Source organism: Meles meles, chromosome 13 (genome assembly GCF_922984935.1).
Source record: "Meles meles chromosome 13, mMelMel3.1 paternal haplotype, whole genome shotgun sequence".
NCBI lineage: Eukaryota > Metazoa > Chordata > Mammalia > Carnivora > Mustelidae > Meles > Meles meles.
In genome coordinates this window covers 47,093,325-47,230,637 of record NC_060078.1, presented here as the reverse complement: position 1 = coordinate 47,230,637, position 137,313 = coordinate 47,093,325, and the positions used below count along the sequence as shown (strand labels likewise).

The 137,313-nt window shown below is 42.5% G+C and overlaps 1 protein-coding gene across 4 annotated transcripts; it reads left to right on the top strand.

Annotated features, from left to right (window-relative positions):
• Nucleotides 1–37,065: 37,065 nt before the first annotated feature.
• On the top strand, nt 37,066–109,679 carry ERCC6 (ERCC excision repair 6, chromatin remodeling factor). Of its 4 annotated transcripts, none has more exons than XM_046027037.1 (22): nt 37,066–37,147; nt 40,355–40,791; nt 42,638–42,758; nt 45,088–45,199; nt 48,916–49,633; nt 64,571–64,696; nt 69,971–70,129; nt 77,121–77,256; nt 86,105–86,194; nt 87,149–87,319; nt 87,770–87,946; nt 92,846–92,962; nt 96,679–96,774; nt 99,401–99,616; nt 100,098–100,208; nt 100,599–100,718; nt 101,147–101,241; nt 102,845–102,990; nt 103,076–103,777; nt 105,308–105,512; nt 106,103–106,181; nt 107,290–109,679. In XM_046027037.1, exons 2-22 carry the CDS (start codon nt 40,370–40,372, stop codon nt 107,707–107,709), a joined length of 4,539 nt encoding a protein of 1,512 aa, XP_045882993.1. In that variant the 5' UTR covers nt 37,066–37,147; nt 40,355–40,369; the 3' UTR covers nt 107,710–109,679. The 4 variants fall into 4 exon arrangements, with proteins under 4 accessions (XP_045882993.1, XP_045882992.1, XP_045882994.1 ...); XM_046027036.1 differs by having other exon boundaries at nt 37,079–37,497; XM_046027038.1 differs by lacking the exon at nt 86,105–86,194 and having other exon boundaries at nt 37,079–37,497.
• The last annotated feature ends 27,634 nt before the right edge of the window (nt 109,680–137,313 follow it).

The following is a 137,313-nucleotide window of genomic DNA, read 5'->3' as shown; positions in this document are numbered from 1 at the left end:
CCCCAGCTCCGCCTCCTCTCCTCTCCAGCTCCTCCTGACCCCCTCCCCACTGTAACTCCTCCCAGGCATTCTTGCACTCGAACAAGCCCTCCAGCAGCTACAGCGAGGTCCCGCCCCCTTCCTTCTCCCCTCCTCCGCTTACTCCCCCCCCCCCCATCACCAATGCTGCCTCCAAGGTGGGTTCTAGGAATGACATGGCCGGGGTCCTTTCTTGCAGCTGTAAGAAAGCCCGAGTAGGCGCCGCGCCCACTCCCACAGCAGGACCCAGCAGCTTTGCTCTCATCCGAGGCTCAAGGGAGACTCACCTTCTGAGAGGGCGCACCGCCCAGACTCCCCATTCTCTGCAGACTGGCTGAGCCGCCCTGGCTGTGAGCTGGGCCTAATGTGTCCCCCAAAGAACCATGACCCTGGATGGCACACCGAGTCCGAGCTCCAGTCCGAGGCTGGCAGGAGAAAGGCTCTGAGGTAGCTGAGATTGGGATACTTGTGTTGTTGAGATTACAGTTGGCCTTTTCCAGAGCCAGAGAGGAATTTTCCCATTCTTCCGGTCTCAAAAGCACACTAGCACTAGATCCAGCTTCTTTCCCTACCATGCTCCCCACCCCAAGGGAGGCCCCGGTGATGGTGATGCAGTGCGCTGAACTTGGGCTTTAGAGACTGAAGTGGCTCCCAGCTCCGCTGCTCACTAGTTAGGGTGCCAGGGACTTACTTCACCTCTTTGTCCTCCAGTTTCTTTATTGTAAAACGGGGTGACAAGAGCCCCTGGTGCTGAGGGCGCCTGGCCCATAGCATAGTAAGAGTGATGTAAGTGCTTGCTGTTGTCACCACTCTCTGTAAAGCGTGTTCTTTTATCTTCCTTTCACCGCAGCAGGTCTTGTGAAGAGCAGGGGCATCTTGGCTTCCTGGCTAGTCCCTGTGGTTAGGCGAGCTTTGTGATTCCAAACTCTGCCGTAGCTGGTAGGAGGCCCAAGGGCATTGGCATGTTGGCCTCTGTCTTTGAGATGCTGTGGGATGAGGTGATAGAGACCAGTGTGTTAGGGCGAGAGACAGTGGCTTTGGTACCTGTTGTGTAATCTGCCCACCTCTCCCACTAGGCACCCCAGGGAAGAAGAGGAGAAACTCTTCCATTTAAGGAGCTCCCGGTGCCTGCTGTGTCCTGGGCAACCTGCCTCTGCCTGAGACAGGGAAGGAGCCTGGTATGGAGACCGATCTGGCTCTGACCAACCTTTGGCAAGTCGCAGCCTCTCTCGGTCTCTAGCCTTTGTCTCTCTCTATTAAGTAAAGGGTGAGGGAGGACCCCACTCACTGCATTCCCTGGGGAGGTGGGTATTGGAGAAGGGCTCTTCAGGGTGACAGAATTATTTTAAATTTTATTTGAAGGCTTTGAGTCAGCTTACACTTTTCAGTTTACCACAGCGTCCCTCCAACTGACTTTGCACATTTATGTCACCTGCCACGCTCTTCAGTCATTTGAGTTTTAAACTTTGTGATGAGGAAAACAACGTCCAAGAAAAACAACTTTTGTTTTTCTCAGGGTCTGCCTAGGCCTTTTGCAGTTCGATAGCCTTACACACACCCAGAGTCTGGACATTTAGATAAGGACTTGAGTTTAGGATATATATATACACACACACACAAACATATATATGTATGTGTATGTATGTACACACATATATACATGCACACACATATATATACATACACACACATATATACACACACACATATATATACATATATATGTATATATGTATGTATGTATGAGGGGGTGAGGGGGCAAGGGCCAGAGGGAGAGGGAGAAGCAGACTCTCTGCTAAGCAGGGAACGCAGTGGGGGCAGGAGCTTGATCCCTGAGATGATGACCTGAGCCCAAAACAGATGCTTAACCAACTGAGCCACCCAGGCGCCTTGAGTTTAGGATTTCTGACTCAAGTTCCCATTTTGCTTTTCCTGGGGCACCTTTAAAAATAACTACTTAGAGTTAAGCCCATAAAATATTGGTGACCTCCACCCCAGCCACCTTATAAGTAGTGTTTGCTACCCTGCTGTCTACTGCTCCATGTTGACCTGGAACAGAGGACCAGAGGACTTCCCTTCCCCCTGTTTATTGCAGCCCTCTCCCTGCCCCACCCCGCCCTGATCTCCTACCCCCCCTTCCTCTGGGATCTGTAACAAGTAAATCTGTGACTCTGCTTCCTTTGTATGGTTGTATTGAAACTACATCTTCAATTGAGGTGACCCCATGGGTTTCACTTTCCCAGAATAGGAGCTCGGATCCTGGGGTTGGGGGGCTACTGCCACCTCCGTGTGGGTGGCTTACGCTTCCTCTTTCAACACATCATAATCTGAATATTCTTTTTTTTTCATTTTTAATCTTAATATTTATTTTTTAAATTTCTTTTCAGCGTAACAGTATTCATTGTTTTTGCACCACACCCAGTGCTCCATGCAATACGTGCTCTCCCTAATACCCACCACCTTGTTCCCCCAACCTCCCACCCCCCGCCCCTTCAAGACCCTCAGGTTGTTTTTCAGAGTCCATAGTCTCTCTTGGTTCACCTCCCCTTCCAATTTCCCTCAATCTGCATATTCTTAATACATTACTTCAGGTCCTGCTTCCCAGCACAGACCTCTGGGCTCTTCTGACTCTCTCATTGTAAGACCTTTAAGAGGCAGTCTTCCAGCCTGTAGAGCAATCATTTTATATGCATATATTGTTTGCCTTGTCTGATTTTAAAAGAGGGGGGAATTTAAAGATGTTTTCCTGTCTAGTGGCTGAAGAATTTAGTGGACTTTTAGAGAAAAGAAACTTTTCTAGGGACTTCAAGGTGCAGACATCTCTCCCAGCCTACTAGCCCTCATAATTCATAACTGTTCTTGAGCATGGGGCCAAGTTATCTCTGAGATCTTGCTCAACCCTTCAGCCTTCCATTCACCAATGGCAGGAAACAGACTCATTTATTAAGCACTCTATGCCAAGGGTGTTATGTGTGCTGTTTCATTTAATCTCACTCAATCCTGGCACAGTGTAGGTGTTTTTTCCTTTGTCTTACTGATGAGGAAGCTGGGCGTAGAGAAACTGGGTCACTTGCCTGAGATCCCAACAGTAGGACCTGGATTTAAACTAAGACTGCGGGACCCATCTCGCCGTCTTCATGACCTCCCTGTTTCCTGTGCTTCAGTGTGCCTCTGCTTGTCCATCTGCAAGGTGGCCACACCTTGGCAGAGTAAGGTAGAAGGACAGATGAAGATTGGTGAGAGGAGGAAGATTCTTGGCTGCCTCCCTAAGGAAGCTTCTGGGACATTAAATTCCCTCACCATCCAACTTCTAGCTCAGAAGGCAGTCTTTTTTCCCCATCAGTCAGAGCTCCAAGGACTAGGGGACAGGAGTCTCAGGGAATTGAGGACCCCCTCCCTCAGCAAAAAGCTAGGGCTTGAGCCTTGGCAGAACCGGGAACAATGCCAGCTCCTGAGCTGGCCTGTGGGGAGCTGTCCAGGGTACTGGCCACAGCTTCGCAGCTGGCCAACCAGCATTATGTGGGGGCCCTGTCCATCCTGTTTTCCTCTGTCTGTGGCTTCCTCTTCAACAGAGTTCTTGTTAAATTCCTTTCCAGAGACCTCTCTATCTGACAGTAACTTACAAGAAGAAGAGAATTTCCCATCCAATCATACTGGAGAAAATGGCAACAGTTTCTTCTCTGCTTTCTCAATTAGGTATAGAAACTGTTGCTACAGAGTACATACCTGCTCTCTAGGTAAGTCAAATGGTAAAAGGAAGGGATTTATTTTTAAGCACATAGAAGTGCTTATGATGTTCTAGGCACTGTTCTAAGCATCTTACAAACATTAACTCATTTCATCCTTATACCAACCTTCATATTACCTTCTTACAGGCAAGGGCACCGAGGAACAGTAAATTATCGGCTGTCAGAGAGCTCATAGGTGGTGGAGACAGGATTCAAATGCAGACTATCTGGCCCCAACATCCAGCTTCCAACCACCATGCCATCCTCCTCCAGGAGGGCTGAAGATCATAAGTCAACTTCCTTGAAAGTATCTAGCTCAATGTCTGATACTTAATAGGAGCTTAATTATTATTTTGTATGAACAGAGACAGCTTGGTGATTCCCTGCTGACAAGTTTTCTCATTTTATCCACTGGATACAGCAGTGGCCTCTGTCTGCTAGAACAAAGCCCTTTCCTCAAACTTGGACTGGGGTCCTAGTGTTTCTTGTTGCCGATGGGGAGTCCTGGTATGTGGGAGCTTAAGGAGAGTGTGGATGGAGAACCTTCCTGCACATGTGCCTCCGGGGATGTATGGTGTGTGTATATGCCTGAATGGATCTAGAGGGAGTTGTACATGTGGGTGCTGCTTTGGAAGAAGGCATCAGCCCATCCTGGACTCTTTTCTAGGAGGTTGTAGATCACGTTAATTCCAGGGCCATGCCATTTGTTGCTTCACTGAGCCATCTGGCTTCAGAGACTAGAAATGACCATGTTACTATAGAGAAGCATGTTGATAGCAGTGGTGGCAGCCTGTGGGCGGGGCACCTATTCCTGATTTATGATTTCTTTGTCTCCCTGGAAGCACTTAAGTGCAGGCTTAATTCCAATGAAGCTCAGATGCCTCTTTGGATTCCAGTACTGGGGGAGGGGGTGCCATTTACCCTGGTCTCACTACTTATCCTGTGTGCTTCCTCAGGAAGGCCTCAGGGCCTCAGAATCACTTAATTAACTTAGGCTTCCTCAGTCACATATTCTCAGATTCAAAGGAACAGAGCAGCCCCTGTCAGCTTTTCCTGGAAGCCTGTGAGTCTGGTGGCTGGAAGCCAGAAGGGATACGTGCCTGCCTGCTTGCCCTTGGGTAGCACGTCCTTAGGACTCAGACCTGTCATGCACACTGCATAGCTGGGCTCCAGTGAGGGAGTAAGGGGACCGAAGTTTGTTCTGTGGGCAGGCCTCGGAACCACTCTACAGCTCTCAAAGTAGAAGCTGCTCTTACCTGCTTTTCTTCTGACTCCCGACACTTCTCATGAAGTGGAAGCAGGGCCTCAAAATCACTTGTTTTATGCTCCCTCCACTCTCCTCATCCCAATCCAATGAGTTTCTCAATCCAATGAATTTTATCTCCGTCCTCCATTGAGACCATCCCTGCCCAGACCCCTAATCTTCCCTTAAACCTAATCTTCCCTCCCACGGGACAGCCAATCCCCTCCCAAGCTTGCCCCTTACCTCCAGACCTGGCCAATTCATCCTTGCATGGATGCCAAACTTCTTTACTGTAAAGTTTCAGACAAGTTCCCACATGATTACAGACCTTGCAGGGCACCCTGCTGCTGTCCAGCTTCTTCTTCCAGTGTTGTGGCTTTCCACAATGAGTCCCCAACCTTTCTTGTCTTCCTTGTCTTCCCTAACAGACCCCTGGAGCTCCCACCTCTGCACCTTTGAACATGATATTCTCTCAGCCCATGACTGGCTTTGCCTTTCCTTCGTTACCATAAATGCTTCCCTGATTCCTAAAATATTGCGAAAACCCTCCCTTCCCCTCTATCATGACTCCTACTGCATATTTCTACTCCTCTTCAGGAATTTATCTCACACCCTATTGGACCTGCTCCCCCCTGCCAGTCTGAGAGCTCCTTGAAGGCATTACCTGCCTAGTGTGTCTATTAACAAGATCTGCTTGTCAGGCCTTCAGAGCACCTGTCACAGCACTTTGCATAGGAATGGATATGTCACTGGCTTTTAAATCTATCTCTACATTTGCTAAAATGAAAATCATGGAAGTATACATGAATAAAAATTGCTTACAGACACGCTCATAGAAATTAGAACATGACGAATATTAGTTTTGGTCCCCAGACCTGGCCCCTCCGCCTCCTCTCAGAAGCTACCACTGTTACTGTTTTTACATGTATTTTCCAAGATCTTTCCAAACCCTTTTCTATGAACCCATATAAAATGTAACATAAGCAGCCTTTGTGTTTCAATATATGTATTTAAACATTAAGGTTGTTATACATGTGTCATTCTGCAGTTCTCTCCTTTTCCATTCAAGAGTGTATCCACTTTAGTCCGTAAAGAAATAGCTCAATTTTCTTAGCTGATGTGTAGTATTTTTTTGTTATGAACATGCCCCAGTGTTCACAGTGAGTTCCTCACAAGAGACATTTGGGTTGTTTCTGATGTTTAGACATGGTAACGCTGCAATGGCTCTCCTTGTGCTTGGGTAGAGGTGCTTTCCCGGAAGAGACCCCAGCACTTTGGTTGATCCCAGCAATCTGTGCACATTTTGAATTTTGAAAGAAATTTCATATTGCCCTCCAAAGTAGCTGCATAAATGTGTACCCTTGTAAGTAGTAATTAAGGGTATACAATTTCCAATACCCTAGAAACACTTGTTCTTTTCTGCCTTTTCCCCTTTTGTCAATCTGTTGGGAGAAAAATTGCATTCAATATTATTTTAATTAGATATTTTAATTAGCCGAATACCTTTTCTTGTGTTTGTTGGCCGATTGTGTTTCCTTTTTCATAAATTGCCTGTTACTTTCTTTCCCCATTTTTCTATGAGGTTGTTTGTTCTTTCCTTCCTGAGTTGTAGGAATGCTCATTATATACAATATCATTATTAAATAGAATAACTTCATTAAAGCAAATATATTTTCCCTGGACATGTCCATTGTGAATAAAAATCACTGTTACTTCTTTACTGCTAGAATTTACGGTTTATGCATATTGGGCAGGATAGATTGGAGTGGATGTGAAGTTGCAACATCAGTTAAAATCCTTCAGAGCCTCTTCATCCTCAATGGGAGAGACTCCAAATTCTTTAGCTTGACGTAACAGGGTGTTTCTAATCCATCTACCTCTATGGCCTCAATGTGATACCCAGATTTGATTGCTGGTTCCATCAATTTCTATCAGTTTAACTTTGAGTACATTTACTTAAATGCTCTGGATCTAGCTTCTGTCATTTAAAAGCATACAGTTGTCTCTTCTCTGCAAGTTGCTTAACCTCCCCAAACCTTACTAATAATATCTATATGATGGGTGCATGGACAATGCCTCCCAGGGTTTGCAATGAGATTCCTTGTGAAGTAAGTGGTTGGTGCTGTTAATTATTCCCCCTCCTGTCTGCCTAGATGACTCCTACATGTCTTTTGTAGTCAAATCAAGTCTCTTTGTCCTACTCCCCAAATAAAACTGATTGCTCTCTGCTTTGTGCCAAGACCATGTCTCCCTGTATTTGTCACATTGTTGCAAAGGTGAGTTCACATGTCTCTTTCCTCTACCAGAGGGTAGGGTCTGAGGAAGGTGAGTTGCACTCAGCGCCTGATATACAACACCCCAGTAGATGATTGTGCAAAGAAGAATTAGTCTGTATGTCACTTTTGGAAAAGAATAGGGCTTCCTCATTTTGCAAAAATTTTGTTGAACCTGGAACAGACAGAAGGACAATTAGAGGAAAGCTAAAGTGTACCTGAAAAAGATACCTAGATGTACCCTGGGGAAAGCCTGAAAAGAGATTGTCCTTTTCAAGGCACATTGACACTGCAGCCTAGCTGAAAAGCTCCCCTGATTGACTAGTTGGGTAGACAAAAAGATATTAAGGGAAATGCTATATTTTACAGTCAGAGATGGCTAGATTGGGAAAATCAGGAAGATAGATGAAGGTTGCCAGCCATCTCCTTTTGTTTTTAGAAGCTTGTCTTGATCAGAAAAGCAAGCTCTGATCAGTCAGAGCCACTCCCATTTTCAGACTTGAAAAGTATAAGATGAGGGCAGAGAAATCTCAGAGCCCTGCACAGAGGGAGGGCAGAGGATTGTTCCAGAATGCGTGTGGCACCAGGCATGTGATTGGTACATTCCCAGGACCTAGAACAGTCTCTGCACTTAGAAGGACTCAGTGCAAATCCAAGGGAGATACTTGTCTGGGAGCGAATTGTCCGAATGTGTATGTACTGACCATCTCCCCTGCGAACAATGGAAATCCTCTGTGCTTGGGTAGTGTTGTCATGGGTTCAAGATCATCTGTCTTGAAGGCTCTGAAAATAGACTCCTTCTCAGAAGGGCGCCAGCTGTAGATGGTGGAGATGCAAGGAGAGGGCCCCTTCAGGTAAGAAGGCTGGTCCTGGAGGGCCCACCTCTTGCTTACTGCCCTCAGCTTCCAAGTCACTGCGGATGGATGGGTCTGAGTTTCAAACATGGGCCTGGAGGGGAAAGGGACACTACAGAGTCATATCAGTTCCCCCAATTTGTGTCTGAGAGGCCAGAAGTTTGTCCTTTTCCAGGCTATCTGCCAGTGCCTTCTCCGGGTGTGTCTATGATGTAAGAGAGAGGTCAGCAAGCAGCCCCAGCGCAAGCGCAGGTCCTGTGCCAGACACCGTGAAAGGCTTTTACCATTATTAGCTTTCAATCTCATAAAATTCCTATGAGCTAAGTCCTCTTCTGGGCCTCATTTTATAAATTGGCAGTGTAGTGGGTTGAGTAATGTGGCGAGGTCACCTGGCTGTCTGATTCATGTCCGTGGGTTTATCCATTTGGCCATGTGGCTTCTGTCCTCTGGAGGCTCGTGGGATTTCTCTGTGGCCTTCAAAACTCTGCTCTCTCCCACAGGGGGAGGGTCATGGCTGCCATCCTCTTCTGGGTGTTGGGGACCATCCAGCCCCAGGCACAGAGGATGTATTTCCTCCTTATTTAGACATTCTGACCTCTGTCCTTATTCTCTCTTGCCAGGACTATTACAGTAGCCTTTTGGTCCATTCCCCCTGCCTCTGCTCCTGACTCCCCACAGCCAACTTTTCAAAACATAAATCTTCCCCCACAGTAGGCACTTAATAGATATTTGTTAAGTCAGTCATCCTCTTGCTTTAAATTCTCATTGCCTAGGGTCAAGTTCACAAGGTCAGCTTTATTTTATTTTTTTAAAATATTTAATTGATTGATTGATTGATTTTAGAGAGAACTAGAGAGCACGAGCGGGGCGGGGGGAGGAGCAGAGGGAGAGAGACAACATCAAGCAGACTATGCATTGAGCATGGAGACTGACATGGGGCTCGATCTCATGACCCTGAGGTCATGACCGGAGCCAAAATCAAGAGTCAGATGCTTAATCAACTGAGCTACCCAGCGCCCTTACAAGCTCAACTTTAAATTCCCATGCCCAGGGCCAGGTTCATAAGCTAACCCTGGCTTTCAAGGCCTTCGATGTATGTCCCCAGCTCCTCCCCATGCTGCTTCTATTAGCACTTCCTGCCACACGCACCTGGCTGCCTGCCCAGGACACCTGGGTCCTGCCATGCCCAGTCCCACTGTTGGCTATGTTGTCTTTCCCAACCCAATGAGTTGCTAACCATGGGGGAGCATCATGGCCCACGTACCCATACCTTACCCCTAGCACTGCAGGAGGGATTCTAGGGTTTGGTTGCATGCCTTCTCCCCATCTTATCCCAATCCAAATAACATCTCCTGAGCCCACAATGGGATCTCACAGGAACAAAAACCATCTGGGAACGGTTTCTGCCACACACACATAGAGATAGGTGTATACTGACATATCCCCAGTGAGGCATACTCCCATTGCTACTACAGTTATGTTAGATGCTGGTTACAATCCACTAATTTGGGTTTGTAATCAGCAAATAGTTGGTGATCTGTTGATTGAAAAGCTTGTACCACCTCCCTCGTACCTCACAATGACCTCATCATATTGACACTGCTATTCTTTCCCATTTTATATTTGATGAGATAGAGACCCAAAAAGGCACATCACACAGCTAGGAAGGAAGAGCTGGGGTTTGAACCCAGGCATGTGGTCCCAGAGCCCATGCTCACAACTTGCACAAATGTGGCTTTGCTGATGGGTCAGGGCTTGCGGGGCAGAGTGATTTGGTAGATAGGAGGTCAGACTGAGCTCCGTGCTGGGGTGGCTTCCAGCTCCCTGCATACCCTTCGGAAGGGGCCAACAGGAAAGAAAAGAGCTGGTGCTTCACCTCCCCCTGAGGTTGGGCTGCAGCTGCCGGGTGACTCTGGTCTGATTGCTGCTTTTGCACCTCCGGGAGCGAGAGGACAGTGAACTTGTGCCAGAATGAGGGACAGCGGGATCCTTTCCTCACCTGGGGTCTGCACTCAGCAAGTGAGGCTGGGACGAGGTAGTGGAGGGATGGGAAGTTGGGCAAGTTGATGTTGGCCAATGCTTCATAGACAGGAGCCATGCCTCCCTCAGATCTGTCATCGGTGTGTCCCCAGGAGCTGGCTCTGTGTTGGCACATGTGGAAAAAATGAATAAAAAGTGGCTTTTTCTGGAGGTGTTTGCAGGGTGGAAAGGGACCAGAGTTGTGACTTCTCCTTGTTGAGGTATGAAGATGTTAAGACACATCTGAAGAAACTCAGAGGCCTGCTCTGTGGCCATGTGGCAAGTTGAGGCCCCAGAGAAGGTTCCCAAGAGAGAACAAGTTTGGGCTGGAAAGTTGTGTATTCCAACCCTCAAACTTCTGGTGATGTCATGGGAGGTTCTGGAGGGAAAAACCTATATCTTGATGGAAAGAAATGGTCCTATGAGGCATGGGTAGGTGGCCAGGGACACTTCTGAGTGACCCTACCCTCTGATCATACTGGCTACATGTGTCCAGTTCTACAGTGAAGTCTGACTCAGGGTTGTCTGTCTGGGAGAGGGGATCCCCCGACTAGTCCTGGAGCTCCTGATGGTGACATGGACAGGGGCACAGAGACTTTGTAGCTGCAGATGTGAATGCAGACATGGCTTCCCTCTCTCTATCCACAGGTGTGTGGGGGACTGGGAAGCTGGGGTGTCAACTGTGGGGAGATGAATGGGGGCACTCTCAGTTCAGAAAACACGATCAGCTCTGAGTATCAGGAAGACCAGCCAGAACATTGTTTTCTCAGATAATTAAGATGCTAGTTTAATGCTGGTTTCAAACTAATTCTTTTTTAAAAAAGATTTATTTATGTATTTATTTGTGCACACGTGTGAGAGAGAGATAGACAGAGAGAGCATGAGCAAGAGGGGCAGAGGGAGAGGGAAAGAGAATCCCAGGAAGACTCCACACCTAGTGGAGAGCCCAACAAGGGACTCCATCCTACGACCCTGAAATCACAACTCTGAAATCATGACCTGAGCCAAAACCAAGAGTCAGATGCCCAGCTGACTGTACCCCCCAGGTGCCCCATTTCAAACTAATTCTTGACGATACAGGAACACATCCTTCATAAGGACCATGCCTGTCTCCCCGGGCTAGAAGACCCAAGCAGAGGGTTCAACTATCAGCAAGCTCCAGGCCTGGCCAAATAACAAAGAGTGAACCGTCTGTGGAGTTGTCAGTGACCAAGTGACAGGAGGACAAGTGCCATGTCCTCACTTGAACTTCTCGGATGCCATCTGATAGAAGATTACATGACCTGGAATAATGTACTTCTTCTCTGACCTCCTCAGATACTGAGCCAATTCCAGCCTCCCTGTGAGTTAGTCTGCAGGGCTGACGGGCTCAGAAAGCCTCTGTCCTTCCTCTAGTGGCCAGAAAGAGAGAACAGCAGGGCCAGGCATTGCCCTGAGTAGCCCTCCTCGGCCATCCCATAGTGAGACATGGGACCCAGTGAGCACTCCAGAAGGGCTCAGGAAAGGTCCAGTCTGTATCCTACATGGAGGACCACCAGATAAGACCTTCTAGTTGTGGTGGGAATGAGAGATGCCCAAGTTGTCCCCTCTGACCCTGTCCAATAGGCCCAGCTTCAGACCCTTGTAAGAGGGATGGAGAGAAGCACCTGTTGCAGGAGCAGTCCTGGGTATTTTGGGGAGAGGAAGAGAACTCATTCCTGAGCTGGGGGTAGAGTATGAATGGGCTTCCCCAGGCCAGAGGGCTGGGGAGAGAGACACACACACTGACCAGTGCTGTCCAGGGAGGAAAAGACGGAGGCTACACCCAGAGATAGGACCTGCAGGTGGGGGGTTGGGTGGGCTGCGTGTGGGGGGCACATGCTGGAGTGCAAAGCCTTGGGGTTGGAGGAGCTCTGTGCCAAGGCCCTGGGAACCAACTACCTTTCTGTGGTTAACTGAAAGGAACAAAATAAGAATCCCTAATTTTTTTTTTTTTAAGGATACAGTTCCAGATGTGGAATGAATGGCTAATTAAAAGGAACAAAATAAGAAACCCTATTTTTATTTTTAAATAAAATAAGCCCTATTTTTATTTTTATTTTACAGTTCCAGATGTAGAATGATGGGTCCAAGTGGTAGGACAATTTTTACATCTTTTAATACATAAAGCCAAATGGCTTTCTAAAAGCACGATTCCCGATTCCATTCCCACAACGAGGTGCCTCTTTCCAACCTGACAGCAACCAGTTTTTATCTTTAAAAACCAACAATCTAATAGGGGATCCACATCCTCTGTTTCATTATTGCCTTCTGAAAATTAGACATCAGCACCATGTCCTCCCAGTGGCCTCCAGGCCCTATGGTCTAGACACAACCATCCCAGCTGCTCAGCAGGTCCTCCGCATGGCTGATCCACTCTTTTTTTTTTTTTTTTTTTTTAAGATTTTATTTATTTATTTGACAGAGATCACAAGTAGGCAGAGAGAGAGGAGGAAGCAGGCTTCCTGCTGAGCAGAGAGCCCAATGTGGGGCTTGATGTGGGGCTCGATGTGGGGCTCGATCCCAGGACGCTGGGATCATGACCCAAGCCGAAGACAGAGGCTTTAACCCACTGAGCCACCCAGGCGTCCGTGGTTGATCCACTCTTTGCATGAGTTCCACCCTCTGCTTGGAAAGTAATCCCTCTGCACATCTCATTTCCTCCTCTCCCTCTGATCTGCGTTTGTGAATGAAGCCTTTCCAGACCACCTTGCCTAAATTGCTCCCAGCACTTCTTATCCCCCTTGGCTGCTTTTCTTCTTTTTCAGTGTGAATCCTCATGGGCATAGATTGTGTTTACTGTATGTCTCCTCTCTCTGGAATGGATGCTCCAGGAGGTCCCATGAAAAGGGGAAAGCTGACTTGTGTTTGGCCGCACAGTTTCCTGAGTGGGCATCAGCATTGCCCAGAGGGTGTGTTAACACAGAGGGTTTTGGGCCCCACTGTGAGCCTGGGAATCTGTTTTTTAAACAATTCCCAGCAGGGCTTTGTTTGCCCTTGCCTGAGATTATCTTATACCTTTCCTGAATGGGCTGCTGGTTCTGAGACCGTGCTTAAAGAGCCACTGGCTGTTTGACTCCGTCACTGGTCTTTGCTGCCACCGTCTGGTTACTCTTGAGAATGACATGGTCTTCTCTGATGTGTCAATTATGCATCCATTCATCTGGCTCTTGGTTTGTTTGTTTGTTTGTTTGTTAAGGTTTAACTTATTTATTTGAGAGAGAAGAGAGAATGAGAGAGAGTGAGCATGAGAAGGGGAAGGTCAGAGGGAGAAACAGACAGCCTACTGAGCAGGGAGCCCGATGTGGGACTCGATTCCAAAGCTCCAGGATCATGACCTGAGTGAGCTGAAGGCAGTCGCTCAACCAACTGAGCCACAAGGGGCGCCCTGGCTCTTGGTGTTAATGTTGATTTCTCTGAAAGTATCTTCAAGGGGATGAATTCTTGTCCTTGTAAAGTCCTCAGTGAAGATTTTACTTATCCACTGGACTTTAATAATCCATGTCAAATTTCCCCAACATAACTTCTACCTCCGTGAATTTTCTTAGGAGAGGGTTAATCAGTTACTTAATCAATTAAAATTTTTGTCTATGCTTTTATACCTATTGTATTTTGTGCTGACTATTTTTAACAAGTCCCCCCCTTTTCAGGAAGTTTGGTCAAAATGTGGCTGAAGTTAAATGGGCAGAGTCAAAATGTCCTGCTTTGTCTGGGTAATTTCAGGATTATGAAATGATCTCTTTCTAGGATGAACCAAGAAATTTGAAACCATCAGAATTGAAAGACCTAGATTTGAGTTTAAGATCCTCTACTTGCCGGTGTGATCTTGAGTGGGTTACTGATATTCCATTTCCTGAAGATTTAGTAACATAAGGTCTGAAAGTCCCGCCATGTCATAGGTATTTTTAGGGTCTGCAAACATCTGGGCTGCATCTGTCCCTATTCAGGCCAGACTATACTCTGATGCTTCATTCTTCCTAAAATGGAAACAGCACATCACCTGGACACCAACTGTCACCTGAAGTTTTCACTCCTCTGTGCCCAGACGTACACAGCACCATGTAACGTCCAGGAGTTATCTGCTGGGATGGCTGGGATTTAGAGAATTTCTACACATGTGGCCCTGGTCTATAGGGGTTTGCCTGGCAATGGGATGGGGTGGAGGGACCTTTTGGCTTTTCCTGTTTTCTTAGTCAAGCCCCTCTAAGGACAACTGGGCAGAAAAAGGTAGGGATTGTTCTGACCAACATCACCCTCTCTGGGGCAAAATTATAGGTCCACGGAGACAGCTATAACATATCCCCTTGGTTCTATTTGGGCATAAAAACCAAGTTCTTTCCCCCAATTTATTTAAGACACATATCAAAAGAGTAAGCAAACAAGTTTTAAAAAATGAATTATGTCTTTATGACATATAACTCATTCAACCTGAGTTTTAAACAAGTAGAGTTGTTAAAGAAAGGGGCTTTCAAACATCTGCTTGAAACAGAAGATACATGTCCTCCTCCCTCAGAGCAGATTCATAGACCACTTTCCTTTTGGAAGACGCATAGAGGTCTTGGCATGTCTTGCTTAGGGACAAGGGACAGCCTACTGTCCATCTGTCTCCAGGGATGGAGAATCACTTCACAGCTGTGCTTAATGCCACTCATGACGTTTTCCCAGAGCCTTTCATAGCAAGGAGTATCATCATTTTACTCGGACTTGGGGAAAGATTGATGCTAAATGCCCAACTACTGAATGAATGAGGTTTGACTTAGGTTTGCCTAATTTCTAATTCCATAAGTTCTTTAATTTCTGGCAGTGGTGCATCATTTTCTGGAGATAGTTCAGATAGAAGGTGAGGGACATGGTCTCATGCTACCTTACACAATGTTAAACAAGCATGATTTGGAAGTCTTATTACTATTGTTGTGTTGTATTTTACTGCAGAAATTCTTGGAAACCTTCATGAGCTAATCTAGTGTCCTCTCAAATTATTGGACCACTAAGCCCTTCTACTTTTCTTGGGGATCATTTTAAGGGATTAAATGTTGGATAAGCGTTGGTGTGTTTAAAAAATGATTTAGGGGTTGCTGCTCTGGGACCCTTCTGTGTTCTGAGGTTTCCACTTTGATCCATGACCATTCATAGGTCATCTCCAGCCTGCACCATGAAGTCTTAGGGAGGGTCTAATGTCAGGGGAGAAGGCTGGAGGTTGGGCTTCAGAGGATAGATGTTCTTAATGGCCCATGAAGAAGTGAGTGTCCCAAATAAGGAAGCAGATTTCATTTGTCTTTGTCTGAAAGTGTCTTTTACTTTCACTAACACACCATGAGCAGAGCACTGTGTTAGGTGCTGGGGGTGAGGTGAAGGTCAATAAAAGAATGTGATTCACAGTCTCTTCACACACAATTGTCCCATATTTCATAGTCCCACAATGTAATGGGGTTAACAAGACCTACTTTTCATTGAATTCCGTGTTACGTGATGTTATGTGATGTTACATGATCTTACATGAATACATTATGCACCAACACGTCATGCACCAACTTCCTCCATCCATTCTTGCCTGTGGGAGTGTACTTCTCTGCTCCTCTGGGGTGAGGTTTGGCCAATGCAACTGTGATCAGAGACTTGTGTGTCTTTGTAAGATGTAGTTTAGAATCTTGGGCTTTTGCCTTCTTCCTTGAGAAGATTGTGCTCCCCCTGGTGTTGATCCTAGTCTGGAGCCAACCCTAGCCAATATCCCAGATAAGTCACAGATGCCCCCCACCAAAGGAAGAAATAAATGCTTTTTGCTGTAGACTGCTGAGCTGGGTTTTTGTAAGCAGAATGGCTGTGGTGGGAGGTGCAAAGCCTGACTCTCTGTGGGTCCTTGGAAGTAAGACTGGAAGCACTTTTACTTAGTGACTGAGAGCCCTGACATCTCATGCTGGATCTACCATGGTCCAAATCCTAGCCACGCCACTCAGAAGCTGCAGGGGTAGGTGCTCAGATACGGGGAACATGGGTTGTTCTTTGAGCATCCAGGAAGGGGCAGCTATTGCAGTTTGAGAGAATCATGGATGGTTTCCCCGAGTCCAGACTTGAGCCCCACTCTGAGTCTCTAGTTTTGTCTGTTATATACTCCAAAATTTAATTTCTAACAAATTCCCAGGTGATGCCGAAGCTGTTGGTCTGGGACCACACTTTGAGAATGAATGCCCTAGTTTCATAATTGAATCTGGGTCCCTGTCCCATCTGGGTTGCGATCTGTAGGAAGGTAAGATGAGCTACTTTCCCTGATTCCAAGGCTCCAGTCTTTTTCTTTTCTTTTTTTTTTTTCCTTTCTTTCTTTCTTTTTTTTTTTGCCACTACTCTCCCCACACCCCTATTGGGCTCTTAAGAAGATGATTCTCACCCAAAAGGGACCACCAATGAACCTACACCATCCCTAAGTGAGAGAACACATTGGCAACTATACATCTGGTATCCAGGGCCCACATTTACTAGATGACCAGGGATTTTGTGCCTTCTGTTAGTCATCTGTCCTTCCTGGTTCAACACATCTGTCCCTCCTGGTTCTAGTTGTTGGTGGTAGAGGGAGCAGAACAAGGAAGTAGTGAAGATATGTTCTTTATACCTACCTTATCTTCCAGGCTCCCTGGAACTTTCCAGTCTGGAGCAGGTAGGGACTACGGTAGAAGGTAGTTTTAAATTGGATGACTTCAGAAATATGATTATTACATTGGAATGAGATTGAATATTGAAACTTATTTTATAAACCAGTATGTCTTGACAAATGTTCCATGAGCACTGGGCAAGAATGAATACTTTGCTGGGAGCATTCTATAAATGTCAACTAGGTCAGTTGGCTGAGAATGTTTAAGTCTACTGTATCTTTGCTGGTTTTTCTGTCTGCTTGTCATAGAATTATTTTTAAAAAGATTTTTATTTATTATCTGAGAGAGAGAGAGCATGAGTAGGGGAAGGGCAGAGGGAGAGGGACAAGCAGACACCCTGCTGAGTGGGGAGCCTGATAGGGACTTGATCCCGGGACCCCGAGATCATGACCTGTGCTGAAGTCAGACACTTAACCTACTGAGTCACCCAGGTGCCCCTGTTCTAATTACAGAAGGAGGAGTATTGAAATTTCTGAGTATAATGTGGATTTATTTATTATTTGTTTATTTCTCAATGAAGTTATATTGATTTTATTCCATGTATTTGGAAGCTCTCTTTTAGGGTCATGAATGTTTATGATTGTTTTTGTTTTCTTGATAAATTGGTCCCTTTATCTTTATAAAGTGACTTTCTCCATCCCTGATATTTTTGCTCTGAAGTGTCCTTCGTCTGATGTTGATATAGCCACTGAAGCTTTCTTTTGATTAGTGTTGTCTTGGCATATGTTTTTTTCTAACCTGATGTTTAATCTATTTCTGTCTTTATACTTAAGGTACATTTCTTGTAGCTTGCAGTTTTGGTAGTGCTTTTCTGTCCAGTGTGATAATTTCTGTTTTCTGATTGGGTGTTTAACCCACGTACATTTTATGTGATTCCTTTATATGGTTAATTTCAAGTCTATCTTCTTATGGTTTGTTTTCTGTGTATCCTATCTTTGTTCCATTGTAAGTCTTTTCATGTTTTCTTTGGATTGAAGGTTTTCTAATATTCAATTTTATATTCTCTGTTGGCCTTTTACGTCTTTGTTTTGTGATTTTAGTAGCTTTGAGTGATAGTAAAACATTTCACATAGAACACTGGTTTTGAACTGGGGGCAATTTTGTACTCTAGAGGACAGTTGGCAATGTCTAGACACTAGGGGCCTTTAGTGGGCAGAAGACAGGGATGCTGCTAAAAATCCTTCAGTGCACAGGACTGTCCCTCACTGTGAAAAATTACCTGGTCCTCAATGTCATTATTGAAGTCATTGAGAAACCTTGACATATAGGATAAAGAAACTTGTAACAGTGTACTTAGGCATTGTGCTCTTGTCATATACTTTATATATGCTGTAATTACTATAATACATTATCAACATTTCTGTTTAAACTATGTTATCTCTTAAATCAACTTAAATAATAAAAAAAAGTCTTACACACTTACCCATACAATTACTTTTTATGACCTTGTTTCTTTGTATAAATCCAGACTTCTTTTTTTTAAACTTTAAATTTTATTTATTTATTTATTTATTTATGAGAGAGAGCAAAAGCATAGGGGGAGATGGAGTGGCAGAGGCAGAGGGAAAGAGAGAATCCCAAGTAGGTTCCATGCCTGGTGCAAAGCCCCCAAGGCAGGACTTGATCTCATGACTCTAAGATCATGACCTGAAGCACCCCGATAGATTCAGATTTCTATTATTTTGTTTCTGTTTGAAAGATTTACTTGAACATTACTTATATTGCAGGTCTACTCCTGATACATTCTTTAGGCTTCCCTATGTCAGAAACAGTGTTTACTTCATCTTTGTCTTTGAAAGATGTTTGTGTTGGGTATGAAAATCTATATTGATGTTTTTTTCCTATCGGTACTTTAAAGATATTGCTCCACTGTGCTCCTGCTTGCAATGCTTCCAAAGAGAAATCTTCAGTCTTCTCTACCTTTTTTCCTCCATACATAATATTTTTTTTCCCTTTTGACTGCTTTTAAGATTCTTTCGCACTGGTTTTGAGCAATTTGATTATGATATGACTTTGTGTAGTTTTCGTCATACATCTTACACATGGGGTTTGGTAAGCTTCATGGATCTGTGAATTCATTGTTTTCATCAAGTTTGGAAACTTTTCAGCCATTATTTTTCAAATATTTTCTGCTCCCTCCCTCTTTCAGGGACTCAAGTCACACACAGATAAGGTTGCTTAAAGTTGTCCTATAACTCACTGATGCTCTGTTCATTTTAAAAATTCATTTTTCTCTATTTCGTTTTGGATAGCTTTTGTTTACAAGTTCACTAATCTTTTTTCTTACAATTTATATTCTTCCATTAATCTTATCCATTGTATTTTTCATCTTATACATTGCAGTTTTCATCTCAGGAATTTAACTTGAGTCCTTTTATAAGTTCCTTATCCTCATTATGGATCTTATTTTCCTGCTTCTTTGAATGCCTGGTAATCTTTGAATGTCAGACTATGAGTTTGCCTTACTGGTTACTGAATATGTTTTATTATTATAAATCTTCCTGTGCTTTGTCCTGGGATGCAGTATAATTTACTTGGAGACAGTTTGATTCTTTAAGTTTGATTTATAATTTGTTTGGTGGGTCTGGAGCAGTACCCAGTCTCGGGTTAATTGTTTGGCATTATGAGACAAGACTTTCCTGAGTACTTCTATTGTGAATTATGAAGTTCTCCAGTCTATCTGGTAGAAGCAGGCGTAGTCCAGTCACTGTGTGAGCATAGGCATTGTTACCTCTAATCTTTTTAGATGGCTCTTTTCCCTGACCTGGGTAATTTTTTTATATAATCATGCTGGTCAATACTCTGCTAAATACTCGAGGGAGACTCTTTGTAAATCTGTGAGTCTCCATAGTCCTCACTTCTTTCCGGTATTCTGCCCTCTAAACGTTAGCTGCTTTGGTTATCCTAGACTCTCAGCTCCATGTTCTCAAATTAGAGAGTCTTCTGGTTCTGTTTCAGTTCTTCCCATTTGTATTACAGCCTGGAAATGATCTCAAGGTGGAAATCTGAGGCAATTTTAGGGCTCATCTTGATTTTTTGCCATCTCTGTATTTCATTGCCTGGTGTCCAATATGTTGAAATCCATTGTTTCATGTATTTTGACTGGATTTTTGGTTGTTCCGTGTGTGTGTGGGGGGGGGGGTGGTAAATGTGGTCTTTATTACTCCCTCTCAAAATCTGGTTTTGTATTATTATTACTTTCTCATTATTACTGACTTCTCAGCATCAAGTATAGGATCTGAAACAGAGAAGGTGATCAATAAATGCTCACTGGATGGACAGGTGGGTGGGTGGATGTTGTGCTGTGTATACATTAGTGAATAATTGGTTGACTAAAAGCAGAACATGGTCTAACCGAGCTGAAGACCAGCACAGGGTGACAAAGCTGAGAATCAAAGACCGGGGAGAGACTAGAGGACACTGGACAGTCACTAGAGTCCAGCGTAATGGCAGAGAAAAAACCAACGCAGACCTAGTCAGAGAGCTGGCATGGGCATGAGAACCAGGAAGTTCTGTGGTATTTAACAAAGAAGCAAGGCAAAGGAGCAAGGCCACAAGCGTAATGTCTGTGTGAAGTTCTGATGTGGTGGGGCTTCTCTGTGGGCACCTCTGTGATTTCTCCCAGAGTGGCAGTTATGTTAGCATCAGCAAGAAGTAGAAGCAAACAACTGATTCTCATCTTTGGCCTTGACCCTTTTACTTTTTTATTTAAAAAAAAAGTTTTATTTATTTATTTTTTTAAGTAATCTCTAAAATCAACATGGAGCTCAGACTCACAATCCCAAGATTGAGAGTCTCATGTTCTTCCAACTGAGCAATCCAGGTGTCCCTGGGCTTAGCTCAGTTAAACAGACCAGATACTGGGGCCATCTGGGGATCTATGAGAATCCAAAATAATCTGCACTATTTATTTCTGTTTTCTTTTTCCTTAGTATAGGGAACACAATGTAGGACTTTGTTTAGCCAGACAGAGTTGTATCTGTAATGTCAAATTTTAAAAGCCAATAGTACTTTGAGAAAGAGAGAAAGAGCAGGAGAGAGAGGGAGGGGGAGAGAGAGAGGGATGTTGAAAGAGGGAAGAAAGATTTAAGTAGAAACATCTTACACAGTATTTCACATAGAAATATGATTTTCAAAAGGTTAATTGAGAGGCACCTGGGTGGCTCAGTTAAGCATCTGCCTTCGGCTCAGTTCATGATCCCAGGGTCCTGGGATCGAGCCTCATGTTGGGCTCCCTGCTCAGTGATGAGTCTGCTTTTCCCACTCCCTCTGCCCCACCTTACTCGTATTCTCACGTGATCTGTTCTTTTGCTCTCAAATAAATAAATAAATAAATAATCTTTTTTTAAAAAAGGGTTAATTTACTCCCTTATTTAACTCTCTCTGTGCATTTCTCTCTCTCTCTCTCACACACACACACACACACACACACACACACAGGAGTCAAGAACTTAAAGCTCATGGTTGTTGTTGTGAGCCTTTTCTTGTGGTTTGTTCAAGACGTGGAGAAACAGTAGAGATGTTTGGAAATAACTGGGTTATTTTACCTTTTGAAATAATAGTTTCAGATTGCATGCTCTGTTCCAAAAGGTCCAAAATTTATTCACATCTCGTCAACCCAGCTACTTTATGTCTGTTTTACCAACCAGTGTGCAATCAAGACTAAATGTTTGGTCTCAGTGTCTTAATGAGGTTAGAATCATCCTTTCCTCTTTCTTTGGCAAAGCTTGTTTTCTGCAACCTTGGCAATGTTTACACACTCTTGATTCCTCTTTCCATTCTCCTCTCTTATTTAATCCTTCTGGGTCCATTCCTTGGAAAGTTTCTCATTACCCAATAATCACTATGATTTCTGGTGGATTTCCTGTGGGAACAGTGCTGTCATTGCTCTTCTTTTTATAAAATTACTGGCAATTTCGGACAGAGTGGCCCACAAGAGCCTCATGAGAGCAGTACGCCTGGGCGGTAGACAACAATAGGCCTTTTAATAGTAAGAGGTGGACCTCCCAGGCCTGGCACAGAAGGACTTTCGCATGTACTATACTGTTTTGTTCCATGACGTGGGCCCTATAGACACAAAGGGCTGTTCTCGTTTGATCACATGGCTTCACCTTTCATCTATGTCCTAAAGACTTCCAAACATCTGTTTCTACTTCAGACCTCTCTTCAGTTCCAGGGGAGCAAGGGTCAGATCTTTGTTACTTGCTGCTGTCTCCTCAGTGCCTAAAACAGGGCAGGAGCACAGCAGGAACCGGAAATAGTCACTGAATGAATAAAAGATGAGGAAACCAAGGCTCTGAGATGCTGACTCACTTCCCAGGATGCATATCAGGGGCTGAGCCAGGATACCAGGCCAAGCCTGTTGCCACATGGCCTCAAAGTCTGTGCCTTTCCATATATTCAATGGCTGTCATGAGGAAGGGTCCCAGAAAACTCTCCTCTAGGTGCATGCATGGGGGGAAGTGTGCACATGCCCAGAAAAGTGGGCCAGATCTGATGCCCTCGCCAAGGATTTCCGGGATCAGCCACTGGAGGTGAGGGCAGTGGTGCTGTGTGCCCAGAACACCGACTGCTGCAGCTGAATCTTGTGGAGTAGGCCAGGCATCTGGCCACACAGTGCAGGACTGGCACTGTGTGTGGAGGACTGGAGAGGTCTAGATGCTGGTCAGATGCCAGTGCTGGCGCGAGGTGCTGTGATCCCTGCAAGTTGGACACCGCTCCCACAGGGGCTGGCTGTGCACGGAGGGGACAGGCTGTTCTTTTTCATTTCTTTTCTTTTCCTTTCTTTTTTTAAATATTTATTTATTTGAGAGAGAGCACGCGCGAGAGAGCGTGCACAAGTAGGGGAAGAGGAAGGCAGAGGGAGAAGCAGGCTCCCTGCTGAGCAGGAAGCCTCATGTGGGACTCGATTCCAGTACCCTGGGGTCATGACCTAAGCCAAAGGCAGACACTTTACTGACGGAGCCACGCAAGCATTCTGGGACCTGGCTGTTCTTTCAGGCTCTAACCACGAAGGACTCTCTAGGACTGATGGGGATATGTTGTCCACCATCGACATGGAATCAGTCAATAGAGGGAGGGAGGATTTCAGTTTTTTGGGTGTTTGAAGAAAGCTTTCAAACCTGGGACATAGCTGGGGAGTATATGGTCAAGAGGCCATGGTCTGGCTTACCATGCATCCATGATTCCCTAAGGAGGAGGTTTGGTATTTTGATGGCTAAGGGTGGCAGGAGTGGGATACCTGAGGCACAGACTACCTTCCAAAAGGGCCTGTGATTTATAAGGACTGCACTTGACCTTCAGCCTCTTCCTGATTGAGTCTGGGGCTAATCGGAGCTGCAAAAAGAGACATGAAGAGATTTTCAGGCCCAACGGAAGTCAAGGCTGTGTGTGAGCAGATGTGGGTGCGTAGTTCAGAAGAGGAGCTAATTTTAGGTGGGGGCTGCCAGCAGGATTGGATGACAAATGGGAGTGGAGAATTGGCAGCTTGGTAGACATAAGGCCACACCAAACACTTTCCTATGGGGCCTGGAAGCTTCTGAAGTCCTGCCCCATGGAGGTCTTGTCCTGGCCATGTTCTGTGGCCCTCCTCTCCCTAATTTCCCAGGAGGGGTTGCTGCCTCCCAGGAAATCTTGGTGTGTGGTGTGTTTGGATGGAAACCAAGTCCCTGGGAACTGCATTTGAATAGCAGTAAGGGTTCCTGAGTGTAAAAGGTGCATTAGCCCCCATACCTTCGATTTTTTCTACCCCAGAACTCCGCCCCAGGTCTCCACAGAAACAGCTCCATAAACCCCCAATGCAGCCATGTTTCTGTTTCTTCTGCTCTGTGAGGCCTAATGCCCTCAAGAGTGGCCCACAGCTGGGCACTGGGCAGCCTGCATTTTGCTTCTGAGCATGCACAGATCGGACAGACTACAACCTTGTATTTTTCAAGTTTTATGATGTCAAAGATGACTCATTAGGTTGACGGTAGCTTTACTGATTAATCTTACTTATGCACATGTCTTATTTCTCCCTGAAGGTTTGCTGGGAGCATTTATTTCTGCTACACTAGAAACAAAATCACAGGCAGGTCTCTGGAGCATTGCATACTGCAGACTCCATCTCCTTGGCCTTCCACATTAATTTCCTTCAAAGGACACCAAGGGGCCAATATGTTGCACACACACCTTTGCTTTGATGAAATTTTTGCTTTCATTTCTAATCATTTTTAAAAAGCTCTAGTTTGGGTTTGTTTGGATCATTTGGGCAGGGAATTGATCTCCAAACCATTTCCAAATTGCTTTCACTTTGGAATCTTGCTGAGTCTGGCGTTTTCTGCCCTGGACCAAAGGCCTCAATGCCCCTTTCAGTGAGAAAACATCACATACCACATGGGCTGTGATTCCCAACTCCCATCCCCAATAAAGATTTAAAAATTGTAAATTAGAGCTGTGATTTCAAGGCATGAGTTGTCTGAGAGGGTTTTGCATTCTTTTTTTGAGTATTGTTTTGTCAAGTTGGGATTTATCCTGGGACCTTTCCCGATTTCTGCACCTTTGATCCCCACTTGTATCGGTTCTGTACCGACTCTGGCTAGAACAACCAGCTACAAACAAAATACCACATTTCTTGAGTGAGTAATGTGAAGCAGTGTGATTTTTTGAAAAATGTTACCACTGGACATCACAGTAGTAATTCTGGTGTGATAGGAGGGAGATAACCAGGAGGTGGAGGCACACGTAAGGAAAGGAAAGAGCCAAATGTGAGAGGATATTAGTGAGGATGAGAAGGAAGGACAGAAGTTTCACTGAGAAATCAGAAATGCCTCCCTAGTCTGGAACTCCAGAGGCTGCCACTCAGCATGTGGCAGGTGCCAAGGCTGGGAGACAGGCCTGGGGAATCCCAGTTCTGGCGGTCTGAAGGGAGCCCGGGAATCTGCCTTTAATGACCACATCCATGATGCTGATGCAGGTGTGCCACATGCCACACTATGAGAATCACTGCTCCAATCTAAGAAGATGTGCTAGAGCCAGGTGGTAAAAGGAAACCCTGGCAGACCCCTTCCAGAGCCCATGTGCCAGCCTCCCACCCATCTCATAAAAACCAAACAGAGGCATTTTGTTAGGCGGGGAGGGTATGGAGGTATAATGGGTTCTTTCTGTCCCTGCCTTCAGGGCCTCGTAACACAGTGGGATCTGTGTCCACACTGATAAAGCACTGTGCTGTATTTTTAAAGTATTATTTATGGAGCATGGGAGAAGCTGTTACTCAAATGGAAAAAACCCAAGCGCCACACTTATCTATTCTGTTTCTTAAAATCCAGTCTTTAACTGAAACGTCCATGACAGAGAGGAATATGGTTTGGAGACTTCAGCAGGTCTCTGGAGAGGAACTGAAATGCAGGCCCTTGGGGACAAAGCCCTGCCATCCTCCACAGGTAACTACTCTCCTTTTGAGAGACAGCTCTTGGCCGGTTACTGGGTCTTCGTAGAGACTGAATGCTTAACTGTGGGCCACCGAATTCACTTGTGATCTGAGCACCTAGTAAAAGCCAATTTCAGGGGTGCCTGGGTGGCTCAGTGGGTTAAACCCTCTGCCTTCGGCTCAGGTCATGATCCCAGGGTCCTGGGATTGAGCCCAGGATCAGGCTCTTTTTTTATGGAAACAAAACAAAACAAAACCAATATCATTGCCTTTATGACCATTACTTCTCTTGAACTTCTCAGAAGCCCGAGACATGGCTCCCGTAATATCCTTTTCCCCCTGCCCCATTCCAGTGCACGACTGGTGTAAGTTTTAACAACTGCACTGTTTTCACATGCTAGGGGCTATCTGCTCCTCCTAATCCAGTTATGGGGCCCTCCTTGGCAGCCTGTAAGATCCCTTTTTAGAGTCCCCTTCCTTGAACCACTCCAGAATCAGACTGTTTCAGGTCTTGATCCCTGGGGACCCGACTCTCAGGCAGAGGACGTTTATTGGGAAGTGCTCTGGGTAACTACGCAGTGTGGAAGTGAGGAAAGTGGGGCTGGGTGGAGGGATGCAGGCAGTTCAGCTGGAAATGCAGTTGCAAGACAGGCAGACTAACCCCCTGAGAGTCCTGGGGCTGGGCTGGCCGTCCGTAGATGCTTGGAGCTGTGGTATGGAGGTTACCCTCTGTGCCCCTATATGACTCGGTCATTAGACATTGGACAAAGTAGCACCTGCCCCGCTGAGCTAACAATTTTTGTGGAAGGACTCACAGACCCACCCTGTGGTTATTTACCTCGCCCCCAAGTGGATCACTGGGAGGCACATCCTTGGTGGTCGATGGAATGCCCACAGTGGTCTCTTGGTCTATGGAGTAAAAGCTACTTCAACAAGGAAGGCCAAGGAGAAGTTTCTGAAACATCTGCCCTCCGCCCCCCCACCCTCCCCCGCAAGATAGTAAATCACACATAGTGTTGCATCCTGGGGGAAAAGGCCAGAGGTAGTGCCCCTATGTCCCAATCAGGAGGACACATTGTCCTGGTGTCCAGGTCAGGTCTGGGATCCCCACCTCCATAGCCCCAAACCCCTGGACATAGTAGTGAGTGGAAAAGTAAAGAAAACCAAGAAATGAATACTCCTGGCCTTCCCCAAGACTTGCAGGAACTGGAGTGGGTGTACAGTGTGAGCAGAGAGCTGGGGAAAGACTCAGCATGGCAGCCAGCTGGATGGAGGGTTTAGACAGGGCACAACTTGTCCAGGCTGATGTGCTGCTCCAGGGGCTTGGAAATGGCTTCTGGAAGTCCCCTCAAACTTGAATCAGACCTGATGAGATGGTGGGGACAGGGAACAGAAGGAGCAGTGGGAAAGCTTGTTCTCCAAAACCCTCTCAATAATCTTTACATTCACGTGTTGGCACGAGCTGTGGTTTTCTCACTCATGTGATCCAACCCACCCGTTTCTATAACAAATATTTCTTCACACCCCCTACACACAGTTTTTTTTTTTTAAATTGGTATAAGGCTCTACCTGAGTAAAACAAAAGGGAAGTAATTCATAATAAAATCATATTCATTTCAACATGTAAATATCCAGGCAGACCCAACTCGCGTGCAAATGAAATACGTACCAGTAACATGCTTGTCCCTGTATGTGGAATCACCTTAAAAGTGATAAGCGACAGAGAGAACAGATGCAGGTGTTACACTCGAGATGTGGCTACTAAGAGGGGTGTTGCCACTGGGATTGTGACTTTTAAAATGCCGTCAAAGTCCCAGTTTCCCTTGCCCGCATGGTAGTTGCATGTCCTTGGTAAAATTGTGCAAAAGAGACTTCATGCTTACATGGAGCTCAGGCATAAGCCCAAATAATTATAAACAGGTGGGTTTTGCGGGGGGGGGGGGCTTGTTTTTATTTTTGTTTTTAAATCTACATACATCTCTCGGAAAGCAATTGAAAGTCAATCGGGATGTAGGACGATTTTCCCTTTTATGCCCTACCCACTGAGAATGTCAGAATTCCAGATCCCTGTCCAAGAAATGCCTGTAGTTCCCCCTGCTCACCATTGTGCCCCCTGCTCCCCTCCACCAGGACCAAGATATTAAGGAGTGACCTGTGAAAGTATGCCAAGGATATGTAGACAATGGGCCTCCAGAGTGTTACTTTGTTTTTTCTTTTCTTTCTTTCTTTTTTTTTTTGAAAGACCAGAAAACTGGAGCAGTTTCTGCAGAATTAGTTAATAAGACACACTAAAATGGGGATTGCACCAACTTGCAAATTGCACCCGGGGGAAGGGCTCTCTGTGGCTTCGTTTTTGCTGGCCCTACACTTCCGCTAAAACCCATCACTCGCGGTGTGACACTTTCATTATTTACTGCTCCGAGACTCATAGAGCAAAGTGGCCAGGCTGGTCTCCGCTCACTCATTCATTAGTTTTAATTAAACCCTCTAATTTTATTTATGCTGCCACAAACTGATTAACAATTTGCCAGCAAAGAGCAGGAAGTCTTAAAAAGCATCTTGAGGAATCTGTGGGTCTCTAAACACAGACCTCACAGAAGTGAGGTGGATTGTGGGTAGGGGCTCTGCCAGGCTAGAGGAGGCGTGTTTTGGAAGCTTCGCCACCTCCTACAACCTGAGCACAGCTGTTGGCTCTGAGATCTGCGGTCCCTGAGGGGCTGATGCACCTCGAGGGAGCGGCCATGTCTCTACCTGCAGCCCCTGACAGTCCTTGTGTGTGGGAGAGGACAAGGCTGGGAGAGGCATCCTGTGTCCCTGGAGGGAAAGGGTCAAGGTTGTGGGAGCAGCTGAGATCTTGGGAAATGGACACTGACCCAGCCAATTACAAAGCTGTCTGGGAGTGCTGCGCTGGAATTGAGGATGAAGAGCAAAGAGAATTTCCTGCAGACTGAAGTAAGGGGTCAGGAAAGTTTTATGAAAGGGCTGAATTGAACTAACTCATGGAGGACTCCTAGAATATCCATCATCACAAAAGAGAAGGACATGAGCAAAGACTCCAATGTTTATTCCTCCACTTCCCGAGATCAGGCACATGGCTAATATCAAATATTAGGGGGGAAAATGAGTGAAAAATGGTAATAGGCTGAATTGAGCAGTTTTAACCTAGCAATGTACAAATGTGATTCCCCCCCACCCCCCGTCTGATAACCATTACTATCAACTTTGCTTTCTCATTTTCTTTTTCTGCTCGTGAAAGTGGGGAGAAAGAAAAGTTGGTCTCTTGCCAGACAAGATCACCCAGGTCACACCTGGCTAATATTCTTACGTGGGGTTAAAACCTTTGTGTCTTTTCAGGTAAATATTCAGGTTCTTGGAGTGTTAGGATTCTCAGCCCAGGTCTTCAGAAGCAGTGGGCTTCTGGCAGAGGAAGGCACATGGCCTCCCTTTCTCTCAAACTCTAAGCCTCAGGTGTCTGTGCTCATCAGGCAGTGCCAGGAAGGGTCCCACTGAAGGACCACCTGCTCACGGGTGAGGAGTGGCTCTCTTTTTGCTCGCTCATTCCTGCATCTCCTTTAAATGTCAGTCCTCTGTGCAGCCTTTGGAGTCCCTAGGGATGTGTTTGCTCCACGCAACAGTGCGGTGACCTGCTACCTGGCAGGTCCTCTCTGGTACGGCGACTCCTAAGAAGGGAGCCCCCATGTTGTTTTCCCCGTCTCTGGCACTGAGCATTGTGACAGCCTCCTGGGTCATCTTCCAGATCAGTTAGCTTTTGCTACATAACATGGTACTTCAAAACACAGTGCTTAACACAGTCAATATTTATTGGCTCTCACAATTCTATGGGTCAGTGAGGCATTTCTCTGGTCTGGGTGAGCTTTGCTGATCCCTGAAGTCAACTAAAGGCCCAGGTCTCAGCTGGGACTGAATGGTCTAGGATGACCTCACTCACACATCCTGAATTTATCTAATGTCCCTTTGACTTATTTAAATGGCAGCTGTCACAAGATTTACCAAAACAAGAATTCAAGCCCTAATGTATTAGAGCTTATTTAAAAATTGTTTTATTGAGATATCATTTGCATAACATAAAATTCACTTTTAAAGTGTAAAAGCTAGTGTTTTTTTTTTTTTTTTAGGATATTCACAACATTGTGCAACCATTACCACTAATTCCAGAACAATTCATCACCCCAAAAAGATACCCTGTACTCTAGCAATCACTTTCCAACTCCACTTTCCCACAGGCCTTGGCAAATACTAATTAAAGTGTTTTTGGTTTGCATTTCTGAAAGGACTAATGATGTTGAACATCTTTTCATGTGCTTTTTCGCCATATATATATATATATATATATATATATATATATATATGAGAAATGTTTATTCAGATGCTTTGCCCATTCTTAATTGATTGTTCTTTTTGTTGCTGAGTTGGAAGAGTTCTTTATATATGCTGTATTCTAGTTCTTCATCAAAAATGATTTGCAAATACTTTCTCCTATTCTGTGGGTTGTCTTTTCACTTTGTAGATAATGCTCTTTGATGCATGGAAGTTTTAAATTTTGATGAAGAAGCAATGATCTTTTTTTTATTGTTGCCATATTTTTGCTGTCACCTCTAAGAATCCAACGCCAAATCCAAGGTCATGAAGATTTACTCCTAAATTTTCTTCTAAGAGTTTTATAGTTTTAGTCTTACCTTTAGTTCTTCACTCCCTTTGACTTAATCTCTGTATATGGTGTGAGGTAAATTCCAATGTCATTCTTTTGCATGTGAATATCTCATTTCCCACCACCATTTGTTGGAGAGACTGTTCTTTCCCTATTGAATGGTCTTGGCACATGTGTTGAAAATCAAGTGACTATAGATATATGGGTTTACTGGACTCTTGATTCTATTCCATTGATCTATATGACTGTCCTTATGCCAAAATAATATTTAAAAATGTAAATTTATTTATTTACCACTTCCTTACTTAAAATCCTCTAATAGATTTGATTTGTACCTAGAATAAAAGCTAAGTTCCATGCCTAGCTTACAGAACTCCAGGTATCCGGCCCCTGGCTACCTTGGCTTCGGTCACAGTGGCCCAATTTCTAGTTGTAAAACTTGTCAAGTTTGTGCCTGTCTGATCCTCTTTGCACTACTGCTTGCTGCTGAAAATGCTCTCCCGCCTGACCCTCAGATAGTGATCTTTTCTCATTCAGATTGCTGTCAAAATGCCCCCTATTCGGATGCTACTTTATACCCGCTAAAGGGGCATTCCAGTTACTCTCCAACTTGTAATCCTGTTTTATTTTCCTGAATAGCATTTATTACTTTTTTATTTGCTTCATACATTTATTGTCTTCTTTACCCCCTCTGCTAGAATGAAAGTCTCATGAGTGCATGGACCTTGTCTGCCTTGTTGGCCTCTTTGTCCCCCATATATATCAGGACACCCGGCTCATGGTAGCCGCTGGATAGAATGTATCTGCTGAAATGAAATTACCAAACCCATGCGCTGGTGCTTTGCTTTCTCTAGTGGCCATTTGTTGACTAGCCTTCTTTGTGAGGTGGCTGCTCGAAGGGATCTACACAGGTAACAAGCAAGTGGAATCACCCAATATTGTACAGCATTCAAGATCACGTGATTCCATCTTTTTTCTGCAGATTTTTTAAAAAAGATTTTATTTATTTATTTGACAGACAGAGATCACAAGTAGGCAGAGAGGCAGGCAGAGAGAGAGGGGGAAGCGGGCTCACCGCTGAGCAGAGAGCCCGATGTGGGGCTGGATCCCAGGACCCTGGGATCATGACCTGAGCCGAAGGCAGAGGCTTTAACCCACTGAGCCACCCAGGAGCCCCTTTTCTGCAGATTTTATCTGGAATTAGCTACCCTGTGAACATGTCCACGTCCTCAGGTTATTCTTACTCTTGCTAAATTCTTCTTTATGTTCATACGCTCAATCAGTTTCCACTCATACGAAGACTAGGTCAGCAATAACTTTTCTTCTCCTGTGTTCAGAATCACCATGGTTCCCTTCAAAATCTCCTTAATGTACAAGCGCAGATGTCAGTTACCATGCTGGGTACTACTAACAAAATTACCCTGAGATAGCAGAGTCTGCTAAAATCAGGGTGCACTGAGAGTAACCTATACTTTTTCCTGAAGTTTGAGCACAGCTTTGCTCATGCATATGTTTTCTTCTTCTTTCCTATTTATTCATTTATTTTGTTTTAAATTTTTAATTGAAGTGTTGTTGACATACAGTATTAGTTTCAGTGGTACCACATTGTGATTTGACAATTCTGTACCTTATGAAATGCTCACCACTTTAAGTGCAGTTACCATCTGTCTCTCGCTGTACAAAATTATTACAATATTGTTGACCATATTATGTTATTATACTTTGCATCCTTATGACTTATTTTATTAATGGAAGTTTGTACTTCTTAATCACTTCACTTATTTGATCATCCCCTGCTCCCCTCCCTTCTAGCAACCACCAGTTTATTCTTTGTATTTATGAGTCTGGCTCTGTTATTATTATTTTTTTATTTGTTTGTTTTGCTTGTTCATTGTTTTGTTTTTTAGGTCTTTATTTTATAAATTAAATCATATGGTATTTGACTTTTTCTGTCTTATTTCACTTAGCAAAACACCCTCCAGGTCCATCCATCCATATTGTTGCAAATGACAAGATTTCTTGTTCTTTTCTTTTATACATCAGCTTTGGAGAGCAAGGTGTTAGTTGAAGTTTATTGAAATGACCCTAAAAGATTAGGGGAAAAAGGCAGTGCCCAAAATTAATCCTGGAGGGATTTGAGAAAAAGTCAGGGTAAAGACAAAGTTGGATAGAATATATGAAAGAGTGAGACTAAGAGTTAAAGGCACAGAAGGCCATGGTGGAGATGTGACCAAAAAGTAGGAAGACTGTTCCTCATCTCCACACTGTACTCCCCTACTGTAGACACACAAGCACATAAACACACATATATACATATAGATTCCAGTGGAATCATATAACCATTGTTATATATCATTGCTTTTACAATTATTTATTCATTTATTCAATATATTTTTAACACTATTTTTTGTAGTGGTTGCTGACACAATTTTAAATATGCATTTCCTCTATTTTTAGCTTTATCAATTTTGCACAGTGTTCAATCCACTTCTAGTATATTTCTATTGTTTGTTTGCTTTTTTAATTAGTTTTTCCATGTTTATGGGAAATGGGGAACCAATTTGAGGTATTGCCACTACCCTGAAGTTTTGAAAAGTGAGAGTCAGCTTAGTTGTTCTGTTTTGTAAGGGTAGGGCGAGAGTTTCTTACATGGAACACTACATAGAAAGTAAAGGCACAATGACAATTCTGGTCATATTTAAATAAGGTAATATTTGTAAAGCACTCAGGACAAAACCTGGTCCACAGTGAGGGCTATAAAAGGGCTTGTTACGTAAAATGCATTAAAATCCAAAAGAAGGAAGTGCCACAGTAGGGATATTGAAAATATTGGCTTGGGGTGCAGAGGAGCTGTGAAGGCCTAATTCTGTTTAGAGGGTCAGGGAAAGCTTCAGAAAAAGAAACTTTGGAATGGGTGAGAGAATTCCAGGCAGAGGAACCCATGTGCAAAAATCACAGAGGTCTGACAATAAGAAGTAGGGATATGCTGGGAAAAAATAAAACGGCCCCCCTCCTACCAAAAACCCTGGTTTGGAGATTTTGTCTATTTGGGTAGTGTAAGTACTCCCACATCCCCAGTTTCAAGTTCCCAGTGTGAGGCCACTGATTCACATGCTGGAACCCTAACCCTTTTTTTAAAAAAATTAATTTATTTGACACAGAGAGAGAGATCACAATTAGGCAGAGAGGCAGGCAGAGAGAGAGAGAGAGAGAGAGAGAGAGAGAAAGAGGAAGAAGCAGGCTCCCTGCTGAGCAGAGAGCGCAAGATGTGGGACTCCATCCCAGGACCCTGAGCTGAAGGCAGAGGCTTAACCTACTGAGCCACCCAGGCACCCTGGAGCCCTAACCATAATGTGAAGGGATTTAGAGATAGAGCCTTTATGAGGTACTTAAGGTAAATAAGGTCTTAAGAGTGGGGAGGGTCCTGAACTGCTGCCCTTAGAAGAAAAGAGACAGGATCACCTGAGTGGTTCAGTTGGTTAATTGTTTGCCTTCGGCTCAGGTCAGGATCTCGGAGTCCTGGGAGTGAGCCCCACGTTGGGCTCTCTGCTCCGTGCCCCTCTTCCTCTACTTCCCACCCCCCGCCACCTCATGCTCTCTCTCTCGTTCAAGTAAATAAATCAATCTTAAAAGAAAAAGAGAGAGACACCAGAACTCTCCCTCCAACAAGTGAGGACAGTGAGCAGGTAACCATCTGCAAGCCTAGAAGAGAGTCCTCACTGGGATTGCATTGGACTTCCCAGCCTCTAGAACAGTTAAGAAAATAAGTAACTGTTGTTTAAGCCACCCAGTACATAGTATTTCTGTTATGGCAGCTTGAGAAAAATGAGACAGTTGAAAAGAGGTACACATAACAGACTTGCTAACCAGTCCAAGCTGATGGCAGCACAGCACAAATAGCATAGTAAATAGTTCTTCAATCTTGGGCATAGGCCTCAGAGTGCAGAAAATCAGATTGGGCAGGATAATAAAATGGCTTGGATAACAGGTTAAATACCTCGGATTTTATCTTGCAGCGATGGGTCTGAGGCAGAGGAGAGACAGGATTAGAAGGGTCTGAAATCCCCACCCAAGTGCCTGTGTAGGGAGCAAGACTGGGCTAGGAGACTGGCTGCAACAGTCAAGAAAATTAAACAGAGGGGATGGGGAAGATGGGATAGATGTGTAATCTATGGGGAGGCAGAACCAGTGAATTCGGGGACTGAAGGGATGTGGGGGAAAGGAGAAAGGTTTTGGTTGACATTCAGACACCTAAGTTTGTAAATGAGCACAATAAGTAAGTTACTAAAACCTCCACCACTTCTTATAGTCTGTCTTAACCCATTCAGGCTGGTAACAAACTACTACAGAACTGGAGGCTTAAAAACAACAGAAATGTATTTCTCATAGTCCTGGAGGCTGGGATATCTGAGGTCAAGATGCTGACAGATTCGGTGTCTGGTGAGAGCTGACTTCCTCGTTCATGGACTGCCATCTTTTTGTTGTGTCTTCCCATGGCAGAACGGGGAAGGATCTCTCTGGGGCCTCTTTTATTAGGGCACTAAGTTCCATTCATAAGGGCATGGGTGAAAAGAAGGATCCTGAGTATTCAGGTGGGCACAGGAATCGTTAAAATCTGAGCTGTTGCTGGTAATGTGACCTTATTACTACTCTCAGGCAACAGAGGTCAGGAGAAACTTGGCTTAAAGTACACAGAGCCTTTAATTAGCTAAAATACGAATTCATCTAAAAAGCTTTACTGAATTATTAGTGACTGTTTCATGATGCCTTCTCTAAATCAAAGGGATACTAAAAGGATAATTACAATCGTGTGGGGTAATGATGCATCTTTCCAGTTTGGTGCTCCAAACCTACTCTCCATCTCTCTCAACCCTGCCCTGTGCCCAACGAGGCTGATCTATACAGAATGGCACCAACGGGCTGCATGACCCTCTGGCAGTCAGTAGATTTTGACCAATGGGAGGCAGCAGCAGATGAAATAATGAAAGGGTAGTGAGTTCAGGGTATGTATTTCCCCAGTTCCCTCCCACTGAGTGACCATGGGTTGGTACATTTCAACTGGTCTTTTCCATCAATTGTTCTCTTCTGAACCTATGTCTTCCCATGACCCTTTCATGCCCAGGGATGGTGTACTCACTTGTTAGTGCTGCCATAACATAGTACTACAGACTGGATGGCTTAAAAAACAGAAATGTATCTTCTCACAGTCTGGAGACTCTAAGTCTGAGACCCAGGGTTGGCAGGGCTGGTCTCTTCTGAGGCCTTTCTTCTTGAATTGTAGATGGCTGTTGTTTCCGTGTGTCTTCACTTGGTCTTTCCTCTGTGCCTGTCCATGCCCTAATTTCCTCTTCTTATAAAGGATACCAGTTATACTGGATTAGAGCCTGCCCCGATAACTTCATTTTAACTTAATAAAAGATTTTTAGTGCCTTTAGAGATCCTATATCCAAATACAGTCCCATTTGAGGTACTGGGGTTAGGATTTCAACTGAATTTGGAGGGATGCAATCCAGCTCATAATATATGGGAACAGCTCCTAAAGTTTGCTAGGCCCAGGGGTACTGTGCTATCTGAGTTGTTTTCCTAATCCTGCCCACCTTTATAAAAGCTGTTAATTCTCAGGGCACTGGGTGGCTCAGTGGGTTAAAGCCTCTGCCTTCCGCTCAGGTCATGATCCCAAGGTTCTGGGATCCAGCCCCGCATCGGGCTCTCTGCTCGGCAGGGAGACTGCTTCCCTTCCTCTCTCTCTGCCTGCCTCTCTGCCTACTTGTAATCTCAGTCAAATAAATAAATAAATAAATAAAATCTAAAGGAAAAAAGTTGTTAATTCTCCTCAGCTACTTAGAGTGTACCACCTGCCTCCTGTCCAAATTCTAACTGACACACAGGCACTCACCAAAATCGTGCTCATTAAAAAGGGAACCTCATTTTCTTTCTTTCTTTTTTTAAAAGATTTTATTTAATTTTTTGACAGAGAGAGAGATCACAGAGAGAGAGAGAGGCTTAACCCACTGAGCCACGCACGGGCCCCGGGACCTCATTTTCAAAATGGTTGGAAAGCACAGTATATCTAGGAGAAACAGCTTTTATATGCAAGCATTAAAACTCCTATCTTACCAATGTCTTTCTGTTCACAATTATTGTACTCAGGAGATCATCAGAATTCTTTATTCCTTTAAAAAAAACACCAAACATTTTTATGTGGGATAACTTGAGGCAAATGTAGATTGGTGCTGCTAGCAAGAGAGATATGGTGGTATTACTACTACCAAGTAGCTTCCTAGCCCCCTTTTCCTACTGTCCGACTTCAGGCTTCAAAATGAGGAAGGCACTTCCCTATCCAGGACCAAAGGTCCTTTCCTAAAAAACCAAACCAAACCAAACCAAACAGAACTTTCCCCACCCCCCCAACACAAAGGTCCTTCCCTCAGTCACTGCTACTCGCAGAGGACTTTCCGGTGCTGGCCCTGGAAAATCCACCCTCTTAGAGAGTGGAAGCCTTGAGAAGCTGCCTTGTTGGTAAGGCTGACACCTATCGTGGGCTGCTACTTCCTCAGGAGTAGCTCAGTTTCCTCCCAACGTTCTGAACCTAGGTGTGGGTGGATATTTTGTTTCTTCAAAAGCTCCAAGCAAAAATTCTCATTTGGCTCAAAATCCTTCTTACCGCTTTGATGTGAGGACAGGTAGGCATTCATGTGGGTCCACAATACACACACGTCCTCCCCGCCCAGATGTGTGTGTAGGAGCTGGAGGGGCAACAGGCATAAACAAGGCCTCTCCCTCCTCTTTGCGTGCTAATAGCCGTGCCAGATGACCAAGACCGAGCAACTACGTCCGCCTCCAGAGGCTACTGAAATGTGACATCCCAGCCGGCTCCCCTCCCCAAGCTTATTTTCTTTGGGGTTCACGGCACACAGTACCTCTCTCTTTCTTCCTGAAAACGTGTCCTTTCATTCTTATGATCGTCTTACTAAAGAGGTACTTTTTGACCGGGACTGAAGCGTCGGACCCAAGCCACACAGCGGATCACCAGCCCATACAACCTTCACACACAAAACGCAGAGAGAAAGGCGGGGCTACACGCATCCGTCCAATCACGTGGCCGCGCACGCTCTTCCAGGGCTGTCCGGCGCATGCGCCGTGCTTAGGTCACGCTTGGAGGCGGTGCTTACGACAGACAAAAGACGCATGCGCCGCAGCTACCCCGGTCCGGCTTCCACGGCTGCGGGCGTCGGTGGCATCGCGTTTCCGTACTGGTGGCCGCGGGGCCTGGGGTGAGTGTTGGGGCAGCCGTGCTGAACCTCGCGCTCGGACTCCCAGGAGCCCATGGCCTTGCGTTGGGCATCTGGCTGCTTTGAGGGAGCCCATCCGCGGGGCTGGCCAGGAACTGGCCCTTGAGTCGGGCGCGCGCCTTCCTTGCCCGCGCACCTGCGGCCGGAAGTGACGAAGCAGCGCTCTCACCTGGGGCGGCGGTGGGTTCCAGCCTCCGGCCGGCGGCACCCTCACGGGCCGGCCCCAAACTTGAACTTCTGGGCTTTGTGTCGGCCCCGGAGCGCAGGATCAGCGCGGCCCTGTTCGATTTCGATGAAAAAACTGGAGGTGTTACTTGAAAGAAAGCATCGGGGTAAATACGAGTCAGGCGCTTTGGGCATTGATACTGTCAGGGGGGATTGTGTAAAGGATTGAGCAGTCCATATAGGAATGCTGTAACACGGATTTCCTACGTAGTATCCATCTTCAGCCTGTTCCAAGCTGCAGTCGTTTTTCCACCCGTGTGTCTCCCGTCGTTTCCTTGTACTGTTTCTTCCAGTCCATTATCCATACAGTAGCCCAGATGGTCCGATAGGAAATTCAGATAGGTCATGACATCGTCACCCTGTTTAAAAGTCTTCAAAATCATTGGAATGAAATCCAAGTTCATGTTTTACCAGGTCCTTTGTGATCTTGACTACCCCTCCATCTTCACTTCTTCACATCTTCACTTATGCCCCACTCCCTCCCCAGCTAGGCAACCGAATGCAAATCAGAATCCAGTTCCTCCCACAGAAGTCCCAGTGCTCAAAGGGGAGAACAATGAAGATACTGTTTTTTCCAGATGATTACTCCTTGCAAAGTGTTAGAAGATAATCTGTAAGATTTATACAATGAATGGAGTCCTTATCAGCAACTTTAACTCGGTTATGCGCATAGTATAAAGTAAAAAATTCTCACTGTGTTCCATTGTTCCATCCTCCTTTCATTTTCCAAGTGCACCAGCTCTTACCAGCCTTAGAAATTACACGTTTCTTTGCAAAATGTTCGTTTCAGTTTTGTCCTGTTTAATCCTTTTCATCCTTCAGACACTGGCTCAGGTATCACATTAATCTATCCAGCTAGGACCCCAAGTTCAGTTACTTGAACTACTCTCCTCTTCAGCATCTGTACCCATGTGCTTTTGTCCTTCTGCTGCTGCTTCTGCTCTGAAAACTCCCAACAGTGACATTTCTCTGGACTGTTAATTACCGAAGGAGGAAATTGTACAGCCTTGGGGATTGTTGGCAATCCCCAAGTTTTGGGTTTTGGGGGCCCTCCACACTTGTCACCAGTGTTTGTTCCCCATCAGCTTTTCCCTCCTATAGGACATTTTTTGCAGATTCTTATTCTTCTTCAACCCCCTCCTTCTGTTTCCCATCCTGCATCCTTTCTGAGATTCTTATTTTTATGGCTGAATTCACCAGTGACTCAATTGTCCACATCTGACTTGTTATTTTAGACTCCTCTCTAAACATTACTTCTCTTCAGGATATATGGGGTGTCTTCAGTGTATCAGACCCTGGATCAGGGGTTCACATCTTAGCTTGTATAAGTTTCTTTAGCTCCAGACCCAAAGCATTGTCCTTTCCTGTTTCCAGGCGGCCTCTTGTTGGTGCCTCTTCTACAGACCTGCCCTGCTGTGTTGTTATTGATGTTTCTCCTCCCCTAGAGAATGAGCTACTCTGGAAGGGATAGTGCTAAGTTCCTGCTGTCTTTGTATCCTAGTGCTTGGCTGCCAGGATGGTTTTATTTAATGAGAAATCATTGGGGCTTATTGGGAGAACTTCTGGTATTTTTATATAAACAAAGTTTCGGTGGTGAAAGAAACCTTAGTTTATTCAGTTAAATAACAAGCAAGGCTGTCTCTTGGTTATTGCGTTGCTTTTTAATGTATTTATTAGCGTTACACAGGCAACATAGTGAATACGTTTTACTGAAGGAGATCCTGAGTATGTGGAGTGAAATATGAAGTCTTCCTTTATTCTCCCCTATCCTGCTTCCTCCTCCCCAGTGATTGCAGGTTTGGAGTGTCTCTCCAGATCACTTTGAAAGCATTCCATACACACAGATGCAGATAGACGTTTTTTTAATACAACATAATGTGTTCATACTCCGTGATTTCTTTTCCGCTTACAAGCCTTTTGTATCAGTGTCACTGAAAATACTTAATGCTTATATGCTTATATTAAACTGTTGGCATGCTACAGTGAACAGCCTTGCATGCATGTGAGTATTTCTTTGGAATACCTATCTGGTCATGTGCATTTTAAATCTTGATAGATATTGTTAAATTGCCTTCCAAAAAAGCTTTAGTAATTCATACTGCCTCCAGCATTGTGTGAGGGTGGATCTTCCTTGTCTGCTGGACATAATCAGGCCTAACCTGTTTTTGCTAACCCGATTGGCAAGAAATTGTGTTGCATGTTGGAATAGGGTTATTTTTGAGAATTTTCTCAGATGTTTAATTCAGAGTTTCTGCATATTAAGTAGCCTAAGTTTCTAGTGGTCAGATTCGTAGAGAAGCTTGTTGCTTACTTCACTAATTTGTGTATCACAGTTCATCATGCCACTGTATTGTGAAACTTTTGTGCCACAATGCAGTGAAGATGCTAACTTGGAAAGTAGCAGTCAAAAGACGTCAGTTGATTTGGAAAAGACTCTTAGGGTGCCAGTCAAGATTTTGGTTGCCAGTTTTCTTACATGGCTCTCCAGATGTCTTTTATTGTTGATGCTGTTTTTTTTCCCTTCTTGTCTTTTTTTTTTTGTTAATATTTCTTATTATCAGAACTCAAGAAGACATATAGCTTTTGCCCTCTTAAGAAAAGTAATACTTGCAAACTCGAATTTATCTAATTGGAGGATTATTACTTGATCTTTTGAGAAGTCAATGTTCTTTAATTATAAAAATGTTAAGAAACTATATAAATATCAATTCTTTTTTTTTTTTTAAGATTTTATTTATTAATTTTGACAGAGAGAGATCACAAGTAGGCAGAGAGGCAGACAGAGAGAGTGAGAGGGAAGCAGGCTCCCTTCAGTGCAGAGAGCCCGACGTGGGACTCGATCCCAGGACCCCGAGATCATGACCTGAGCCGAAGGCAGCGGCTTAAACCACTGAGCCACCCAGGCGCCCTAAATATCAATTCTTTATAACCAAAAAGGTTTATTACATTTTTTTTTCCCTTTAGGTATTCTTGTAGAGGATGCAAAATGCAAGAATCCCCAACTCAAGTCCAACTCAGGAGCAAGACTGTTTGCAAAGTCAGTATGTCAGTGATAAACAAGAAATGACAATCAAGCAAGAGAATGATGGCAACGTGGAGGTGGAGGAAAGCCTTCCGTCTTGTTCTTCTGCTAATGGACCATCCAGTTCTGCCGAGGGGTGTTCATCGGAAGTTTCGAGGAGAGGGCCGGCCCTGCTGCACATCAACAGACATCACATACAGACGGTGGAGCCGAGTGCGCAGGCCCTTGAACTGCAGGGGTTGGGTGTCGATGTGTATGACCAGGACGTGCTGGAACAGGGAGTGCTTCAGCAAGTGGACAACGCCATTCATGAGGCCAGCCGTGCGGCCCAGCTTGCGGATGCAGAGAAGGAGTACCGATCAGTCCTGGATGACCTCACGTGAGTGTGGACTGTTTTCTCTGATTGCAGATTTTGTGTTTACATGTCATGGAGAAATTCAGGTAATAGCCATGGTATTCCAGAAATATGGGAGATTTATAGAACCTCTTATTTGGAGGATGGAGTCAGTTAGGGCAGTCCTTGACCACGAGTGCGTGAGCTTTAGTACTTTCCCTCAGGAGCAATATTGAACGTGGTAGTCAGTGTCTCAGGTCAGCTCACAACAACCTGTTTATGCATAACATCCTAGAGAGAAGTAGTGTTCTGAGTAGCCCAGAACTCATAACCATGTGCCCAGAATGGTTTTCAGGAGAAGTGTACCTAAAGGTGTGATGTGTGCAACTTGAGACACCAGGAGCACATCACGCCCTTCCCCCTCACATTTTTCTCTTGCCCTTTATTTCTTTTCAGTTTCCTGTGTCTAAACCCAGTGTCCGTCTTTTGATAATTTTTCAGATTTGCATTTTGAGAAATAATGTGAAACAACTCCTTGCTTTTCCCTTCTTCTGTCCTACTTTTGACTTAATAGAAAAGATGAAGTCCCATGGAAACTTCATTTGTGTGTTAGAGGAGAAGCAGCTCTGGACCTGGGCTGTAAGGGTGGGGCAGGTGACGGTTGAGCTTCTTCACTATTGCCAGTCTACCCTGTCTTGGCCAGCGTTCTAGGCTGTGTCAGGCAAGCATGAAAGAGAAAAGGAGTGGGGGAGGAATGGTGCAGTCTCAGATGGGGATGCCTGGGGAAGGGGAGAGGAGGGAAAAGGAGGAGCTGTTGGCTACCCTTGGTCAGGGAGACTGTGGTGCAGATGGCTGTTGGAACAAGGACATGTTTTCTGCCAGCAGCTTCCTGGTGTGTTCTCTTGGCCTCCTGAGTGGCAGGTACTCCGGAGTACTTACAGTATTCGGATGTCAGGAGCTCAATTCCCGATAAGGAACACACCTTTACATTTGACCTTGGAAATGTGCCTCCTGCTTGCTTAGGTGACATCAAAGTGCTGCCGAATTACCATACGGGTGAACACGAGATCCATGGTGACATGTGGTTAGACTGTCAGTAACTTGCATTGATAACATCTTTAGTCCTGATATCCACAAAGGATACACATAGCAAAGTATACAAATGTCAAGATTAAATTTGTGTTTTGAAAACTGGGAGTTACCATTCTACTGTGTCTGTTTTAGAAGCATCATATTAGAGATTGGTTTTTCCCCCTTCACGCTATAAAATATTATGCTACAACAAATAAGTCTTCGAGTAGTATGAAAAAAATATTGTCACAGGTATCTGACTTTATAAAAAAGTGTCAGTATTTTTAGTACTTTTCCAGACTTGGGGTGACTTCAAAATGGGCTTTAAAAACCCATGTATGGGTAGTTGATAATGAGGAAGCTTGTGTGTGTTTGGGGAAGGGATATATGGGAGTCTCTGTACCTTCCTCTCAATTTTGCTGTGAACCTAAAACTGCTGAAAAAAACTAAAATCTTAAATAATCAAACGACGTATATGCATTTTATTTTTATTTTCATTTAAAAGGACAACTGTTGAACATTGTTTTAGCAGTCTCTTGAGTTGGGTAGACACTTAAAATGCTTGTAGAATGAATGAAACAGCTTACAAATGGGAATGTGCCTGATTTTAATCAGCCAGATCAAGGAAAACACTAGCAATTACCAAACTTCTAATAACCCTTTAAGTATGTGGCAACAAGAACATGCTTTCTGGTTTAGTTTCTTTTATCTGTCAGTTAATAAGAAGTAAAAGGACATCTTTGTAGCATTTCTGTCTTCATCTTACACTATAAAAAAATGTTACCAGAGTGGAAAATAGACATTTTATTTTATTTTTCAGGTCATGTACAACATCCCTAAGGCAAATCAATAAAATTATTGAACAACTTAGCCCTCAAGCTGCCACCAACAAAGACATCAACAGGAAACTAGATTCTGTAAAACGACAGAAGTATAATAAGGTGATTCCAAATAACATTAAGTATTGCATTTTTGAAAAAGTCATCATTGCTATTCATTTAATATTTGGGAAGTATTCTGAAAAGGAGATGTGAAGGAAATAGCTATAATAGAAAATTTTGAGTTCCTTTTTCATGTTTAATATTTCAGCTGTTTCCATTTAATATCTTATGTTAAAGAATATCTTTTTTTTTTTTTAAAGATTTATTTAACAGAGAGAGAGATCACAAGCAGGCAGAGAGGCAGGCAGAGAGAGACGGGGAAGCAGACTCCCTGCTGAGCAGAGAGCCCAACATGGGGCTCGATCTCAGGACCCTGAGACCATGACCTGAGCTGAAGGCAGAGGCTTAACCCACTGAGCCACCCAGGCGCCCCTGTTAAAGAATATCTTCTAAAATACACACATACATCACACATACTTGAGAGAAGTTTCTCTTGCTGGCTTTGCATGCTGCCTTGTTGATGTTGATGATTATAGTCTTCCTTGCTGTGCCATTTTCTTTTACCTAGCTTATGCACCTGTTTGGCACACAGGCCTCGCATCCATCTCCTTGTGTTGTGTGAATTTTTTTTTTTTTTTTGGCTTGGCTCCTGGTTGTCCTGATTATCATGTTTCCTGTGGCCACAGCCATCACCCCTCACACACTAATGGTCATTTCTCTTAGGTATTATGGTCACCACCCAGACACACTGATGGGTCTGCACTTAGGGTTGTACAACCTCAGGGTAAGGAATATCTGTTACTTATGACATTGTTTTTTTGAGGTTTGTAACATTTTTGGGAATTTATGCTTTATGAAAATAGATCAGAGTAGATAGGAATGACTGGTTTTAAAGTAGTTTTTTTTTTTTTTTAAAGATTTTATTATTTTATTTATTTGACAGAGAGAGAGATCACAAGTAGGCAGAGGCAGGCAGAGAGAGAGGAGGAAGCAGGCTCCCCGTGGAGAAGAGAGCCCGATGCGGGGCTCGATCCCAGGACCCTGGGATCATGACCTGAGCCGAAGGCAGCGGCTTAATCCACTGAGCCACCCAGGCGCCCCGGAATGACTGGTTTTGATTGTTTGATTTCTGCCATCCAAAATGATGAGCGGATAGCCTTGTGCTGGCAGTTGACCCACTGTCATGAGTGAAGTCCTTGCATCTTTTATTTAAACTTCACTAGTGATGTCTATAGACTCAGTGCTTCTTTTTGCTTTCCACTCACCAACCCGTTATCTTCACCGTCCCATCTTCTACCTACCTCCAGAATAGCAGCCCAAAAGTCAGAGCTAGCAGTGGCCTCAGGCAGCTGAGGTCTCCCCAAAGCAGAGAGAGGATATCTGGCCTCTTGTGGGAGCATGTGAATGGATGTGCAGAGACCTCTGACCTTGGGCTTCTGGTGGGCTGAGGTTTCAAGGAGCAGTGAGGACCAGACTTTGGGCTGTTTTATATACTAGTCTAAGTCAACTGTAGAGATCCTATCTTTCTAAAATAACCCTTTGACGGTTAGAGATAGACTATTCAGAGAGAAGGCTCTGTTTGTTTCTTTTTAGAAAGGCTGTTTAAATGAGATTAAATGAGGGAAAACTGAAGGAAAAGGAATTGTAGCTTAGTATAACATGGCATTTATACTCAGCATTTCTCCTCATCCCACTCTCATATTTGGTGTTTAAACATTCTTGACCTTGGGAAGAACAACCAGGTACCATAGGCCTAGTTAATTGGAGAGGCCCTAGGAACCGCTGCATAGCTGAGCTCTGGTGATAGAGAGGGAGACAAGACAAAGAGGGGTCTGGGGTAAAAGGTGGGTAGGGTAAAAGAGTATATTCAAATGTGTATTCCTTTTAAAGTCTAGTAATTGGGTAGAATACTATGAAAGATTGTAAAGGACAGTTGTAAATACGGTAGATGATCAAAGGCGCTTTTTTAGGTGTTTGAACATTTGTGTTTGTTTCTTCTGCCTACAGCCTATTGACCTCATAGTCTGTCCATTGCTAAGGTCAGAAACAGAAGTTTAGTCATTTACCAGTGTGCAGTGGGGAAACCTCAGTAGAGCAGTTCCACCTCCTACTGCAGTGTCAGTGCACGTGACTTCAGTGCTCAGGCACAGAGAAAGCTGGGCTGCCCAGCCAGGAGAGTGGGTGGGGGCAGGGATGCCTGCCCGGTGGGAATGCTTTCAGGCCTACGTCCTATGTCCTTTGGCAGTTGCTCAAATAAGGTTCTTTGTAATAATAGTAATATATGGAATTTGTTTTATTTTGCCTTGATTAAAGTTTTTAAATTTATCTTTTGTATTTAACAATAAATCACTTCATTGCTGTTTTCTATATTCAATATTTACCACTCAAGGAACAACAGCTAAAGAAGATCACAGCAAAACAAAAACGTCTCCAGGCCATCCTTGGAGGAGCAGCGGTACAAGTTGAAGTAGACCATGCCAGTCTGGAGGAGGAAGATACAGGTGAGGCTACTGGGAACAATGTCTCCTTGTTCTTGAATTGGTACCTGATGCCTGTGGCGGTGAGGGTATCTCCTCAGTCCTGGCCTGGGTTTCAGGAAGAATCCCTTTCTTTGCCTTACTGTTAAAACAGATGAGGAAAATTTTTATTCTCTACACCTGCAGAACCAAATCTCTTAAGTTATAAGGGGGTATTTGGAGAATGAAAGTAAATGCTTAACTCCATCTACTAGAGGCTGCTGGTGTACATTTGGTATTAGTTTAATAAATTAGGGAGCTTGCCATTCTTGTGAAGTTAATTTTGTAGAGACAACTGACGTCTTGATTGAATAACGTTTTTAAGCCCAGCATCATCAGTCAGCATTTATAGACTTGCTTTTACATGTGTTTTTGGGATGTATTTGGCAGGCTTTCCGAGCATCATCATTTTTTTTTTTTTGTTTAAGAAAAACTATCTTCCTTTAGGTTATACTATGGCTCTGATTTTTTTATTACTGCCCAGAATGGATGTCTTTTGGAGAACATTTTGAGAAAATTCATAAGCTCCGAAATGAAATATCTTTGTGGTTTGTGTGTGTGTATGTGTAGGTGTGCGTTTAGAAATTGTTGGTGGCTGCTCAGTCATTTAATATTTGAAATATAGATTAAGGCTTCTTCGCATTTAAGCTTTTCAAGCAGATATTTTCTACTAGTTCTTGAAGTTTATTCGGTAGCATGGGAGAATTATTATGAAGAATTAATTGAGGCAATAGAAAAAATACTAGAGAGATGAACTTCTACATTTCAGTCTCAGAATTTGTTGGGCCTACGACCAAGGCTTTCTGCTGCTGAGAGGCCGTGTTTCTTGTTCCTGTCTGGCTGCCTAAAACCTGCTACTGCATTTTACCTCCTCTTGCTTCCTTGGTAAAACTTTGTCCAGGATTACTGGTTGCTTCCCCAATTCCAGAAGCCCCTTTTCACCCTTGCTCCACTTGGCCTGTCTGTAGCAGCAGATACTTCTGCACCTTCCAGGATCCCTGTCTCTCTTGGCTTTCCTTTTGGCCTTCTGACCACTTCAGTGGGTGGTTTTGTTTGTTTTTCTTTTTTGAGGGAGAAAGTCTGGGGTGGGCAGTATAGGGTGAGGGTGGGGGCATCAACCAGCTGATTCTGAAATTGATATAAAAATGTATTGGGCCATGAAAAGTGAATCTTGAAGAGGAACAAAATATCGAGACCCGTTATCAAGCTGCAGTGATTAAGACAGTGAGGTCTGGGCACAAGGAAAGACAAATAGACCAGTGGGACAGAATATAGGGACCGGCAAACAGATCCACCCCATGTGGTCACTTGGTTTATGACAGATAGAGCAGTGCAGTGCTGTGAAGAAGTACCATCTTTTCAGTAAGTGGTACTGGGTTCATTCACACCAAGGTAAAATGAACCTTGGGCCATTACACCATGTACAGAAATAAATAAAATATAGATTGTAAATATAAATGTGAGTGGTAAAACAAGGCTTTTAGAATATAGCATAGGAAAGTATTTTCGTGATCTTGGGGCAAAGGCTTAATGAGACATAAAAATGCTCATGGTAAAGGAAAAGGTTTGGTGAGTGAGCTATCTCACAACTACTGTTGAAAAGAGAGCATTGAGAGAGTGAAAAGGCAAGCCGAAGAGTGGGAGAAGATTCTTGCAACACATATATTAATTGAAGGACAGGAATCCAGAGTGTATTAAAGGGCTAAAGACCTGAACATTTTCTTCAAAAGGGGCTATGCAGAAGGTCAGTGATCTATGAAGAGGTGCCCTAGTCCATTAGTTCATAGGGAAATACAAATGACAACCACAAAGTGGTACCGTTGCACACGCACTAGAATAGCTACAATGCCAAGAATGTAGACCCGTCAAAACTCTCAAACATTGTTGGTGGAACTTAAAATTAATAGGACCATTTTCAAAAACTGTTTGGCAGTGTCTGCTAAAGCTTAACATACCCAAAGAAATACATGTGTATTACTGATGGATGTGTATTGGAATATTCATAGCAACGTAATTCATAGTAACTAAAACCTGGAAACTACCCAAATGTCCATTAACAGTGGAATGGAAAAATTATGGTGTAGCTGTGTGGTGGAAACCAGCAACTGCAGCTGTATTCAAGAATGGGGATGAATCTCAAGTGTAATGTTGAGCCAAATAAGGTGACACAAGTGTACAAACACTTCCATTTACATAAAGCTCAAAGCCACGGACAGCTTGTTTGTAGTGTTAATAGTGTGGTGGGTCATTATTCTGGGGGTGGGGTAGAGACTGGGACGTGCCGTCACAGGTGCATCTGGTGGTGCTGGCAGGTTCTGTTTCTCGCTCTGGAGATGGGTGTGCAGTGTGTTTTTTTGTGAAAAGTCACCGAGCTGTACACTTGGCACTTGTGCACTTCCTGACGTGTATTTTTCTTCACTGCAAGTTTCGTGAAGAACCGGCTGCGGTGTTACTGCACCACGAGAAACGGAGATTGTGTAATGTGGATTCCTCATGCTCAGCCCTACTTATGTTGGCATTTCGGCTCTGGGTTGCCGGAGATGAAGATCAGAGATTTCTGGGTGACTTTATGTTATTGAGACCAAACTTCCCGTTTACGCCCTCCGTTCTGTCAGGCGCACATCTAACAGTTCTGTCCCGTAGACCTGCTGGCAGTGATGGGAGTGCTGTCTGTGCTGTCCTTTGTGGTCATCCTTAGCCCCTCCCGGCTCATCGAGCACTTGAAATATGGCAAGTGTGTCTGAGGATCTGAGTTTTCAACTTAAATTTAAATAGCCATATTGTGCGGAGCAAACATTTAACTTTCACCTATTCAGGTGCATGTTGATTCTTTATACATTTGCAGTTTCGCTGTTTCTTGCATTTTAAGTCCGTGTGGGTCCTGGTATTCAAAGTGGCATGGAAACTTGGGATAGTGCTTCCTCGGGGGCTGTTCTTTGATAAGGAAACAGACATATTTGTCTGAACGTTACATATGGATAGGTCTGTCTCTGGCTGCATAGAGAGTATATTTATAATGCATTATTTTAGAAAAAGTTATTGAGGGGGCAGCTGGGTGGTTCAGTGGGTTAAGCCTCTGCCTTTGGCTCAGGTCATGATCTCAGGGTCCTGGGATCGAGCCCTGCATTGGGCTCTCTGCCCAGTGGGGAGCCTGCTTCCTCCTGTTTCTCTGCCTGCCTCTCTGCCTACTTGTGATCTCTCTCTTAAACATATAAATAAATAAAATCTTAAAAAAAAAAAAGAAAAATGTTATTGAGGATTCAGCTTTTTGACTCGGAGTATATTGAATTTGGCGTGATGAATGCTATAATAAATTTTGTTCTCTTCTTTATACACAATGTGCTTTTGTACATCCATGGTATGTTTTAATTTTTTAAAAATTTTTATTTTTTTAAGAGAGCACACATGCGAGTGGGGTGCAGAGTAGAGGGGGAGGGAAAGGGAGGGGGAAAGAATCTTAAGCAGACTGCACTGAGCGCGGAGCCTGCTGAGGGGCTCAATCTCACAGCCCTGAGACCGTGACCTGAGCTGAAACTAAGAGTTGCAGGCCCAAAAGACTGAGCCACCCAGGTGCCCCATCCATGGTATGTTTTTAAAATGTGAGTTAATCATAGTTGCTGTTTATTGGAGAGGTGACTATTTGTGTTGTGCTCTTGGAAAGGTTTACACTAGTGCCCAATGTACTGTCATCCCTCTTTCAGAACCGGGGCCATCTTGTCTTGGCAGCATGCTCATGCCTGTCCAGGAGACAGCTTGGGAAGAGCTCATCCGCACGGGCCAGATGACACCTTTTGGAACCCAGATCCCTCAGAAACAGGAGAAAAAGCCTAGAAAACTAATGCTCAACGAAGCATCAGGTTTTGAAAAGTATTTGGCAGATCAAGCAAAATTGTCTTTTGAAAGGAAGAAGCAAGCTTGTAATAAAAGAGCAGCTAGAAAAACCCCGGCCTCGGTCACTTCGGAACTGAGCACAGCACTCCATGAAAACAAACCAAATGAGCAAAGCAAAGTTCTCTCGAAAACAGATAAGCGCTTGAAAAAGCACATGAAGAAGCTCCAGAAAAGGGCTCTTCATTTCCAGGGGAAAGTGGGCTTGCCAAAAGGAAAGAAACCTTTGGAGTCTGACGTGAGGCTGAAGGTGGAGGGCAGCTCTGAGGGTGAAGAGTCTGAGTACTTGCCCACGGAGGAGGAGCTGGAGGAGGCAGAGGGGGCCGAGCTGATGGCAGAGGGCACGGACTATGAACTGAAACCCGTGCTCAAGCACCGGAAACGGCAGAAAAAAGTCACGGGGCAGGAGACCGAGGATGACTTCCTTCCAAGTTCTGGTGAGGAAGCAGAAGCTGCCTGTGGAGGAAGAAGTCGGAAAGTAGTGAGATGCCGAGATGATGGAGATGAAGATTATTATAAGCAGCGGTTAAGGTCAGTCTGCAGGTTGTAAACAGATTGTGCTCTTTGCTTTCTCTTAGGCTGCGGGTTTATTGAATAAGAATTCTAGATTTGGCTTAATGTGTTAGACTCCCATTTATCCAAAGGTTGGACTTCCTGCAGCCTTAGCCTCCTCCAACCAGCAGAGCCCTTGAATCCCAATGGAGCTAATCTCCAGTGCCTCTAACTTTTGTATCTTTGTTCAGATTTGGGGGTCTCAGAAGAAGAGCTTAGGGCAAGGGCCCAGGCAAGAGGCATGCAGAAGACTGCAGCATGAGCTGTGTGCCTTTACACTCAAAGAGGACCCCGAAGGCAGGTTGAGGAAAAGGAAAACACTGGCCTGGGTCGTGTATGTTGCGTGGTTGGTTTTTTCTTTTGATGCAGGAAAGTAATTGTCCAGGACTTTCTCCAAAAAGGAGCTGAAATTTAAGCTTTAGTGTATGAAAGAATAAACTTGTTTTCTTAAATCCCCCCTTCCTTGTCTTGAGAAAGTAGTCTCCTGCAGAATTACAAACTCCCGTCATGCTGCCAGAAAGGCATGTCACATGCAGTCGCCTACCCTTCCTTTTCGCGTTTCATTTTTGATGCTGGACACTGACTTTGGCTTTTCTTTCCGTGACTCAGTAGATGATGCAAGTAAGATGAAAGGGAAGGTGATCATGTTCCTTTGGGAAGTCAGTTGCCACATATTTTTTGTGAGCCCCGAAAAATGGTCTGGACGCTGTAGGTACCTGGTGTGCCCACCAAGCACAACCCTGCCCCCTCCCCGGCCTCCCACGTGAGCTTCCTCAGCACTAAGAAGGCCCAAGGGAAAGGGAATCTGTTTAACGGATTCATTTTTAAGTATTTGCTCCCAGGCTGGCTTTTTTCCAGTCCTCAATAGTTTTTTCTTGTTTTCTAGGTAGGGAGACCTCATTTATCGTGTTTCTGGTAGCTTTCCATTGACCTTCGTGAGTGCAGACTGTCCTGATAACTTTTTCCTTCTGTTTAGAACTGATGCCCCACACCCAGACTATCACATACATTATCTAGTCTTTATTTTTTTTTATTTTTATTTTTTAAAGATTTATTTATTTATTTGACAGACAGAGATCACAAGTAGGCAGAGAGGCAGCAGAGAGAGAGAGGGAAGGAGGAGGAAGCAGGCTCCCCGCTGAGCAGAGAGCCTGATGCAGGGCTCGATCCCAGGATCCTGAGATCATGACCTGAGCCGAAGGCAGAGGCTTTAACCCACTGAGCCACTCAGGCGCCCCCATTATCTAGTCTTTTAAAAGCAGATGTGGCACAGTTCTTTTCACAAAGAGCTTGAGGACCTGTGACCTGAATCCGGTTCTTGAGAGCTGTTACACTCACACTGTGGTAGACCACGTGTAGCATAGTTGAGGAGTGACTTATATTTGTTACTTCTCATTGCAACTTTAACTTATTTTGTGCATTTAATATCTGTAGAGCTGTTTGAGGGATATGGCTGAACCTTGAGCACTGTCAGTCTCTTAACTAACTGTAGAATTAATGAAAGTGTTAATAACCTATTGATTGTAAATGGAACAATGTTTTCTTCTCATTCAATATTTATTTTAAATGTATTAGTATCTTGAGCAGAAGTGGTTTATTTTGATTGAATTTTAAATACGGGTTTAGTTTAAATTCATGGCAACACGTTTTTCTGAATAATCTCAAGACTATAGAACAGTTACTCCCAAAGCCATATCAAAGCCAGTTTTTTGCTGAAGTTACAGTAAAATCTCAAATGAATTTCAGAAATATCAATAACTCTAATTGCCACCAAAATACTATAGCTTTTAAAATTTTATGGCTACAGTTATTAAGGCTGTTAAACTGCAGATAACACATTGAAATGTTTGTATGACATCTCCTTTGGTACTCTGTGGTTTGGGGGATGGTAAAAGAAAAGGCTGGGTCTGAGAAGCATTAAGAACATTTTAGAACTGCCAGTTGCTTTTTTATTTTGTTGCTTGTTGCTGATCTTTGTGTACATACTGAAATCGTAATGAACAACAGCAAAACAAAAACAAAAAAGACTTCAGGCTCCCTTATTTTAGCAGTGGTTTGGTGACATGATCAGAATAAAGTCCCATAGAGTTTGCAACATAGAAAATGAGTTTTCCTTTATGGTTAGAACTTAAGAATATGTACCTAGGCCAGGTGCTTTCTTGTATTGGTTATAGCCCTGTTAATTATTATGCTCATTTAGAGCATTGTGATGCTTAGAAGTGAAAGTGAGTCATTCCTAGAGATCTTAACCCCTTTATTCTCTCAGCTGGAGAGTCAGAGTTCTTTCCTTAGCTCTAGCTTAGTCCCAACTATGTATCATTGTTTTTAGCTATTGCCAAGTGGGAATTTCCTGTCAAGCCTTCTCTAGAGCTTAACCTTTTCTGGAATAGGATAATAGCACTTAGGATCCTACTTTCTCTGACTTAGCCCAAGACCTCAGAACAGTCTTGGAAGTGTTACCCATTGTTTTAAACTGCCCATATATTTTTCCCTTTCCACATTTGTATCCTGCTTCTCTTTACTGAGTTGCATTTGGAGGCAGTCTGTGTCCTTAGTGGTGTTTCTGATTTTCATACCTCTGATAATGTACCAGGACGGATGAGCTAGTTCTTAGAAGTACCTATTCTGTTGGTTCTTACTGATGTCCTTAGTATGCAGAGCCTAGAAAACATCCATGATTTTCTAATTTTCATTTTGTAGCAGCAGAGTATCTATTAGGGTATTGCTTTTAGTTGTGAGGGTTAGCTTTTCTTAAAATACACTGCTGCTTTACAACACTAGGGTCCGGGAGCTCCAGGAGCCAAATAATAGGAATGACACACATTCAGTGATTGAACGTTAGGTATCCCTGGTGAATACTTACATGTCACTTAACTCATCCAATCTGTACAGCCAGAACAGGCTGAACAGGGTGGCCTAGAAGACCAGACATATGTGCACCTTTCTCCTCAAGGTGATCAAAGATCAGCAGTCCTTGTTACCTCAGTGTTCCTGATTGATTTCCAGGTTAGATAGGAGGCAGCTCCCATTGTTTCCTCCTTGTTATTGCTCAATGAATGCATATGTGTGCTCTAGGACCAGGACTAGGGTTTCCAGCAAGGAATTTGTGATCTTTTATTAGGGGACACAGGCACTAGTAGGCCCAGTGTGAAGGGAATAATGAATTCAGACAGGGAAGACTTTGGGGAGGAGATTCATTCCGGCATAGGGCCTTGTCTATTGAGTAGTTCAGATATTTTGAAATAGACCTTAGGGTGCAGGTTACTGAGAGGGAAAATACTTGCTTTGGAGGCACATTATTTCTCATTTGGATTGGTGGGGTAGTCACCGTGGTGTGCACAGATGCCTGGCTTCTAAGCCATCCGCCACAAGACAGTCCAGGCACAGGCCCTCACCTTGCCGAACAATTCCCATCTTGGGTAGTGGCAGTCTGTTCGGGGGGGAAACTGAGACCCTGTTTGGACTCTTCGGGAAAGAGTGGCGCAGTCCATTAGTGGTCTCTGCCATGGGCACTGGGGTCTGGGGGAAGCAGCAGCCTTCATGCCAGCTGTTTGCCAGCCTTGAGATACAGCACAAACAAAAAATGCCACCAACTCTGGCCTCCTTCTCTGGCAGCGGTCAGCACTGCTTGGGTCAGGCTTGGGCTGTAGGTCAGGTTCCATCCTGAGTGAGAGGATGCATTTCCAAATATGCGTTGTCTCCTGCTGGCACAAGTAGGGCTAGTGTTTAGCCTTTGAATTAAACCCATACCCTGAAGCTCTTCTGTTTCTGTTTGCCAGATGTTATTATTTAAGTTGCTAACCTGATGGGCTGTATTTCCTTGGCAGTGAGTGTAGACTAAAGCAGAGGTTCCCCTGCCATGGCCTGAATCTGCAGAACCACCTGGGAGCCCTGCCGTTGGAGGTGCTGATTCAAGAAGGCTAGTGTGGGGCTACCAAGCAGTAATATTTAAAAGCTTTTCTAGGTGGTTTGATGCTCTGTCCAGTTTGGGAAGTATGTGTTGTGTATGAATAGATTTTATATACTGTTTTCCTTTTTGAGGTAGTGGCTTTTGGCAGATTCAGTTTGTATTTGTTTCTCTAAAATCCTTTATATATACTCTGCACAAGTTTGTTTACATAGGGGAGGGCTTGAAGGGGAACTTTGAGGTTAGTTCGTTCAGCTACTTGCTGTACGTAATAGATCATTTCCTTCCTATCAGAGCACATGCTTCAGAATCACCTGGAAAGCATCTTCCGGACTCAGCCTGGAGCGTCTGAGGCTGCAAGTCATGGGTGGGAGGAGCTGGGCACTGCGTGGGTGCATTGACTGAGCTCCCGCTGATTCTGAGGTGACGTTGGTGGCATTCCTCATCATTACAGGCCCTTACTGTGTTCCCACTGAGGAAGCCCTTGAGGCTGTTGGAAAGAACTGTGGGTAAGGATGTTGGGGTTTGAAAATGAAATGCTTTTTTCCCCTACTCTAGCCCAGACTCAGTTTGGTATTGCTACTGGAATAAATCTGCCCCCTCCCGCATTCCACTGCCACCTCAGTGAGTGGCAGTAGATTTCCCAGACTCTTGAGTAGGTGGTGCCTAAGTCTTCTCAGATTATCAGGTCCTCTGGACCAAGCTGCAGAGGTCACAGCCTGAAACCGATTTGAGTTGCTCCCTGTGAATGGTTTGAAGGCTTTCCACACTCCCCACCTTGCACTTCTGATGATTCCTTGTTTTTTTTAAATAGTGAACTTATGATAACATTAAGATGAAATAACTACTTACATCTCTATTTTTCGTGTTATTTGTCTACATTTCATTCTAGGTTTTGATCCTGTGCATACATATCTTTCAGTTATTAAAATTATAGTAAGCGGTTCAAACATTTGATCATGTGTTCAGTTGATCAACTTGCCTGTGATCTCACTGTTAAGAGATAGAGCTGGAATTTGAAGCCAGGACAGAGTTGTGTAAATGTCATTTTCCTTCCGTTTGTGGGATTGGATGGAATGTGCTATATCTAGATGTGACCACAAGGTGGCGCCAAGAATCAGTACATAGCTGCCTCCACCTCGCTGTGATGGAAACAACCAAAAACCTAAGCCACTTGGATGGGGACTTGGGGAGATTGAAGGGAGTCTAGAAGACTTGACAGATGTGGTGTGGATGGGGATAGGTTTTGTGTCATATCCTGTATAACCTGCATCTGTAGTCATGATGCCTGTTGGTGTAACTGGATTCTAATCCATTTAATAAAATGTCTTTAAACCTTAAAGATTTTTCTTTTCAGCCCCCCCCCTTTTTAAAATTTTACTTTATTATATGTGACTAACTTTGAATGGCTCCATTCATTTTGTAAATCTTACACAGTGTCTTCACACTGCACGGCTTAATCATCTGAGTAAACAGTATCTCCGTTGTCCTTCCTCCTGAGCACTGGGCCCCTGTGGCCAGGGGTAAGTTGGATCCTGGTTTGGAGGGTTTGGCTGTATATACATGAAGAGAAAAAGAAAAAGAGACTGAGAAGAGAAAGGCTGTCAGTGTTTTCAGATGCTTACAGGGTTCAAGCCAAGTGGGATAAATGTTGAAAAAAGTCTCTTGGGTTTGGAAATTTGGAGGCTTTGATGGCCTGAGCAAGGGTGGCATGTGAGGGAGGGAAGGAGGTTCTCTGAGAACAACTTTAGCTAGCATCACTGAATGCATAGTACTTGGCAGTGCTTCATGTCAAGTGGGCTTGTTGGTTTAATCCTCACAACCCCGAGGAACTAGGAACTGAGCGCAGAAAGCCGACATAATTTGCCCAAGAGAGCATAGACAGAGAAGGCTGGGGGAAGGGGAGGGGGTCTGAAGGGAATTGGGACAGGCAGGAGTGATTATCAGCTTGGTCAGTACAATGGACTGAGAAGAGCATTGCTTCAGCAGCAGGGTTCTTCCATCACTCGATGGGGACCACTGCCACACTTTCTGTGGGTCCCGTTCCTAGGAGGCCATGCCTCCTAGAACCACTCTCCTAGCTGCGTGTCTCCATCTTGTTGTCCTCCCAGAGCCGCCTTCTCTTTGCCCAGAGCTGGCTCCCTTTGCACTGCGATTGTCTCATTTATTCTTTAATTGGATCTTTGTTTGCCTTGGATGATGATTTAGCACATTCGGGAAGGCCAGATTACATTGCAGAGCTTGTAACTTTTAAAAAAAATCATTTGTTCTCTAAAATCTGAATTTATTAGAAGTTTAATGTAAATTTGATTAAAAAACCTAAACCTAATTTGATCAAGAAACCTAATGATTTGAAGATTGGTCTTATCATCAGTTTCTGGGAGTTAATTTCTCAGGAAATAAACCCATGTTCTCCCCCCCCCCCCCCCAGGAGTCTGTATTTTAGAGAGAGAAGAAAAAGTTACTCCCTTACAGAGCTTTCTCAGAGAGAATCTTGGCTTCTTTTAAATGACTAAGCTGAGACACAAATGAAGACTAATTCTGCTTCGTGCTCTGCACACACCTCTCGTTCCCAGCTCCAGCGCCTAATTGTGTGCATCAGTCTTAATTTACTCTGTGAGATCTGGACTCCTAACTGAGGGTATTTCATCTGCTCACATGTGCCAATTAAGTCCACCCAGATAGACCATAAAAAGGCAGATAAGAAAAGTAAAACACTGAGTATCTCAATTTAGCAAATTAGACTAATCTGTAAGGGATTCTTAGCTGTCTGAAATAGAAAACCTACCGCACTACAGAAAAGCAAACAATATTAAATACCCAGCTTGGTGCCTTGAATATATTTTCAAAAATCAAATTGTGCTCATTGTGCTTCTGTTGTAGAATTTCTTTCTTGGATATTGCAGTAGTGGAGAATGAGCCCGAGATTGAAATTTCACCCCATATTGAGAATGATTTAACTATACGGTGTGTGGCTTTTTCCTCACAGTGCAGATCCAAACTCTGAGCCTGGTGGCCCTTGCAATGTGAAGATGAAGGCAGAGCAGTTAGGTCACTTTTGAATTTCAAGCAGCTCAGTATATGACTTCCTTGAAGCTTTGGAATGGGCACGTATATTTGATTACTGTATGACCTGAAGCTACTGATAGTTGACAGTTCTTATTGTTCGGTATATTTTGCCTCTTTTGTGAGTTGGTATAGGCACTGTTTTGTCTGTTTATTAAATGTATCCTGTGAGTTTGTTCAGCCCAGGTTATTTGTAGTGAAAGGAATTGCTAAGCTGACTTTAGTGTTACTTGACAGGGTTGGCAAGTGTGCCATGAAGAATGAGTTTTGACTCACTCTGTGCAGTACTGAGGTAGGGAAGGACATCTTTTGAGACAAATTTGAATTGAAGCTTTAGAAATTTGTTTGCTCTTGTACAGTTGTTTTCCTTGTTTAGTACTTAAAGAGGCGAGTATTGATTCTTTAGCTCACAGTATGAGAAAAGAAGTGGTTTGAAAAAATATTTTTGAGAGGCAAGATATGTAACAGGAGTACAGACTCTGGGGGCCGATTATCTGGGTTTGAATCTTCATGTTGGTGATCTTGGCCAGGCTACTTCACCCTCTCCCTGCCTATTTCAGCTGTGAAAAAAAGATTAAAAATAGTATCTGCTTCATAGGGTTTGTAAGGATTAAATGAATTAATACTGGTAAATTGCTTAAAACAGTACCCAGCACACAGTGAACATTGGTAACGATTCTTATTATGACTTGATATTTGTTTTCTGACTCTAAATTAAAAACACACACACACGCATGCGTGCGCACACACATATACACACACACATATATATATGATATGGATGTTTGTATGTGTAATTTCCCAAAACACAGCTGGTCTAGAGCCAGCAAGTGTTACTTAGGAGGTGGTATGTAACATAGGGGTTAGAAATTGCAGGCCATGGAATCAAATGCCAGAGCCTTACCTAGTAGCTGTGAGATTTTCTACATCTCTTCATCTGCAAAATGGGGATTGTAACAGTACTTTGTTGTTCAGGGATGGTGTGAGGATTGTAAAAGATAATATATCTAAGCTATTGGGCATGTCAGGCACTCAGTAAGTCTAGCTATTCTTATTTGCATGCCCACTAGCTAAAACATTTGCTACAAGGATTTCTTCAAGCCAGTAAGAAGGTCTGTGAGAATCATGAAGAAGAGCCCATATATATTGATATATACGAAAAGGTGTCCTCTTCCCAAAGTAAAAGGCAGTTTACAGTTGGTATTAGTATGCATAGCCAGATCATTAGCTATTATAATAGTTAAGTTTTATTAATGTCAGGCTTTTCTTACCTCTTTCACATTTTTTTATTAACACGATAAGGTCCACTTACTGATAAAATAGCTGCACAAATAGGAGCACATTATCCAGTTTGGGGAGAAATAAAAAAGTTATTTCTCCTTTGAATGCACTAGGGGGCACTAGACCTCTGCCCAGGGGGCACTCTTCAAGTTTCTTAGCCTCGTGGTCTGTTATAAGTGTGTGTAAGTCAGGCTTACACTTGGGTTCCTCACGGTGTTCTCTGTTCTCAGGTCGGTGTTCTGGATTATTCTGTTGTGTCTTGTAAGGCTTAATTTCCATACTCCTTGCTGACCTAGATGAGCAGGACATCATTCCCCAAGTGGTCTGTGATAATCTTATTCTTGGCTGATGGCATGGGTGGACTAGCATGGGGGCCTTCTAGACTTGGGGGCTACGTCTGACTCCTGCCTGCCCAAGATTGCAGTAGGTGTTTTCACAGTTGTTATTTTTTATTCCTGTTTAACCTATAATTAACTAAAATGTTTCAGTTTTACCTTTTTGTATAATCTCCTGCCAATAATTAATTGTGAGATGGGGTCTGGCATGTATGCAGTGTAAAAAAATAAGTAGTTTCCAAAGGGTGTAGTACATATATTATCATGTAGTGCTGTGAGAACCTCTTATTTGGCTCCTTTCTTGGTGGAGGAGACAAATGCAGTGATGTTGAATGATATATCTTTCTTTTCTTTTCTTTTTTTTAAAGATTTTATTTACTTGTTTGACAGAGATCACAAGCAGGCAGAGAGGCAGACAGAGAGGGAGAGGAAGGGAAGCAGGATCCCTGCTGAGCAGTGAGCCCACCTCGGGGTTCTATCCCAGGACCCAGGTGACCCTGAATGATATTTCTAAAGTTTAGATCGCCCCTTGCCAGTTATAGACCTGAAATTTAGCTCTCAGCCCACATCTAGTTTTCACTTCTTAGTGGGACTCTGAAATCTGAGTTTTTTTTACTGGGTTCTCCTCCAGTGGCTGCCACCGAAGTCTGAGAAACTATCAGAGTTAGAAAATCTCCCCAGTGACTAACATACTTCATTTTATTTGGTTGCAGCTGTGACTATTACATGTGTAGATTAAAGAAAAAGATGAAGGTGGGACCATCAAAAGCATTATTTCTTTTCTAGTAATGTCACTGTAGTTTAGGGCTAGTTAAATTTTTTTCCCCCTCTGTCAGAAGATAAATTCTTTCATTAAAAAAAGTTGAGGGGCGGGCGTCTGGGTGGCTCAGTGGGTTGAAGCCTCTGCCTTTGGCTCAGGTCATGATCTCAGGGTCCTGGGATCGAGCCCCACATCGGGCTCTCTGCTCAGCGGGGAGCCTGCTTCCCCCCTCTCTCTCTGCCTACTTGTAATCTCTGTTGAATAAATAAATAAAATCTAAAAAAAAAAAAAAGTTGAATCTTTTACCCTCCCTTTTCCACCTGTCCTAGGGAAGCTTGGACCCCAGCTCAGGGTTCCTGATTCCTCCCAAGGACTAGCGTGTAGAAACCTGTGTTGTTGCAAAGTAAATCTGCTCAAAATGCCAAAAAACAGAACTCAGGACTTGAAAATAACTTAAAAAATTTTTATTACTCAATATAATGAGCTTCCTCTCTTGTTCTTTTCTCTCTCTCTCTCTCTTTTTTTTAATAAAATTGAGAATTTCTCTGATTTTGTCCTTGCTATGTCTTATTCTTTATTGTGGACCTTAACCATGTTTGTCCAGTGGATTAATCTTGGAATAGTACCTTAACATATGTGTGGAAAGAGGAGGAATGCAGCAGGAGGTAGGCTGTAAATGAGACAGAACAGGAGGATTCTTGAACCCATTTTTAAATGACCTACTTCGACTATTCTCGAGCCATGCTTCTGTCCCTGGTATCTTTCTTATCTTCCTTATCTCCAGCCCAACTCTGAACGTCATTCATTGATTCATGCAGCATTTACTGAGTATCTGTGTTAAGGTGAACCATACTGGTCTCTAGAGGTATGAAAATGACCAAAACAGTCTCTGGGCTCATGTGGCTCCCAGTCTAATGGAGGAGATAGATATGGTTTTCAAATGATGCTGAACACTTGGTGAGTGCTCTAGTAGAAACTCCAGGTGTGTCCGTGGTGCCGAGGGGTTAAGAAGAACCTGGAGGACAGGTCACCTAACTCATGCTGGTCAGAGAGGGGCTCCTCCTCTGAAGGCACTGCCTGAGCGGAGCTCTGAAGACTCCATGGGGGGGGGGGGGGTGGATGTGTGTGTTTGCGGGAGGGAGGCTGGGGACAGTACAAGAATACAGATGGCACAGGAAGGAGGAAACCACGAGGCAGTGGCATAATGATAGCTAGCTGTGTTTTCCCACTTAGGTATTTTGAACATCCTTGGCATTCTGGAAATTTTCCTTTGAAAATAAGTTGAAATGGTGGCAGCTAGCTGCCAGGTGTATTCTTAAGGTTCCATTGACAAGGTGGTGTGACACCTGGAGGAAGTGTAGTTCCTGGTACGGTTCAACTGGTTATGCCGAGCATTGTTGCCGGCGGCCCGGCCCTAGGTCTGAGTTGCTTCTGATAGATCGTTATTGTGGTCTCAGCCCCAGGCCCCACAGCCTGGGCCAGGTTCTCGTTCTTGCACGAATGTAGCCAAGCCGGGAGCAGTTTCTCTGCCTGCATCTGATTGGAATTGTAAGTTTATGTTTATTGCTGGGTTCTTTTCTAAGTGGCTGCCAGTGGAGTCGCTAGCGGGCTGATGATGGCAGGCATGTGAAGTTAGAGACGCTGCCAGGGAACACCGGGCCCACTTGCTTTTATGTGGCTGCAGCTGTGACGATGACATGTGTGGAGGTCTTTAAGCGAGAGCACAGAAAATATGAAGTTGTTCTTTTCTTTTCCAAAATGTAAATATTGACTGTCCCCTTCCACTTTTAAAATCCATTATCTAGCTTATTTGTTGAAATAACAGAATTTAGGCATTCTGGGACCGTATCTGATTTTTATGATTTTAAATCACTGGGGTCCAGATCTTAATCTTCACCCACCCCCAACCAATTTTAAGTCTTTCTGTATCTGTTTTTTTGTTGCTGTCAGTTTGAAGGCAGCCATACTTCATGACAGCTCCCTGTTTACGCGCCTACTACAGAATTTTAAAATGAAGGTGTTCCAGCAGGGACCTTCTGATGGGAAGGTGTGTTTACTCACAGTGATCAGAGATCACATTATTCATAACAATTTTCTGAGCATCCATTTGATTCACAAGCGTGGTTTTTGCTCAAATGTACGTGTTCAGGTCGTTCTGTCAGGCCTTATGGTGCATTGGTTTATCGCGGGTGGATTGTATTGTAGGCATACTGCTTCCACTTCCTTCTCTTCTCAGGAACAGAGTAACAGTACCAGCCTGTGAGGGTCATGTGTGAGCTTGGGTGAGGATTTCAGTGAGCAGATGTGATTATGCAGAACAGTGTGTTTATTCGTTGAGTACTTACAGTCTCGGCTCATGCTAAGTGCTTTCATGTGACACCTCATTTAATCCTCCCTACATCTGGGGAAGTACATGCCACTGTTCTCCCCTCCTCACACGTGAGGAAAGGTAGGTGCCATAGAGGCTGAGTGACTTGCTGAGGGTTAAAGAACTGATAAGCAGTCAGGACTTGATTCTAGACCGTCTGGGTACAGGCTTTGCAGGTTTTGGCTTGTGCCGATGCCATGCGTCAGACCCAGTTTATTCATAGCGCAGAGATCTCTTCACACCTGCTGGCCAGACAGATCGCTCAGCCCGCCAGGCTGCAGGACAAGCGGTTAAGCACACAAAAGAGAGCAACTTCTTGGATCCCATCTTGGATGGGAAGGGCATCTGTTTCTCTCGATTCAGGTGAATCCGGCGCTCCTCCACCTCCCCGGTCTGCCACGGCGTCCTTCTTGTCTGTCGGCACTCGGTGCTGCACTGCCTCGGTGGGTGTTATTTAGGTGGTCAGAGGTCTGTTTTGGCTACAAGCCACATGAGGAATTCCTGCTTTATATAACAGAAGGATGTCTTAGCCCGAGCCGCATATGCATGCGGTTTTATAACCCTGGTATTTTCTGTCTCTAATATGTGTATATGATTCTACTGGGGCGATTTGTCTTCACAGTGGTACAGATGCTTGTAGGCAATAATGATTTTTCCCTACCACCTTTAGTCATCCTTTAGCCAGACTGAATAAATGTTTGGCTTCTTCTCATCTTTATGAAGCGGAAGGCATTGGAATGCAATCATTTCTGCAGTGGCTTGTGTGGTTTCCTAGGTGCTGTGTTCTGTGGTGACATGATGCCTGAAGATTTTAGAAGGGAGGAGAAGGAGGAAGCTGAAACCCTGTTGATTCAGAGTAATGCAGTGGGAAATTGAACAGCCACAAAGACACTGGCTGAGTCTGAGGAAATAGCTATCATCTATCAATGGAGTTTAATGTGTGATACTCTTTATGCAAAATATTTACTGACTTTATGCCAAACTTCTAACAGTATTTTCTGGTGTTTTTCTTTTTCTTCCTGTAAAATCATCTTTGCATAATTGCAAAATGGAGTATTTTTAAGCGGATAATGGTAGTTTTTGTGATTCTTCTGAGTTTTGTATTAGTCATAAAATTGCTAAATACAAGTATCTTTTGTTTTGCAGATGTTTGGTTTTGAGTTCTGATGGTAAGGAGTTTGGATACTGAGGAATATCTTATTATGTGAAATTGTTTGCTTACTAAATCAGATAGAAGGTAGCAAGAACCCAGATATATACACCAGGAAAATGTATGTACGTCATTTTGGTTTCTAAGTTTCAGTAGCGGGTCTGCTTACACACCAGGGTTTTTCAGCCTTGGCACTATGGACATCTGAGAGCAGATTACATTTTGTTGTGGAGGCCTGGCTTGTACATTGTAGAGTTTTTAGCAGCATCCCTGGCCTCCACCTGCTGGATGCTAGTAGCATATCCCCCTCCCCACAGCTGTTGTAACAACCAAATATGTCTCTAGACATGGTCAGATTACCCTGGGGGTGGGGAGGATGGCCAGACTGCCCCTGGTTGGGAACCACGTCTGTGTACCATCACATGTAACTCAAATGAAGGGTACTTCATTTCGTCAGTTGCACGGAGATAATTTTTAAGGAAGAAAAAAAAAGGGAGGAAGAGATTGCCTTTAGAAGTTAAGCACAGAAAGGTCATTAAATATTTTATACAAAAAGACTATCTCATGGTTATATGTAGCTATTTTCTTAGACTTGGTTATGTACTGCCTCTTACGTTAGCTGTTCTTCTCTGGAAATTACCAACAGTGCTTATTTATAGGGACTCTTAGTAGCCTGAGAAGCAGCTGCAGATCACCAGCGACTTCTTCCTTATCGATTATAGTTAGACCTCAGGTAGCCCTTCCTTTTGTTCCTGTGAAGAGCTGACATTCTCAAGGCAAGACTCTATTGGAGGACGTGCTTTAAGGTCCTCCGGCAGCTACCCCAATGGGGTTGCCTGTTGCTCTTGTAGTTGGCCTCTGTGCTGGTGTGGTCATTGATACTGGAAAACACCATTGGTCTAACCAGGCAGCATGTATGACACTATCCTTCCATTTTCTCATTTTACCTTCCCTCACACATTCTCTTAGTGTTCTTGTGTCATCAGTGGCAGTTACATGTCTTCTCATACATGTTGCTGTTCTCATCCCCCTCCTGTGAGGTTTGGCATTTATCTGTATTGCTTTATTCCATTACCACCATTTTGTGAAATTCACACTGTGAGCTGCATGCATACTGAGAAAGGTCATTCTTTTATTTTGGAAGTAAATGGAATGTGAAGCTCTTGAGTTTGTGTGTGTGTGTGTGTGTGTAAATCGTACACACAGCACACACATACACACACACACACATATTAACTGATGACACTAGTGTCCATTATGTAGTTATTTGGATGCAGGATTAGTCTGTTTAAATGACTATATCTTCCCAAAAACCTCAGTGTGTCTTTATTAAGACTTTCAGATCTTTAGACATTTCTTCTGGTATATATACATGGTATCACCTCTCTGAAATGTAAACTCTCATTTTATATCTGAAAAGCATCACATTACTAAATTTATAACTTAGATTTCATTTAGTGAGCACATTTTTTTCTCAGCTGTTTACTTATCAGTCCTTTGATATTGGTGATGCCCCCCCATTAAGTAAACAGTATGTTAATCTGATATATAGCAATTTTGACACAATTTGCTTTATGATCAAGGTACTATGCTGTTTTATGCTATGACTATCATGTCTTTAGCACAGAAATAATAATGATAAATAAAATCTATTTTTTGTTATATTGCCATTTTGGAGGTACTTAGTTATATTGAAATTTTCACTGAATCTTTTCTGGAATTAAATTCATATATCTTAGGAAGTAGCAGAGAAATTTCCCCTCAGGGTAAAGTCAGAAGAAGCACAAGTAGTTTTGATAATGAAATGGGACCTTACAGAAATATTTCTAAAGCAGATGTAATAATTCAAAGAAGAATTGAGTTGAAAAGGAAGGAAGGAAGGAAAAGAGAATTTTTTTTCTTTGACTATCAGTGTTTCGGGTAATGACAGTAGCAGAAAGCTAAAAGACCATTGTAATTTCCTTCTTATTCCTGTGCATTATCTAGAACTATATTTTAATCTGTCTTGTAACCAAAGTAATGGAAATATGATTTTTATTTTCATGGTAGGAGATGGAATAAGCTGAGGCTGCGGGACAAAGAGAAGTCTCTGAAGCTGGAAGACGATTCTGAGGAGAGCGATGCAGAGTTTGATGATTTTAAAATGCCAGGTTTTCTGTTCAAAAAGCTTTTTAAGTATGTGTCTGTGTTCTTTCCTTTATATCTGTCATCAAGCCGTTGTGTACAAATTGGTGTTTTAGATATGACACAGTAGTTACCTATGGGCCCTTAGGTACTTGCAGCAATTCATTGCAAATATAGATACTGTCAAATGAAATTTTAGCCACGTGCTGCTCATTAAAAGTAGATGATAATAAATTGACTAAAGTGCACATGGGGCACGTTTGGAATCTGGTGAGTCTATGTGGACCTGTCTCGGCCGGCTGAAGCAACACATTTAAAAGCCATCTACACTGAATTATTTTTTTGTTCTTAGTGATTCTAAGGGACCAAACCTCTTAATTTCTTAAGTCAGATGAATTAAGTCAGAAGAGCTGTATATTAAAATCAATATTGGGGTGTTTTTTTTTTCTTCTGTGTAGAAATAAAAACTATTGAGAGTAGTTTGAGTGTTTTATATTGTACCTAAGGGTATAATACTTTTGAGCTGACCAAATGTGCATGTAAATATTTTATGTAGATCTTGTTCTAATGTCAAAAGAGAAGATCAAGGCAAACACCTTCAGCATTAAGTTGTTCTTTGAAACCATTTCATATGTGAAGTGGCCAAGTATTCCAGATAACCGGAAGCTGTGTGATAGATGCCGCTAGCCTGCGTGGCCTGGGCCAGTCTCCCATGATGAATGAAAATACTGAGGCGCAGCTTTAGTCTCATCACCCCTGGGATTTACTTAACAAGATACTTTAGGGAGGCTTCTTGATGCCTGCATATAGGAAGTTAAACCATTAAAGAGCTACTTTCCGTTTAGTAGCATCACTTGGTAATTGGCTGGAGGATGTTTAATTTCTTTCTTTGAGATGATTATGCTTATTCTCCTTCATAGATTCGGTTGTCTGCCATGCCTTAAACTTGTGCAAGATGTCTATTTAAAAATAACATGCTTTTTATATTTTCCCTTAGAGGACTTATATTATAGTTTTAATTTTTACCTCAATGAGAGGAGGGTGGGCAAAAGGAGTTGGGAGTAGTTAATTTATCCTGCTAAATATACAGGAAAGCTGAAATCCTAAAAATGTGAAGTATCTTGGCGGGGTTGCCATCATGGGACAGAAGCCGACCTATGTAGAAGCTCAAATCTGAATCGCTCTAGTAATTTTTGCAGACAAATCATTTTGTAGCCCAGAGAGGTGGCTACTTTGTTTATTGCTTCTTCCCAATGAAAATTAATTATGGAAGGGTATGTAAACAACATTTATTGACAATTCTTTTTATCATCTCTAAAGTGATTGCTTGTTAAGGAGCAGTCCAAATAGTGTCAATGTTGTACTAACAAAAGGAATATTCACATTATAAATTAAATTGATTTAATGAAGACGGATACTTCCGGATGTGTAGTAAGTTGGTATGTATCCTCAAAAGTCAAGTTGAATGTGCATTGTTGTATAAGTGTGAGGTTTTCTGCTAAAGAAATTTCAGTTATTAGAACCAAATTTCGCTTATTAAGAGTATATAGGATTCAGCATATTGACTATTAATTCTGTAGTGTAGTTATATAGTTGTATAAATATGTAGTTTATGTAGAGGTGTATATATATATAAATATATTGTTTATATAGTTGTATTTAAATATATATATAAATACATGTCAGTTTGTTTTAATTACACATTTCTGGAAACTATTTTGTGTTTATTTCTCAAAAGTGGGTTTTTAAATATTTCATAAGTGTTATTAAACTTCTGTTTCTTTTCTTTCGTGGTATGAAAAAAATTAATAGGATTGATAAGTTTCCATTTTTCTTTTATGATTAAGTTTTAGCCAGGCCAGTTTAATATTAAACCATAGATATATTTTTTGCTGTATTCATTGCACTCTGTGGAATTAAATTAACAGGGTATGGTTGTACACAAGGGAGTCAGAAGGTACAATTATCCATTTAAGTGCTATTTTCTGCAAGGTCATGTTTAACTTTTAAAATTCTGTTTTGAAAGTTTGCCCAGCAAATGCATTCATCTGTGTAATTTAGCAATCAGATGACAAACTTCAATCTTTGACCTTACATTTAGCCACACTAGCAAATGCAATCTTGGGTTAGTGTGACAATGCCAAGATATACCAATTATTTGTGGTTATTTTGTGTACTTCAGTCTCATGGGGGAGGCAGAGTATCATCATTTTTTTACTATTGTACAACAGTTTGTAAAAAAATCTTTACAAGGAGTAATTTTTTATATGCTTTCCAAATTTTCTGAAAACTGTGTTCTGTAACCTGCATTTCATTGTTTACAGTATTTATTAGGAAATTAAAACAACAAAACTTAAGTCAGTCAGTGGCACTGCTAAAACCAGAACCCAGGCTCCCTAACGCTGCCTCCTCCAGTGACACACACCTGCCAGCCAGTGTGCTGATGCAGTTTGACGGCCATTGTAGAAAGAAAGTCACTCCTTGCCATCTTTGTACAATGCCCCAGTTATTGGGAATTTCTGTGTAGTGAAGTGACTTACAGGGCCACTTAGTAGATAATTTTCCTTAAACCATTTCTTTAGTGTTAATCATTTTATAAACACACAATCATATGCCCTTGGAGATTACATTTGTGGAGGAGGAGACACCCATCACACTATTATTGCCTCTCCTGGGTCACATAGGATGCAGCCGTCTTAAAGCCCTCCTAAACTCCCTTTGGGATACTGTGCAGGTTGCTACTTTTTATTCCTTTCACGGTTTCTCAAGTGCTTCTCTGGATTTTCCCACCTTCAGTTGATTGACTCCAAACAAAAAGAGGTATTGGACCCATGTTGGGGAAGCAGTGTGCTGTAGTGGTGGAACACTAGAATGATCTCTGGGAGATTTTGGTCCTTACTCTGCCTGGAGGAGCTGATCCCATAGTTGTTCTCCACTTCAGTAAAAGGAGGTTGATTAACTAGTATTTAATGCTTCTGATCATACCTCAGTTTGTTGCACTATATCATTATCTACAGCTGAGATTGGTCTAGTGTAGTGGTTCACAGTCAGCTTTTAGTCTAGATCAGGCGTTCTCACCTCAGCACAGCTGACATTTTGGACAGAATAATTATTTTGTTGTGAGGACTATTTTTTGTATTGTAGGATGTTGAACAGCATCTCTAGACTCTACCTACTAGATAACAATTGTACTTTACCAGTCTGAACGACCAAAAATGACTCCAGGGATTGTGCGATGTCCCCCAGGGAGCAAAATAATTCCCCATCAAGAACTGCTGGTCAAGATTATCCCCAAAGTAGAGTCACTTTGGAAGGAGAGGCTCTGGGTTTCAGTTCTGGCTTGCTCATTTTTTCCTAACAGTGTGACCTTTGGCACGTTACTTAACTTCTGTCTGCTTTCATATCCTAACTGTAAAATGGGTTGCTCATCTTTATGTAGGGTGGTTTTGAGGCTCTATCCAAACCATGCGGCCCTTTGTTTCTCAGCAGTTGACTTCTTAAGGAGTTGGTTAGCCATTATTCTCTGATTATGTACCATGTGTTAATAGAACTTGTACTTCTTCCTCGATTTAATGATTTTTATCCATACTAGACTTTACTGTGTTTTGATTTTTAATCCTCTTCTTCAGGATGCATAGTCAGTGTGTATAATAGCAAACTTAATAAGCAGCAACATTTTTTTTAAGATTTTATTTATTTATTTGCACATTTATTTATTTATTTATTTGCACAAGTAGGCAGAGCAGCAGGCAGAGAGAGAGGGGGAAGCAGGCTACCTGCTGAGCAGAGAGCCTGATGTGGGGCTCGATCTCAGGTCCCTGAGATTATGACCTGAGCCGAAGGTAGAGGCTTAACCCACTGAGCAGCAACATTCTTATTCGAAGTTTTCCTTATACAATAGTAATAGCAACAGCTAGAGGTAAACTTTTGGAATTGATTCTGGGGAAACTACTGGGGGAAATTAATTATAAGACATGATTAAGAGATGAAATAAAACTAGTTCAACAAGGACTAGTATTCACAGTGAGATTTTAGGTTGACATACCACACAGACTGGAGCAAATATCAGGCCAGTAAACCAACAACAAAACCACCTGCGTTTAATATGGGAAGCTCATCAGCCTTGATATTTTCTTTGGAAGAAAAAAAACTTTAGATTTCATGGTCTTTTAAATATTTTTTGCCTTAGATTTGTTTTTAAACTTGGCATATAATTTTCATACCATTCTGTGATATTGTCTTGCCTTCATTCTCAAAATGTTTCTTGCATTATTCCTTTTTTTACCTTCACTTTTTGATTATAGATTAAATATGCCATTGATGGAGAAAGGAAAATACCAACTTTGTTTTTAGAGGGGAACATACTATTTTTCTTTGTCTTGTACTCCTTATTTAAAGTTTTTTTTTTTTTTTTAAAGACTTTATTTATTTGACAGAGAGAGAGATCACAAGTAGGCAGAGAGGCAGGCAGAGAGAGAGGGGGGAGCAGGCTCCCCGCTGAGCAGAGAGCCCGATGTGGGGCTCGATCCCAGGACCCTGAGATCATGACCTGAGCCGAAGGCAGCAGCTTAATCCACTGAGCCACCCAGGCGCCCCTCCTTATTCAAAGTTTTAATAGCTCTGATCTTTCTGTATCTGTGATAAAGCCCCTGAATCAAGTTCTGCTTTAAAATATTAAAAAGACTTTTTGTAATGTTGAGTCTTTAAACTGTTCTTTTTTGCATCTGCTAATAATATGAGAGAATCATCTGTCATATACTAATTTTGTGAGCAACCCTTTTATTCAGACTTGTTTATGGCCTTAAAATTCAATTAAATGTTTCCTATAAAGGATAATATAATTGCCAAGTGACTTTTCAACAGTATAGGCTGTAAATTGTGTTCTGTCTTTTGCTTTTTGATGCTGCTGAGATAGAAAAACTTAATGCTTCTTTTTCATAGAAAAAATGTTGGAACTTTATATAACTAAAAATATTTGAGATTTTTTTCCTGGAAAGATACTGAATAAAAGATAAATTTATGCTTGTTTACCACGCTATTTCTAATGTTGAAAAAGAAATGAAATAGTCCCTAATTACCCCATCTATCCGTTTAATTAGAAATGTGTTAACATGTTCTATAAAGAAAAATTTGTGATTTTATGCTTAGATAATCAAAAATGTATGACCTTATAAATATAATACTCATGTAAAACACACATCCGGCATGTTTCTCTGACTGGTACTAGAACCTAGCCAAATGATTAATTCATGAGTACTTTCTGTTATGATCTGTATTATCCACCATTTGCCATTTTCTCTTTCTTGTTGGTGTTTGTTGTTGTAGGTACCAGCAGACAGGTGTTAGGTGGCTGTGGGAATTGCACTGCCAGCAGGCAGGAGGAATTCTGGGAGATGAAATGGGATTGGGCAAGACCATCCAGATAATTGCCTTCTTGGCAGGTCTGAGCTACAGCAAGATCAGGACTCGTGGTTCAAATTACAGGCAAGTGCTCCTCTGCAGACTGTCAGTCTGTGGAGCTCAATTAATATTTCATCAGATGTATTGCTGTGGAGGAGGGTCTTGTGAATTATTGATGACATTTCAATTACAATATTCCTTTAATTCTTTTAGTGGGGGACATCAAAGGAAAATTTTTACGAGACAATGGAGCTGTAGGGCAGGAGAAATTAAACATGTAACACTTTTAATGAATTCCAGGCATTGATGCTTCATTTTGCAGATGAGCCCCACTAGATATTTTGGGTCAATACAGTGTCTAAGGTTAGCTTCTACAAATGGATTGTTTACAAACTCAATTATGTTAATATCGATAGTTTACACAATATGGAATTTTAAATTGGGCATAATACCTTTAGTTCCATTTATTAAATTTTACATTAAAATATTTGTTCTGGCAGGAGACCGGGTAAGCATTACAGTAAGTACAAAGTCTATTCCTGGGGAAAGTTGGAGCTCTGGAGAAGCCATTCTCCTGAATTTCTTTTATAATCATTATGTGTGATAGCATTTATAGATAGTGGTAGTGGCTTTTTTTTTTTTTTTTTTGGTAACATGAAATTGTCTGCTCACCATGCTTCTCTCTCCCTCTCCAGTCTTCAAGAATTTTATATCAACCCTAAAGCCAGAGCCTAAATGATTGCCTAAAATGATGGAAAATTATGTTTAGATTGTGATCTTTGTTCTCTTTAGGAATTCAGTTGAACTATTAAAGCTGTGATATTCAGAAAGAATCAGCATTTAGATTGTGTAAGTTCAGTATGTTGGGACTGAAGTATTTTATCATGAAGTACAGTGAGCATTTATTTCCATACTGAAGCTGTAAATCGGCTTTATGTAAGTCAGCATTGGTAAAATTAATATGAGGTGAATTATATAGGTTATTTAGCCTTGAACCCAGATAATCTGAGAGCTCCTTGGATTCCAGTAGGTTTATCTAATGAGTAACAGCAGTATACTTACCAGATGGTTATGTTGAAGCAACCTCAGATACTCACTAAGTAGGGTTTGGAGATACCTTTAACAGTGTGATGTGCCTGAAGTCAGCAACTGCAGAAAGTTACTGTCCTGTAACAACATGGGTTTAGCCCCAGAGAAATGTTTAGTATGGAGCCAAATGCAAACCATAAACTATTGAGTAAAGAATTTTTTTTTGGATCTTCAATAGTGCTCTGTTTTTATTCCTTACTTTTCCTTTAATTTAAAAGATCACGATTCTCATGAGTATTTAAAGTTCTAGACTATTTTGGGAATATTTTACATGATGTAGGGAAGGGAAAAAAGCATTTGAAGCTTTTTAAATACCGTATTTCTTGTTATTACATGGAAGTTGTATTGAAGCAGAGGTTTTCCTTCGAATATTAGAATTCTAATGCATATTTTGTTTGGAACGGGGAAAACAGTCCAGCCCAAGGGAAAAGTCAGAGCTGAAAATGAGCATTTAGAGTTTTCTTAGCTATGAGTGTCATTAGTTTAGCATTTTAAAAAGTGCTTTCTCTGTTCTACATAAGCTCTTTGATTGGCTTGGCTCTGCATCTCTACCTGGGTATTTTTTGTTTGTTTGTTTGTTTTCTTTTTGGATAACTGGAATGCCCCAGGCTGCCCCAGATGGTTTCTAGGACTGTCTTTCTTTCCTTAAATGATTTCTGGGATTTTCTTATTTCCCATCTCTTATCTTTCCTTCCATTCCTATTATCATGAAACTTGTGCAGAGTCTATTACTCTGGGCCTACGAAAACTCAAGTCATCCCTGCAGTGTAGTTTTGATCTAAAAATTAAAACATGCTCTCCAGAGTGGTGGCAATCCTACTAGGAGTGAAGGCAGGGCTAATAATGAGCAGCAGCTGTAATCAATTAACCATCAATGCTCATATCCTCTTTTCCATAATGAAATAGTGTGGCATGTTGGACAATAGCCCAGATTGTCTTTATTAAAATAATACTGGTAGAAGTGGCTTCCCAGAATGCAGTTATGTATCAGCCAAACAACCACGTTCTTTATGAATAGAGGTGTGCTGGGGGAGCTTGGTCCCCTCCACTTCCATGTGCCAGAGCACATTTTGTAATCACAGTTTTCTCACAATTTTATAACCTGTCCACCTCTGCAACTAGATGAACTTGGAGTTCTTGTCTGTGTTTATGTCCTAAAGAAAAATCGATGAATGGTTAAATGAAGTTCTCAGTGGGCTGACGTGGCAAATTTTGGCTGTTTACATTTCTCTGAATGCCTGTGAGCTTTAGATTTGGGGGCCCTAACTTGTGTTGGAATTATATGGTCCATGATCATTGAAATGGTTTAAGTCTCTGGGATACCAAGAAAAAACTTCACTTTAAAGAAGTTTTTTGGTTTTGTTTTTTAATGTGTTTTGCATGTGTGTTTTTAAAAGAGAGAGAAGCGTATTACAATGCACCTGTAAAAGTCTATACTGGTTTTTGTGCTCCCAGTTCATGATGCGTATACTGCCTTCTCTTCCCTTGGCCATTCATATTATAACGCTAGGTCCCCTGAATTTCATGATGAAATAAATTATTTACCTTTCAAACTTCAGTTAGTAATTTACTAAATGATATCCAAGACTTTAAGTTCCTGGTTACAAATAAAGTGGCCTGAAAAAATTAATGAACTTTCAAAGGTTAATATTTTACTTTGTAATTCCTGGTAAGTCCTAGTCTGTGGATAGCAGGATTTCCATCCTGTAGATTGAGGTATTTGACCGTTGGAGCTAGTGGCTTGTCCTAAACTCATTAGATAATCAATGCTAATCAAAGATGAAAGGAATTTTAGCCAGTTTGGTAATTGATGCTAATCACTCTAGTACATTTAGCCATTTCTTAAGCTCATCTCACTGGTTTTGAGGGTTGGAAAAGGGTGGTTCAGTTGATGTGACTGTTAATGGATTTGATTGCCCCTCCTGTGGTTCAGGAACAATCTAGGTCTGCTCCTAGATTTCCACTCAGTGTGAAAACCTCCATAGTCTTCTAAAAGGGGGAGAATGGCAGCAGTGAAAGGGCATCATAATGCCAGATACGTGTTCAGCTAGGATAAAGTGTTGGCCCTAAATGACACAGTGTGAGTCATCAGTGTAGCAGTTTGCAGAAAGTGTGTAATAAAAAGAAAAAAAATGCTATGTAGCTGAATAAAGCATGTATATATATTTATGCTTATTTGCAAATGACTTTGTAAATATTTTAAACAGGTTTTGATTGGTTGTTTCCTAATCCCTGCTAAGTGCGTATTGATAATAACTCTTGTTCCCCATGGAGGGTATAAAGAAGCTGGTGCATTTAATCCTTTTAGAAAGAAATACTGTCATGGAAGGGGCCAGACCAGAGTTATGCCATCCTCAGGGAGTTTGAGGGGGCGCCTGCATGGGCCCTGTCCTTAGTGAGGAGAGGGCCTCCTTGGGAATTCTTTGGGAAGTGTCAAAGTCTGCTGTAGTCCCTACTTCTTGAGCCCTTAATATGGAGCAGTGGGCTGGCAGTAGCTGTAGTTGAAGGATGAGAGCTTTAGAAGTGGGTGGAGGCTTTTTGTCACGTTGGAATACAAGGGTAGCCTCATTTCAGTTATGGCTTGTTTCTGTATTAGAACCTCAGGTATTTTTGAGTTGTGCAGAAGTTTATTCTTAATATTTCAAGCACTGTGTGATTTACTCTGAGTGACTTACAAAAAATTTTTTAAGCTCAATTTACTGAACTGTAGCAAAAAAATAAAAATTACCCATGATTCTCTAACTCAAAAATAAACTCTTTGAACATTATTTTCTAACAACCTTTAAGAAAATGTCTTCATTTGGGGCACCTGGGTGGCTCAGTGGGTTAAAGCCTCTGCCTTCGGCTCAGGTTGTGGGATCGAGCCCTGCATCGGGCTCTCTGCTCAGCGGGGAGCCTGCTTCTCCCTCTCTCTGCCTGCTTCTCTGCCTCTTTGTGATCTGTCTGTCAAATAAATAAATAAAATCTTAAAAAAAAATGTCTTCATTTAATAAAGCCAATATTCATGAACTACATCTTGTAGTCCAGGCATCTGAAAAAGCAGCCATTCCTACCCTTGGGGCTTAGAAAGGATCTAACACACAATTACAATACAAGTGATGTGTGTATGGTAGGATTAGTATGGGTGGTATGTGTGGGTATGCCAAGGAAGGATCCTTAAACCATTTGGAGAGAAAAAGGAAGACTCTGTAAGAGAAGCTAGGGGCTAACGCTCAAGTAGATGGCAGCTCGGATAAAGGGTAAGAAGGGATAAGGGGAATGCCAAGACATGAGAGAAATATACACTTTGCAGGGACTGAAGACAGTGTTGGCAGGTGGAGTGCTGAACCACAGAGGCAGATGTTGGGTTGGGGGCAGTGAGACAGGTGAGACTGAAGAGGTGAGCAGAGGTCAGTCCTTTTGGTCTCATAGGCCAGTTTAAGGTGTGTCGATTATTGAAGAGCAGTGGGCAGACATTAAAGCCTTTCAAGCAAAGGGCTGAGGCATTCAGATTTTGCTTTTTTGAAATGTCTGTGCTAAAAGGTGCAGTAACGTAGGTAAGAGGTGATAGGGACCAGACCTGGAGTATCAACAGTGTAGATGGAGACAGGGTGCCAAGAGGGACGGATCAGAGAGGAAGCATGGATTTCGAATTTGGGCACCTGGATAGTGGGTGACAGTGCTTTCCATTGGGTTTGGAAACCTGGGAAGAGTGTAAGGTGGGGGAGGATGATGTGTGATGCTGTGGGTCCATCTAAGTGGGAAGCCAGCAGTTAGACATCCAAGCATTTGGTGCTTTGGAGTTGGGAAAGAGATCTGGGCTGGGGACCTGGATTTGGTGTCATGCGTGTAGAGAGAGTAATTGCAACTGTGGAAATTAATGAGGTAGCACGGGGAAAGTATGTGCAGTGTGCATCTAGCTTCAGATATTCAGCAACCCTGTTGGGCAGAGAAAGGGGCGAGGGCTGAGTGGCAGTGATTGTGCCCCAGAATGAGTGAAAGGTAGGCCACATGGCCTCAGTGTCCTCAGTCACTCTTGGCTCTCAGTTGCCCCCTGTAACATGAGCTCAGTGTGAGTCTAGTACTGAACAGATTCCTGTAGTTAGTTAAAAGTTGCTTACTTTTTCATCTTATGCACCAACTGGGACCCAACTCCCAGCAGAACTGAAGGTGAATTGGCCCCAGTAATGGGAGCCTGGATGTAGTGGGGTGTGGACTCGTAGGCACAGGCAGAGGGATTAGTTACACAAGAAGGACATTTGTTCCACTGTAATGGGGGGAAGGAGGGCAGGATGGTGCAGTTTTAGTCGGTTACCTGTGGTATGCAGTGTATCAGGATATTTTGGCTGCAAGTAGGCAAAACCTTACACTGAATCAGATATTCCCAAATGTGTGATACACTTAGGAACCTCCAGAGGAGGTGGGCAGTAGACACAGCGTTATCTGCAGCTCAGTGCTGTCATCAGGGACCCAGAAACTTCAGTTTTCTCCCAAGGTCAGTTCTCCTTATAGTATTAGATGTCCTTGCACTGTAGCCCAACTGCCCCGCAGCCACTGGGTGATGTTTCCTTGTTCATGGAGAGACCTCGAGAGAAAACTCTCCTCCAGCCTGCAGTGGAAGTCCTTCCTTCCCTACACTAAAGGAACTGGTCTTACCAGGCCCTAAGTGGGAGACTGAGTGGTACCAGGCCTGGGTGGGGAGAAAGGGTACTGTGTACTGACAGCTGTGGATGACCCGAGTTCCTGCTTCTCCCATGTCACCGCCGCAGCCAGGCGGTGGGCAGAGTCCCATCAAGTACAAGTGTGGAATGGAAGAGGGGACACCTGCACAAAGTCGTGGCTCTGTTAGGAAGGAGTGAGAGGGAGAGAGGAATGTTGAGATAGTGGCCACCACGACCAATCTCCCAGCTCTCTGTGAAAGTGAGTTGGAGTGATTCTGTAAAATTTCGTTTTTTAAGACTTCTTAGGAGCGTTTCTCCAGGTTTTTAAATATTCTTCAAAAGTGATTTTAATGGTTCTGTGATATTCCATCTGATTTAACAAGCCCTTATAATATTTGCTATATGGCACTGTTGTTCTGAGCACTTTATAGGTATTAACTGAACTAATCTTCATTTAATCCTGTGTGATCAGTACTATTATTATTCCCATTTTAAGATGGGAAGTTGAGGTTCAGAGAGGTTAAGTAATGTGCCCAAGATCATGCAGTTAATGTGGGCAGAGCTGGAATTCAGACCCAGGCAATGCTCCTAACGACGAGCTTGTGCTCAGTTAAAGAAATGGAATTGTTTGTCCAACCCTCACCTTTATGGATGTTTAGGTAGCGCCCATTTTTTCCACAGTGTAGATAATGCTGCAGTGGGTATCCCGGTACATCAGTGTGTGTTTGGGACTGCTGGGTCAGTGGGGGACTGCCCTTACGACTCTTGCTGTGTTGTGCTCTGCTGCTTTCCATAAGAATAGCGCAGCTGCACTCTTGGTGTGGGCTTTCCAGGGGAAGTGGTCCCTGTGGTCACCCCCCTCTCCCCACCCCTGACACACACACACACCATGGAGAAGTGAGCCATACGGTGTCAGGAAAGCAGGCCGTGGCAGTTCGAAGACTGTAGACATCGCCGCGTCCACTGGTAACCACGTCACCTTGGGCCTGCCAACCTTCAGAGCACTTCTGTCCTGCTTACTTCCCACAGCTGGGAGGTTGGTTGAAATTGTGTGGGTGGAAACTCCTAAGATTCTCCTAGGTTTGAAGAGCTATATAATACCTTCCCTCACTTGGAATTTGTTAAGTAATTTTTGCTTCATTTTCTTTTATTTTACCCTGGATTTCGTTTATTAGGTGTTAACTTCAACAGCTTTTTCTTTACAGAAAATACCAATAAATTTCCACAGCTAGGCTTTTCTTTTTCAAGCTGTTACCTTTCTATTTATTTCCTTTTTTGTTTTTTGGTGGTTACTCATCCATATGCTGTCATTCATGGTTGTGTTTTCTTGAACGTTTTGGGTGCAGGTTCAAGGGGTTGGGCCCGACTATAATTGTCTGTCCAACGACGGTGATGCATCAGTGGGTGAAGGAATTTCACACGTGGTGGCCTCCATTCCGAGTGGCAATTCTACACGAAACTGGCTCCTATGGGCACAAAAAGGTAACAGTACAGTACTTCAGTACCTGTTGATTTGCTTAGTTTTAAACTTCTCCACTTTACGTATTTTTCCTTTGATCCCTGTATTTCTCAAGTGTATGTTCCTGTGTGCTTTTACGCATTAACTTACTGTTACTGACTTAATTTAGAGCTCTGTGTTTTCAAAACAATACGTGAATGTAGGCTTTATCATTCTAACAGTTCATAGTGCCTTGAGACGTGTTTGTTGTCCAACAAAACAGACCTGGGCACAGACTGGGCACCACAAGCCTGCTACCATGAGTGGGACCATACACTGGGGGCTTCCAGAATGGTTAAGTAGTCGGATTTGGGCCATTAGCAGCTTTCCACAGTTTTAGGAAAGTAATGTAATAACTCATCATTGGTAAGTACATGCATTTAACATGGTTTTCAACATAATTTTAATGAACAAAGGAACAACCTCTACAATTATGAGAATTTCTTAATTTTTATTGTTTTTTAGTTAAATTGCTTTGTGTTCTCTGAATCCTTGGTCATGTAAGCCTAACGACTATATTTTGAAAGTTGGATTTCTTCACTTGTAGTTTTAGTCACATGATTAAAAAGGAGGTTTATTTGTGCTCAGATGGGTAGCATGGAGAGATTGTATTTTGTTTTTTAAATTTTCAGCTTTGACCATCTAGACTGTGAGCTGTGTGAAGTGCCCATAAGCGTTTGCTGAATAGCTGATAATTACACTTCTTCCCTGTGGGTTTGCAGGTTACTTTTTTGAGATGAAGTGGTAGTTTGTTATGAGTTCTTTCTTTCCCAAGTCTGTGGAGCTCTTAAGTGAGCCTCGTGTACCCCCACGAAAGCAGTGTGCCTGAAAGAGCTGCTGAATGTTTGCCTCACTGAGTTAGACACACGTGAGCCCCTGAACTCCATTGTTTCTGGAGTTTGACCCAGTACCCCTTTCCTCCAAACTCCCATTTTATTCACGATTATGAGTAAGTGGAACTTTTGATAGAAGTGAATCAGAGTGTCTGTAATTGGGTAGCTCAAGTTCGGTGAGGTGAAATCTTGCTTATACTAGCTGCTGTTAAAGCCAAGTGACTTTGTCCTGAATTTTAAATGATAAATGAAAAACAAACTGAGCTAAAGTAATGAAGTAGGGTTAATGCTATGATCAAAATGAAACAAACAGTGATTTTTAACAGCATGAAAATAACCATTTTGATTGTTTTTCTAGTCAAACTAAATGGTTGTAACTATCTTTTTGACACCCTTATTAAACGTTTTTGATGCCTTTTTTCACTTCCATCATCTGTTGACATTTCTTTTTTTTTTTTTTGTAAGATTTTATTTATTTATTTGAGAGAGAGAGAGAGAGAGCGCACGCACAAGAAGGCAGAGAGGCAGGCAGAGAGGCAGGCAGAGAGAGAGAGGGGGAAGCAGGCTCCCTGCTGAGCAGAGAGCCCAATGTGGGGCTCGATCCCAGGACCCTGAGATCATGACCTGAGCTGAAGGCAGAGGCTTTAACCCACTGAGCCACCCAGGCGCCCCTGTTGACATTTCTTAATGTTTTGTGTGCAAAATCCAGCAGGATCCCTTACTTGATGTTTCTCTTGAAAAGGCACATTTTTCATAGGTTCTCTTTATCTTCTTATTTTCTTTTGGGCTACTAAAGGGTATATATTCAATTTCACCTTTATCATAGCTTACCTACATTTCCTCTTTTATTATAACCTGAAAAACTATCTTCATGTAAACCAAATGTCTTTGTTGGTGCCTTGCTTCCTTGTTTGGAGGGTAGTGCTTTGGAGAAGAGACGCTTCACTTGTTCACAGGGATTCCATCTTCTGAGGTTGTTTCGCGCACACAAGCGCATGTATACATATGATTTTTCATAATTTTGTTTGATGCTTTACAGTTTGCTAAGGACCTTAACTTGAAGTTTCTTATTTAACTTTTGAGGAAAAGCAGTAGACATGTTTTTTTCCTCTGACCCTTAATTAACTCTACTGTTTCTTTTTTTTTTTCTTTTTTTATTAACATATAATGTGTTATTAGCCCCAGGGGTACAGGTCTGTGAATTGCCACGTTTACACACTTCACAGCACTCACCACAGTACATACCCTTCCAATGTCCATAACCCAACCACCCTCTCCAACCACCACCCCCAACCCTCTTGTTTCTTTTCCATTATAAAGAATCCCAGATCTCTAAATATGCAAGTTGTTATGCAAAAGACCAAAAAGATGTTTGTTTGCATCTTAAAAATCATACTCTCAACTTAGAAACACAGTTTATTATTTATTATTGTTAATATCAGTTATTATTTGTGATGAGGATATTGAAAATACATTAAATCCTTTGCGTAGACCTTGTTAGTAACACTTCCAAGATCAGAATTCCAGCTGCTAGATTAAAAAACCAAAGTGACATTTGATACCTTTTCTCATTCCTTTTAATATTTGTTCATGAGATCTTTGTCACCACCCCTGCACACCTGTTGACTTGCAGATAATGTGTTAGATTGCAGTTAAGTACGTTTTTTAAATTCATATCTCAAATATTCTGTCAGTGTCTGTCTGATTTCCAACCCAGCATCTAATGCCTGACTTCCTTTCTATCCTTACCAGCTAGGACTCTTTTTCTCCACGGGGGAGCTTTCTGTGCCCACAGGCCTGTCCAGATAACGGCGCTCTGGCATAGGGACATTGAGTGCTGGAGAAAATATGGAAGAAAAGAGAATTTCTCTTTAGAAAACTTGAAAGTACTGATTCAAGAATTGTTCTGCTTATCATTCAAGTAGATTGTCTTTATTTTCGTAATGATTTGTTGTAACTGATATGACATAAAATTTTGAAAATTAAAGTTTCCATTTAGTGCACAGGCATTAGATGATCAGTTTCTGAATGGAGTGCACCCGTCATTCTTCTTCCTTACATTGCCTTTTAGCTTCCCACCTCTCACCACGTGACCCTGTATTATCTTTGTTAATACTCTCTTTGATTGACAGCGTAATTTAGAATTATCAAATGCAAACCCAGCAACCATGCAGAAAAATATGTGGCTGGTATTTCAACCAAACAATCAAATCAGATACAGACATTTTCAGTCTTCTGGATCTTCTTTTAATGATCAGTTGAAATCTCATTTCATAGGACTCTAAGATTTTTCTTTTTCTCATTATGTTTTGTGATCCCTTTTTTCTAACATAGGGAAACTTGATATGTGAGTTGATTAACACTTATTTGTTGAGTAACTATAAACATGACATTGCATTTGTATTGTCATTGCATTGCATTGTATTTGAGGCTGTTAGGGCTCCAAAAAATGAATATGGTGTTTTTAACTGACCTTGAAAATCTAGCCATTTTCTTGGGGAGAGAAAATGCCTGAAAAGATAATAAAAGAAGGAAGTTTTGTGGTACTTATGCCATAACTCACAGTGGGTGGTGGCATCTTTAGCTACTATGTTATGAAGCTTATGTAGTTACTAAGGACCCTTTTTCAATTTTTTGGAAGATGTTTAATGAGAAATGTCTTGCTTATATTTTGAAACAGTTGTCACTTTGTCTCTCCCACCTTTCCCTGCTGTATCCTACAGATAGAGTAATTCTGTGGAATATTTATGATAATTCAAAGAGTTTTATCTCATTTTGACAAACTCATGGCATGACAAACTCATGGAACCGCAACAATAGCATAAAGGTTTCAAAGCATCGCTTTTGTCATGACCAGACCAGGGTTTGAATCTTACAGCTTTGTGACCTTGGGCAAATCACTTAGCTTCTCTGAGCCTAGATTGATTTCCCCAAAAATGAGTATTTTTGGTAATTTTGTGAAGAGTTGTTGAGGTAATAGGTATGCACGAGAAGCTTAGTGTCTCAGGTAATTCTTTTACTCATTCATTTACTCAAGTAATTCTTACTGTTAGAAACAAAGAATGTTGTAGACCCATTCTTCAGAATAGAAGATGCTCTGCTGTTGCTGACTGATTCAGTATAAATACTCGCTAGACTGAAGGTTCACACTTGCTTTATCAAACACGTTTGCAGGCATTCCCGTCTAGACCTTTTTTTCTCACATCCAGATGCATTTGGCCCCAAATGGAAACAATGAAATAGCATGTTAAAGTTCTTTTGGCGAAACACAAGTTGTGATTAAAGAACAAACCATGGAAAACATGGCTGTTTGATGAAACTGCCTCACGTGTTCTTTAAAAGGCCCGTTTTTCTGGAACACTAGAGTCAAAAGACTTGGCTTTTTAAAGAGCTGGAAGGGAGTCTGGAAGAAACATAAAAATTAAAGTAGAAAAGGGCCACATGGTCCCTCAAGCATCCTAAATATTTCAAACCCATTCCAAGTACACAAATTATAACACAAAGTGATATAATTCCTATTAACTTCAGAGACGGTGTATACACCTGATACAAGAAATGATAGATGCTGTGCTTGTTCTGTGAGGTATATTGTAAAATTATGTTGCTGGAGCCCTTTTTTTCTTCATTGTCAGCACAAATCCTTGTTTATTAAAGATTTAGCTTGAAGGAAATTTTAATTAATTACAGGTGCAGTAAATCCTGCCTGGGAAGCTGCCGTGCTGTGTTTACCGTGAATGGCCTTCATGTGCCTGTGCTCCACTCTGCTCTCCCCGCTGCCTGACAGTGTGATTTATGGCTGTTGTTTTCTACCAGTCCACTGTTTGCCCTCTAGGAGGGATTGGTCTCCTGAGCCTCCATAATAACAGCAGCACTTTCACAGACATCTTTTAATGACAACAGCACTGCATTCAGTAAGTCAGGCTAATTGCAGATGTACCCTATTAATTGCAAAAACTAGGAGAGGTTACATATTTTACAAGCTTTTAATTTGAAACCGCCCGAGATGATTTGTCTTAAGTGTTTGGATAGAGACGTCCATAATATTCAACAATTCGCCATTATTGAAACTCTAGTCTAGGCAGTTATAGAATTCTGAGATTGAGTCAGGTGAAAACAAAAAGTCTTACATGGTGTTTTTTACCCAGTGGCTGTTAAGTGGAAGTTATATTTTCAATAGGACATTAAAAAAAAATTTCTTAGCTTCTTAGAAAAGTCTTTGTGATTTTTACTCATCATCATACATCTTTCTGAGTATGGTAGAAATTCTGTGTTTCTATGGCTTAACATTGTAGAATTTTCCAAATAAACTTTAGTCCTTATTGAACATGCAGAAGAAGGTGACCACAGTGCCAGTGGTATGTATTTGAGAGGGTTGGCATCTCATTTGTTCTCCTGTGGTGAAGTGACATCCAGAATCCAGCTTGGGTGGCATTCCTTGGCAGGGTTTAAGGGAATGGCCATGGCGAGTCTTTGTGTCCAGCAGTTACAGGAGTTCAGGGTTCCAATCAAGTGGACCCACATTTGTAGGGCTTGTCTATGACCCAGTGGACATTTTATAAATGTGGGTGGTAATTTGACCCCCTTTGGTTGTGAAGCCCCAAACATTGGTAGTTGTTTTCATCCCCCCCTTGTCTCTTTGTATGCAGAGTTCCAGGTCTAGAGGGGAGTTGGGCACGGACATTTTCGGTTTCAGGCTGCTGCCTTCTTGGGTCCTAACTGCTTCATGAGTTCTAGTAGCCACTGCTCTCTTGGTGGGGGAAATGGGGGTAGAGTTGGTGGCAGCTGCCTGTCCCCAGTCTCCGTGGAAAATTGAGATGCAGAAGAGCTCTTAGAATGAGCTCTGGCTTCTGAAAGTCACGGGAGTTGTGGAATGAGGCGATCGAGGTGGAGCAGCGTGTCTTTGGACAGCCCACTTTTCTACATGGGCACTGGTAGCTTTGGGGGGCCGGTGGTGGTAGATAAGCAGTGTAGTCAGGGCGAAAGGGAGAGAGGCGAGTCCCAGGAGAAACCTGTCTGTGTGTTTGGAAAGCTGTGAGCCCTGAGGTTTTTACTGTGCATTCACCATAAGGTACAGAGTTGGGAAGTGGTTTGTCAGGTGTGGTCTTCAGTGTAGGACTGTGCAGGCATTGAAAACCGTGAATAGGAGGACAGCAAAGTAGTAGTCAAAGTAGTAGTAGATAATACAGCTCTCCCTGTTGAACCTTTGATGTGTACTGGGTATCGTAGTTTTTGAACTGGGAAGTTTTGAGTGTCTTATGACATGAGAAAGTCATTTCTCCCACTTTGTTTTTCTCTTTCAAAATTTTTTTGGCTCTTATTACACCCTTTTATAACTCTGTTGAGTTAAAAAAATATTTCAGTCCTAGTTTATTAACATATTAAAATCATTTTTGAAGATGTTGAATTTTTAAAAATTTGTTTAATTGTGATTACATGAACTACTGCGTTAGGTTTCTTGATACTTCACTCATATTACTGTGATGAGCCTTATTAGGTTAATATACAGCTAGGTTTCATTTATAAGTAACGGATCTCTACTAGGGAGTACACGTGTGTGTTGTGTCTGTTAGTTTTGAAAACAGGGTTCTGTTGGCCTTATAGTAATGAATAGAAATGCGTCCTGTCTTTTCTTGCATTTTGAGATACGTTAAACAATGGGATGGATTTCTACTTTGCTCATAAAACCCTTTGGATCTGGTTGGCTTTTGGTGAGAAGAGCATACCGTCTTTTTCAAGTTCTTCAGTAATTGGTCTGATCGGTTTGTTTCTTTTTTCTTGGTACTTTATTTTGGTACTTGGTATTTATTTTGGTACTTTATTATTATTATTTTTTAACAGTTGTCCTCTGTCAAAGTGTTGAGGGTTTTGGCATTAGCTCACTAGTGGTGGTGGAGAGAAGACACATTTGTGTAGTGTCTCCATCTGGGTTCTGCTCTTTCGACATTCTCACGCTCTGCATCTGAGTCTGCTCTTTGGGCTGACTTGACATATCTTTGTCTGTTTTGTTTGATTTTTTCCAGTGGGCTATTTCATTTTATGGTTTTTCAGTTCTGCCAGTTTTGTTTTTTTAGGGTCCCCTGAATTTCGTTTTTACCTTATTCTCTCATTTTCCTTTTTTAGCAGGTTGCGCTGACTGACTGTTCCGCCTGAGTTTAGTGTCAGTGGCGTGTGAAGAATGAGTATTCTTTGTGTGGTCAAAAACTGCTGATACTATTAAAAGGAGCTCAGGGATGGTGGTGCTCACATCATTTATATCTTAATTTTTGACCTCTTGTTTTCTTTAATCTTACTTTCTCTCTTCTGGCCTGTCAAACTCTGGGAGGCTGTTTCGGGTCCCCTGCCGGCTGTGGATGTCCTGCTTCATCAGCACAGCTCTGACGGCTTTGCGCCCCGGGTTTGGTGCAGGGCTCCTTCTCCGGTGTGCACTGTCTCCTTTAAAATATAAAATATCCCTCTTTTTTCCTGTTCAGTTCTTTCTGTCTGCTATTTGTATTTCTAGGCCTGCCCCGTTTCTGTTTGTATTTCTTGGGTAATCCCCGTATTTTCAGCTTTCAGTGCCAGGCTCGTTTGGGTCTAAGGGTTGGGCCATGTGTACCCACTGGAAAGTCTCGCTGGTAATAACCCACTATCATTCTGGAGACTCCTGGTACATTTCGTCTGAAACCAGTGATTATATTTTCTATTTTCCTGATATTTTTCTATTTTCTATTACTTTTTTCCCGTAGAGTGGTTTGACAGGTCTACAGTCTGTTTCTTTTCTTGTATTCATGTGGAAGTAGCAGCTGTGGGTCAGTAGATGGGCTTGTTTTTTTACAAATATAATCCAGCCTGTTTTTCTTTCACAGTTAAAAAGTAGACAGTGTCTGTCATCTCTATCCCTTTCTACCCTTGGACAGGGTGGGATTTTTAGTACACGTATTTCTCCTGTTGTTATTCAGGATTTTGTTATACTAAACTAGAATTATAGTGACACTTAAAAATATGTCCCCCCCCCCTTTTTTTTAAAGATTTTATTTATTTATTTGAGAGAGAATGAGTGAGAGAGAGCACAGGCAGGGGAAGGGACAGAGGGAGAGCAGACTCCCATCTGAGCTGGAGCCTGATGTGGGGATCAGTCCCAGGACCCTGGGATCATGACCTGAGCTGATGGTGGACGCCTAACCAACTGAGCCACCCAGGCGTACCCAAATATATCCCTCCTTATATTTTAGATTTATTCTTAACGGTTTCATTAATATTTGAAGCAATGTTTAAGCATTTACTTACTGTTTTAAAACAGATTTCCTTGCTGTCCAAAAGTGGAGCATTCCTACAAAACCTTTTCGTACCCTGAAACCGCTTGAAGTAAAGAAGCACTTGCCATTAATTTATATGGAAAAGTTCTTGAGCGTTCCCTACCCAAACAGTAACCTCTCTTAGACCTTTCTGATACCTTAGGATACATCTTGCTAACACGCACAAAATAAATCGAGATAATGCAAAGATGCTTACAGATCTGGTTCAAAGCTATGGCGCTTGCTGCCCAGATGCTGAGTGTAGTTCTCAGGGAACGAGCTTGGTGGCGCCTCTCTCGTGCTGGGGGCGTGGGCTGCCTCTATAAAGGCTTGCTGAACAACAAAGACGGAAGGCTGCTTTTGCTTTTCACCTTTTTTATAAAAGTGAAAATCCTCTTTGGCTTTCTTTGGGTTGGCAAAAATGGGTATTAATGTAGGTCTTTTGTAACAGCGAAGAAGCTAACAGAACTTTGGAAAAGCAGAGGATACCTGTATATTTGAAAGAACTGGTGTACATATTACATGTAATTTACCCTTAATTTTTTTTTCTTTCACCGTTAGGTATGACACAGCATTGCCTGATACTTAGTTAATACTAGCTTTGCAGTTAGCTGCCTGTCTACGTTCACATCATGACTCCACCACTTATCAGCTGTGTGACCCGATATATTATTACAGTCTCCCCCCGTAAACCAGGTATTCATAAGGACACTGTCCTTTTTCAGGGAGTTGCTGGGGAGTGCTCTGTCTGCAGTGAGTATTCTGGGCCTGGGAGCTCTGCCGTCTGCTGTTCTGCAGAGTGCTGTGTGTTCCGGGTACACTTTCTTTTGCCTTTGGAAAGGGACTGTGTTCTTTCAGTGACCACACCTGGCTGGATATATCGTATGCTCTACCTGTGGCATCTCTCTGGCTGCGTTATTTTCTGTTTTTGCCTGTCTGGAGGTAGAATTTATTTTTTCTGTCAAGCATGACTGCTAGTTTGGATCAGTGCAGAATTCTGGGGTCAGAGCGTTTCCCCTACAATTATGGAAAGTCTGTCTCTTTGCTTTCTGACAGTTTAGTGTAACAGAAGAGGTGTCCAGCTCAGGTGGAGTCTTTTTCCTCTGAAGGGAATCTTCTGTTTTGTTCTGACTAGAAGCTACAGCATTTTCTCTTTACTTTTGGAATTCTAGTAGGTATATTCCGAGGGATAGGTCTCTTTTCAGTGTTTCTCCCTGACACTCCATTACTTTTTGCTCTATAGACTCCTGTTTCTCCTCAGAATTTTTTTCTGTCTTTAAAAAAAAAAAAATCATTGTTTTTATATCCTGTTCTATTCTCTCCTCCTGGAATTCATGTTCTGCATCGGTAGAGCACCTGAATTTGTCTTTCTGGTCTCTCTGGCTTTTCTCTCATTTTCTTTTTCTGGTTTTAAAATAATAAATCACTTCCCATCTATCTTGTTGTTTTAAGTTTAACAAGAATTGACACAAAGGATATTTTAGAAAAATAAATATTGGGTAAGTGTTTACTTATTGTAACTTTTTCTAGTTTTCTTTTGAGGGCCCTCTTCCTTAAGTAGATCTAGTAGTCAGTGTTTACAGAGTAATGAAACAAACTTCCAGTGCTGATAATGTATAGTTGTAATTGTATGTATTGTGATTGTATACGTATTTTAAAAGTGCATTAGATTACATCATTGAAAGATTACCATTTAAAGAACCATCCTCATTTAGTTTATTTAAATGAGCTTATTTAAAACTGGTTTTACCATTTTATCATCATTTTAGGAGAAACTAATTCGAGATATTGCTCATTGTCATGGCATTTTGATCACTTCTTACTCCTACATTCGGCTGATGCAAGATGACATTAGTAGGCATGACTGGCACTACGTGATCTTGGATGAGGGACACAAAATTCGAAATCCAAACGCTGCTGTCACCCTTGCTTGCAAACAGGTATGAGCTTTTATAACAAGGGAGATTTCCAGGTGGAAAATAGTATTTAATTGAGAATAAACTCTGGTAACACACTTATTGACTCTTGTGCCTCTGCGTAAGGAATTTGAAATACATGTTTTGCCTTAATGCAGAAAATTCTTTATTCTTGCCCATAATCATGGTTTTAAAAAATTCAAATTATTCACATTACTGACTGTCTCTCGTAGGGATCAGTTGTTAGAATGTAATGCAATCCAACTCTAATTCCTAGTATTCAGCTTGAACAATAAGAAACATTCTTCCCTCTTTATTTTTTTCTATATTGCGTAAAATGTTTACATTTTGGAGATTGAAGTGATATGTAAAAATGTTAAATAACCAGCATTGTGTGGACATATTTTGGGGTAGGGATGGTGATCATGTCTTGAAAAATGGATTTAACAAAAAGTGTTTTCTTTCCCCAAATAGTTCCGCACCCCTCATCGCATCATCTTGTCTGGCTCACCAATGCAAAATAACCTCCGGGAGCTGTGGTCGCTCTTTGACTTCATCTTCCCAGGAAAGTTAGGCACATTGCCTGTGTTCATGGAACAGTTCTCAGTCCCCATCACCATGGGAGGGTATTCAAATGCCTCCCCGGTGCAGGTAATGTAGTAAGCAGCTAACACTTCTAGACGTTTTAATATTTAAACTGTTCCTACTTAATACTGTACTTTGTAGCCAAGTCATTCATAATATAAGGGAAATGGCCAAGCTTATAATAAACTGGTATCTGCCCAAAATCATAAAATTATTTTTGCTTGAGAGCTCCTGTTTTTCCAGATGAGTTTTAAAAAATTATCTTAACGTATTCAAAACCAGTCAGAAAGTGTGAAACAAGAATGAATCAGTTCTGGACACTATATAATTTAGTATATCTTATAAGATAGTGTAAAAGCTTAGAGAAGGGAAAGCCAGGGAAGATTGAGTTGTTCAGAGAGGACTTAGTGCAACACTTAAATGTCCCTTAACCCAGTTCTGGGAAAACAGACCAAGAAGAGTGAGGGCATTCTAGATCAGGGCAGTGGTGTGAACACAGCCATATTGTGTGGCCATGGGCCACAGTGAAGAGACATGCCTGATTGCCCTGGAGATGCTTGTGAGGTAGCTGGGAAGGTGTGGGTGCCAGAGATGGGGGCTTGAAAGGGAGGCAGAGGCTCTCAGGCAGCAAAGAGCCACTGAAGGTGTCTGAGCGGGAGGCTGAAAGATGGCTGCTCTTCCAGGGTCACTCAGGCTGCAGGTGGTGATGGGACCGAGGCTGGCTTTGAGGGACCTCCGGGAATTGTTAGGGGTCAGGGTGGTGAGGGTGGTGAGGACCTGGACCTGGATTTGGGTGGTGGTTCTGAGAAAGAAGGTGGGGAGCAAAAGTTCCAAATGGCATCTTTTCCCATAAAACAAACAAGACGTGGGGGCCCCTAAGATAAAGGAAATGGGGTAGAAATTATAAAATTTGGAAAAATTATAAAAGGAACTCCTGTACTCTTTTACTAGATCCAAATGTTAGCATCTGCTAACATTTTGCCACATTTTATCTTTCCTTCTTTCCCTACTTCTCTGTACCCATACACACAAATTTATACTGTTTGTTTTTCCTGAATCATCTGGGAGCAAGTTGTAGACATTATGTCCCTTTCCTCCATTATGTCCTTGTTCCTCCAGAACAAGGACAGCCCCCTACATAACCACAGTAAAAACATCCAAATCAGGAGGAAATTTAACACAATACAACTCTGAGGTCTAGTCTGTAGTCATCCACGTTTTGTCAGTTCTTCCAGTAGTTTCCTTGTCTCTTTAGTCTTCCTTTAATCTGCAACAGTTCCTCTGTCTTTGTTTTGCCTTCCGTGACTTTCCAGATGACAGGCCTCGTATTTTGTAGAATGTGCCTCTGTTTGGGTTTGTCTTCCACTCTCTGTGACTTGTCTTTCTTGGTGTTTCACTTTAGGAGGCACGTGCTATTGGTTTATCCTTCATGGGTAGTGACAGTTGGTGGTGTCTGATTACTTGGGTGAGGTGGTATTTACCAGATTTCTAAACTCTTTGAATTAACCACTTCCTTTGGAATTAATAAATCACTTGTTCGGAGAGACTGGAAACCCTCTAAGTATTATCTCTTTTTTCCTTGACGTCCTTGTGTTAGAAGTCTATGTACTTACCTGTTTTGTTTTTTTTTTATTTTTCATTTTACAAAGTATCTTTTCTTTTTTTTTTATTTATTTTTTCAGTGTAACAGTATTCATTCTTTTTGCACAACACCCAGTGCTCCATGCAAAACGTGCCCTCCCCATTACCCACCACCTGTTCCCCCAACCTCCCACCCCTGACCCTTCAAAACCCTCAGGTTGCCCCAACCTCCCACCCCTGACCCTTCAAAACCCTCAGGTTGTTTTTCAGAGTACATAGTCTCTTATGGTTCGCCTCGCCTCCCCAATGTCCATAGCCCGCTCCCCCTCTCCCAATCCCACCTCCCCCCAGCAACCCCCAGTTTGTTTTGTGAGATTAAGAGTCATTTATGGTTTGTCTCCCTCCCAATCCCATCTTGTTTCATTTACTCTTCTCCTATCCCCCTTACCTGTTTTCCCTTTGTAAGTTATAAGGTCTTTGGGAGCAGAACTTTTGTTTTTTAAAGATTTTATTTATTTGAGAGAGTGAGACAGACAGAAATGAACCTGAGCAGGGGGAGTGGCAGGCAGAGGGAGAAGCAGGCTCCTGACTGAGCAGGGAGCCCAACACGGGGCTTGATCCCAGGACACTGAGATCATGACCTGAGCTGAAGGCAGATGCTTAACTGACTGAGCCACCCAGGTGCCCCAGAGTGGTTGTTTTTGTATTTGCTTTTTTGTTTAAGTCCATGGTTGCCATGAGTTACTGAATCCCAAGAAGATCATCTGTCAGCAGTTATTTATTGTGTCAGACTGGGGCTAAAATGATGAGAGGTGGCTGGCACCCAGAACCTTCCCTTGAATTGTGTTCTCAGTCCAGTAGGATGATTGTAGTACAGGGTAATGAGGACTATGATCAGGGGAGATATCTAATATCAGAGCTTGTGGGAGTCAAGAAAGGATTCCTGGAGGAGAGATGGCTGTGCTAGGCTGAGGAAGGTGAGGGGGGAGAACATTAATTACCAAGAATATGGTCTGCTTCTTGACTTTGCACATTAAGCTTAGATTTTAGAACTGAAAAGAACCTCCTCATTTCTTGCTCAAGGTTTATTGAGATTCAGTGGTTTGGTGACTGGCCTAAAGTAAGATCTCTCAGCTCTGGAAAAGGCAGAACTGGTGAGTAATATCACTCTGCCTTGTCAGGAATAGGAAGGAAACATAGCTGTTCAGTTGGTCTCCATTTTCCATGGCACTGGGAAGATGGGGGTGATAGTTAAGAGAAATACAGTTGGATCCCTACCATGTGTGTAGTCAGAGAGACAGATGGGAAAGAAATACAGAATCCGCATTATTGCCTGAAGCACAGCACTGCCTAGGAAGGTTGGATTGAGAACGTGGCTGAAGATCAAGGCTAAAACTGGGTTTCTTAGTCTTCCTTGCTCTCCTATCCCTGCCACATTCCAGAGTTTCATTTCTTCCTCTGAGGAGAGTTGGGTGTGAAAAACAGACCTATTCCCAGTCACTGTTGAGGTCTGATCCCTGTGAGTTCACCACAGTGGGCCAGGAACAGGGAGGGGTAGTGGAAGGAGAACTCTCCAGAGGGATGGACAGGCAGGAGAAAGTGGGAATGAGCGGCCAGGTACTCACCAACCCAGCCCTGGTTTTCCAGCATCATCATCTAGCTCACTCGTGCTTCTGGAGGAGAAATACGTGAGTGGAGGTGGGGATATGGAGATAGTTTCCTTAACATATTGTATATATTTTTAGGAAGAATTTTAACAGTATACTTGCTTCCTTGGTGGGACTGTAATGTCACGTTAAATTTTGAAATTTATTATCTCTGTATTCCAAACCATAATATGTACCTGATCATCCTCTTAAGGATAATTTGTAATCAGTGGCTGAATGATAGAGTTACGAGATTACCTGTAACTAGAAGTTGTTGATTAATTGAACTTATTTGTTCAAGTAAATCCTGTTTTATGCTCTGTACGTGCTCACATAGGAACAGGAACTTCCTATTCCTGTTTCCTTCCTATTCCTGAACACACATATGTGTGTATACATGTATACGTACTTGAGTGGGGGTATTCTTAGGATTTTTAAAAATATTTTTCACTGTGGTTTTTTTTTTTAAAGATTTTATTTATTTATTTGAGAGAAAGAGAAAGAGCATAAGTGGGGCAGGGAGGGACAAAGGGAAAGGGAGAAGCAGGCTCCCCGCTGAGCAGGGAACCCGATGCGGGGTGCTGTCCCAGGACGCTGGGATCATGACCTGAGCCAAAGGCAGACATTTAACTGACTGAGCCACCCAGGTGCCCCTATGTTAATTTTTTTTTTTTAAAGATTTTATTTATTTATTTGACAGAGAGAAATCACAAGAGAGGCAGGCAGAGAGAGAGGAAGGGAAGCCGGCTCTCCGCTGAGCAGAGAGCCCGATGTGGGACTCGATCCCAGGACCCTGAGATCATGACCCGAGCCGAAGGCAGCGGCTTAACCCACTGAGCACCCAGGCGCCCCCCCATGTTAATTTTGTAACATGAATTTTTCCTTATGTGTTACATTCAGACTCTTTATTTTCATTCATTTTGCAGCTAATTTTGTTAGACTTTGGTTAGAATTTTTCTTGTTCTGTTAAATAGTAATTTACTAGGTTGTTAAGCCTATTCAGAATTTTTTTTAAGTATCAATAATTTACTGAATTCTTTGTTTGCTTTTAAGTGAATTGCAGAGGGAGTGTTTCCAGAGCTGTGAGTCTTTGTTTTTCTACATATAGTTAAGACCCATCTCATGTGGCTATGCTCCATTACAGAACCATATGCTCCATCTCAGGCTAGAGTGACCTTTCATTTCTGGGATCATAGGGCTTTTCTTGAACTTACTCTCCTAAGTCCCCAGTGGGCAGTAATTTCTGCTTACTATCTGGTTGCTCCCATAGCTGCAGCTTTCCCCCAGAGTTAGCTTTTGATCTTCAGTCTTGCAGAGCAGCACTTCCCTTGTAGCTTTAGGAGAATGCAAGATTATAAATAGAGATTCATTTGAAAGCCGTTTTGTTCCCTAGGGGGTAGTTGAGAACTGAAGAAATCTCTACTGTAGGGTCTAGCAATATAATAATAATAATTAAAGCAAAGTATGGAGGAGGAATTGGACACAAGATTACCAGTTCTTTTGTTGTACATTTTGGTAATAAGTTTTTTTAACTGATGATACCTTTGGAAAGGTACCACCTTCTGGAGTATATGGAACTTATCCTAATTTTTCCAAACTATTTTCAACCATTTCCAGCCAATTATGTATAGCCATAGGTCTTTGGAAAAAATTTTTTAAACATTGGAATCAGTTGAGAGGTAAGAACAAATGCATTTGTTAAACATAAGTAATTGTTTGCCCTTTTCTCTTTTTAAAGGTTAAAACTGCTTATAAATGTGCATGTGTCTTACGAGATACCATAAATCCCTACCTGCTGCGGAGAATGAAGTCAGATGTCAAAATGAGCCTTTCTTTGCCAGATAAAAATGAACAGGTCTGTAAATCCAGGAGTTACCAACCTACTCCTAATGTGTTGGTATACCTGTCTGTTCATTCTACTTTTCACACGAAGAATTGGTAAGGCTAACAGGTGTGGTTGCTTTGCTCAGGGCAGCTGGTTTCTATCTGTATATATCTGTAGGGGACAAGTGAGCCTGCTGTGGCACTTGCCCTCAGCAAGACTCTTCCTTAGTCCACAGGCTGTGATCTCTGTCCTATTTACACACAGATTCCTGCGGCTGCACTTTTGAACTTCCCCATTTTCTTCAAGCCCCAACTCATTGATGCCATAAATCGGAGGTGCCAGGCCTGTTCCTGGGAGATAGCAGTGAACAGAGAAACTGCTTGCTCTCCTGGAGCTCACCTTCGTTCTTGAGGAGGGGAGACAGTCACAGACACACATGCCTCCTGGCAGGCAGCAGTAATGTGGAGGAAACCCTGAGCAGAGTCAGGGGCATAGGGCATATAGGGTGAGGATTTGGGGAAGTGGGCTGCTGCTTCTTTTTTTTTAAAGATTTTTTTTTTTAATTTATTTGACAGAGATCACAAGTAGGCAGAGAGAGAGGGGGAAGCAGGCTCCCTGCTGAGCAGAGAGCCCGATGCAGGGGGCTCAATCCCAGGACCCTGGGATCATGACCTGAGCTGAAGGCAGAGGCTTTAACCCACTGAGCCACCCGGGTGCCCCGGAAGTGGGCTTTTTAAAAGGGACGGTGAGATGTTGCCTGTCTGATAAAAAGACATTTGAGCAGAGGCCTAAAGAAGGTAAAGGAAGCGAATCATGGGGTTCTTAGAAGAGCATTCCAGGTTGATGGAAGTGGAAGGGTGTTGGTACCTCCAAGGTCTGGCAGAGAGGGCATTGTGGCCTGAGGGCAGGAAGAAGGATGAGAGTACTTGGAGGGAGAAGTCAGTTAGTTGGCCAGGTCACCAGGGCCTTTGGTTGTGGTGAAGACTTCAGATATTACTGTGAGTGAGGAAGCAGTTCACAGGTAGAGATGGAGCCAAGGAGTGACGTTATCTGACTCAGGTTGTAGAAGGCACATCCTTTTAAAGCCCATCCTAGTGTTCTGTTATTGCAACAGATGACTGCACCCTCTTTTCAACATCGAACAGTAAATACTTTGTAGATTCTCAGTGTTGAAACTATAAAGGATCTCGGAGATCTGTCACCAAGGTTGATTTCATGCCCGCCTCTTCCCTCCCCCCAAACTCATTTCCAAAGTCAACCCTTGATCTCAGTATTTCCCTGATAGGTCTCACTTTCCCGTCAGTGTCTTAGGCCACAATGCTCTGTGCTGTGGCCAATCTGAATCCGTCAGTTGTTGTGCTGTTTTGTCCTTGTCCTTTTTCAAACGCTCACTTTGCGCTGCATCCTCGTAAATTAGTGTGGCCGGCGTCTGACGGTCTTGCTGGCCTCCAGCCGTGGGCACTCTCCACCTCACTCGGTATAGCACAGCATCGCTGGCTTTGTTTTCCCAGGCTCTTCTTCCTGCTGACATACCTTCATGACCCTCTTCCCATCAAGAATCCTGATTTAGCTTCTTTGTGCCGATTTATTTTCACTATGGGGTCCCAGAATGTCTCTTCTTTGTAATTCACGTGGCAGCCAAGGCAAATGGCTTGGAAACAGTTCCTGTTTTCCAGACATGTGCCACTAGTCTTTCCATTTGCCTGTGATGTTCCCTCTTCCTGGAGGTTTTTCCACCCCACCCTCAGCTTTCCCACACACAGAAGTTGTAAGATCCCACTAGGCTCTTGACTAGATCTCCTTGAGATTGGGACTTTGTGTCACCCACCTTCAAGTGCCATGTAACACCTAAAACAGTGATTTGCAGACACTAAGCATCTGGTGAATGATTAGTTCAGTTAACCTTGTGGCTAACAGAGAAAAGGCTTTTCTCTGTTGCCATTGTATTTAAAGAATGAAATACAAATTTAAGAAGTGAGGAATTAGAAATACTCAGATTCATATTTTCAAAAGATGACTCAGGCAGCATATGAAAGCATTGGAGGGGAAGGATAGTGGAGGCAAAGGGATGAGTTAGGTGGTCCTTCCAGAGTCCACAGTGGGGTCGGGAGGGACTGGAGGGGATGGGCCTGAGCCGTGGAGGGTGTGGGGCTGGCGGGTGCTTCCCAGGTTCCTGTTTAGATGCTGGGATGGATCTGCTGACAGACACTTCAAAAGGACAGAGCATAGAGGAGATAGTTGTGATTTGATTCGGGTCGTTCGAAGTGTCCACGGCACATCTGCCTGCCCAAAAGGCAGTTATAGGTGGGTCTTGGGTTCTGAGGAGAGTTCTAGGCAGGGATGTAGTTGTGACCTCAGAGCCGGGAAGGTGTGGAGGTTATGAGCAGGGGTGAGGTTGCCCGAGGCAAATACATAGACCGGGAGGAAAGAAGTTGCAATGGAGCTAGTATCTGGAGGGGCTAGCTGGGAAGACAGGAGGCCTAGGCAGAAAGGCAGGAGGGAGTTGGGGGAAGTGGAAGCATGAGGCCTAGGGACTCGGTGTGGCTGGCTGCTAGGAAATCATTAGTGAGCTCGTTCATAGCACTTTCTCAGTGGATATGCTCTCAGGCTTGTCCCGGACCGGAAGAGGCTGGAAGGTGAGGATGTGGGGATGGTGAGCACACATAATCCTTTTAGGGAGTTTTCCCCCCGTCAGTTTTTGGAGAGAGTAAGGTGGTAGAGCATGGTCCAGAGGAAGAGGAGAGGTTTTTTAGATCTGGTGTGAAGGTCAGAAAGTTGTCCCAGTTTCCAAATGGGGAACTAGCTGTTCCCCTGAAAATAAAAAAGAAAACAAAGTGAGGTAGATAAAATAGATAAATTTTAGGGGTGAAAATTAGGGAATCATGACTGATAGCTTTGATTTCTGTCTTCAGTGTTTTGTCCATTTTTTGGGTCTTGTTTTGTTTTTAAGAGTTTTATTGATTTGACACGGAGGGGGAGAGTGAGAGACTGCATGAGCAGGGTAAGGGTGCTGGTAGGGGCAGATGGAGAGGGAGGTAGACTCCTTGTTGAATGGAGAGCGCGATGAGGAGCTCAATCCCAGGACCCTGGGATTATGACCTGAAGGTAGGAGTTTGAGTCAGTCTTCACATGGAAGTTTACAAGGCAGAAGTAGTAGGTGGCAGAGGGGTAGCTAAAGGAAAATGTCTTGGGTTTATGACTAGCCAAGGAATAGAGTGGACATGAAGGAGAGGAGGATTGAGAGGCAGAAAAGGAACATTCTGGAATGGAATAACAGGCAAAGTTGGTCTGGGAGGATGGATAGGTCTGGTAAACTCATGGACCTGTGCTTTGACCTCTTGGAAAGGGGGCAGGTCAAGTGAGGGTAGGGGTCCCTGGTCAGGTGTGCTGAAATGAACTGTGAGCGAGGGGCATGGGCCGTCTGAGCGCTTGGAGGCTACGATGGAGGAGAGCTTGTGCACCTGGTCCTGACCGTTGTTGTGGGAAGGAAGCCAATCTTCAGGGACTCTTGGGATAGTGGGTGGGGACCAAGAGGTTGATGGATGACAGAAGTGGAAGGGCTGATGAGAAGGGGTGACTGTGTCTTTGTTTAGCTCTGGGATGGGGCACCATTTTAGCTTTTTTAAAAAAGAGGTATGTTGTTAATATTGTATAGGTTGTGCTTTTTTGATTAGAAAACTTTGTTGATGTTTTAATTATTTTTTTTTTAATTCTCTGGGTTTTTTTTTTTTTCCTCTCCCCCATAGGTCTTATTTTGCCGTCTTACAGAGGAGCAACATAAAGTCTACCAAAATTTTATTGATTCCAAAGAAGTTTACAGAATTCTCAATGGAGATATGCAGGTCAGAAATGAATTATAGAGCAGGGAAGTGGGGAGGAAAGGAAGCTAGTACTAGTCCTGTTTCACAGTTTCCTCTTGGGGAAAACTTGGGTGTGAACCATCCCTTAATTCAGAGCTGTTGCAGAAGTAAGACAATGTGCAGTTACATTTGAGCACACTTGCTTTTGTCTGTATTGCAGCACCGTTACACTTGAACCCCACATCATGTGGTCTAGCAGAAGAGTAGTGCTAGGTACAGGGTCTGTAACGGTGAGTCCTGCAGGGATGTCTGGTCCTAGCAGAACATAGGGAAGTGGCCCTAGACTGCTGGGGTTAGCAGGGGCCTGAAGGAAGAATTACTATCATAAGTGTTTGTGTAAGTAGTAACATTTTAGTTATTGGCAATACTCAGTAATAGATGTTGTTAAAGGTCTGTTCAGTAAGCATACGTAGTGGGTTTATAATCAGCATATACTTTGAAGTTCCATATGAACTAATCAGTTTCTTTGTGCCTCAGGGTCCTAAAGTATGAATTATATTTTATTTATTAGACATATAGGTCTGTCCTAACAGGAGGTACAACTGAGTAGCAAGCATCTTACTCTCTGAAACACACTTCCTGCTTATACACAGAGGTTGCTAAAGAGATGAGTGTGGGTGTCGTGGCTGCCTGTGTCCCATCATGTCTGCATGCTTTTTCTTCCAGAGGAAGTCATTTCAGTTCTTTTGGCCATAGCTCACTGTTTCTCTTATTTCATCTAGGATTGGCCTCTATTAGAGGTTCTTATATCATTCACATTTATTCATCTCTTCTAAATCTGCCCTTATCTTCATGTGCCTTCAAGTTGTGAAGCTTGGTGGTCTAGATTAGCACTGACCTGTAGATACAGAATGTAAGCCGCATGTGTGATTTTAAATTGTGCTAACAGTCACATTTGAAAAGGTAAAGAGAAAAACAGGTGAAATCAATTTTGGTGATGAATTTTATTTAATTTGATATAAAATGTCATTTTTAATATGTAATCAAAAACTTTAGATTACATAGATATTTTGCCCTTTTTTTTTTTCTATTTTACATTTGCAGCACCTTTCAGTTTAGACTGACTTTCTGTGGCTTGTGGCCACTGTACTGGAAGCATCGATCTGGAGGCAGAAAGAGGAGTTACAGATGACTCTTCAGGGGAGTTCTGAAATACTCCTGATTTATTCAGATTTTTTATTATTTGTTTAACTGTTGTTTGCCAGTAGAACTACCTTGGCTTAAATTATGGTTTATCTTTTTCTCCTTGAGCTTTTGTACTTATGAGGTGGATTTGGGTCACACTTGGAAAGCTATGAAGGATGCCTTCCTGCTGGGGCCTGGAGGGCAGGCACCCCCAGTCTCCTGTGTCCTTCTGCTGCGTGAACCACCCCCATATCTTTCCCATTTGTGTATTTCCCATGCAGATATGTTTTCTGATATTCTTATGTACAAGTAGGTGGAACTTCAACCTCTGACTCATATGTTAAACTACAGAACCTTTAATGAGGGGTACTTAGTGTAGTATCTGAATGCATTTGCTAAGTCATTTGCCTGATTTCTCCAAATTTAGATGGGCATGACATTTATTTTTTTAAAGATTTTATGTATTTATTTGACAGAGAGAGAAATCACAAGTAGGCAGAGAGGAAGGCAGAGAGAGAGGGGAAGCAGGCTTCCCGCTGAGCAGAGAGCCCATATGGAGCTCGATCCCAGGACCCTGAGATCATGACCCAAGCTGAAGGCAGAGGCTCAACCCACTAAGCCACCCAGGCACCCCGACATTTTTTTATTCACATAAAAGATGAGTCACTTTTTTATATACTGTGAATTACATGCCTTTTTTCCTAGTAAGAGAAAATAAGTCATTAGCAATTAAATATAACCGGTAGATGTTTGGTCCAATAGAATGTTCTTGTTTCTAGAGAACTTGCCTTGTCAAGAAAAGATGAGTGAAGGCTGATTTCTTCTAGCTCCTAATACGCTGTGAATAGGGAGAAAGCTAAGAAGCTGGTGAAGAGTTACTTTTTTTTTTAAAGATTTTAAAAAAAATACTCATTAATATTAGAGAGAGAGTGGGTGGGGGGAGGAGGAGAGGGAGAGAGACAGCAGACACCATGCTGAGTGCAGAGTCTGTTGCGGGGCTGGTTCCCATGACCCTGAGATCATGACCTCAGCCCATGACCTGAGTCAGGAATGGAAGCTTAACTAACTGAGCCACCTGGCACCCCAAGAATTACCTTTTTTAAAAAAAAAACAAACAAGATTTTATTTATTTGACAGACAAAGATCATAAGTAGGCAGAGAGGCAGGCAGAGAGAGAGAGGGGAGGAGACAGGCTCCCCGTGGAGCAGGAAGTCCAATGTGGGGCTCGATTCCAGGACCCTGGGGTCATGATCCTCTGATCCCAGAGGCTTTAACCCAGAAAGTCCAATGTGGGGCTCGATTCCAGGACCCTGGGGTCAGGACCCTCTGATCCCAGAGGCTTTTACCCACTGAGCCACCCAGGTGCCCCAAGAATTACTTTTTAATCTGTGTTACATATCAAATAGTTTCCTTCCCTTCCTTCCCAAATGAATGTTATTTTGTATGGCATAATCCAAATGCACATAATTCTTTTATACCACAGATTTTCTCTGGACTTGTAGCCCTAAGAAAAATCTGCAACCACCCTGATCTCTTTTCTGGAGGCCCAAAGAATGCTAAAGGTATTCCAGATGATGAACTAGAAGAAGATCAGTTTGGATACTGGAAACGTTCTGGGAAAATGATAGTAGTTGAGTCCTTGTTGAAGATATGGCACAAGCAGGGTCAGCGAGTATTGCTATTTTCTCAGTCAAGACAAGTGAGTATACAGATGTCATACAAGAAACAGTTTGGTTCTTTTTTAGTATATGTGCTGCCGAAGTGAGCTCGAAACAGTTTGGTTCCTTAAGACTTACAACCAGTTACGAAGAAAATGGGTTATGATCTAAAATAATGATTCTAAAAGCAAATTCACCGCTGATACTGAGGTGGCAGCCTGCAAATCTCTCTGGGAGCTTGGATCTTTCTCTAGAGTTGGTGCCCAGTAGTTGGCTTTTTTAAGGCTTACCATGTGATTCTAGGGTGTGAGCAAGTCTGGGTCTGAACTCAGGTAGATGGCCTATAAGAATGAACAGTAGGGAAAACCCAGATACAGTAGTTATATTTCTCTGCCTCACAGCAAGAAGCCCCTTTTAATTTAAACCTGTGGGGGAAAGGTGTGACTGTTTAGACAAAGGTGGACCTCACTGAAGGTGTGTATTTGATTTTTAAATTCTTACCCCACCCCCTCTCCCAAACAGATGTTGGACATCCTTGAAGTATTCCTTAGAGCTCAAAAGTATTCTTACCTCAAGATGGATGGTACCACTGCAATCGCTTCAAGACAGCCACTGATTACAAGATACAATGAGGTGACAAGGGAATTGAACAGTAGAGTCCCGTAGTGCTACTCCGTGCAGAGGAAGGAAGAGCAGCCTCACCCACCTGAGCCCTGCTTACCCTGGGGATGGGCAGTGGGTAGAGGGGGACTTTTTGCTTTTACCCCTGGGCATTGCTGGATTCTGTGTGTGTAAGCAAAGAATGCATTCCTTCTTGAAAAGCCAACTCTGAGCTATTGCCAGTATAATTGGTATTAAAAGCAGAAGCTGTGAGATGGCATCTTGACTGACCAGCGGTCTCTAGGATGTAACCCATCCTTTGTATTGGGAGGAGGTCTCACTCTGTAGAATGTGTAAAGACAGAGGCGAAGAGCTGAAACTAGTCCTAGCTGTGCGTGCTCAGTGTTGTGTGTCTTACTCTAGGATACATCCATATTTGTGTTTCTTCTGACTACGCGGGTGGGTGGCATAGGAGTCAACCTGACAGGGGCAAACAGAGTCATCATCTACGATCCTGACTGGAACCCAAGCACAGACACACAGGTAAAGGGGTGAACGAGTGACAGATAGTTGAGTGGCCAGCCCTTGGGAGGGGCCTTTGGTGCCCCTGTCAGCTTGAGCACAGAGCCCCCGTCTTGGTTGTTGCCTAGTCCTCGGCATGGAGGAAGGCACCCTCGGCCTCACAGGCAGGCAGAGTCGCCAGCAGTTTTATCTGTAGCGTTCATCACCATTCTGGGGTACAAAGAGAGAGGGCAAAGTTACAGACACACGTTGTTTTTCAGCTAGATGTGGTTCAGCCTGTCTTTATCATTTGCCTGTTCCATTAAGGAAGATAATGGGCCTGAGGTGTATTTAGTGGCATTAGGCAGAATTTGGGCTTTGGCAGGGGGAGTACGCGGCCGGCTCTGTTTCTTTTAGTAAGCGCTTGTCGTCAGGAAGGGTGCTTGTTGAAGTGCATCTCTCTGCCCTAGGCCCGGGAGCGAGCATGGAGGATTGGCCAGAAGAAGCAAGTGACTGTGTACAGGCTTCTGACGGCTGGCACTATTGAAGAAAAGATTTACCACCGGTCAGTACAGGTGGCGGCCGTGACCGGAGATGGCTCTCCTGGCTGCCGCGCGGGCAGGGTATAGCTATAGAAGTACGCCGCCAGGGTTGAGCTGGGAATTTTTAAATGTATTGCTTTAAAAAAGTGTTCTTATCTTGGGGCAATAGTTGCTTAAAAGATAGGTGGGGGTGTTTTGTTGTTTCATTTTTGTATTTTTTTTCTTTCTCATTGAAGTAAACTTAGATGGTTTATTGTGAGTTTTTAAAAAAATGTCTTTGAACTTGACATTCTTCTACCTTATAAAACCGCAAGGACTGCTTGTGTGTCAACTTCATCTTAATTATTCTTTTTTTTTTTTTTTAAAGATTTTATTTATTTATCTTAGAGAGAATGAGTGAGAGAGAGCATGAGAGAGAAGGTCAGAGAGAGAAGCAGACTCCCCAGGGAGCTGGGAGCCTGGTGTGGGACTCGATCCCAGAACATACCTACTATAGTGCACCATCTTTTTTCATAAAAAAATTTTTTTTAAAGATTTTATTTATTTATTTGACAGAGATCACAAGTAGGCAGAGAGGCAGGCAGGGTGGGGGGAGGGGGGAAGCAGACTCCCTGCTGAGCAGAGAGCCCGATGTGGGACTCAATCCCAGGACCCTGAGATCATGACCTGAGCCGAAGACAGAGGCTTAACCCACTGAGCCACGCAGGCACCCTTTTTCATAAAAATTTTAAGAAGCAACAGAGTTGAAACACATCCTGGAATTTGCAGTTGTGATCAGCATGGGCCTTTGGCTCAAATGCCCCCGACCAGGACACCTGTTTCTTTTTCTCTGTACGAGTAGGGGTTTAGACAAGGGGCTCTTTAACAATGAGGTGGAGATACGGCCACCTTTTCCCCTTCCTCTTCTGGGTCTTTATTCTTGAGCTGCACCCCAGTTCTTAAAGGGAGGCTCCCTGCTTTCCACTAGGCACTGGAGCGCTCCCAGATGGGTGTGTGTTTTTCCAAGCCTTATTCTGAGAGGGCAGGAGACGAGCTGTTCCTGTAAGGGAGAGTGTCCTCTCAGATGTGCTTTCGCCTCAGGGTGGGAGGGGGTGCAGGAGGGGCAGAACTGCTTTGTGGGGGGTCTGGGCAAGAGTGACGATGGTGTGGAGCTTCAGAATGGAGTGTGAATCAGCAGGCGGAAGGTGGGTGAGATCACTCCCAGGGAAGGCTTTGCAAAGGCCCGGTAAGAGAGTATCCTGAATCCCATCCCAGAGGGGTCCTGAGGAGGGCAGGGCGGGGACTCTTGGTCCAAGAGTCCTGGAATCCAACTCTTTCCAGCTTGGAGAGGCTGCGAGTCATATGATTGTATGTAGAAAGGTGATTCCTAACATGTGACGTTAGAGATGAAAAAGCTCACTGGGTATAAATAATAAGATACTGTTTGTAATTTAAATTCCGTCAAGCACGGAGACCACCCGATATTTTATGAACTTTTTGAATTGTAATTTTCCAAGGCAGAAAGCTTGGGGATGATGTACACATTTGTCCAGCTACAGTTACCCTATCTCTCATGTTGTTTTATAGCTGGGATTTCGAGTTGCAGCTAAACATTGTTTTATACTAGTTTAATTTTTATCTTTTTAGACAAATTTTCAAGCAGTTTCTGACAAACAGAGTGCTAAAAGATCCAAAGCAAAGGCGATTTTTCAAGTCCAACGATCTTTATGAGCTGTTCACTCTGACAAGTCCTGACCCTTCCCAGAGCACTGAGACAAGCGCAATTTTTGCAGGTATTACATAAAATAATTTCACTTAAAATCATAAAGTACAGGAGAATTATGTCATGTAACTTGAGCGTGTTTTTCCTCTTTACAGGAACTGGCTCAGAAGTTCAGGCTTCCAAGCTCCATTTAAAAAGAAAACTTCCACCAGCCTTTGGAGCAGACCATGATGTTCCAATATGCAAAAAGTTTCCTGATTCTACTGTATCCACAAATGAGGCCCCATCCATTGAAGAGAAATCTACAGCTACAGGAGCCGAAGGAAATGTAGTAACTTCTGATCCAGGTGATCCTTTGAAAGATGCCCCCCAAATACCTCGGAATCTACCTGGCAGTGACGGGCCTGGAGAAGGGACGAACGCAGTGTCTAGACTGGAGGAGTCCTCCGTGATTAACGGACAGGGGGATTGTCCAGATTCTCCGAGAATCAGCAAAGTGGACGGGTTCTCTAGTGAGGAAAGCATCAATGAAAAGCAGGGTCTTTCTAACAGAAGAGAAAGCTGCCAGGCTCAGACAGAGCCTCTTTGGGAGAAAAAGCAATCGGAAGGTAATTTTTGTAAGCACAAGTCAAAAACGAAACATAGTGTGCCAGAGGAGGAACCCTTGGAGCAGCCTCAGAGGCCCGCGCAGAAGCCAAAGAGCTCTAAGCATCGCAGAGATGCCAAGTTTGAAGGAACTCGGATTCCACACCTCGTGAAGAAAAGGCGGTACCACAAGCGGGACAGTGAAAATGAGAATGAGACCAGTGAACAGAGCAACGATGATTATGTCTTGGAAAAGCTTTTCAAAAAGTCAGGTAATCTTTTTGCTGACTTTGCCACAGGTGTGCTAGGAACAGAAGAGGAGTAGGCTGGTTCTAGCAGCGCAGCCTTGACTTGCAGGGCAGAGTGGGCTCGCAACTGGAAGTATCTGTTCTAAAATTCAGATTTGAAATGTATCGACATTTTGAAAATCGTATTCACATCTCTCTTCTGAAGACCTAGAGGAATTTGAAACTCTGGAGCACAACAGTACTTGACTTACAGCCACACATAGGAGGGGTGCAGTGCTCTGAGTAGGTTTATACTACTGACCAGTGATAGGAAGTTTCTGTACGTGCTGTCTTCACCTGATTCTCCAGCCGCAGATTGAAGTAACAGCCGTGGGGGAGAGGCAGGGCAGGCCTTCTGGAAGTAGGAAAGCTTGATTGCTCCTGTCAAGGGAGAAAACTCAGGAAAGCAGACTCAACAGTTGCTCAGAACTGGGGAGGAGAGGCAGTCCTGCACAGCATCGTCATCCCTGGGGTGTCATCCTGTTCAGGCCTTGGCAGTCACTGTGTTCACAGCATGATGGCCCCGAGTTACCAGAGGTCACTGTCTGTCGTTCTCGGTGCGGGAGGGCCAGGTTTCTGTACGGCATTTCAGGAAAAACCATTTGGGCCTGAAACTTTTTTGTAAGGAGTTTACTGGTAACTTTCTGCTGTTTTGTACAATTCCTGGTCTGTTTTCATAGGAAATGATCTCTTTTTGCCTTGTTTTCAAGTTTATTTGCTCAGAGGCATTGAAAATATTCTTATAATAATTTTTTAAAAATTTGTTCCTGTCTCAAGATATTTTCTCCCATGTCATTTCTAATTTTGTATATTTCCTCCACCCTTTTTTTTGGTCAGGTTAAGCTAGTGGTTTGACTATTTTGTGATTTTTTAAAAAAACATAAACCAGCATTTTCATTTATTAATTAGTTTTATGGTTGTTCTCTACCTCATTAGTTTTTGCTTTTATTTTTATTACTTTCTTCCTTGTGCTTTTGTTTTTGTTGTGTTTTCGTGAGGTTTTTTGGCTGAACTTTTTTTTAAGACTTGACTTGGAAATTTCATTTGTTTTTATTTCTTCATTTCTATTGATATAAATATTTAAGGGTGTGAATTTTCCACTGGTGCCTGCACTAAATTCTGCTGATAAGTAGCACTTTCATGATCATTACTTTTTAAAAGTTCCATAATTCTGGTTTATATTTTTATATCTTTCCTTTCAATAAAGAATTGATTGATTAATAGGAAGTTTTAAAATTTTCCAGATAGCAGGGATGTTGAAGTTGTGGTGACAAGCATTATACTTCAGTCATTACAGAACAGGAATAGTGACTGGTCCCTATCTTATAGGGTAGTGATGAAGGCAAGTGGCAACGATATTTGTAAAGTCCCCGGGTCACGATAGTCACCTCAGCAAATAGCTGAAAGTGTTCATTGTCTTTTCTCTACCCACAACATACTAGACTGTACAGAGGAAAAAAATGTGACTGTGTACAAACTGAAACAACATGTCACTGTTCCCTTTGTTCTTGCTAGTCGGAGTGCACAGTGTCATGAAACACGATGCCATCATGGACGGAGCCAATCCAGATTATGTGCTGGTGGAGGCAGAGGCCAACCGGGTAGCCCAGGACGCCCTGAAAGCCCTGAGGCTCTCTCGCCAGCGGTGTCTGGGGGCGGCATCTGGTGTTCCCACCTGGACGGGTCACCGGGGCATTTCTGGTGCGCCAGCAGGAATCAAGTAAGAGATGACCGCCTTGCCATGCACATGAGGAGGCCAGACCGTCTAGGCTAGGAGTACAGCCAGAGCAAGCATGGTAGAAAATCGCTCAGGGAGCGATGGGGTCACCCAGATTTGGAGGACGTGGGGAACGACATACAATCTTACATTTTGCCTTACATTGTCCCCTGCTTTCCAAAGCTGAGTTTTCAGGGGAAGGAGACATGGTCTGTTTTGTTTAAGAGATGATGTTAAGAGTAAGATAACAGAATAGCGATTACACTTTAATGAGATGATTAGCCAGTGTACAGCAGTCAGTAACCACTGTGCTATTCAGTATATTCGTTTAGAATAATCTTCCTTCCTAGAATCTGAGGATAGTCTCCATCCTGTGTCGAACAAGATATTGAGCAGTTCTTACTTGAAATGCAGCAGTTACTTCCTAGGAGGGTAAAGTAGAAAAATTAAAGGGGATGAGCATCATGGCTATGAAAGAATAACCTTGCAGAAGAAAACTTTTCCAGGAAAAGATTAAGTTGTTGAAAGGGCATTTTCATCTCTAAGTCACAAAAGCAAACATTTTATCTACTGTGATTCTTTTCCTTATTTAGGAGTAGATTTGGTCAGAAAAGGAATTCCAACATCTCTGTGCAACACCCTTCTTCAACAGGCTCAAAGGAGAAATACCAGGTAATACGATAGCCTAGCTGCTTTTCATGTCCGAGACTTACATGACTGAATTGCCATGAAAGCTTCACCTGAGTCAGATGTGAGGAAAAACACTGGCATAATGATACCTGGTGTGTTGTGTTGTAGGCTCTTATTAATGAAGCACTTATATTTGAAGCTGAAAGGACCAGCCAACTTTGTAAAAGACAAAGTATTAAACTCAAATCTATAGCAGAATCTGTTTTGGCCTGAGAAAACACAGGGGATAGGTGATGTGTGAGTTGCTGCCCATTCTGCCGGCTCCATCCAGAGGTGAAGTACCAGCTCCAGAGAACACTACCCTCTAAAACGAAGGTGGAGAAAAGCCCTCGAATGTTGTGTGTAATGTACTAGCTGCTGGAGCCTTGTGCCCATCTCTCCCGGTCCTGTGACCCCGGATGCCTTGAGTGCTTCACTGAGTAAAGATTAGACCAAACCTTGTCATGCAGTGCTCTCGCTTTTGTCTTTTCTAGTCAAGGGCTATGTTGCTGATAAAAGTTGAAGACTCCCAAGTTGAGACTCCTATTTTAGATTAACATGAACACATCTGGAATAGCAAACCTTTTTTGACTTCCCACGTTACATTCTTTTGGCAGTAGGGATGCATGTTGTTGTTCTAGGGCAACTCACATGAGGTGCAAAGAGGGAAAGAGTCAAAAGATTGAAAAGTGAGGAGAAGGAAGCGCAGCTGTGTAACAGCTCCTTGTCCCACAGTGCCACGGTCAGGGTGGATTTGGGAGTAAGAGCTGGAGAAGCCTGTAGAATCCACACCTCCTGGAACCGGCTTTCCCGCCAAAGGGAGGCTCGGTGCCCCCACCCTCCCCTCCCTCTTCTCACCACACAGAATGATGATGAAGTGAAGAGTATAGTTTGGGGCATTTGGGTTTTCCCAGAAATGTTCTTTAATGTTGGGTGGATTTCAGTGCTTGTCTTGCCCCCTCCCTTTTTGTTTGATGATCTCTCATTCTTTGCTGTCAGCCCCATTGCCTGGGGCTCGAGTGGTCATCTTTGGCTCCTCAGGGCCTTTGGGGAAATAGTGGGAGCATGAACTAGAAGCTGGCGCATCACTGCAGTGGTGTTCTTTCTCCAGGACGGTGTCACAAGAAAGGATGGGAAGGATAATGCTTCTGAGCACTTCAGTGGGAAAATGGAAGATGCAGAGTCTTCACCCGCAGCCCTCTCTTCGTCTTCACTGTTGGCTAAAATGAGAGCTAGGAACCACCTGATTTTGCCAGAGCGGCTGGAAAGTGAAAATACACACCACGAGGCATCTGCGCCACCACCCTCCACCACCGAACACGATGACCTGCTGGTGGACATGAGAAACTTCATCGCTTTTCAGGCCCACGTGGATGGCCAGGCCAGCACTCGCGAGATACTGCAGGAGTTCGAATCCAAGTTATCAGCCTCACAGTCTTGTGTCTTCCGAGAACTGTTGCGAAATCTTTGCACTTTTCATAGAACTTCTAGTGGTGAAGGAATTTGGAAACTTAAGCCAGAATACTGCTGATCAACATTACTTTTTAAACTTTCAATTTCCTAATGGAAATTTCTGAGTATTAATCCTCTGATTAATAATCATGTTCGTCAACAGAAGTTGGCTGCGTCTGATGTTTACTTTGATATCTACCTCATAATTTAAAACTTTAAGGAAGAAGAAATTCATCTCTAAAACTGAAGTTTTAGAAATACTTGGGTTGATTTTATTTTGGCACTATGAATTATGTTACAAAATCAGGGACCTAACAGTTAATGCTTGGATCACATTTGTTCCTTCACCCTAAAGATGCCATCAGGGAGCCCATTATTACTCATTTAGATGTTTGTAGACAAGAAATCTCAAGAATTCTTTTTATTGGTGCTAAAAACATGTCTTATATTCAGTCAGACCTAATCAATAAATTAGCTCACCAATATCTGATAACAGATATTTATTTTTGGTGCATAGCTTTTAAATGTTTAAATTTATCATTTGCCACCCATAAACAAATGAGACTTACTGTCTTTTGAATATATTAATTGCCTTTAAACAGTCTCCCTTTTAAGGTACTGTAAATCGGCAGGTATTTTCACTAGTAAAGCATGAAATAGCTTGGTAATAAATAATGGGGCCTGTCCTTGCAGAAGGTTGTAGTGCACTCAGCTTACATTGGCTTAACTTAAAGCAAAGGACATCTTTTTCCTCTCTATGGGGACTTTTGGTTTGAGGAAAATAAAATATATGATCTTAAAAAAATACACAGATCTTAAGCAGACTCAAAAGTGAGTACAAATAAAAACACACACAGGCATACAAACGTCACTCCGGACCACAGCCAGTGTGCCACCATTACCACGTCGTGACCACTGTTGTGGCCCCCTCTCTCTGCTTACATGCTGGGAGGGGACTTGGAGCATTTTTTATTTTATTTACTGTTTGCTTCTCTAAGGATGTTGATTACTTTGTATTGGGCACCATCGCTCTCCTTATGTATTCTCTTCTGTCCAGTTGTGTCCACCTCTCTTTGTCCTTTGCCTTCCCTGCAACACTCCTGTTCTAGACGTTTGGTTTTCAGCTGTTTCCTGGCTATTGCTTATGCATTTATAGTTCTGTGACGGTGTTGTTTTGATCCTCAGTTTGTTTTCTTAGCTTTGATTTTCTTGTTTCCCTCTCTCCGTTGTTTTATCGTCTCAGCCCTGAAGTCTTGTTTTCTTAAATTCATTACATGACTTAAATTTCTTCTCAGGCTGTCACAGTGGAGTTCTTTCTTGGGCTTATTCTCTGTGGCAGGCTGTTTTTCCTCTCTGCTTTCTCCGTACCGTGCTCATCTTCCTCCCATGCTGTTTCTTTACACCTTGTTTATGTTGCACGTGAGCAGCTCCGTCCATATCTGCATGCCCTTCCCTGTGACCCAGACAGAAGGGGTTTAGGTTTGGGAGTGGGGAAGAGCCTCTGCTGGGCTCTGGTTGGAGGATTTGCGTTTTACCCCGCCGTTTCGGAGATTTTGTTAGATAGCTTGGGCCAAAGAATCCTAGAGGTAGGGAGGAGATGTCCTAGAGTCATGATTCCCACCAGGATTTTCTGCTGCTCTTTAAAAAATTCTGGCTTATTCATCTTACTCTGTTTTTAGAGTGATTTATATATTAGGGGAAGAAGATTCTATTATTTTCTTCGGTCTCCTGTCATTATCTAGAAGTCATAGAAAGGATTTTTAAACAGCTCAATAAATCCTAAACTTGAGAATTTGGCTTAGAAGGGAGTCAAAACTCATGACTTTCATTTCTGGGAAGTTCTTTTTTTATCTTTATTTTTGTAATCATTAGCCTGTAAGGAAATCGCTTCCACCTTATTCTCAGATTGAAAGCAGTTCATTTTCTCTTTCTTTCTGAAATCTGAACTCTATACTGAATGAGAGGTTTATCTTTTTTTTTTTTTTTTTTTTTTTAAGATTTTATTTATTTATTTGAGAGAGATTGGGAGAGGGAGAGGAAGACTCCCCACCGAGCAAGGAGCTCAATGCAGGGCTGGATCCCAGGACCCTGGGACCATGACCTGCCCAGCAGGCTGGGATCATGACCTGAGCCAAAGGCAGGTGCTTAACCGACTGAGCCACCCAGGTGCCCCAAGAGTGAGAGAAGTTGTAACCTTCTCATCAAATAGAAAATGCCATTAAAAGTTATGCAGTAAAAGAAGGCGGTCCTCACTCTTGTTCTTAGCTCTGCCACCAGCATGCTGGGGCCTTGGGCAGGTCGCCATCCTGCCTGTGTCCCAGTGTGGACATCTATAAGCATTGTCATCAGGCCTCCCAGGTGGAGAGGCTTAGAGGAAGATACTCGAAGTGTAATGTTTTTAACAATAGCGAGTAACTTATTCATTTAGATAGAATCTACTTTTTGGAACTTAAAAAGCTTCGTACGATGTAGACATTTAATGTATTTAATGTGTTATATTGGTACCAAGCAACAATAAAGGATTTTAAAATTTTGTGAAATTTTAAAACTTCCTAGTTCATACATAAATATACTATCACCGTTAAAACAATTTCAGGCAATTAGTGTATATTTATTCCAGGTTGTTTTCCACGTATTTGCAAATACATGTGGCAGAGATGGCTGCTGTCATGTGTTTCCCCCCTTCCTTTACTGACGAGTTTCTGGAGTTTTGCCAGGATGCCTGGCTGCTCTGCTGAAGACTTGGCTTCCCCGCCTCCCTTGCAGTGAAATTGTGGCCTCATGACTGGGCAGTGGGATGTGAATGGAACTTCCAGATTGGGCCCTTAAATAAGGGATTGGGTGTATACTCTTCTGCTGGCTGAGATTCTGGGGGACCTTAAGCAGTGATATGGGAACTGTGGAGGTTGTGTGTTGAGGCTGGAGAAGCTGGCCTGCCAGCCTTGAACTGCTTTCCTTCTGTTACTTAAGAGCAAAATAAATTGCTGACTTGCTTAAACCACTGTCTTTTGGAGTCTCTTTATTATAGAACCAGATTTGTCTTATAGGCATGATTTAACATAGACGCGATTATATCACCCTTACTGCTTTGCAGCTAACTTTTCATTTAATGTTACATGCAAAACATCTTTTCTTCCTTGCAATTAATAGCTCTACCTTCTTGGAACTGCTGGGTTAAAAATGACATAGATTTTTAAATTTAAAAAAATTTTTTTAAATTTAAATTCAATTTAATTACCATATACTGTCTTATTAGTTTCAGAAGTAGAAATCAGTGGTTCATCATTTGCATTTAATACCCAGCTTTGCCCGTTACTTCAAGTGTCCTCCTTAATACTCGTCACCCAGTTACCCATCCTCCCATGCCCCTCCTCTCCAGCAGTCCTCAGTCTGTTCCCTCTTGTTAAGTCTCTTATGGTTTGCCTCCTTGTCTGTTTTCGTCTTATTTTTCCTTCCCTTCCCTTATGTTCATCTGTTTTGTTTCTTAAATTCCACATAATTGAAAAGAATCACATTTTTAGTTGTTCTCTCTTCTTTACTTTTTTTTCTTTAAATTTATTTGACAGAGAGAGAGATCACAAGTAGGCAGAGAGGCAGGCAGAAAGAGGGAGAAGCAGGCTCCCTGCAGAGAGCCCGATGCAGGACTTGATCCCAGGACCTTGAGATCATGACCTGAGTCCAAGGCAGAGGCTCAATTCACTGAGCCACCCAGGCGCCCCAGATTTTTAGTTTCAATTGATGTAGTGAAACTACTTCCTTCCATTTATACCCCATAAGAGGACCCATTCTCCACAACCTTAGCAGCAATCAGAGGTTTTGTTTTTGTTTTGTTTTTAACCAATCTTATGGTTGAAAATACCTTGTTTGAACTTCAGTTACCCTGATTACTTAGGCAACCAAACATTTCCATGTTTGTTGGCCATTTGTAGATCTTGAGTATTGCCTGCTCACATCACATTCGTCTAGTTTTATAATTGGTTATAAATCTTATAGGGTCCCTCCCCCCAAACAAAAATGAAAAGTTGATCACCCCCAATTATTATTGAAGTTTTTCATTCTTCATTCTTTTCTCTGTTCATTCTTTCTACCCATCTGAAATGCCAAGTTTATTGTATGCAAAGTTGTCTTACTCCTGGATCAATGGATCCAGATGTCTATTATACCAACCACACTCTTCACTGTTGACTTCGTACTATGTTTTGCTATCTACAGGCAAGTTCCTAGTCCTTCCGGTCCTCTGCCCCCCTTGTCTTGTGTATTTCCTGTTCCAGGTAAATCTTAGAATCAGTTTATTATGTCACTTAGATTATGTTGCTCTTTTGATTGAGATTGCATTAGTGTATTCATTGATTTGAGGATAATAGGCTTCTTCAAATTAATACAGTTTTTCCCATTAAGATCGTGATAGGTCTCATTTTCTTAAAGTATTTTATATTCTTGGATAAAATTTTAATAACTTTCTTCATAAAGGTCTTGCCACATTTCATATTAGGCTTATTCTTAGGTCTTAAAGATTTTTTAGTTTTGGTTGGGGATCTTTCTTACATAAAAATGTGGAGAATTAGAACATCCACGTATCTACTTTGCATATGATGTCATTTATCATACAGAAGTTTTAAATTTAAGTATAGTCAAATTCAGTCTTTCCCCCTTTTTTTTGTTTCCTTATGTAAGAGTCCCTTTCCTAATCCGAGGTCATGATTACATTCTCATAAATTTTCTTGTAAATTCATATAGTTACTTTTCCTAACACCTCTAAAAAAAAAAAAAAAGCCCATTCTTTCCCTCTGATTTGTGAAGCTATCTCTATGATTATATCAAATTTTCATATAATTATGGGAATATTTCTGGGCTCTGTATTCTGTTAAATTGGTCCACTTAGCTACCTTTGCCAATAACTCACTATTATTTATTCATTGTATTTATTCATTTATTCATTACTCACTACTATTTATTCATTGTAGCCTTAGAATTGTTTATCATAAGGTAGAATGATTCCTCTCATCTTCCAAAGATGCCGTAGTTCATGACTCCATGTAAATTTGGGGATTAGGTTGCCACATTTAGATTCTTGTTATCAAAATTGTAATGATTTATACAGATTATTTGGGGAGGACTGTTTATGATCTTGAGTTTCTTATCTATGAATGGGAGATATTACTCCATTTTTAACACATTTATGAAGTCATAATTGCACTATTATCTTTCATTTATAATAAGGTCATACACGTCTTACATTTATGCCTACTTATCCTATGGTTTTGGTTGCTATAGTAAATGACATTAAGAAAAGACGTTTTCTAGTTCATAAGAATACTGTTGATTTTACATATTGGTGTGTATCTAGCAATCTTGCTGACATATTTTACTAATTTACAGCTGATTCTTTTATATATTCTAGGTACTCTGAATACCATCTACAAATAATGTCAGGATTGTCTCTTGCTTTTTAATACTATTACCTCCTTTTTTTTTTTTTTTTTCTTACTTACTAGTTCTGCTAGTCAGGAATGGTGAATAGTGTGGCCCCCTATGTCTTGTTCCTACTTGAATGAAGGATACTTCCCATGTGTCAAGTATATTTGCACTGTTTCGGTTGATAGCTTTTATTTTTATTAAGATTTTATTTATTTATTTGAGAGAGAAAGCCCAAAAGGGAGAGGGAGAAGCAGGCTCCCTACCAAGCAGAGAGCCCGACACAGGGCTCGATCCCAGGACTCTGGGCTCATGACCTGTGCTGAAGGTAGAGGCTTAACCCACTAAGCCACCCAGGCACCCTGGTTGATACTTTTTAATGAGTTAAGAATTTTTATTCCTATTCCTAGCTTGCAAATTACTTTTTATTAAGAGTAAATGTTTAATTTTTCAGTTGCATTTTCTGCATTTACTAAGATGATAACTTTAATTAAAGATTAAAGATAATCTTTAATCTGCTAATGTTCCAAATTGGTTTAGTGTAATAGATCTAGTTTTTATTGAGTCAACTCATTCAGTCATTCCTGGGATGTTCTCAATACTGGGTTGAAGGTGGGAGATCCCTATTGGGTCATGATATATTTTGCTTTTAATATATTGCTGGTTTCAGCTGGCTAATATTTTTACTTTAACCCTTTGGTTCATAAAGGAATTTGCTCTATAGATTTTTTTTTTTCTCATTTTTTGACGTGCTCTGTGTGTGGGGGGTGGTTATTCTACTTTTGGAAAATGAGCTGGGACACTTCTCAACTTGTTGTAAGATGAGTTCGTACCACATGGGAGTTATGTGAACCTTTGACAGAATACTTGTAAAGCTCTGGGTTTGGTGCCTTTGGGTGAATGCTTCAGCTTGATCCTTAGGCTCATCGAATTGATTTATTTTATTTTATTTTATTATTTTTTTAATTTTTAATATTTTCTTTTTTTAAAATTTTTATTTATTTTTTCAGCATAACAGTATTCATTGCACAACACCCAGTGCTCCATGCAATACATGCCCTCCCTATTACCCACTACCTGGTTCCCCCAACCTCCCACCCCCGCCCCTTCAAAACCCTCAGGTTGTTTTTCAGAGTCCATAGTCTCTTAGGGTTCGCCTCCCCTTCCAATTTCCCTCAACTTCCTTCTCCTCTCCATCTCCCAATGTCCTCCATGTCATTTGTTATGCTCCACAAATAATTGAGACCATATGATAATTGGCTCTCTCTGCTTGACTTATTTCACTCAGCGTAATCACTTCCAGTCCCGTCCATGTTGCTACAAAAGTTGGGTATTCATCCTTTTTTTTTTTTTTTATAAGCATATAATGTATTTTTATCCCCAGGGGTACAGGTCTGTGAATCTCCAGGTTTACACACTTCACAGCACTCACCATAGCACATACCCTCCCCAATGTCCATAACCCCCTCCCCCTCTCCCAACCCCACCTCCCCCCAGCAACCCCCAGTTTGTTTTGTGAGATTAAGAGTCATTTATGGTTTGTCTCCCTCCCAATCCCATCTTGTTTCATTTATTCTTCTCCTATCTCCCTAACCCCCCATGTTGCATCTCCACGTCCTCATATCAGGGAGATCATATGATAGTTGTCTTTCTCCGTTTGACTTATTTCACTAAGCATGATACCCTCCAGTTCCATCCACGTCGTCACAAATGGCAAGATTTCATTTCTTTTGATGGCTGCATAGTATTCCATTGTGTATATATACCACATCTTCTTTATCCATTCATCTGTTGATGGACATCTAGGTTCTTGCCATAGTCTGGCTATTGTAGACATTGCTGCTATAAACATTCGGGTACATGTGCCCCTTCGGATCACTACGTTTGTATCTTTAGGGTAAATACCCAGTAATGCAATTGCTGGGTCATAGGGTAGTTCTATTTTCAACATTTGAGGAACCTCCATGCTTTTTTCCTGAGTGGTTGCACCAGCTTGCATTCCCACCAACAGTGTAGGAGAGTTCCCCTTTCTCTGCATCCTCGCCAGCATCTGTCATTTCCTGACTTGTTAATTTGAGCCATTCTGACTGGTGTGGGGTGATATCTCATTGTGGTTTTGATTTGTATTTCCCTGATGCCAAGTGATGTGGAGCACTTTTTCATGTGTCAGTTGGCCATCTGGATGTCTCTTTGCAGAAATGTCTGTTCATGTCCTCTGCCCATTTCTTCATTGGATTGTTTGTTCTTTGGGTGTTGAGTTTGCTAAGTTCCTTATAGATTTTGGATACTAGCCCTTTATCTAATATGTCGTTTGCAAATATCTTCTCCCATTCTGTCAGTTGTCTTTTGGTTTTGTTAACTGTTTCCTCTGCTGTGCAAAAGCTTTTGATCTTGATGAAATCCCAATAGTTAATTTTTGCCCTTGCTTCCCTTGCCTTTGCCGATGTTCCTAGGAAGATGTTGCTGTGGCTGAGGTCAAAGAGGTTGCTGCCTGTGTTCTCCTCAAGGATTTTGATGGATTCCTTTCTCACATTGAGGTCCTTCACCATTTTGAGTCTATTTTCATGTGTGGTGTAAGGAAGTGGTCCAATTTCATTTTTCTGCATGTGGCTGTCCAACTTTCCCTGCACCATTTATCGAAGAGGCTGTCTTTTTTCCATTGGACATTCTTTCCTGCTTTGTCAAAGATTAGTTGACCATAGAGTTGAGGGTCTATTTCTGGGCTCTCTATTCTGTTCCACTGATCTATGTGTCTGTTTTTGTGCCAGTACCATACTGTCTTGATGATGACAGCTTTGTAATAGAGCTTGAAGTCCGGAATTGTGATGCCACCAACTTTGGCTTTCTTTTTCAATATTCCTTTGGCTATTCGAGGTCTTTTCTGGTTCCATATAAATTTTAGGATTATTTCTTCCATTTCTTTGAAAAAAATGGATGGTATTTTGATAGGGATTGCATTAAATGTGTAGATTGCTTTAGGTAGCATAGACATTTTCACAATATTTATTCTTCCAATCCAGGAGCATGGAACATTTTTCCATTTCTTTGTGTCTTCCTCAATTTCTTTCATGAGTAATTTATAGTTTTCTGCATATAGATTCTTAGCCTCTTTGGTTAGGCTTATTCCTAGATATCTTAGAGTTTTGGGTGCAATTGTAAATGGGATTGACTCCTTAATTTCTCTTTCTTCTGTCTTGTTGTTGGTGTACAGAAATGCAACTGATTTCTGTGCATTGATTTTATATCCTGGCACTTTACTGAATTCCTGTACAAGTTCTAGCAGTTTTGGAGTGGAGTCCTTTGGGTTTTCCACATATAGTATCATATCATCTGCGAAGAGTGATAGTTTGACTTCTTCTTTGCCGATTTGGATGCCTTTAATTTCTTTTTGTTGTCTGATTGCTGAGGCTAGGACTTCTAGTACTATGTTGAATAGCAGTGGTGATAATGGACATCCCTGCTGTGTTCCTGACCTTAAATGAAAAGCTTTCGGTTTTTCTCCATTGAGAATGATATTTGCGGTGGGTTTTTCATAGATGGCTTTGATAATATTGAGGTATGTGCCCTCTATCCCTACACTTTGAAGAGTTTTGATCAAGAAGGGATGCTGTACTTTGTCAAATGCCTTTTCAGCATCTATTGAGAGTATCACATGGTTCTTGTTCTTTCTTTTATTAATGTGTTCTATCACATTGATTGATTTGCGGATGTTGAACCAACCTTGCAGCCCTGGAATAAATCCCACTTGGTCGTGGTGAATAATCTTTTTAATGTACTGTTGAATCCTATTGGCTAGTATTTTGGTAAGAATTTTTACATCTGTGTTCATCAAGGATATTGGTCTGTAGTTCTCTTTTTTGGTGGGATCCTTGTCTGGTTTGGGGATCAAGGTGATGCTGGCCTCATAAAATGAGTTTGGAAGTTTTCCTTCCATTTCGATTTTTTGGAATCGTTTCAGGAGAATAGGAATTAGTTCTTCTCTACATGTTTGGTAGAATTCCCCTGGGAAGCCGTCTGGCCCTGGGCTTTTGTTTGTTTGGAGATGTTTGATGACTGTTTCAATCTCCTTACTGGTTATGGGCCTGTTCAGGTTTTCTATTTCTTCCTGTTTCAGTTGTGGTAGTTTATATGTCTCTAGGAATGCATCCATTTCTTCCAGATTGCCAAATTTGTTAGCGTAGAGTTGCTCATAGTATGTTCTTATAATTGTCTGTATTTCTTTGGTGTTAGTTGTGATCTCTCCTCTTTCATTCATGATTTTATTGATTTGGGTCCTTTCTCTTTTCGTTTTGATAAGTCTGGCCAGGGATTTATCAATCTCATTGATTCTTTCAAAGAACCGGCTCCTAGTTTCATTGATTTCTACTCTGATCTTTATGATTTCTCTTCTCCTGCTGGGTTTAGGGTTTCTTTCTCTCTCTTTTTTTTTAAAAGATTTTATTTATTTATTTGACAGAGAGAAATCACAAGAGAGGCAGACAGAGAGAGAGGAAGGGAAGCAGGCTCTCCGCTGAGCAGAGAGCCCGACGTGGGACTCGATCCCAGGACCCTGAGATCATGACCCGAGCCGAAGGCAGTGGCCCAACCCACTGAGCCACCCAGGCGCCCCTAGGGTTTCTTTCTTGTTCTTTCTCCAGCTCCTTTAGGTGTAGGGTTAGGTTGTGTACTTGAGACCTTTCTTGTTTCTTGAGAAAGGCTTGCACCACTATATATTTTCCTCTCAGGACTGCATTTGCTGTGTCCCACAGATTTTGAACCATTGTGTTTTCATTATCATTTGTTTCCATGAATTTTTTCAATTCTTCTTTAATTTCCTGGTTGACCCATTCATTCTTTAGAAGGATGCTGTTTAGTCTCCATGTATTTGGGTTCTTTCCAGCTTTCCTCTTGTGATTGAGTTCTAGCTTCAGAGCATTGTGGTCTGAAAATATGTAGGGAATGATCCTAATCTTTTGATACCGGTTGAGACCTGATTTGTGACCCAGGATGTGATCTATTCTGGAGAATGTTCCATGTGCACTAGAGAAGAATGTGTATTCTGTTGCTTTGGGATGAAATGTTCTGAATATATCTGTGATGTCCATCTCGTCCAGTATGTCATTTAAGGCCTTTATTTCCTTGTTGATCTTTTGCTTGGATGATCTGTCCATTTCAGTGAGGGGAGTGTTAACATCCCCTACTATTATTGTATTATTATTGATGTGTTTCTTTGATTTTGTTATTAATTGGTTTATATATTTGGCTGCTCCCACATTAGGGGCATAGATATTTAAAATTGTTAGATCTTCTTGTTGGACAGACCCTTTGAGTAGGATATAGTGTCCTTCCTCATCTCTTATTATAGTCTTTGGCATAAAATCTAATTGATCTGATATAAGGATTGCCACCCCAGCTTTCTTCTGATGCCCATTAGCATGGTAAATTGTTTTCCACTCCCTCACTTTAAATCTGGAGGTGTCTTCGCGTCTAAAATGAGTTTCTTGTAGGCAACATATTGATGGGTTTTGTTTTTTTATCCATTCTGATGCCCTGTGTCTTTTGATTGGGGCATTTAGCCCATTAACATTCAGGGTAACTATTGAGAGATATGAATTTAGTGCCATTATTAGCCTGTAAGGTGACTGTTACTGTATAGTGTCTCTGTACCTTTCTGATCTACTACTTTTAGGCTCTCTCTTTGTTTAGAGGACCCCTTTCAATATATCCTGTAGAGCTGGTTTGGTGTTTGCAAATTCTTTCAGTTTTTGTTTGTCCTGGAAGCTTTTTATCTCTCCTTCTATTTTCAATGATAGCCTAGCTGGATAGAGTATTCTTGGCTGCATGTTTTTCTCGTTTAGTGCTCTGAATATATCATGCCAGCTCTTTCTGGCCTGCCAGGTCTCTGTGGATAAGTCTGCCGCCAATCTAATATTTTTACCATTGTATGTTACAGACTTTTTTCCCAGGATGCTTTCAGGATTTTCTCTTTGTCACTAAGACTTGTAAATTTTACTATTAGGTGACGGGGTGTGGACCTATTCTTGTTGACTTTGAGGGGGGTTCTCTGCACCTCCTGGATTTTGATGCTTGTTCCCTTTGCCATATTAGGGAAATTCTCTCCTCTCCAGTAGACCTTCTGCTCCCCTCTCTCTTTCTTCTTCTTCTGGAATCCCAATTATTCTAATGTTGTTTCGTCTTATGGTGTCACTTATCTCTCGAATTCTCCCCTCATGGTCCAGTAGCTGTTTGTCCTACTTTTGCTCAGCTTCTTTATTCTCTGTCATTTGGTCTTCTATATCACTAATTCTTTCTTCTGCCTCATTTATCCTGGCAGTGAGAGCCTCCATTTTTGATTGCACTCATTAATAACTTTTTTGATTTCAACTTGGTTAGGTTTTAGTTCTTTAATTTCTCCAGAAAGGGCTTTTATATCTCCAGAGAGGGTTTCTCTAATATCTTCCATGCCTTTTTCGAACCCGGCTAGAACCTTCAGAATCGTCATTCTGAACTCTTGATCTGACATATTACCAATGTCTGTGTTGATTAGGTCCCTAGCCTTCGGTACGGCCTCTTGTTCTTTTGTTTGTGGTGATTTTTTCCACCTTGTCATTTTGTCCAGATAAGAGGATATGAAAGATCAAATAAAATACTAAAAGGGTGGCAAAGACCCCAGAAAAATGCGCTGTAACCAAATCAGAAGAGACCCCAAATTGTGGGGGGGAGAAAGGGGATAAAAAGAGGTTCAGAAAAAAAAAAACAAAAAAATTTAAAAAATAAAACAAGAAAAAATAGAAAAAAGAAAGAAAAAATATATTTTAGATAAACTAGTCAAAAAACGTTAAAAAAGACAAGGGTAAAAGTTTTAAAAAATTTAACAGAAGAAGAAAAAAGAAAGAAAAAAATTGAAAAAAAAATTGAATTAACCACAAGACTAAAGAATCACGGGGAGAAAGCCATGAGTTCCGTGCTTTGCTTTCTTCTCCTCTGGAATTGCTCTGCTGTCTTAGGAATTGAACCTGTTTTCCTTGATAGATGAACTTCCTCCTGGCTGGATATTTTGTTGATCTTCTGGGGGAGGGCCCTGTTGTAGTGACTCTCAAGTGTCTTTGCCCCAGGCGGAATTGCACCGCCCTTACTGGGGCCAGACTAAGTAATCCGCTAGGGTTCGCTTTTGGGAGCTTTTGTTCCCTGAATGCTTTCCATAGAGTTCCGGAGGATGGGAATGAAAATGGCGGCCTCCTAGTCTCCGGCCCAGAGGAGCTGAGAGCCTGGGGCCCCACTCCTCAGTGTGCCCCCAGAGGACAGCACCCAATCACCCCCGCATCCCCAGCCTCCAGCCGCGTTCCGAGCTCACCCAGCCCGCGACCAGTTCAAGGTAACCCCGAGCTGAGAGTTCAATCCTTGGCTCTGTCTCTGTAGCCGGCTTCTCCGTTCTAACACCTGAGAGCTCTGTGACACTCCGACACCCCCGATCCTTCTGCGACCCTGTGGGACCTGGGGCCATGCTGACCCCGTGTGGGCTTCACCCCGGTTTAGCCTCTGGAGCAATGTCTCTCAGTGGAACAGACTTTTAAAAGTCCTGATTTTGTGCTCCGTTGCTCCGCCGCTTGCTGGGAGCCGGCCCCTCCCCCTGTCGTCTATCCTCCCGTCACCCTAGATTCACCTCTCCGCCAGTCCCACCCTTCAGAAAGTGGTTGATTTTCTGTTTCTAGAATTGCTGTTCTTCTTCTCTTCGATCTCCCCTTGGATTTGTAGATGTTTGCAATGTTTAGATAAGCTATCAAGCTGATCTCCTGCTACCTGATGTAGTCTCAGCCTGCTACCTCTCCGCCATCTTGACTCCTCCCCCTTGAATTGATTTTTTAACAGTGTCTGTTCTGTTCCTCTGTCTACACCTTCCTGTGATTCTTTTAATTTCACAATATATTGTTCATCTCTAAGACTTGTCATTGGTCCTTCTTTCCTAATAGTCTGTTCCTTTGTCAGGGATGCGATAGGCTCTCTCGTCCCTCAGGTGTGTTCATTACCTTTAATACCTCCTTTCATTTCTTCTAGTCAGTTGTCAGTTCCTTTCCAGGAACTCCAGTTCTACAGCTGGTTGTTTCCATACTTCCTTTTTGTGGTGTTCGTTTTCCTCTTTGATGATTGATTCTTAGTTATGTTTGCATGGGTATGTGTGAGCTCCTCTGTGGTTCTGCTCAGAGATGCTCTTGTTGATCTGAACCTGCCTGGAGAGGGAGGGACCTGGGCTCTGCTGCGGGGGAGAGAGTTCCAAAGCAAGTCTCAGGTGCATGAGGGCACCCCATTTCTCCTCACTGCTTCTATCAGAGGGCATGGCAAAGCCCTGTCCAAGTGCCTGCCCACATGGCTGCAGTGACAGTGGACAAAGGCAGGGGAGGGAGGGCCCAACCTCTGGTTGATCCTAAGACGATAACCTCCTGCTGCCTCTGGGCTCAACACCCAGCAGCTGCCACCATGGCAGCCACCGCCTCTCCATCCGAGCTTGCCTTCTCGTCCCATGGGGTCTGCCCTTCAGGGATGCTTCATGATTTCTGATTCACAGTGGCCCTCCTTTATTCATCTTCCAACACTTACTGATATTGACTATGTATATATATCATACAACTATATATGACTGTTTTTATATGTGTATATATATTTTGTCTGGAAGGGGTGTCAAGCATTTATGCTCAGTCTACCATTTGATCAGTGTTCATATAATGACTCTAATTTAACTTCTTTAACCTAAATGTATTAACACTTAATTCATGAGAGTAATTTTAGAACATATTTTTTATCTGAATCTTAATTTACTGCCCAAGTGGGAAAGGTCCTTTCAGAAGTTGAGTTTCACTTTTTCATTCAGTGTCCTCTGCGGTTAAATCTCTGGGAACTTCATTTATGCAGAGAGGGAGGGGAAGGTAACCTCCTGATGATCCAGTCACACCAAGGGGACATTTTATACCTCCACTGGCACAAGTGTATGAAGTGAATGCAAACAAAGGAACGACAGGCAAAGAACATCACTAATATTCTTAGTCGATTGGATATGTTTTCATCCTCAAATTAATGGAGTATAATTTTGAATTGTTTTTTTTTTTTCAGGAGAATAAAAACTTCATTTTGCTGAGCAAGTAGTCTGAGATTAAATGTAAAATATTTTTCAGTAAATATAGAAATGAAATTTTGGAGGTGAAACATGTAACAGCATCATAACCTCAGTCCATCTTAACAGAAGAAATTCTTCGTAGTTCTGTGACCACCTTTCCCTTAGCAAGACCAACCCAGCAAGAGTGCTAGAGACCCTTTGCCCCAAGCCTTATGTTTTGCGTATTTCCTCTTTTGTGTATTCAGATTTCAGATCTGAAAACCTTTGTTCTGCATATTTCCTTTACCTGTGTTGTGGATTTCGGATTTGAAGAAAAGGCTGGACCCCAGCTTCTAAAATTTAGCTTATTGCTTTGGATAGCCCCGAGTTCAAGACAAATGCATCTCTGCAACTGACTACAGCATCTCATTAGTATTGTCGCCTGTCAAGAACTGCTAAGTTGCTTGTTAGAGCACTCTGCTTTGGAGAGGAAGAAAGGACAGCACTTTAACTTGCACCCTGGTTTGAGAAACTGTGTATCTGATTATTGGCCACTGTCCTTTATCGTCTTCTTTTGGACAGTGAATTTGGTGCCCTCAACCTTGTAAGTATTACAGGAGGAAGTCTACAAATGTGCTTTCTTTTTGTTTTTTTCAGCAATCAGGGTAGACCAGGCCACTCCTGCTCAGCATGGGGACTCCCACTGGGCAGGCAGAGGGAGGAGGCCTGGAGAGGGTCTTAGTCCACAGTCTCCCATAACCTAGACCACAGTGATGCAAACTAGGAAAACTAGAGTTTAACTCTTCTGCCTGGGGGGTGGGGGAGGGTGGCAAGCGGTTGGGGAAGGAAGTTGTACATTTGCAACTGTGGCTATTCACTTAGTCCCTGTCCCCCCTCCTCCCCCTCCCAGGGCCAGAGGGGGATACTTCTAGGGCAGGAGTCCTGTAACACCCTGGAGTGGGAGAAGATCTCCCTGAAAGGGACCTAGGTGCCCCAGGTTTCCCTGGCTCCTGGGAGCCTTTCCTGGCTTATCTCACAAGATGAAGTTTTACTTTAAATTTGAAGCACCAGCTCTCCCTCTCTTCACCTGTTGCTTCCTCATTCTCTCACATTCCCGTCTCATCTCCTTTTGGTTTTTAGTGGCTCATAACCAGTAATCAAAATAACCAAAGCTCCAGTTTTAAACCAACGAAACTGGGAAAACAGCTTTGTAAAGCTGCACTAGGGTTGGACAGGCCACTGGTGCTGTGGGTGGGACTCAGCTCTGGGGCATCCAGGGGTGGAAAAGGCAAGCCCTGGGAGACACCAGCAGCACACAGAACACCGCTCCCCCCATCACCAGCATGCCGCACGGTCTGCGGAACAACACATTTTACTGTTAAGAAACCAGGATGCAGAATTGTGCACTGTGTAAAATGATTTTGTATCTTGTAAAGATACAAAGGAACAGGAAAAGACGTAAACAACTGTTCTGCCTTGAAGAGGACAAAGTGGGTTTAAAATTCTTTTTCAATTGCCCTACTTCTATAATAGTTACATTTTAGAATAATTTTAATTTGCATTAAAAAAGAGGTGCCCTCCTTCATTTAATAACCACCTCTTGGAACCTCAAACACCCTGAGATGTCAAGGCAGGAAGGTAATATTTTAATAAGGTTTCTTTTTTTTTTTTTTTTTTTTTTGGGTTTTTTTTAAATGTTTATGGTTATTCTTTAGGGGTACATTTCTAGAAATAAAATTATAAGGTTATAAATATGATTTTTAAAAATAAATCACGTGTTAACTGTCAAATTTGCTTTGTTAAAGAGACCTCACCAACCTGTGGGGATGCCTCTCTAACAAAACCTTTATCATTTTGAAAACGTTGCCTATTTTTGTACATAAACTATGGATCTTCATTGTTTTCACTGGATTTCTATTACTTATTAACCCAACCTTCAATATTCACTTTTCACCTTTTTGTCTTTTCTGAATTGTTATTTCAGTTTTTTTTTTTTGTTTTGTTTTTCTCTTTTTTTTTCTTTTTTTATTTTTTTTATATTTTTTAATAAGGTTTCTAACTGCTTCCCCCTCTCTCCAGGTCTGTAACTCCCTGCCTTACTGCTCACCTCTTTCTTCAGCCATTTCAGCCCCCACCCTCAAGCTTCTCCTTCCTGAGGATAAATCTTCATTTGTCAGGTGCTTTTCTCCCCTGTATTTCCCACTATTTCTAAGTTACTAGTTTTCAACGAAGTGCCTTTTAAGTTATGCTCTTTCATGAAAGCAGAATTAACTGACATTTTGCCCAACTTTCAAAATACGAAGGTTATGCAAAATTTTTTTCTGATCTTTTTTCTTAAGGAAATAATTGTGACAAAATGAACCAACCATCTCCATTCCTTTTCGCTTCCTCTCCCTGAGGTAACTAGCTACCTAATGTAGACATACATTAATCTTCTAAAGTTGACATATGTTATTCTAGGCATTTTATTCGTTGACTCTATACCTAGCCATACACTAAATAGAGTCTTTTTTTTTTAATTTATTTATTTTTATTTGCTTATTTACAGCAAAACAGTGTTCATTGTTTTGGCATCACACCCAGTGCTCCATGCAGTACGTGCCCTCCCTATTACCCACCACCTGGTTCCTCAACCTCCCACCCCACCCCACCCCCTCCCGCCGCCCCTTCATAACCCTCTGGTTGTTTTTCAGAGTCCATAGTCTCTCATGGTTCATCTCCCCTTCCAGTTTCCCTCAACTCCCTCTCCTCTCCATCTCCCCATGTCCTCCATGTTCTTTGTTATGCTCCACAAATAAGTGAGACCATATGATACTTGAGTCTCTCTGCTTGACTTATTTCGCTCAGCATAATTTCTTCCAGTCCTGTCCATGTTGCTACAAAAGTTGGGTATTCGTCCTTTCTGATGGAGGCATAATACTCCATTGTGTATATGGACCACATCTTCCTTCTCCATTCATCCGTTGAAGGGCATCTTGGTTCTTTCCACAGTTTGGCGACCGTAGCCATTGCTGCAATAAACATTGGGGTACAAATGGCCCTTCTTTTCACTACATCTGTATCTTTGGGGTAAATACCCAGCAGTGCAATTGCAGGGTCATAGGGAAGCTCTTAAATAGAGTCTTTTTTAGAAAAAAAAATTAAACAGAATAGTGTCATTCTGTGCATATTTTTTGCAACTTACTTCTTAACATACCGTATACTCTTGAGATACGTTCCTCGTTGGTAATGCATTGCTCTTGGTTGTTCATTTTTAAAAAATTTTTATACCACAATATCTTTTTAAAATTAACATATAATGTATTATTTTGGTTGTTCATTTTTACTGCTGTATAGTATCTATTGTGATCGAATTCCTTACAGATAGACATTTTTGCTATTATTAGGAATAATATTGTGAATAGCTCTGCTCCAGATTCCTTGCGCACAGGGCAAGGGCTTCTCACTGACAGGCATCTGGCTGTGGGGTTGCATTGTCAGCTTATCTTTGGAACCAACAAATTGCTCTCTTTAAACATACTGATTTACTTTCCTGCCAACAGTTTATGAGAGCTACACCCTTACCAATACTTGTTAGATTTTGAGAACCTTTATACACTCAAAAAAGTATTTATTGTTTTTACTTTGATATTAAAACATTAAAAGATGTCTTAGTTTTTCCAGTAGAACTTTAATATGTCAAAAGCCATATTGTCTAAATGTGATTCTTAAGCAAATACCAAGTAATTTTCTTTTCCAAAGATTTTATTTATTTGAGAGAGAGAGAGTGAGCACAAGTGGGGGGAGGGGCAGAGAAGAGGGAGATGCAATCTCCCCACTGAGCAGGGAGCCTGATGAGGGCTTAATCCTGGGACCCAAGGATCATGACCTGAGATGCTTAACCAACTGAGCCACCCAGGCACCCCCCAAATAATGTTTTAAATTCAGAAATAGAGCTTTATGATGAACACATAGAAATGATTAATATTCTTTTTAAAAAAGACTTTTCTTCCTTTTAATTATACAGTCAGGAAATATCTTCATTTCATTGTTACAGAATGGTGATAACTAATATCTGTTCTCTTCTCTTCTTCTTCTCTTGTAACTCAAAGGAGATACATTTCATTTGTTGTAGCAAACACCTAAGTGAAAGTTAGGCAAATAATATCACATGGGGCCAGCTCCAACCTCCTGCCCTGACCTAGGTGCTCAGGGTTTCTTTGTTGCTAAGACTCTTGATTATGTGGCCTTGGGGTCATTTTTGCTAGTCACCAGCCAATTCACTTATATGGCATTACTGCCAAATGCAAAGGCAGTTGAATTACTGTGAATGATTTTGTTGTGGGAGGGTTGTTGGTGAAAACCTTATGTTTGTGGACATTTACGTATGTTCATTGAATTCATCTTGTTAAGTGTAATACATATTTAAAATGTATTTTAAATGGGTAGATAGTGAAATTATATCTCTTTGTTTTATTTTCATTTCTCTGATTACTAGAAAAGTTGAACATCCTTTTATTTGTTCAAAAGGCTGTTCATGTTCCTTTTCTGTGAATTGCCTGCTTATATCATTTGCTTATTTCTATTACCCTTCCCCCCAATTTTTTTTTTTTTTTACTGATTTTATGACTTACACAGTCTAGGTATCAGTCTTTTATCTGTATGTTGCAAAAATTGCCTCTGAGTAGCTTGTGTTTTTACTTTGTATAACTTATCACTTATCAGAGAAGTTTTCAGCCCTCAGTCTCTTTATTTATGGTTTGAGCATATTGTGCTGTTTATGAAATCATTCCCTCTCCCCAGTCTCATAAAGAACATCTGTATTTTCCTTTGAAGTTTTATTTTTCATATCCATGTTTTCAGTCTGTGAGGAATCTGTTTTTGTGGAGGATGTGAACTAGGAATCTTATTTTATCTTTTCCCATATAGATAGCTGATTGACCTAGCACTATTTATTTATTTCTTCTCTGACTTACAATTTTACCTCTGTCAGACAACAGGTTTTGCACACACACACACACACACGCACGCAACGTATGTGATATGATTTTACATATATGACATGTATATTTGTCATATTGTCTCAATTTCTGTAGCATTACGGTAAGATTTGACACGTGGAGAGTCTATCATCTCAGTCTTAAGAACAGGCTTGGCTTTTCTTTTTTTCCCTCATTGGAACTTTAAGATCAGCTCTTCAGGTTCTATGAAAAATCTTGTTTGTTTTTAAATTAGAATTGCATGGAATTCATAGATTATTTTAGGGAGACGTGCTATATTTATGATTTGAATAGTCTATTTAAACTCCATTTTTGTAGGTCCTCTATATCCTACTATGAAGTTTTATACTTTTAACAATAAAAGTTCATACACATCTTTTGTTAGATTTAAAGATATCTACAGATTTTGTTGGTATTGGGATTTATACCTTTTAACAATTTACATTTTCTTGTTACCTGTTAATGTATTTGTCAGGTGATTAAATCCTCTGATTAGACCTATTAGTTCTTTTTTAAAAAATTTTTATTTTTTAAAATTTCTTTTCAGTGTTCCAGAATTCATTGTTTATGCACCACACCCAGTGCTCCATGCAATACATGCCCTCCCCATTACCCACCACCAGGCTCACCCAACCTCCCACCCCCACCCCTTCAAAACCCTCAGGTTGTTTTTCAGAGTCCACAGTCTCTCATGGTTCATCTCCCCCTCCGATTTCCCCCAGCTCACTACTCCTCTCCATCTCCCCATGTCCTCCATGTTATTTCTTATGCTCTACAAATAAGTGAAACTATATGATAATTGACTCCCTCTGCTTGACTTATTTTACTCAGCAGAATCTCTTCCAGTCCTGTCCATGCTGATAGAAAGTTGGGTATTCATCCTTTCTGATGGAGGCATAATACTCCATCGTGTATATGGATCACATCTTCCTTATCCATTCATCCGTTGAAGGGCATCTTGGTTCTTTCCACAGTTTGGCGACCGTGGCCATTGCTGCTGTGAACATTGGGGTACAGATGGCCCTTCTTTTCACTATATCTGTATCTTTGGGGTAAATACCCAGTAGTGCAATTGCAGGGTCACGGGGAAGCTCTATTTTTAGTTTCTTAAGGAGTCTCCACACTGTTTTCCAAAGTGGCTGTACCAACTTGCATTCCCATCAACAGTGAAAGAGGGTTCCCCTTTCTCCACATCCTCTCTAACACATGTTGTTTCCTGTCTTGCTAATTTTGGCCATTCTAACTGGTGTGAGCTGATATCTCAATGTGGTTTTGATTTGAATCTCCCTGATGGCTAGTGATGATGAACATTTTTTCATGTTAGACCTATTAGTTCTATCCGTTAAGTTCTCTTGCTTTCTCCTTAGCAGAAAATTCTTAATCCTTGTTTAAAAGGTAATAATATTATGTACAGTTTTTGCTTTAGGTTCTGATAGCTGGCCTTTATCAGACTAAGGAAATTTCCTTCACTGATTTTACAAAGAATCATAATCACAAATGGTGTTGAATGTTATCAAATGCTCTTTCTGCATCTATTGAGGTGATGACGATTTTATTTCTTTCTCTGATCTTTTCGTGTGATGAAGCTCACTGCACTGTTGTCACTGTGTTCCTGCGATAAATCCCACTTTGCTACCATTTTTGAGTACACTGTTAGATTCCATTTGTCTCTGCTTTATCGAGGGTAGTTGCATCTGTGTTCATAAATGAATCCGGAGTATGACTTTCCTTTTGCATACTATTTTTTTTCTTTTTGAAGATTTTATTTATTTGACAGAGAGAGAGAGCGCGAGCAAGCACAAGCAGGGAGAGCAGCAGGTAGAGGGAGAAGCAGGCTTCCCACTGAGCAGGGAGCCCAATGCATGGGGCTGGATCCCAGGACCTTGGGATCATGACCTGAGATGAAGGAAGACACTTAACTGACTGAGCCCCCCACATGTCCCTTTTGTATACTATCCGTGTTTAGAACATATGTTGAGTTAGGAGAGTTTTCCTGCTCTTCCAGCATTTTGGAGAAATTTGCATAAAGTTATCTGTGCCTAGAAATTTTGGAAGAACCCACCTGTTTCACTGTGTATATCTGTATTTATGGAGGCGTTTTAACTATTGATTCTACTTAAAGAAATAGATATGAATCTATTCTGCATTTTCATTCCTTTAGTGTTATTTTTATAGTATGTGTTCATAAATGAATCTGGAGTATGACTTTCCTTATATTTCTGTAGAAAATGCTTCATTGTATCCAGGTTTTCTAATTTATTGGCATAAACTTACTCACCTTATTTTCAGATGGTTATTTCAATTTTGACTGTATCTGTAATTTTGCTCCTTTATGTTTCCAAGATTGTTTTTGTGTTTTTTCCTTCTTTTCTCTCACTATCATGCTGGAGGTTTGTCTCTTTTATGAGTATCTTCAAAGAACCAGCTTTTAGGTTTTGTCATTCTCTCTATTATTTCTTTGATTACTATGTTACTAACTTTCTAACAGACCTCAGGTGCTCAGAATGGGATAAGCGAGAATTCTTGGCTCAGGATTCTCATCATTATGCTGTCATGGCCTGTTTTATTGGCTCATGTATGTAATAATAACCACATGAGAGCCCACTGCTCAACATGAAAGGAAGGACAACCACAACTCTTCACATCTACCCATTCATTCCTCCTCCTTCCCTCAGCTTTTTCCTCCAACTACCACTATTCTGAATCTTGTGCTTTTCATTTCCTTGCCTCTGTATTTGTGGGTATTTCTGAATGTACATTATTTATTTTTCGGTATTCTTAATATAATAAAGGGCATTCTGTACTACATGATATTCCGAGATCTGTCTGTTTGTTTGTTTAGGGAGAGAGGGTGAACAAGTGGTGGGGGTAGGGGGAAGGGGCAAAGGGGGAGGGAGAGAGAATCTTAAGTAGGTTTCACATTCAGTGTGGAGCCCAACATGGGGCTCAGTCTCCCACCCTGAGATCCTGACCTGAGCCAAAATCAAGAGTTGGATGCTTAAACGACTGAGTCACCCAGGTGTCCCCGGGACTTGTTTTATAAAGTCAGTATCACGCTGCTGTGTCTCATTCATGTTGCTGCATGTAGCTTTACTTCTTCCATTTTCACCATTGTATGATATGCCATTTGGTGAATATTCTGTAAGTTATCTATTTATTCACTTCTTGAAGAGCATTTGGTTCTTTCCATGTTTTTGCATTATCAACATTCTGATATATGCTCCCTGGTATTCCATGTAAGACCATCTCTGGGACATATTTTACTGGATATAACCAGGAATTCAATTATACTGGTTGTTCCAAAAATCACCCTTTCAAGCAAGTGATAAGAAATCCTGTTGATTCATATTCTTTTCAACAGCTGATGCTATTGACTTCATAGTTTTTGTGGATCAAATGAGTAAAATCTCCCCCTAATCCTTCTTTTTAAGTTTTATTACATAATCTCTACATCCCACATGGGGCTCAAACTCACAACCCTGAGATCAAGAGTCACATGCCTTTTGAACTGAGCCAGCCAGGCACCATTCTCCTCCTAAACTTATTTTGCTTTTCCCTTGATCATAGATTCACAAATGCTATTGTACATTTCTCAATATCTGTTTTCTTCTTCATTGTCTCCTGTTCATTTTTATGGGGTTGTTTGTCCTGCTCATTGATCTGTAGGGGTTCTTGATATTAATCTGTTGTAGGTTTTCCATGTTGCAAATATGCTCCCCCAGTGTGTAACTTGTCTTTGCTCTTTCTTTAAGGTGTTAATTGAACATAAATTCTTATTTTGATATGGTCAAATTTATCATAATTTTAATGCCAGTACTTGCTGTCTCCTACTTAAAAAAATCTTTCCTACTGTAAATTCAGAAAGATGTTTACTTATATTTTCTACTAAAAATTTCATTTCACCATTTAAGTACTTAATCCACCTGGAATTCATTTTTATGTACAGTGTGAGGTAGAGGTTCAATTTTATTGAACCTTCAATTTTTATTTCCCCAAATGAACATGTTTTTAAAAATCATTTTCTTCCCTCTATGGTTTTGGAGTTTTAGCCTGTTATTCTTTTAATAATGTCTGGAGTTGGGTTCTTGTTTCATGATCCTTCAATCTTCCTTGTATTTTAATACATGCATTTAAAGCTATAAATTTCCCTTTAAATACTTCTTTGGTGGATCTGATAGTTTCTAAGCTTATGTGTCATCATTACTTGGTTGTACTTTCTAATTTTCAATATGATTTCTTCTTCACCTCACAAACCACTTCTAGTGTTGAGTTTTCTTTCTTTCTTCCTTTCTTTCAAAGATTTCATTTATTTTTTTGAGAGAGAGAAGGGGAAAGGGGAGCAGCAGAAGAAGAGGGAGAAGCAGGCTCTCCGGTGAGCAGGAAGCCTGAGGCAGAGCTCGATCCCAGGACCCTGGGGTCCTGACCTAAGCCAAAGGCAGACACTTAACGAGGGAGCCACCCAGGCACCCTCTCCTTTTACTTTCTAAAAATGTGGCTACCAGAAAATCTGTAATTCAATCCATGGCTCAGATTATATTTTTGAGAGCCTTCTGAGTCAGAGTGAAGTCCTTGGGCCAACAGCATCGGCATCACCTGGGAGTGTGTGAGAAGGGCAGGGCCTTAGGCCTCAGAACCTGCATTTTGACAAGATCTCTATGATTTGTGTGAGTGTTAGAGATCAGTGGTTCTGAACGTAGGTGGGTATAGCGATGTCCTGGAGGACTCCCTAAATCAATGGACCCCACCTCTGGAAGTCCAGATTCAGTAGATTTGGGGTGGGACCTAAAATTTGCTTCTTTCACAAGATCCTGCGTGATGCTGAGGCTTTTAAGGACCTCACTCTGGGAGCCACCTACTCTCTTTATATTCTGGAAGGTAACAACCAGATATGTCCCTAGGACCTAAATTTAGGGGTTAGAGCTAAGTTCTGGGGATTAGTTATTTTGGAACTTGTCTTCCAGGAGTGGGATGCTGTCTTCTTTCTGCTCCTTCCTAACAGGTCCTCTGAGAGGCAACCTCAAATCCCTACTCTTTCCAATGGCTTGGAGGAAAAAATCTTTTGAAAGTGAATATGAAAATTATAGGAATGTGAAAAAGTCTTCCATTTGCTCAGATATGGGAAAGAGCTTCCCAGACTCCATTCATCATCTACCACTCCCCTCCATTCTCCACCCACCTCCTTTCCCGCCCACCGTCCATCTCCATTCAATTCACATCATTCACCATCCGCCACCATCCACCTCCACAAAATTTGGTTTTTTTTTTAAGATTTATTTATTTATTTGACACAGAGAGAGAGAGACAGTGAGAGAGGGAACACAAGCAGGGGAAGTGGGAGAGGGAAAGCAGGCTTCCTGTTGAGCAGGGAGCCCAGTGTGGGGCTCGAACCCAGGACCCCGAGATCATGACCTGAGCTGAAGGCAGAGAATTAACGACAGAGCCACCCAGTTTCCCCACCTCCACTCACTTTTATTTACCTTCATTTCCCATCTACGACCATCCACCTCCATTTACCTCCATTCACTTCCACTCACCATTCTCCATTCATCATCGATGTCCCTTCACTCTCTTGGTCCTTACAGCCTGCATATAGGTTTTCTTCTTAACAGAAGGATGTAGAAGCTGAGGCTACAGGAGAGAAGTGACTCACCTAGTGCTGGGGCAGAGTGTGCATGCTTTCCTTCCCTCTCTTTAGGGCCTCCTTTCAGTATCATCATCAAACATTAGTGCAGCAACTTCGCCCCATGCTGCCATTTCCTAAGCCTTGTTCCATGATGAGTGAGAAGTTGCTGTTCCAAAGGCAGAACTGAATTCTGGCTATACCACACACCCAGGCACTTGGGTCATCGAGCAGTCTGCCATCTTAAAGTTGCTGAAAGTCATCATTCTTGGCTTTTAAAGGTGGTTACTCATGCCCAGAGAAGTTAAGAAACTTCAAAGCAATATAACAACTTAGAAAATGGACCAGAGTCCTCTAGCTAGAAAGTGTGGTTGAGATCACAGCTATCTTCCTTCCTTCCTGAACCATAGTGTAGGTCCACAAGGGCATGAGAACAGAAGAGGAAAGAGTGGATGAGAATACAAAGAATATTTTCAAAAGACAATGCAGATGAAGGAGGGTAAGTAATCTAGCAGAATAAATCTGAAGGGGGAGGAAGACAACATGCTGAAGAAAGCCAGAAAGCCTCAGAATTAGAGACACAAGGGCTCGCTGGAGGCTGAATGCAGCAGAATCTCCTCCAAGTCTGGAAATGCCAGATCCCTTCTGCTTCCCAGGCGGTGCAGGAATGTGGACCCTCTGCAGAAGTGAACTGGGGGAGCTGTGGGCTTTGGGCAGCAGGCACAGCAGAGAGTAGGGGTACAGAGACATTGGCAAGATAGAAATCAAGTGGATGCCTGTAGAAATGGTGAGAGACAAGCCACTTTCTCTATCCTGGGCCCAGAATCCCAGGGGCCAGATTTCATCCCCTAGTTAGGAAATTGGCAGATTCTTCTGGGAAAACTGAATGCCCAAGAGAAAAGACTTCACTCTTCAGGCCTTTCAGGATGGAGGGGACTCCAAATAGTGGGGGGCCCCCAGGAAGGTCATCAAGCAGCCAGCTCTGTCCTTGCATATGGAGCTTTCACGTTTGATGCCTCTTTATGCAATAAGAACAGGGTGGGAAGGATCCAGCATTTGAGGACAATGTGTACACCTGTGTAGTAGTCCCACCCCAGTCAAGGCATAGGGTACAGCTGGTTAACGACTGGCTTTGGAATAGCATTTGACTTTTAAAACATATTTGTATTGCTTTGTTAAAAAATAAAAGAAAAATAAAAGAGCCCAATTGCTCTGAGGAACTTTCATCTCCTCCAATCACACATGGACTCCCTCGAATGAGTGGCCCCAACACAGCTTCAGAGCCATGTCACACACCCTTGGGGCTCCATCCAAGTGTGCCTGGAAGACAGAGAAAGGATGAGGTGTCTGCAGTCCCACTTCCTGTGGCACCTGGGCTGGGTCTCATGACTTTGGCTGGGCTAATGGTGAGGGTTGTAAGGGAAACCCAGGGCCCAGGGGTTTGTTGGTTTGGTTACATTCCCAAATGGGGGCTGATGATGCATGGAGAAGTCAAGAGAGGCCCCAGAAGACTGATCTTAAGGTGCCCCCGGGGTGCTTGGTTTCCTCATCAACAGGCCCCTTCCACCTGCAGTGAGTAGGGCCTGCGCTGGGCTCTTGGGAAGAGCTGAGAGGCTGAGTGTGTTTCTCTTCCTCTGGAGCTTGCAGTGAGGTAGTCAGGTGAGGGACAGGGTGGACAGGAAGGGGCCCAGGCTGACTTCTGGGGTCCCTCTTGTGTAGCACACTAGGTCTGGGTGAGGGTATCTGTGAGGGTTTCCTTATGAAAGAGTGTGGCCTGGAAACAGTCATGAGAGGAGCAAGGTGAGGAGAACCATTGTCACAGGGTGAGCAGGGTCGTTGGGCAGCCACCCACCAGTGACAGGCTGGGAGACAGCTTCCTTCTTGGCACTGGTCCCAGCTGAGCCAGGGGGAGCATGTCTAGGGAGGGACAGCCAGCCTTGGCCCCTCAGAATACATTTCCCTGAGCTCTCAGACTGCCCACATGGGCCCACATGTTGGGATGGAGGTTTCTGGTCCTAAGCCTGTCTAGGGAATGCCCTCACTCTCAGGTGCCTGGGGAGTCCTCTGGGGAGATTGCAGGGGGAAAGAAGCCATGGAGCGTCTCCTGAAGCAGACAGGGAGGTCATCCTCAACAGCAGAAATCAAGGTGGCACAGGGTGGGCTTTCTGTGTTTCCAGGGTGAATTTAGCAACCCCCCAAATGCACCTTTTCTTTCCTTCCTTATTCCCGCTCTCTCCTCCTTCCTCTCATTTGGTTATGTTTATTGTACGTCAACTGTATATACCATTGGAAAACTTTGTTCTCGGAGACCCTAATCCTAGGGGAGATGGGCTTTCGATGAACTATCAAGATATTGGATGAACCAACACCCTGGTAAAGGTCTCAAGAGAGAGGTGATGGATCTCAGCAGGGATGTCAAGGGAGCTGGGGTTGAAGCTGGCATTGTACTCATGCATCACACAGTCCTTTATCAGGCCGTGGCCCTAGAGAAGTTCCTGCCCTCTGGGCTCCCGGAGATATGCACAGGGGCTGCTGGGCAGGAAAGGGAAGGTCTTGTAGGCAGGTGGGGGCGGGGGGTAGGGAAGGTTGTATGGGAACCGGAGTGGTGGGGGTGGATTGGAAATAATCGTAGAGAGCCGGAATGAGAAGAATGCACTGGACTTTATTTCATAGGTAACAAGGAGACATTCAGTCACTGGAGGAACTTGGGAAGTTATGTGAAGTACAAAGAACTAGTAACAGTACCCAGGATCATACTTCTCATGGGTAACTATAACTTCTAGATGTATTCATATGCAGTCCTTTTCTCTCCTGATTTTTCTGCTGTCGGATTCTGATGTCACATTCAGATGGCAGATTATATTTTATAAATATATTTTTCATTTGATGTTTTCTCTAAATTATTTTCTGATGGTAAGGTCTCTCTTGGTCACATAATGTTGTATCATGCAGATGGGTCATAATTAACATCACTTTCCCAGTTTCTCCTGTTACAAATAATACTGATGGATCTTTCCAGGCACAAAGGTTTTTTTCCCCCTTTCAATCTGGATTAGTTTCTTGGAAGGATTCCCAGGTCAGCGGCCCTTCGACTTCCCCAGAAAGGAGCTGGACAGCTCCCTGCTGGTCCGTGCTATGGCGTTTCTTGGCATCTGGGTCTTATTTCTTAATGGCACTGAGGGCAGCTTTCCTCCTTCTCTTTTGGGACTGTGATCCTGGGGTCCTGGAATCGAGCCCTGCATTGGGCTCCCTGCTCAGCAGGAAGCCTACTTCTCCCTCTCCTGCTTCCCTGGCTTGTGCTCCCTCTCTCACCGTCTCTCTCTCTCTGTCAAATAAATAAAATCCTTAAAAAACAAATTTCTGTTTTGAAATAATTTCCAACTGACTGAAAAGTTATGAGAATGACAGAAAATTCCCATGGACCTTTGACACAGATTCACCAACTGTTGACATTTTGGCTCCATTTGCTATGTGCACTCTCCGTGCGTGGGCACATGCGCATGCAAACACACACACACACACACACATACACACTCTTTTGCTCCTGAACATTTGAGAGTAAGTTGCAGACTCATGCCTCTTTACCCTTAAATACATCTGTGTGTTTTTCCCATGGAAACGGAAATCTCTCAGTTATCCTCAGTATACTTATCAAGGTCAAGAAGTGTCCTATTGCTAGACTACTGTCACCGGAGGGAAAGTTCATCTTCAAATCTTGTTGGCTGCCCTGCACTGTCCCCTGCAGCTTCCCTGCCCACCTGTCCAGGACCATACCCTGCCCTGGGTCCTCCAGCCTTTTAATTTCCTTCAACTGGGAAGTCCTGTTTTTCCTCTGCCTCCGTGACCTCCCCAGCCCGAACTCTGCAGGGCTTCTCACCATTGGAGCCTGTGGGGTATTTCCTCACGGTTAGAGGCAAGTGAAGCACTATTAGCGGAGCTTGTGTGGAATCCCCTCAGGGCACGGCAGGGGCAAGCACAAGGAGCCTCTGGCCCAAGAGGGTTGTGCTGACCTTGACGGCCTTGTGGCGGTGGGCTCCTCCATTCTGCTTTACTCTTTCTTTCCCTCTTTGGGCTCAGTAAGTAACTTGTGAAGAAATTCTTTCAGATTATGCAGCCGTTTCTCATCAAATTTGGCCCCATATTTTTACCCTTCATTGATGGCATTTGCCTGTGTCCACGATGGCTCTGACGTTTGCCAGATGTTCTAACTCTGCCATTCCCTCCGCATTTGTTACTGGCATTTACTGGAAGGAAGAGCCGTCACTGTTTACGTATTTATTCACAGTAGAACGGACTCCTAGAATTTTACTTCGTTCAGGAGATTATAATCCACTAGTATCCTCATTTAGTTTGATGCTCAGGTAGTCCCTGTCCTGGCCAGGAGCTGCTCTAAATGAGGTCGTGTGGCCTTTTGACATGCTCCCGACATTTCTGGCCAATTCCTTACCTAAACTGGCACAACAAGATGTTTCAGGCTCACTGTGTGTTCTCCCTGCCTAGCTGGAACCAGCCATTTCTCTGAGGAGATCTGCTCCTCTCTCTTTTGTTTCTTTCCTTCTTTCTCTGTGTCTTTTTAGAGAGAGAGTGAGAGGGAGAGCACTC

Coding starts and splice junctions, on each gene's coding strand:
- ERCC6 (XM_046027037.1), top strand. CDS start 40,370: ATGCAAAATGCAAGAATCCCCAACTCAAGTCCAACTCAGGAGCAAGAC. Junction 86,195..87,148: donor CAGAGTGCTGTGTGTTCCGG/GTACACTTTCTT, acceptor TCATCATTTTAG/GAGAAACTAATTCGAGATAT. Junction 100,719..101,146: donor ACCCAAGCACAGACACACAG/GTAAAGGGGTGA, acceptor TCTCTGCCCTAG/GCCCGGGAGCGAGCATGGAG.